General features: G+C 37.4%; 3 protein-coding genes and 1 long non-coding RNA gene across 4 annotated transcripts; 2 read left to right on the top strand and 2 right to left on the bottom strand.

Annotated features, from left to right (window-relative positions):
- The first annotated feature begins 365 nt into the window (after positions 1–365).
- On the top strand, positions 366–2,877 carry LOC135077128 (GTP-binding protein Rhes-like). The gene is made up of 2 exons (XM_063971690.1): positions 366–543; positions 2,190–2,877. Exons 1-2 carry the CDS (start codon positions 389–391, stop codon positions 2,638–2,640), a joined length of 606 nt encoding a protein of 201 aa, XP_063827760.1. The 5' UTR covers positions 366–388; the 3' UTR covers positions 2,641–2,877.
- Positions 2,878–12,123: 9,246 nt separating this feature from the next.
- LOC135077127 (uncharacterized) lies at positions 12,124–14,147 on the top strand. Its single transcript, XR_010258402.1, has 2 exons — positions 12,124–12,390; positions 12,717–14,147. It is a non-coding gene; the product is annotated as an uncharacterized LOC135077127 (long non-coding RNA).
- A 67,292-nt stretch (positions 14,148–81,439) lies between these two features.
- Positions 81,440–85,480, bottom strand: LOC135077426 (membrane protein BRI3-like). Its single transcript, XM_063971958.1, has 2 exons — positions 85,325–85,480; positions 81,440–83,936 (listed from the first exon to the last, which is right to left on the bottom strand). The coding sequence occupies exons 1-2, from the start codon at positions 85,380–85,382 to the stop codon at positions 83,620–83,622; spliced, it is 375 nt and encodes a 124-aa protein (XP_063828028.1). The 5' UTR covers positions 85,383–85,480; the 3' UTR covers positions 81,440–83,619.
- Positions 85,481–86,441: 961 nt separating this feature from the next.
- LOC135077456 (protein N-terminal asparagine amidohydrolase) lies at positions 86,442–129,532 on the bottom strand. Its single transcript, XM_063972005.1, has 9 exons — positions 129,360–129,532; positions 118,251–118,305; positions 104,176–104,226; positions 94,295–94,488; positions 92,460–92,525; positions 92,027–92,209; positions 89,888–90,105; positions 89,329–89,490; positions 86,442–88,158 (listed from the first exon to the last, which is right to left on the bottom strand). The coding sequence occupies exons 4-9, from the start codon at positions 94,479–94,481 to the stop codon at positions 88,033–88,035; spliced, it is 942 nt and encodes a 313-aa protein (XP_063828075.1). The 5' UTR covers positions 94,482–94,488; positions 104,176–104,226; positions 118,251–118,305; positions 129,360–129,532; the 3' UTR covers positions 86,442–88,032.
- Between the last annotated feature and the right edge of the window lie 14,647 nt (positions 129,533–144,179).

Here is a 144,179-nt window from a genome sequence, read left to right as displayed (position 1 = left end):
ACAATAAAACCTACTTATAAAATAATAACAGCTACTCTAACTAACACCAGTATTCACAAAAGCTGCAACGCTATGCGAAGTCGAACGCACAGCGTTGAATAGAGCTCTGTGATTGGTTCGTGTGTCACTCCGATACTCGAGTTTTGAAATGAATAGGTTTTTGAGACCCTACACTGTGAGATGCTACTACGCTGGATGCAGGCCGCTACCAATCGATCAACGTGGAAAGCATTAGGGGAGGCCTATGTTCAGCAGTGGACGTCCTATGGCTGAAATGATGATGATGACACTGTGAGACCTCATAGTAATGTTTGTGAATACGGGTGTAAGAGGTCTCAAACTCTCAAAATCCTTGTTCTCAGGTGACATCTTCGTGCTGGTCTTCGCCATGGACAGCCGGGAGTCCTTCGAGGAGGTGATCCGCCTCCGGGAGCAGATTCTGGAGACCAAGGCCAGTGCTACCAGTGGGGGCAGCCGGGGGAAGAGACAGGCGCCCAGGGTGCCCATGGCGATCGCTGGCAACAAGTGCGATCGGGAACTGAAGTGAGTTATGGTTTATTTCTATGCAGCATCATTTTAACATAGTGATATAGAAACATTTACAAGACATGTATCCTTACGCCCGTATTCACAAATGATACTTGCATAAGTGAAGCAGCAAATCGAACGCACAGCGTTGAATAGAGCTCTGTGATTGGTTCATGTTTTACCCTGTGCGTCCACGCGCACTGTGTGACCTCAAAGTAATGTTTGTGAATACGGGCGTTAATCTGTTGAGATTTAAACGATGGTTATCGTTTTTATACCTACTTAACAGTTACAGTTTAACAGTCCCACTATTGCTTCGGCGGTCGCCAAAGGACCTTACTATACAAATACCCTCATTTTGAGATTTTAAAATTTTAAATCTATTTATTATAATTTAATCATTATTACCTACTAAATTCAGTATTATTTTTAGTTTGCTCTCGGTTGAGTTTTCGTTTTATTTCGGGGTAAACTAATTACAAAATAACCATTGTATTAATAAAACGCAACTTAGTTAGGCACTGCCTAAGCGTTTTTGAGCTGGTGATATTATAATAATATTTTAGACATTTCTGATAAACGAAATATTATAAACTTCAAACAGTGATAAGAGCACTTTAGGATATCAAAGATTATCTGATTTTATCAACACATAATTGTAAAACCACAGACACCCTGATTCGAATCCGCAACGGTTTCCATTAGTGCCAGACAGAATCGATTTGCGCCAATGATATTATATAAAAACAAAAGCAGATATGTTATAAGCGCTTGCGCTGTGAATACTCAAATACGTCCCAATTGGGACGTCTTGTGTTTAGTCTTCGTGTGGCCTGCGTCGTGCGCAATCGCGTGCGTACCACACCGTAAGTTCCTGTTCTTACCAAAATAAATAAAAAATGCCATCGTGTGTGTTTCGAAAGTGTACCAATTATGACTCTAAAGTAAACAAAATACAAGGGATCTCTTACCACATGTGATTATGCAAAATTATTTAGTATTTATATTTTCAATTATTTATGCAAACAATCAAGACGCCATGCGCCATGTTCAAGTTAAGAAAGAGAAAGCGATCTTGTTTTGACGTTAGAGCGATAAGGATGCGTGCGCTGCGGACATAGATTAGTTAGTGCAGAATCGTTAAAACTATAGCTATCTCTTTCATTTGCGTGCTATTTCGTATCTTTTGTTTCACTTATCAGTTACATTTGTCAATGTGTGCAATTTGGAATAGCTCGGCACGGATTCAAATCGTAATTTCTATGAACGTAACATATCTATAGTTCTTTAATATCATTGATTTGCGCCCTATTGTGGCGGGCATCATCGCACTTCGCGACGTTTTCTTTGTGATAGTTTGCGTTGTAGGATAAACGTTATTTTAGTCAGCATTTTTCAAAGTGTTTGTTTTGCGCTCTAATATTTGTCATGTTTTAAACTTTTGCTTTAATTTTGACGCGGGTCTCTTACTTGCATTCAAACAATTCATATTGAATAATAAGAGCTGCTTTCACCAAGAACTAAATAGGATTACTCGTATTAAATAATCTATCATCAGACGAAGTTAGCTCGTGGTGCTCGTATGCGAATGCTTTTTAAAAATAAACCTGTCCCCTTGTTTTTACATGGGAGTGCTATATGATTCCATCTTTTGTTGCCAGAACTGTCCAACCCGAAGAAGCAGTCACTTACTGCACAACCCAGGATTCGGCTTGCGTCTTCGTCGAGACGTCGGCCAAGAAGAACTACCAGGTCGACGACCTTTTCTACGAGCTCTTCGTAGTCGCCAACTTACCCCTCGAAATGGCTCCCAACCACCACAAGCGGGTCAGTACAGCCTTTGGCAGTCCTTGCACGCTGCCGCCTACCAGTAGCCAAAGCAATAGAAGTAAGAAATGCACGCTGTCCATAAAGAGAAGATTGTCAGACGCCTGCGGCGTGGTCGCTCCCAATGTCAGGAGGCCCAGCATCAGGACAGACCTGATGATCATGAGAACAAAGACTTGTGCCAAAGGCGAGAGCGACAGTGCCAGCGGCAGTCCCAAGCTCACCCTCAATCGGTTGGTCAGGTCTAACCCCCAAACCGATAAGCGATCTTGTGTCATTCAGTGAAGTGTTAATATTGAACAATTTACAGAAATTCAAGGCTTTTACGCCTGAGGTATTTTTGAGACAGGTGCTATTCTAACCATCTGAGAGTGGAAATAAAGGCCCTTTGGAAAATCGGATAGGTACAACGGCGAAGTTGAATACCCCATTAGAGTTAAATTAAGATAACTTACTTTATGGAGTCAATCAAATAAATTGCTACAAATTACATAATTCCTCGAGTTTTCTCGGAACCGACAACAAAACTTCAATTCAAATTGAGATTCTATGTGAACTAAAGCAATACTAAGTACAGAGACAGCACATCAGCCTATACGATTTTTTTGAAACATAACACCTATTGCAATCACTTAAGATGATGCGACGTTAGATTGATGTGCCATCATTCGTACATTAACATACAAAGGTACCTATTGTTCTGCAGCTGAAGAGTGACGATTAATGAGAACCGGAATGTTTACCTTGTTGCTTAAAGGAATAGCGGTGTTATATACATATATAACGTATGTTGTCGAGCTTGGAATGTGCTATGTAAAGATATGTTTAATCTACTATATAATACGTTATGTACTCTGTTTCCGAATATTGGTTTGGCCTCCTTGAGCTGTTTCATATCATATTGCTACTGTTGATATCTAACGAAATTTTAAACTTATCATTGTTGAAATGGGACCAAAATATCAAAATTGTGCTCATTTCCTTACTGTTTGGAATAATACTCTTTATGTAAAATAAAATATATTCTGAACGAATGAAATTCATTTGGACTGTTACAAGATACATTTCAATTTTATCTGATGTTGTAAAATTGAATTATTTTCGTTATTGATCCTGAATGCCAATTTCCTACTTAAATCTTATTATTGTACTCGTCTATACTTACCTAACGGTACCTTTTGTATCTACCCTTTTATCTATATTTCATGTCTGTAAGTAATGCTAATAAATGATTGTTTTTATTATGTCTTATTTTTCCTTATTGATACCATGATTTCCTTACATCTCAATTTGTAACTTCGTAATATTTTCCTACGCTGTTCGCATCAAATGTGAGCACAGGTAGGTATTTGAGTGTAGGTACTGTTTGATACATAATAAGTAGGTTGTAGTATGGACCATCGCTTCTCATAGACATCTTTAGATTTAGATGGATGCAATTTTAGATTCAAGATGTTGGCGATATGGAAAATTACATAGGTACTACTTATTTATCGTAAATATTAAAAAGTTTAGGTATTTTTACTCCGTTCAGTAAGCCTTGTTACAATGTGGTTCATAAAAATAAAACATTATCCTGTTATTGAAGCCTTTGAAGCCTTTTGTTTATTTATTTATTTAAAGCCCTGAAGCCGCTTCCATAATATCACAGCCAAAATTCAACCTTCAGTAAATATGCAACCGAATACCTATCCGCTGTCTGCTCTTGACACAGTGGCGGCGTAAGGCGTAGGCGACGTGGGCCACCGCCTACGGCCTCGCGGAACAAGGGGCCTCGCGCATCAAAAATTTTGAAAAAATGTATACAAGGTGGAGATGACAATATCACAATACGACAATAAATGCAAACATTGACTATTAAATATAAATTCTTGATAGCTAAATAATGTAGTTAAAAAAATATATTTTTTTCCAAACAAATTCAGCCATAATCAGACACAAAATTAAGCAACAACACGGTTTTAAGTGACGAACATTATTCTTTGGCGCAATATTCCTTTAAAAATAATCACTGAATCAAGAAATCAGAAACTGTCAATGAATAGACCGTTGACCCGTTTTTTTTTTTTTTTTAAATAAAATCCGTCTTCAGGTCGCCACAGAACAAGGCCTCGCGAAATCTGTCTTGCCCACATCAAATTTAGGTCTTGCCCCGCCACTGTCTTGACAAATACTATCTACACATCTGAATAAGCCCGAAGTAGTTCAAGGTCAAAAGATCACGTGCAAGAATCCTTCAAGGGCTGAAGGTGTCACCATTTTGAACTGCGCAAAAAACTGCGATAATGTTCTTCCATCGAGTTGGATACCGTCGCAACAGCCAATAAATATCCAGGACAAAGCGGCATAACGTTTTTATTGTTTTCCCAACATTCCTCCCGGTGCTGGGACTAGACATTATTTGTACCCGTAAAGATATTTCTTCGTTTATATCGCTTTTTCTTATGATGCGCTAGAAATGGCTACCATTACGTAGGCGTAGATAGGTACTTTAGCCCGGTTTATTTGGTAAAAGGTAAGTATTTTATCTAAGCGATAGGCTTTGTAAGGATTTGAGGGAGGCGTCTTTTACATCAATATTATGTTGTTTCATAACCGCCCGTAAATTGAGGTTTTGTTCCGGCACAGTCAGCGTCAAATAGTTGGTGTTCTACCTTATTCCAATAATTGCAATAAAGACGTGTTGCGAACGTATTGGCTACTTTGTGTGTCACGAACAATTTGATGCTGACTTTAATGTGAGCAATAAATTAATACAGTTAAAATATGAAATACTCGTATGTCACCGAGAGGTACCAAATAGGTTGAAGATTATTTGAAGTTTAAAATTATTTTTACAGAAACAAATAACTACACGTTTACATGTTACTACGCAGCTAGTACGTAAGCAAACACAAAAGAAAATTGGCCCTTGCAAAAGAAAATATAGAAGTACTTATTATAACATGAAATTGGTTTTCTTTGTTTCACGCAACACGGCTTCACATTTTATAGTGTAAATTCAGTGTAAAATAAAATAATCCCGCTGGAATCTATATGGAAATGAGTTTTTTCAGAAGTGTGGGACCATAGTGAAATAAGAAACAGTAGGATTAGGCTACATGGACAACGTAAAAGGGAATGAGAAATTGTAGGAAAAGAGTGATTTTGATGCTTTTATTTCGCCTGGCCCGCAAAATTATGGGAACAAAGAATTAAGAATATCTAATCAAGGTATCTTATGAGTGGGGATAATTATGAATTTAGTCTGTTAAAGCACATCTTCATCGTTTACCACCGATACGAGTAAGTCCAAGGAGCGCTAAAAGTCTTTTCAAACTTTTTTCTTCTAGGCACTGTCAATTATCTTCTTGAGGTCATCAGTCCATCGACATAAGTTCGCTCTATACTATGTTAACCAAGACGTGGATCTTTCCTATTCAAGGATGCTACATTTCAGATTTAGGTCAGATGAATTTGGAAGACGTAGCGTGGGCAGGCCTCCTACTAGGTGGACCGACGATCTGATATGCGGGCAGCGCAGGACCGTTTATTGTGGAAAACCTTGGGGGAGGCCTTTTTCCAGCAGTGGTCGTCATATGGTTGAAACGAACGAACGAAGATGAATTTGTTTAATAGTACCTACCTACGCACTTTTGCAAATATTTCTTTCTACAGCGGTATGAGAGCTGGCATGAATATCCATTATTTAGAGGCGATGTGTTATTGTGACGTCACTTAAAGTTTTTTTGCTGTGGTAGCGGTGAAATCCCGGTGCACGCTACACCGTGGTTAATGGGAGGCAAAAAATAAATCCGCGTTTTGCATGCAAGAGCGGACGCCTGATTCAATGCGCGCGAATGTTGTAGCCACTTGCGCTAATTTAATGGACATTTTGTTCTGGTAAATTACTTTTAAAAATTAAATTACATACTACACAAAATGACAACAGTTCTTTTATTCGTTTCAGCTAAATGACGTCCACTGCTGAACAAAGGCCTCACCCAAAGATTTAGCAGGTCCTGCTCGGCCCGCATCCAGGTACTTCCGGAGAAGTTATTGTGCCTGTGAATATGCAATGAAATCAATACTAGATTTTCACAATGTAGGTATTAACATTATGATAATAATGTTCAAAACACAAGAGTTTAACAAACATTAATTTTAAAGTAACAAATAACAAACAACGCAAAACTTTAACATAATTACCTCAGATAAACGTCCTTTGCTTGCTGTATAACAATTAACCGTCCTGTATTCTGAAAATATCACACTACACAGGCAACAACTGGCAACAACATTGCAAGTTGGAAATAATTCATAATAGGTAGCACGCGTTCGCGTAATTTTAACATAAATTTTATTATTGGCTGGCTGAAAAGCTAACGCTTTATTATGTTTAAAAAAAAAACATTTTATCGTTTTTCTTTTGTTTTTGATGTTGATGCCAAACAAAGGACAAGCTAAAATAATTCTAGGAATTTGAGCTCTTGCTTTACACGTCGCGTAGTAGCGGCTATAAAAATGGTGTCAACTCTTTTGAGCCACGAATTATTATTGCGATGATAATCACAGTGTGCAAGTGTGTTTGTGTGTGAAAGTACTTAAGATAAGATATTATGTTCTTTATCTATTACGAGGATTCCCTGAGAAGCAGGTTATGCATCTTACCTGATGGAAAATGATGTAAATTCAGAGTAGCACATATTGTATTTCCCTATCTAATAATTAATTATATCTTGTACCTACTATACATGACATTATTATTATTCTACATGACAGGCTTAGCCTAGCGTAGAAATCTCAGTTACTTTATGAACTGAAGCGTATGTCGGTACAACCTTAGCATTAAACGGGTCTTTAAGGAAATGTATGTACAACAATGCAATGTAAGCAATGTAAAAAATGTTAAAGTTGTTAAATAAACTTTTATTATTATTATTATGTTTGTACGCTTTGGAGCTCACGGGTCAGAAGTGGCCCGGTCCTTTATAAGGCTTGCGTGGGGATACAGATCCAACACGTAGAGGCCGTTTTAAGCGCAAAATAATCGACAAAAGTGAAAGTGGTGCACATGCTGGATCTAGTCTCTGACTATATCATGGGATGTAGTCAGAGACCATCCCCAGCCTGTGCACAGGAGCTATTGCAGTTATTGGAGAATGGACTAGGGTTATGGATGAAGGATGGATGGACTGGTTACTGGGCTATGGATGGAGACTACGGGACACCTGCCTGGTTCATAGTCTCGGACTGAAAAAATGGCAGGCGGTGACTAGCCAGCGACTAAATGGGCCCCCCCTGGCGTCATGGGTCGTATAGACCGGACTGAGGGGCAACATTGGCGTCTGCCAGCTCAGGGGTGTAGAGAGGTGTGCTGCGCTTTCTCCGAAGTTACTCGCGGCGTTATGCCCTTTAACACTTCCACCCCTGGAGCATATAGCTCTAGCGACTCCACTCTGGCCGGCCGGTTAAGGCAAGCCAGAGGTGAAAGTCCTGCAGACCCTCTCGGTTTCCACTTCGGCAAGCCGAAGACGAGGGTCTTGACCGACTCTCGGGAGCACTCGGATTAACAACTGGCCCCGTAGTGTCGCTACTCACCAACAGCTCGCCACAATGATTATATCATAGATACTAGCCACTACTAGAGTGGTACTAGCTAGCTTATCCTGTGAATAACAATCGATTGTACGAACTAACTAGTATTATTTAGGACTCGGAGCTCGGAGGCGAATTTTAAGGAAAATAGATGCGATCACAATAGATCAGTAGGTACCGGTTGCAGTGATACTAGGACTTTATTGAACTAGAATATCCGCTCAACACAAATAAAAAAAAATATTCTGGCGTTGTACTAAAAATATAAAAAGTTTTAGTAGTAAATCTTCCAAATGGCATCAGATATTGGAAGCCACGCATCGTAAAGCAGCTGTTAAATAAATGGGGCAGCGGTGAGGAGCTGAATCTAGAACCACTTTAGGTGAGGGTATTTTAAAGGACCTAATGTATCTACGTGATCGAAAGTTGTAGGAAATGGAGCAATACAGCCTAAATGCCTGCGTTTTCGAAAATTTCCGAGCATATATCGCCCGTATACACAAAAAACTATGAGGTCTCACAGTGCGCGTGGACGCACAGGGCGACACACGAACCAATCACAAAGCTCTAATCAACGCTGTGCGTTCGTTTTATTTGCTTCACTTGAGCAAGCATCGTTTGTAAATACGGGCGTAGGTATGTGTCTACTTAGATAGGTGGATAATTTTACAAAAAAGTGTTATAAATTCACAAAAACATTAATTGTTAAATTACTACTTACTATAAGTACCTACCTACTACATGTTAGTTACGTATGTCTGTATTCGTTTTTAATGACAAAACAACCTATATTTTTACTATTTCTATAAAAGGGACAAATGGTTTTCATCATAAAAATGTTTTAATATTGTCATGTGACATGCAATCAAATAATTTTATTATTTTAATTGGAGGGTGAAATGTATCAATTGATTAGTACCTACCTATATAGTTTTTACGTAATTAATAGATATGTCATTCTAGCAAAAGCTTGCCAAAATTTTCCACAGATTAAGAAAAGCGCCAATAGACTTTCACACCAGGGTTTATTAATATTAATAATATTACTATTAATATTTATAGCCACCTACACTATTGCGATACCACTCAGGTAACTAAGTTTTTAAGGACATGTTTATGTAATTTACACTATTACAAATTGCATAGCTGGGCATTAACTCGTCTCTAATCCGTTAATCGTTAATTAACGAAGTTAACATTTCTATTAACGGATAACTTGCGTTAAATTATCCTAAGTCCGTTAATCGTTAATCCAGTACCTACTATTTACCAAAAACATACAGCAGACACGCTAAAAACGCGTTCTGATAAGTACGTTCGGGCTTCGAGAACTTCCAGAACCCAAAACAACAGTTTTTGTAACCAGTAGCCCTAAGATGCGTGCCGTGATAACTTTTATCGACGTCAAAATGTATGGAGAAAATCGATAAAATGACGTGATAACCGCTTATCGCGGCGCGCATCTTAGGCCTACTGATCACCAACGCAACAATGTAAAAAATGCATTTTTTTATTTATTTACAACTGAATTTAAGACCAGTTTTCCTCAACTGATTGAGCTGGGTATACTTATGTATGTATGTTGACAATGCAATGTTATAGTACCATTGAGCTGGTTTGATGATGGCGTCAAGAGGTGGCCATAGAAACTCCTAAATGAAACGGCGGAATTGCATCGAATTTGGGTTCGTTGGATTTGTCATTTTGAGCACTTTAGTACTAGATGATGTCCAGGGTCCTGATGATGGAGTCAAGAGGTGGCCATAGAAATTCCTAAACGAAACGGTGGAAACTTATCGAGTTTGGGTTTGTTGGATTTGTCTTTTTGAGCACTTTGGTGCTAAATTGTATTGTAATTTGTACCAAGGCTCTGAGATTGAGATACAACTAAAATGTATAATAAAAGCTTTTATTCTGAAATGCAGTTGAACTAAAACGAAAAAAATAATTGTACTTATGCAAGGTTCAAATAATTTCGAAAACTTGTAGCGCAAACATAAAAGAGGAATTAATTCCATGCGCGATACAAGCTTTCGAAATTATTTGAACCTTGCATGCAATATTTTTTTTCGTTATTATCACGTGTTAACGGATTAACGATTAACGTTAACTTGCGTTAAATCATCCGAAATGTAACGTATTAACGTTTAACGAAGTTAATTTTTTTAGTAACGATTTAACGATTAACGAAGTTAACTATTTGATTAACGGTGCCCAGCTATGACAAATTGTCACTTAGTATGTAATAAATAATTTTAATTTGAAAAAAAAAACAATCAAGACTTCTTCCTCTTACGCACGACACTTAGATTAATAAAACCTAGATGGATAGTCTTCATGTTATAGTCAAACCTCGAAGTTCCGGCACTCCTAGGTTTGACTAGTCAATCCTCAGGTCTGACTAGAAGTCTTAGTCAAAGCCCAAACATTTCGGCCTTTGACTAAAGAATGTTAGTCAAACCTAGGAGTAACTAATTTGGTCAGGCAAACGTCGAAACTCAATTTGATGAAATCGGGGTTTGACTAGTCAAACCTCAATTAAGACTTTAAAGTAAACTATACTTCATTCTGTTCTGATATCTAACTTATTACACGTTTACACGTTATTGTTTACACGCGCAGCTATCTCTTTAGGTGAAGGTACGAGTAACTAAACTTATTTACTGTTGTGTTTATCAGTGTTTCTAGACCGATCTTTAAATTACTAATTTTTAGGGTTCTGTACCTTAGAGGATAAAGAGTTAAAACGAGACCTTTTATTACTATGATTTCGCTGAATTTTGACTGTCACCAGGCTCGTACTTATCTCATGAATCATTCTCAAAATATTTAATTATTTATTCACTTTAAAAATAAATAATTCAATAATAAATTAAATGTTTCATGGGGGGCTTCTTTACAGCAAACGTGACTTTTTAAAGTTTTCTGCCCGATATTAAGACGTAAACAGGTGAACCCTTGAATATTCACATAATATTTAGTTGCATATTATCTACTTTAAAAATAAATCATAAAATTAAAATAAAATAAATATTTAAAGACTCCCATGCAACAATAAAAGAGTCGCACGGAACCCTTCGTGAGCGAATCCGACTCGCACTTGGCCGGTTTTCTATTAGCCGTCAACTTTTGACTGAGTCTGACAGTCGTTTCTAGGATTGACTAGGCAAAGCCCGATACAGGTTATTTAGGTTTCGACGTTTGACTGAACAGTTTAGGCACTTCTAGGTTTGACTTAGTCAAAGGCCGAAATAAGAATTCACTTCGGGGTTTGCCTGAAGGCCTTGGTCAAACCTAGGATAAACCAGTCATTCCGCGAAGAGACTGCATATCGTCCTTTGACTATGACATTCATACAAACGCTTCGTCAAGAGTGAGGCAAAAATCTTATGTCATTAGTGTCAATTTTGTTGGGGAGTGTAGACAGTGAAGGCGATTTTCCCGAAAGTAGGGAAATTTTTAATACGTTTTTAATTATTTTATAATTAACAAAAACAAAACGCATCATGTAATGTACTTACTTATTTATTGAATTCAAAGTACCTACATAATTACAATAAGATAAATCGACTTAAAAGTCTCGATTTCATAAAAAAGGAAGTGTATTTGTACGGCGAACAATTGGGAAATAAATTTTCTTGTTACTGGTATCATTCCCGTATTTAATTTTTGAAAGCCAAATTCAAGAAAAATACGCGTCGAATCGTAGTACTTACTTATGAAATGTAACACTGGTCACTTTCTTTCGTTTTTCTGATGTATTTAGACACCCTTTCACAGCACAAACCGTCTTAATTAATTAAAAGTCGTCGGACGTGTTTACCAATTTTTCACTTTGACAGTTCATGTGACGTTTACGAGTGAGCCATTCAGGCTCACTAAAATCTGCCTCACCTTTCGTGCACTGACTATCTATCTAGGTTTTATTAATCTAAGGCACGACATTAAAATCCCAACTTGAATGAGGATCAGTACTACCTAACGTTCTTATTTGTGAATGCAGATTTATAGGGATAAATAAAAATCTTTAATCTACAGTCCAAAAATTTTTGTGATACGACAAAAATTGACGGAGATAAGGCAAAATTTATATTGCTGGTATTACTAACGAAGTTCACTGACCCCCCGCGCGGGGCGCGGTAACGCTTACGTCACAAGGTCGGTCGATCGCGCCAGTTAGCCGTTGGCAGCGGTAAGGCGCGCAGTGTTTTGTTAGTAATTGTGACTTTGAAATAAATTAAGTCTCCGATTTGTGTTTAATTTTATAGTGTCGAAATGTATAAATATTGTATGGTGCCGAAATGTATAAGCACAACTATTAAAACGCCAGAAAAACTGTTTTTTTGCGTGCCTAAAGACCCAAAACTTCGCAAGAAATGGTATTCTCTCGCAAAAAGAGATGTTAGAATTCCACCCAATTCCCAGACTACAAGATATTGCTGTGAAGATCATTTCGATGTACGTATCTACATACCTATTATTTTGGCGCAAGTAAAACTATGCGGGAAATTGATCAAAAAGTATAGTAAAGCGAACTTCGGTTAGTATCGCCATGCGTCGTCCATACTTCGGTGAGTGGGCTCGCGCTTCGTTGCAGTCAATCTCCCCCCGACCCGCGCGTATTATGCGGGAGACAGGGACGTACTCGAGCTAAAAGTAAAGAGTGAATTATATTTTTTTGTCATTTACACACCTTACAGTGGAGCATTTATGTATCTGCCTCAGTTTAGTTGCCTTATTGTTAGAAGTAAATAAATTAATACTTAAACATTTTTATATTACAGTTGGAAGAAGATATGGAAAATTACGTAAAGTTTAAGTTGGTTGGAGGAAGGCTTAAACTGAAGAAGGGAGTTTTGCCTCATAAGTTTGAATGTCAGAAGCCTCAAAAAAAGAAAATTATAAGAACCGGTTTCAAAAAACGACAGGACATAGAATATTTGGAAAGACTTTTAAGTAGAGATATTGGACACGAAGACCTGTCATTACACCCCATTGAAGAAGTAAAGTGTGAACCAGACATAAATATAAATATCCAAAACAGTGATCCTCTTATCACACCTGAAGAAATAGAGGAATTATCGAAAAACAATGAAAGGGGTCAAAAATCACAAGCAGTGCAGGTGCATCCAAAAATGAAAAATAAATCTACTAATACGCCAATCAAATGGAAACAGCCAATAGAAAAAAAAAGTAATTCGTAAAAATCTTGATCTAAACGTTTCCTTTACGATCAGCAACTCAAACTCAAATTAATTATTAGTTCTTTTGGTGTTAATGTTGATATCGAGTCGACTGATTTAGAAATAATAAAAATAATTAACAATAACGTTTTCAATGAGCATATGCAAAAAGGCGCTCTAATGGCTATATCTCGAGATCCAAAATTACTGATAGGCCTTCCTGCTCATTCGTACATTTGTATTAAACATTTACAGAACTTTACGGTATTATCATCTATTGAAATCCTAGTGACTACGAAAAATCCGATGGCATGACCCAAACTTAATGCTTGCAATACATTTTGGCATCTCTGTTTTAATATTTTAATAAAATTCTCCCAAAAGTTGCACTATGCCTGAATTTTCTTATTATCTGGCCATCAGCAGATGATGTCAGGGAAAACTTGCCGATAGCTTTTAGGAAGCACTATTCTAAAGCGATTTTAATAATCGATTGTTTCGAAATTCAAATCTAGAAACCTAGCAACGCTTCGCACCAAGCGGCTACATGGTCTCAATATAAAAGTTGCAATACGATTAAGTACCTACTTGATTTCAATAACACCTGACAGTTTGATAAACTTTATCTCTGAGGGATATGAAGGGACGACCCCAGACTCAATAATATTTGAAGACAGCGGATTTCTTGACAAATTGCCACAAGGAAGCATTGTGTTAGCTGACAGGGGTTTCAAAAATATTTCCCATTGGAGCAACGTGGTTTGTACACTCCTGAGGCCGCCTAGTGTGAGTTCCAACTCAAAACCTGCAGCAGATGAAGTCTTGTAAACAAAGAGAATTGCTGTTATTAAGACTTCACGTTGAAAGAAGCGTAGGGAAGTTGAGAGACTTTAAAATGATCGGACCTCACGCATGTGTCGATATTTCATGCACACAGATTGGGATAATATTGTAACAATAGCCTGTGATTTAGATAATTTACAGAATCGTCTATTTAGTAATCAAGTTTAAGAATAAAAATGCTTTCTTTTATTTTATAGTTTTATTTAGACAACCTGAACTGAACCTCAAATCTGATTTTATAAATTTTATTTTGTATGAAAATTTAAAATATTTAAATGATGATATCAAATTTCTGACTTTACCATACCATTTTAATGTTATCATGAACTAGTGTCGGCTAATAAACCTATTTATTTACTTAACAACCTGTATAATAAACAATAACAACACAACAAAAATATGAATAAGCATAATGAATGAACAAAAACAACATTCTTTTTATTAAGATTCTATAAACACTTTATTCATTACTCATGAATACGTCCCTGTACTATAAGGCGCAGCTACACGTCACAATGGCCGCCAAGTATGGCCGCTGAGCGCCGGCTGCGCTCGGCTCCGATACAGTGACGTCACGCGACCTTCATTCATACATTGACTTTTAGCGGCAAGAACGGCCATGTTTATTACTTATCCAAATCGATTTGGATAATTCGAAAAGATATTTTAACATTCTTATGTCATAAATAATATAGAATAATAGAATATTGTATCATAGTTTTATTGAATCCTACTAATATTATAAATGCGAAAGATTGGATGTCTGGATGTTTGTTACTCTTTCACGCAAAAACTACTGAACGGATTTTGATGAAACTTTACAGTATTATTTTTTGTAACCCAGATTAGCATATGGGCTATAATTTATGCCGATCTGTGATACTAAATTGATGTGAACGCGGGTGAAGCAGTGGGCAAAAACTAGTGAAGTCATAAGATTCCTCTGTAGTTAAGGATTCCGGACAAAGCTCGCTTCCGCCTTCGGACTGATCAACACTTTCTATCAGATGAGTTGGCAAGCGCTTCACGTAAGTTAATAAAACAGGTTTTCCTTATTTCAGGCACAATATTTTAACGTTCATTAAGTTTGCACCTTTTATTATCATCAACTTTTCAGCCACAAGACGTCCACTGCTGAACATTTAATATTATGCCTCCCCCAATGATTTCTTTCTATACATACATTGACCGGTTGGTAGCGGCATAGTAAATACAAATGAGTAGGTCATCTTCATAGAAACGCACCGAGCGCGGTTTGTACAATATACGTATGCGGCGCGCACGCACACACTGACAAAATTAGGCACAACCACGACTGGCTCCCCGCTAATCCCCGCTAAATTTTGTCAGTGAGTGCGTGCGCGCCGCATACGTGTTGGCGCGCTCACATACAAACCGCGCCCGTGCGTTTCTATGAAGATGACCTACTCATTTGTATTTACTCAGGTAGCGGCCTGCATCCAGCGTCTTCCTGCTACCTTTATGAGCCTTGCTCCGTTTACCTAAACATAAAGTGCGTACGAGAACCATTTTCACGTCCTATTTCGAGGTCCGCTTAAGCTCCACCTGTGCGTACGCGCTTTACCCTACCTTCTGACATTTAAAATACCCACTCAGGGTTTATTTCCCGAGTGACTTAAAACTAGGCATAAAACTAGCCGTAAAACAAGAAACGAGTGTCCCTAAGTGTTGTTTTGCACCTGCCGCTAATTGAAGGGGTCCGAACCGAGTTTATGGACATCTCTGGTTGGTGGCTTAGAGTTCCGCAGGCAATTACCGAGTATATTGAGTTACTTCAGTCTTGTTTTTATAGCTTAGTTTTTAATTGTTGAAGTCTGTTGATTGTTGGTTCTTTGGCTGCTCCTTTACTCATAATGTGAAATTTGAAAAACTTGGAACTGAAATTCAAATTCTTTATTGCGCATTATGTAAATTGAGTTTTGGATCCTAATCTAAATAAGCCTAGACCATCGATTTTTCCATTTTTCGGGTTAGTCCCAACGGCCCCGGTGGATCTGCCCCGTCAACGGGGTGGATGGGAAAAAGTGTTTCAACGACCCCGGTAGTCATAGTCTTCGCGTTCAACGGGGTGGATGGAACACATCAAGTATCAACCACCCCGGTATATCGTTTAACGGGGCGGATGGATCAAATCAAGTTTCAACCACCCCGGTATTTCACTAAACGTGACGGATGACACAGATCTAAAAGGTTCCACCCCTCGGTATTGCATACCGAAAATAAAACCTGTTAATAAAATAAAAAATAATAATATGTAAATAATAATCAGTTTTATTTAACAGTCACTGTTTAAAAAATCTTCAGCATAATAGTAAGTTTAATTGTCACAAAATATTATGGTCATACACCTATAGATTACTTTTAGAATCACAGATGCGCAATTGCACTAATCAGTCAATATTAATAACACTCTAATAGTCTAATGTGATAAAAAGTAACTCTAAAACTCCTCACTAACAAATAATAACAAGGAAATCTAAATTTTTTACAAAATATAATTATTATTTAAGAATCACAGATACGTAGTTACATTAATCAGGTGTTGATTAACAATAGTACTTAAACTACTAATTAAATAAATCATTAATAACGAAAAAAAGTATTCTAAAATTGACATAAAACCCAAACCCAAATATTGGGTATCACGGTAACACATTATGATTATTAGTTTTAGAATCACAGATGCGCAATGGACAACACGCATAAGTTGTAATATTAAGTTAAATTATGACTTAATTTAAAGTTTAGATCACACACATTACACTAGTTTTTATTTCACCTCAATCCATCCAGTATTACCGAAGATAGAGCCTCGAGAAGTTTACGGACTTTTTAAAATTTTCAAAAATTTCGAATATTCGCGCGTGACGTCACAACATGATTTTGCAGCCCCCGCACGTTAACCCATATACCACTTTTTGTCTTTTTCCAACTAAAATAAAATTTTACCTAACTGACAACTGTTATTAGTTGTCATCGTTCAATCACATTTCAAACTAGGCGCTATAAAAGTAACCATTATTATGCCACCTATTGCCAATTTTGTGCACTATGAAGCCATTTTTACATTTATGCACTTAAATATAAATTTTCTGGAAAAATAACCAAGTTTGTGTCTCTGTGCTCAATAACGAGTAAATAGTCCAGTTGTTTGTTAATTTTACTTGGAAAGTTTTCCGGAATTTTTGAAAATTGGTGAATAAACAGATTTCGCTATGTTCTTTCCGAATTTTGTGACCTCGTTTATAGCGGCGCGCGCGCCCGCCTTATTGAAAAAAATCCGCCTTAAAAAAGGTTTTTGACAACTACTTTTTTCATTTTATAATTTTTAGGACATAGACAAGCTAAGAAGCTTTGATAAATGTGATAAATTTCATGTAATGTAAGTTAAATAGATTTAGAGTTGTGAAACAGTCAAATTAATGTACCTGCTAAATTGCGAGTTCTTTTTCTTTGATGATGGCAGGACACGCTGCCGGGTGTCCTAAATATGCTGAAGTATAAAAAAATTCGCGTTGCTGAAGTATACATTTTTTTTGGCTTGTTTGTTTCTACATTACATAATTGTATCCTGCTATTATTATAAATGCGAAAGTTTGGATGTCTGGAAGTTTAAAATAAAGTAAAGTAATGTTTATTTCTCACCAACATAACAGATAATATTATGATAACAAACAATCAGGAAAAACAAAAAGTAAGAATGTTGGTGGGTTGATACCTGAACTAGGAAGATTCCTGTGTCTCAGGTTTGTTACTCTTTCACGCAAAAAGTACTCAACAGATTTTGTTGAAACTGTACAGTATTATTGTTTGTAACCCAGATTAACATATAGGCTATAATTTATGCCGATCTGTGACACTAAATTTCACGCGGGTGAAGCCGCAGGCAAAAGCTAGTCGTGAAATAAATAGGAAAGTTTAAGGTTCTGAAACGTGGTCGCTTACTATGGGCCTCATAAGAAGGCTCAAGGTCACCCAAAGGGTAATGGAGCGGGCTATGCTCGGGGTTTCCCTGCGTGATCGAATCAGAAATGAGGAGATCCGCAGGAGAACCAAAGTGACCGACATAGCACGCAGAATTGCTAAAATCAAGTGGCAGTGGGCGGGACACATAGCTCGTAGAGACGATGGCCATTGGGGCAGAAAATTTCAGAGTGGCGACCACGGGCTGGAATACGTAGCGTGGGCAGGCCTCCTACTAGGTGGACCGACGATCTGGTAAAGGTCGCAGGAAGAACCTGAATGCGGGCAGCGCAGGACTGTTCATTATGAAAAACCTATGGAAAACCCAAAGGCCTCTCGCCTTTGTCCAGCAGTGAACGTCATTTGGAACGACGAAATAGGAAAGAATGTAACTATCAAAAATCTTCTCTAAGGCAGTATTTTTCCAATTTCGCAACGAGCGTGGCAATCACACTTAACTAACAGACTAACAGAGAGAGCATAGCGAAATCTATTTTAATCACCAATTTTCAAAACTCACGGAACACTTTCCAGGTAACCACGTTAATTTGTACCAAACGACTGGACTATAATTAAATTGATATAAAAATTTGGGTACATCTTCTCAAAAACAAAAGAACTGGTGCTAAAAGGGTTAAGTGACGTTTTGACATTTGTAGAGGGCCTTGTAGAAGGGGAGGCTATGGTGCTGAATGTGGATTAACTCGAGTGTCATAGTAACTTATCTAAGCTTGATGATAAAAAGAAAAATATTTTATTCAATGTACATAGTCTGGTCATAAGTTCTGTCATTATGATAACTTTTGAATTTTGAATGAAGGTTTCAAAAACATTTTTTACTGAATTAGAATTAAAAAGAAAAAATGTGCGATAGTTCGAATTTTATTTTATGTGTAGTGGACGCATAAAGAAGTCCGAGCTGTAGTTGTCACGTTGCATTGCTACGCGCCAAAGCAGATTTTCGTTGTGCTGAAAAAATTTAGTTTATCTTTTCATTAAATGATAGGTATAGGTGTACCAGAATCTCATGGCAAACAAAAATATTGGAAAAGTGTGTCTTTCATATGGCAAATGTCTATGGCTTTATTGTCACCTGTCAACGTAAATCTAGTGAACTGTCAGTCGCTGCAGAAATTTTGTAATCTCTTCATGCCTATTTGTTATTTTTTGTGAAAAAGTCGAAAAAGCTCAAGCAAGTCATATTGTTTTCAATGTGTATTGTAAAATAAGGCATAATTCAAAGTCAATCTTTGATTTTAAAGCGCGTCGTTGAGTTGACAGTAAGTTGGAGTGAAATTGGATACATTTAGTTTATTACCTAACTGCGTCAGAAGGAGGGTTTTTTTAGAATATTATTCTTATAATAGCTGCTTTATCGGGGGTTTCAGGTGTACCTCACAAATTGGTGCAGAGGAATGGTGAAAATGTTATGACCATGTAAATAAAATTGAAAAAGATTTCATCAAGTAAGATGTAAGATAGAATATTGTTGAAATGGTGGAAGAGCAATTTATAATTAATAACTCTTTATCTTGATCATCTATTGAAGAAAAGTGGAATCCTTGGAATCGTTTTCTAGTTCTGAATGAAGTGATTACACTGGTCAACACATGTTTTTTTTCCTTTAATTTTTTTTCTGTTATTGGGTATTTCTATTGCCCTGAATATGAAAAAAATACTGGGAGATCGCCAACAGCTTTACTTTTTAAAATATAGAGTTTTATTATTTTGACAAAAAATACGAAAAATTATACATTGTGCTAATAAAATTTCTATTGAACACTAGCAAATGATCTTTTATATGATTTCCTTGAATAGGCAAGTTTGAGTAGATATCGTTGCAAACTCCAGCAATGGTCTGCCATTCATATATGAGCACCACGCCCCTGATAACCTTCTTCCATTGTCAGAAAATTCCAATGAAAACTTTTATCCTGCTCCTCACTAAAATCACCCACATTTTGTGGAAATCGATGTTAATGCGAGTACATAAAGTGTATTTTTATGCCCATGTTGCACCCTAGCTCTTGCAAGTTGGATAGCATGCTCTCAACAATCTCTTTTTGCTTAGGAAATTACTTATAACAAAAAAAAAATCATTTTAAGCTTAGGACTGGACTTCACTCATTGATTTCTTAAAATAACGATTATTCACCAGTTGCCTAATGTGAGTCCCATCAAAAATTACCAGCTTTTAAGTTTTCTGTGCTTATTCCTGAAAAATTGCGTGAAAGAAAATTAAAACATTCGTCACTTTTGTCAAGCGCCTTCACAAACTGTTTCAAGATGCCGAGCTTAATATAAAGTGGTGGAAGTACGGTGATACGGTCTTGGCTAACTAAAGGCACGTTTATAAAATTGTTTGTATCAACTTTAGCTGAAAAGCTAAAAGTTGTGTGTGCGGGAAGCCGCACTGGTAAATTTTTTTGTAACCAATGCTATTGTTTGTTACGACTATTCCAGAGACACATGGAACGGGAATTTTGTGTAGCCCCCTTGTTGGCCTAAAAGATGGTACCTATTCTCAGAACACAAATGACCCATTTGTGGTCTTGATTACTTAATTTCAAATATTTATATTAAAGTATCGATGTTACGCAGTTTTCATCCAGTCCGATAGAGGTTTTCGATGTTTTTCAAATATTATATTTGCCAATGTCACGGTTAGAACTTTAGGAGCCAAGTGACATATTAGAATTTTAGATTTAGTTAGAGAAATAAAAGATAGATTTAAGTTAACAAGTTATTTATTACAATTTAGAGAAGTGAGAACTCTTAGGGAGTGGGTTGTCGAGCAAACTATCATATCGCACGAGATTCGTCACCGGTGGTAGTATATTCAAACCACTGTCCTCGCTAGCATTGATGGTGATGTGGGTTGGTTCTTCGCTGGTGGTAATCCCGCAGAGTCGCCGACGCGCCAGACGGTTAGGGCCGTACGCACTGTGGTGTAGGGCCACTTAGAGTGTGCGCACGGGCCGTCCGACACGGCAGACAGCTCTGCCGGGTTGAAGAGCCGCTGGCCATGCATGGTGTAGTAGGTAGGCGTAGAAGATGAAGGTGAAGCTGAACATAGCAGAAGCCATCTGGATTAAGCACACAATATCTTCATAACGAAGCAATATCGAAAACACCAACAAAATATATTTTTTTGTCCAATTAAATCAAAAATCTAAGTAAAAATATTAAATGAGGGTAGATAGCTATAACTTATAAACAAAAGCTGTTAGAGAAAAACTGTTGCCATATTTAAAAAATATGCGTCAATTAGAGATATAAACAGAAAAAAAATCACAGGAAACAAACAATTTTATTTTTTTTGTTGACCAGTGTTAGTTATAAGTATGATACATAATAAAATTAGTTACATAAAGTAATATACGATTTACTTATTTTTCAAGACATTTTCCTATTATATTACTGACGGGATTGCTACCATGTACCTTAGTTTTGAGTTTCCAATATTTCGGCACTGTTGCAAGCGCCATGGTCACGGAGTAACTGAAGAAATTAAAACCAGACATCGTTCAGATGTGCGTTCAAAAAACCTGAGATTTAAAAAAATCCCACGTTTTGTTTAAACAGTAAGCGAAAAAAAAGTGACTTGAAAATGGAATACAAAATGATAAGGTATGGTAAATGATAAGTCTTTATCAATGAAGAAGCAGAAGTTCAATTTCATGTGACCTCCATCTAGGCTAGTTCCCATCGTCACTCAAAGTTTGGCTGCGGTCTCAAATTTGGGCTTAATTGAGGTATTTTTTGGGTGAAAGGCATAAGAACTAATGCCGTTTTAAAAAATTCATACTTAGAGGTAATCAACCAGGTACAAAGTATTTCCTTGTATGTTAGTCTGCCACTCTTTAGCAAGTCCTGAAATCCCAGCTTCGGCTCCCCTACTAACCATTCTAACCATTGTACACAGATAATTATCTTACATGCAGCTTTTCATGTTACTACGTCACATTTTCTAAATCCGCGCGGAAAATCGCTCCTAGCGGAAGAGCGCACTTTGAGCTTGAATATTTCAGTCATTTTTAAAGATATCAAAAAAGTAAAAATACAGTATTCATTCTAATTTTTTGTACTTTTTTTTGGCATCTTCAACAAAAATTGTGCGCCATGTCCATTACATTAATCAGTCAATAAACACTTCAATGTTATTAAAAGTAACTCTTAAACTACTACTAACAAATAATGTAATAGTAGTAGTAATAAAATAACAACAAAAAAAAACTAAAATTATTACAGAATATAATAATTATTACTTTAGAATCACAGAGACGTAGTTACCTACATTAATCAGTTGTTGATTAACACTAGCGCTTAAACTATTATCTAATTAAATAAATCATTAACAATAAAAGAATAATTTGTAAAATTGACACAAAATAATAATTGTAAAAAAATATGATTATTATTTCAACATGGTGTTAGGTAAATGGGTATATGAGCCGACACTAGCCCATGTTAACATGGGCATATAAATGGTATGGTGAAATCAGAAAATTGATATCTTCATTTTAATTATTTTAATTTTCATACAAATCGCATTTTATAAAATTTATTTCGTATGAAAATTAACGTCTCTGTGATTTTATATTCTGTAAAATTTTAATTTTTTTTTGTTGTTATTATTTGTTAGTAGTAGTTTAAGAGTTCCTTTTAATAACATTAAAGTGTTTATTGACTGATTAATGTGATTGCGCATCTGTGATTCTAAAACTAATAATCATAATTTGTTACCGTGATATTTTATGTCAATTTTAGAATACTTTTTTTCGTTATTTAGGATTTATTTAATAATTAAATAAATCATTAATAACGAAAAAAAGTAAACTACTAATTAAATTTTAATTAGTAGTTTAAGTACTATTGTTAATCAACACCTGATTAATGTAACTACGTATCTGTGATTCTTAAATAATAATAATACAGTGTGAGTCACGTTAAAGTGTACATATGAAAATAGATGAAACTAGACCTATTTTTATCGACAAAAAAGAGGTCAAAATTTTTTTGAGATTTATTTTTAATTCATCTATTTTCATATGTACACTTTAACGTGACTCACATTGTATTTTGTAAAAAATTTAGATTTCCATGTTATTATTTGTTAGTGAGGAGTTTTAGAGTTACTTTTTATCACAACATTAGACTATTAGAGTGTTATTAATATTGACTGATTAATACAATTGCGCATCTGTGATTCTAAAAGTAATCTATAGGTTTATGACCATAATACGGCATCAAATAAATCGCACCTCCTGCAACAAGCAGTTCTCAAACGTATGCATCCCCACTTCCCACCAACATTGGTACCATTTGAAACTCTAGTTCTAAACTTCATTTCATTAAAGGAAAGGTTTTTACCCCAAAAATGTGTCTGTAGAAGAATCCAGAGTCACTTCTTCAAAAAATAGGTTATGGCTATAAAACTGTTAAATTGGGATTAATCGCTATCCATCTGTTAAAAAGGACACGTAATATCATTATTTGGTTTTATAACCACAAACATTGGTCTAATTGTTCCCAGAAGTGAGTCCCAAGTGAGGCCTTTTTTCAAGCAACATTTATGGTACCTGTTGTGTTTATAAAAAAAATGTATTTTTCTTTAAGTTTATTTATTGGGCTTTCAAATAACACCAATATTGTTGGGGTACCATGATTGTGTCAGAAGAAAATCTTTAAATTTCGCGTCGCGGAAGGTGCGGTTTATTTGATGTTGAGTATATTTTGTGACAATTAAACTTACCTTTATGCTGAAGATTTTTTAAACAGTGACTGTTAAATAAAACTGATTATTATTTACATATTATTATTTTTTTATTTTATTAACAGGTTTTATTTTCGGTGTGCAATACCGAGGTGGAACCTTTTACGAGATCTGTGTCATCCGTCACGTTTAGTGAAATACCGGGGTTGTTGAAACTTGATTTGATCCATCCGCCCCGTTAAACGATATACCGGGGTGGTTGACACTTGATGTGTTCCATCCACCCCGTTGAACGCTAAGACTATGACTACCGGGGTCGTTGAAACACTTTTTCCCATCCACCCCGTTGACGGGGCAGATCCACCGGGGCCGTTGGGACTAACCCGATTTTTCGTCGGCCGATAGTTTAGTCGAGCAGTTGATCAGTATGGGCAAAATGGGCATGTATGGAAGTGCGCACATTACACCGATTTGATTTGGCCGATTCTTCATACAATTTAAAATCAGGCACAACTATCGGCCAGCTAAAAATCGGTCTGCGCCTAGTCTAATGGTATGAACTTAAATGAGCCTTCTCAGAAGAAAACTTTAAGTGAAAGATGTTGATGCACTTTGCCACTAAATGGCTGAAACGATCTCCTGCCTGTATCTTACCTGATATAATGTGGTGCAGGGCCGCGCCGACCGCCGGCAGCGCCTGTGTGCGGAACCTATGAAGCGCCTCTTTTCTAATGAATCGTCATAAAAAAACGAATTTAAATTATTTTTAACGAATATTTTAATTGTTAATTTTGACTAAAATAAATGTTCTTCAGTTTTACAGTAGGTACTTAGATAATATTATCATAAGTGTATTAAAACTGAAAACCACTTAGGAATTAGGATACTAAATAGGTAAATCCCGTTCGTTCTGCTTGCCAATTACTACGAAAAAGAAAACTCGAACTAAATTTTTACATGCTTAATACAAAGAATTGTATATTTAAATATTAATAACAAAGAAGCTTACTTGTTTCTAATCATAATAATACTAATATGACTATTACGTACCTACCTATGCTATGTAAAAACAGCAAGAGTCTAACTTTTTTTTTATATTAGTGCTACTGAAATGCACTAAACTAAACTAAACTAAATTAAAACTCGGCCATCATGCTGAATCAAAGGTGCTCACGCGCGGCTGTCCCCAAGGATCGGTCCTAGGGCCCTACCTTTGGAATTTGGGTTTCGATGATTTTCTAGCATTACCATTACCCGAAGGCTGTTCGTTAACCGGGTACGCTGATGACGGTCTCCTTTTAATAGAGGCTAACACTAGATCAAAGCTTGAAAATCTAGCGGATACATGCTTGAATTTAATATCTCAATGGGGAAACAGGAATCGTTTGCAGTTTGCCCCTCACAAAACTTATCAGCTTCTATTAAAAGGTAATCTTAAGGTTTTGCCTCGCATTAAATTCAATGAAATAACTGTTAAAAAACGGGAATCTGTTTGCTATCTCGGACTAATTTTAGAGAAAAACTTTAGTTTTGTCGAGCACATTAAACAGATCGGTGAAAAAGCTAAAAAGAACTTTTATGCCTTAAGTCACATTTCAACCTCGACGTGGGGTCTAACGTTTAAAATCCTCCGAGTAATATATTCGGCCACTTATTTAAGCTCCATTTGCTATGGTGCACCAGTTTGGGCTGACAGAGCTACTATAGGAGCCGCTCGACGGAAACTACTCCAAAGTCAACGCCTTGCATTGATTTTTCTTTGCAAAGCTTACAGAACTGTGAGCACGGAGGCTCTGCCAGTCCTGGCTGGTGTACTGCCGGTCGACTTAGAGGTACAAAAGCGTGCGGCTATGTACTTCGCATCAAGGGAAAATATAACCTCCGATTTCTTAAATAGCCGCGATCGTTCTAAAATAAGTCGATTATTTGATTCCCGAGAAGTCGTTGAAGAAGATTTACTTAATGAATGGCAAAAAAGATGGGATACGTCAGTCAAAGGACGTCACTTATATAAATTCTTCCCGAATGTACGCGAACGTCTAACTAGGCGATGGTTAGAAATCGACCATTGCTCGTCGCAGTTCCTCACGGGACATGGCAACTTTAAACATAAACTTCACGAATTCAAACTAGTTCCGTCTCCTTTTTGCGAGTGTTCCACTGATGATGTCAGTCATGAGCAGTCTGCCCATCATATCTTGTGGGAGTGTGATCTTTGGAAACATGAACGTGATATAATGCTTAATTCAATACAACATACATCTGTTTCCGCAATTTATTACACCGATCTTGTCGCGACAAGGAAAAATTTCCGTGCTTTTAAGCGATTTTGTGAAAAATATTATTGGCAGGTAGTTGCTAATTGCTCATAAGATAGGCCCCCTTAATTTAATTTATTGTCCGTGGTGCATAATCTTTTCTTAAAGGTTTTAAACCTTTGTTTGTCACCTGTCATCCGCTTTGCAATGGAGGGAAGTCGAACCTTAATTTCGAACTCCTCCTATGTTCTTCTGATTAATTTCGTTGCGGGTCCAATGACAGTTTAACTTTCCCCCGGGACAAACTTGACCTTCATTGGTTGGGTTTTTGTGGCGGTCAAGCTGTAGATCCTGGCTACACAGGAGTTGCAGTGGTGGGAACGAGAGGTGGGAATAGTCCCGTACTGAAATGCACTTGCAACTGGTGCTAACAAGAATACTTTAATCATACTTAAATTATAATACAGGGTGTTTGGCGGAAGATTAGACATACTTCGTGGGTGTATAGGTAAGGTCATTTTAAGAATACAAGTTCGCCCATTTTACCCTAAGTGGGCTATTTTTTTAAATTTATATTTTTGTTTTAATTTAATTTTTTCCGAAATTTGACCTAAAAACTGCTTTTTTTTTTCTCGCGTGTTTTCAATCTCTTTTATTATTTCAAATTGATATCGAATATGTCTTAAGTCAAGTAAAATAAATTTCAGATCCAGATAATGATTGGATAGCTAGTTACGAGCCGCCAAAGTTTAACAAAAGTACGAACCATGATAAAAAAAACTACTTGGAATTCTATTAAAAAAAAAATTAAAGATGACAGTGAATTGCCAATGATCTTAAAAACATCTCTAGCTTCTCTTCTTTCCAATGATATTATGTCACATGTAGCCTAATTAGATGTTGAAATTCGTCAAAAATTCAAAGTTTAGGGAAGAAAATGGAACAGTAATACAAAAGTTATCCATGCAAAGTAAATTTAGAATTTTTTTACTGTTTTTTCTTCATAATGTGGTTATTATTTTTAAATTAATTTTGAAATAAAACACATAAAAAGTAATGAAAATGAGTATAGCAGAAAATATAACGATGCTGGAAGAAGCTTTGTATGGATAACTTTTGTATTATTGTTCCATAGTAACGGCAAGTTTATTTTTGTTTAAAATAAATTTGCCGTTCCAAAGTAAAGTTATGCAAATCGCTCTTTTTCGTTAATTTATTTTTGCGAACATAACTATTTACTTACTTCAGTAGTTACTTACTTACTTAGTAGCTCACTGGGTAAAATGGGCGAACTTGTATTCTTATAATGACCTTACCTATATACCCACGAAGTTTGTCTAACCTTCCGCCAAACATCCTGTATACTGTGGTTTTAGCTTGGCTATCTCGTTCGTTAAAATCCCCGTGGCGGGGAATCCCCGGGACCCCATCCCGTTTGTGTCGCAACTCGCACGCATCGCATCGGGTTGCGTTCATAAACTCACTCATAGTCATAAAAAAATTGTATTACAAACTCGGCGCCTCTACGGTTCAAAATATGTAACTAGTACTTTATGGTTCAAAAGAACTGCCGCCGTTTTAACGTTGAGCTCGTAAGTAATCTATACTTATAATAAATCTGTAGAGAGGTCAATTCTGTACATTAAATATATTTTCAAAATAACTACCAGGGGGTGATTAGTGATCGACACTGATGCCAAAAATGCAATCAGTAAAATTTTTGTCTGTCTGTCTGTATGTTCCTTATAGAAACAAAAACTACTCGACGGATTTTAACGAACTTTGGTACAATTATTCTTACTCCTGGGCAGGTTATAGTATACTTAGGAATTCCCACGGAAACGGGAATTAGCGGGAAAATCCTTTTGTATAAAAAATCAAAACCGCTTAACCGCTTTTTGCCAAGCAGGTACCTAAGTAAACTTAAAGCTTAGTTACAACAGGATATTGCAAAATTCCCACGGGAACGGGAGTTAGCGGGAAAAAACATATGTATGAAAAAATCTAAACCACGTAAGATAGATGAAGGGGGTAAAACGGGATCCACGCGTACGAAGTCGCGGGCGGCCGCTAGTGTAAACTAAACTAAAACCCTAAGCGTAAAATGAAACCATAAACGTGAATCATAATAAACATATAAATATTGAGAGACTTGTTTAATAAGCGTAATATTTGTTTTGTTGCGCTTGCGCATACTGTACCTACTTACTTATCGATATATACTCCATTTAAAAAAAAATAGGTGGCAGTAGCGGCGCGGCGCCCCTATTGTCTTGGCGCCTGTGTGCGCCGCACACATCGCACACAGGGGCGGCGCGGCCCTGAATGTGGTGATCAGGCTGAGTGTGGAAGCGAGTTTCACCTGCAATCCTCAACCATAGAGGAACTGGTTATCTTACCTCCAGCTTGACATCGATGACCACTCACTAAGAAATTGCCCCTACTAGACTTGTGCCAAGCGCCACATTTACAAGCTACGGAACCTTAATGTTAAGTAAACCGTGTGTGACCCCAACACTTGACTAGGTTTTATTGCCCACTACGTCTGGATGGATTTATGTCGTCTTCAGGGAAATTACTGATTTTCCAATTCGGAGTAAGTACGCGTAGTTTGGTACTTTTCAAGATCATGCAGTCAATTTATATGAAAACCGAGCAATACGCACTTCGCGGATTGTTTTTATATCCCAATTCAAGCTAAACTTTTTCTAATGGTGACAACGATTCCTGTGGTAGACTTTATAATACCATTAATATCAAAGTGCACAATAGGGGTCACTTAAAAATTAGGGATTGATGGTGAAAACGGACATACCACGAGTATAAGTAAGTAGTATCTTGTAGATTTTAGAAGTCTTATAGGTACAAAGATGTAAATATTGCTACCAGCTAATAAAAGTCTAAGGCTGAGTTGCACCACCTTATTTTAACCGTAACAACAACAATAACCGATGCTTTTTGTATGGAGTTTGACAGATTTTTGACGTTTGTCAAAGTTAAAGTAAGATGGTGCAACTCACCTTAAATGACATTACGTGTGTTTGACGACTCAACAAAAAATTACACTTCCACCAAAAATCTCTAGGGAGGTATTAACCTAACAAAGAATTTATGCATGCTCCCTGCGCGTGACAATGCGATGCGCACGCAATTTCAATGATAATGAATTTACGGACGAGAATATTATGAAATGTGTTAATAAACCGTTAATGAGGCTATTCGATGTCTTTATAGCCATTTTTAGGCATCCGTAAGAGCTAAGAGGAAAAACGAAAATTTAAGATTTCTCGCGTACTTTTACATTAGTAGGTAATGAAATCTTTTCTCATTAATTCTTGGCAGCCTCATTTGCTGCTGTAAGCAAATCAAGTGTAATATACACATTATGTATTTATTTTGCATTTTATAAAGACCATGGTCCAATATCTACGTTGTAGGTAATCCATTCCAGCGCCCAAAGCGCTGACAAACTTTCGATACGATCTTGAGTTATTAAAACCATCTCAAAATATCAAGTATAGGTGTTCACTCTACTCAATTTCTGCCTCATCAACCCGTAATATCGTTGCGAGACAGGTGAAATGAGTTTCTCACACATCGACAAGTTTGTTTTGAGCTTAATCGATATGTTCGAAGTCAATATTCGATGTAAGCGGAGCTTTGATACCAAAGATGTTGTTGGTTTAACCGTGCGGGTTGTGTGGTGGACGGCAGGTACGTTATTGCAATGGGGATGTTGCCTGGGTCAAAAAGCAAGAGTTTTAATTAGTCCGTCAGTTAACTTATCAAAAAATACTCTACACGTATTTTTCACTTTTTCAAACTAATGAAAATTTAAAGAGATAAAGCGCCCCAAAGTTCATAAGAAGAGGCCCGTGACGTCAACGCTTGCTTAAAAATGCCGCACGTTGTGACGTCGTGCGCAACTTCAACGCACCATAACTATGTAATTATTTGTTAGATTGACAAATAAAAATATATGTGTCCAATATTTTTTGATATTAAACATTACGGACTAAAAAAATTTTTTTAGGCAACTAGCCTATTGCTAAGGAGGCGCGGGTTCAGAATCGGATATGGACGGATACAGGATTTATCCGTATAAAACATTTTGCGATTCGAAAAGGGGTGATTCTGGTGTTCTTTACTTTCTGAATGGGGCCAACAGTACATTACTTGATTTTAATCGAGGTTTCATTAATGGAAAAATGCATTATTCAATAAACTACATATTACAAACTATTGTAGACTTGTTAATAAGTTCTGCTTCTTCCCATTCTTTCACTGGCCCCACTGGAGAGCGTTATGTTACTTAAGCAGTGATAAGATCATTAAAAGTAAGGTATGCTGGGACTAGTTAATTAAAAGAAAAATTAATGACTGAAGACTTTTTACAGCTTCGATATCCGAATATCCGAATGTTGTCAAACATGCCTATCCCATCCCTAGCTGTTATCTATGCATCAGTAAACGGTCGATTACGCGAGTCTAGCAAACTGAGGGTAATTGGACGACGGCGATGACAATTACAATCAATTATGAGTGCCTCGCGTGCAGTTAAGATACCTACCTACTCATTTATAGGAGGTAATAATGTATGAAAGGTTTTGTTTTGTTTGTCAATATTATAAGCGACGATAGCCGATCGGTAAAAGGGTCGGACTGGCCGACTCGTGATCTGAGGTACGCCCAGTTCGATCCTTTGTGGCGAACCCACTCGTAACACAACCATATTTAGCTTACCACGAGGGGTTAACGCGATTATTAGTAATTTGTATTTACAATAATATGCTAATATTCGACGCGATACACGTTGGAGAAGAAATAATAATAAGGGGTAGAATTAGATGATTCTACCCACCTTACGGATCGCGCACTTGACGCTATATTTTGTGGCGCTACAGTCAGCCTGTGACCACGGCCGGTGAAACCCGATCGAAACGTCAGGCATAGGGCATGGATACCGGTATACCGGTATACCGAAATACCGGTATACCGGTCAAAATTTTCGGTATTTTGATACCGGTATTTAAGGGGAAAATACCGGTATTTCGGTTTTTCGAAAAAAGTGAAATAATTTTGCAATATCGGCAGTTTTTTAACTAATGGAAAGTCATTGATAGGTTTTACACCATCTCTTTTTATTTTTATACTTATTTTTAATATTGATTCAGATGATAATGATTCGAATCATCATATCGATTCCAATAATCGATTGAGTCAAGTCAGTTTTTCTGATATCATTGAAGCGAGCACGAGCATCTTAATAAGCACGAAAATATACGTATTAATTAATGACCCTCTCTACGTCCAATGGCTCGTCACCACACGGCTCCCAAATCTTGAAAAGGGCCGTCTTAACCAGCATATCCCTGTCAAGCCACACGAGTTGGATTTGCCTATCCTTGTTCCCAGCCGATCCTTAACTACGGTTGCTGAAACTCTTCCTAGCACTCTCTTGAACGACTTTGTGTTATCTACTATGGCTGCTCCTCTTCCTTGCACCCTACTGCACGACTGCGTTGCCTAGCCGTATACCTGGTCCAAGGTTCGACGCCACGAAATCAACTTTGTACGCGTGAAAATAGTTTGAATACTATTTCCCGTGCTTGCAATATTTTTCTTTACTGCTTCGCCCCTATTAGACGTAGCGTGATCGTATAATATCCTATAGCCTTCCTCAATTTACGAGCTATCCCACACAAAAATAATTATTTAAATCAAACTAGTAGTTCCTGAGATTAGTGCATTCAAACAAACAAACTCTTCAGCGTTTTAATATGAAACTGTTGTTGTTGATTATTGGAGTCGAAGCTTGGACCAGGCATAAGAATAGGCAACGCAGTCGTACAGGAGGGTGCAAGGAAGAGGGGCAGCCACAGTAGATAACACGAAAGTCGTTCAAGAGAGAGCAAGGAAGAGGCGCAGCAACTGTAGTAAAGGAACGGCTGGGATGAATAAGGATAGGCGAATCCAACCCGCGAGGCTTGACAGGAATACGCTGGTTAAGGTGGCCCTTTTCAAGGCTTGGGAGCCAGCGGGTGACGAGCCATTGAACTTAGAGAGGGTCATTAATTATACGCATATTTTTTACTTTGTCGAAGATAAGCACGAAAACGGTTTGTCTAAAATATATGAATTTCGTCTTATTCAATGCAGGATTAAATGCCCTTCACCGGCCATGAAGATCAATTTTCTATACTGCAAGTCCTTTATTTATACGGTATAACCATTAAACCGGAAAAATGCCCCTTTCGGGGGGCCCCACCACACCTCCGTCGAAGTCGAAAATTTAGGATAGTCTTAATGAGCAACAAATGAAGCTATTAAAACAAAACCTTTAGGAATTATTTCCGATTTGATTAATTTTCACGTCTTATTCTACTGGCCTATTAATAACTTTTCGCAAACGAGACTTACTAATCGTTATTGGAAACATTTAAACAGTAAATAGCAGTATCTCAAGAAATACCGAAAAAATACCGAAATTTCGGTATACCGGTAATTGAAATTTCAATACCGGTATCAATACCGGTATAAAACTTATTCCGGTATTCCATGCCCTAGTCAGGCAAATACAGGTAATATAATTCAATATTCCCTATCCGCGTATCGCGCAAGGCGAAAGTTTAAAATTAATAAGTCCAAACAGAGCTTTTGTAAGTTATTATAGGCTTCTTACCTGACTTTGTGTCTGTTGTTTATAGGCTTAATTTTCTTCGATCGTTCGATCAGGCAAACGTGGACTTAAGAATTCAATTTAGGGGCTTTTAACACATAACGCAATTTGAGCACTTCGCGTAAACGTTGGGCTTACACAAACTTAGCGGCTTTTGTCGGAGTTTACTTAACTCAATTATGTAGACAGTGACAAACATTTAACACGTAGGCTGCCATGACAGTCACCGGTGACTGACAAACATGCAACCTATTCGGGCCATGTCAGTCACTGGAGCCTGACACTGAAGCATCTAAATCAAACGACCGCAGTAGGCCGCCTGGCACGTTTAATGCGTTACTTCCTATTTTAAATGACTGACGTGGCCCCCAACAAAGTATGTTCAGCATGGCCTGCAACTCTTGTACCTAAATAAAAATTAACACAGGTTTGGATGAAAATTTTAGTAAAAACACGACAAATATTTGAAATTCTTAATAAAATCACAAGTTTACGATATATTTCGGAATAAATTATTAACCATAATTATTAAAATTATTATTTGTGTAAAAAATTGAAACATTACAGACAAAAATTAGGCTGATTAGGGCTTTGAAGAGAATAAGTTATAACTTGCTGTCTTTCTCGACTTTACACGACCGAAATTTGACAGTTGACCGACAGCAACCGGACAGAGCAATAGTATTCACGAGGGCTAAAGCGAGGAAAGCGATGCGACACGGTAGTTCCCGCCAAAACGCAGAAACGTGATTTTGTTGTGCCTGACAAAATGCTTGACATGGCGCTGTGACTGAAATTTATACCATTCGGGCCGCGTCAGGCACGGGTGGCTGACAGTTTTTTTTATGGGTATAATATGTCAATATAAATAGTAAAAAAATATTTTTTAACAATAACTATTCATTTCAAGCCATTACACATCGATTAGCAAAAAATTCAATTTTGGCGAATTAGTAAATTTACTTTGGCAGTCAACGTGTTAAGAACAATTTTCAATTTAAAAGGAATACTCCAATGAATGCGATAACTTTCATGAACTCAATGTGCCGAAATGAAATAAGATGTTCTTAAAAAGATACAGATTTAAGTAAAAAATATTAAAAAGAAACTATTCCGAGCAAAAACTTTTATGTGCGGTCATAGTATATTTGTTCTGATATAAAAGCTGTTTCAATCTAGGTACATGATAGTAAAGGAAGACCAAAATTATCGTCTCATCATATTTTAGAACCTTGTCGTTTCAGATCATCATAACCTACAAAGTTCAAAATGGACATAGGCCGTCATAGAACGCCACTGCGTTTTCTGCTGCGTTTTCCAGCTCATGGTCTTTCTTCCAACCATGTCAACCGTGGTGACAGTCATCAAATTTGTACCATATTTCTGTTAATATAGGTACTAACTCTCCAATGTGTGAATCCAATTTAAGCCTAAATATCTGTTCCCATACAATTTGCGTTGATTGTTGTTTCTCGTTAATTAATACTCGCACAGTACACCGCGGCCATTGTCACGGGAAGCTTGGGTTACCTACGCCATATCGAATGACAAATGATCGAAAATCAAAATATCGAATACGTTTCATCGAACGATCAAAATATCGAACGATCAAAATATCGAATGCTCAAAATATCGAACGTTCAGAATATCGAACCATCAAAATATCGAACGATCAAAATATCGAACGATCAAAATATCGAAAGTCGATATAGATGTTTTTATTAAATTTCATCATGCATCATTTCTTCAAGTTTATAAATTTTGAGAATAATGTCCGTGGGGACCTATTATAAGCCTAGACTGTCCCAAAAAGGAAAGTTCAGAAATGATGCGTGATGAAATTTAATAAAAACGTCTATATCGACTTTCGATATTTTGATCGTTCGATATTTTGATCGTTCGATATTTTGATGGTTCGATATTCTGAACGTTCGATATTTTGAGCATTCGATATTTTGATCGTTCGATGAAACGTATTCGATATTTTGATTTTCGATCATTTGTCATTCGATATGGCGTAGGTAACCCGGGAAGCGGGAAGCTTACCTCTACATTCAATGGGTTTTGGATATATCCAATCGCTTTGTAGTTCCTGGCAACTATACCCTTTTCAATACATCACTTAATACACTATGGGAACATCATACTGAATCTCTATTGTGTGATGAATACGTATAAAATTTATGAATTCTATCCAACCTTGATGTTACATAAGTTTCAAGTCAAAATAGAAGTTGTAAATCCTTATTTTTTATAATTCAGGCTAGTTTTTGAAGAAAGAAAGAAATAGACTTTATTGAACACAGTAAGCACAAATTATAAACAACTAGCTTTTGCCCGCGGTTTCACCCGCGTGAAATTTAGTATGTCACAGATCGTCATAAATTATAGCCTATATGTTAATCTGGGTTATAAACAGTAATACTGTAAAGTTTCAACAAAATCCGTTCAGTAGTTTTTGCGTGAAAGAGTAACAAACATCCAGACATCCAGACATCCAAACATCCAGACATCATGACATCCAAACTTTCGCATTTATAATATTAGTAGGATATTAGTAGGAAGTAGGATAACAACACAAAACGAATATAGAAAATAGTGGGCCACTGTGTCAATAGGCTCAGCTCAGCATTTATCCTGACATGCTCGTAAGGGGATGTCAAGAAACTGGTCTTCCGCGAGAGCCCTTACACGACACTTACCAAATATCTATTTTTTGGTTATTAAACTGTAATGTAGCGTTTTACAAGTACATTAAACTCGACAACGCTTATTAGATGATAAAATTTGATAAAAGTAGGACACAAACATAAAACTGTCAAGAGATTAACCCTATCCTTTAATAAAGAATAATCCAAAATGTAACATCGATAGATCACAATCGCTAGTCACAAATACGCCTGTATTCACAAACGAAACGATGCTTGCTTAAGTGAAGCAGCAAATCGAACGCACAGCGTTGGATAGAGCTCTGTGATTGGTTCGTCTGTCGCCCTGTGCGTCCACGCGCAAGATCTCATAGTGATGCTTGTGAATACGGGCGTAAGCCTAATTACACTGTCCCATTTGATTTATTCTCAAACATTGCCTTGTCAAGTGTTTGATTCTCATTTATTCATGTGTGTTAACATTGTTTCTAGAAACTCCAGTAGCCCACAGGCCTATATCTATTCTGTGGTTTCACGTTAATTAATACGCGGATAGCATTGTCTGTCGTGACTATTGTTGTGGAATGAGAGATGAACGGTAGAGACGCTGGTTAGACTGAGAGCGCTCGAGCGGACATTACCAGAAGGTATGGGGCTGGACAATGTCTTTTTTGAGCCACTATTTTAGTTCAATATAGTGCCACTGCGACCGGTATCGATCTGTTGTGATCGCCACTATATTCCTTACAGTTCGCCTCCGAGTCCTGCATCTATTGGGTCATATAGTATCTTTTGGGGGGCGATATTTTTTACATCTTGTGGCCTTAGGATGTGTTTGCCCAGGTGTAACAAGATGGAAAATGTCACACATCAGCTAAAAATTAATAAATTCTACGAATTTGATAAAAAAGTTTCGATTTAAGGATAAATGTCAAATGTGGCATCGACAATCTCAATCTACCCTTAACACCTTTGCTGCGGCAGTAACTTTCTAATACTTTCCATTCCTTCGGTACAAGGTCAGTAAACCTGGTATTAAAACTTACATTGTGGCGGCACAAGGCTTAAAGACCTTGTAATATTTAAGATATAATAATTTTATTTTTGGCTTCATGTTAATAGATATTGTGTTTTTTTTTCTTTGAATATTAATACATAATAATGCATTTATTGACATACACCTGAAGGCGTTCGTGAATAACTTGTTTAGTATAAAAATTATAGCTATATTCAAAATACAAGGCTTATGCACCCTGTGCCGCACTGAAGTAGTGAAGTCTGGTGGGTATTCTAGGGATGTGAAATACAAATATCGATAGTTTAAATTAAGTTTTAATAAAAAATTAAAAAAGTAACAAACAAAGATGTTTTAATAATTTAGTCTAAATATTTTACAAATATGACATACGTGCATAAATACTTAAATAAGCTATATTTAAAGAAAACATATTATTTAATAACATTTAGTTACAACTTCAAATGTTTGTCACGAAAAACATTATTTAAATTAGCAATAAATCGTGTAGCAAATTAAATTATAATCAATTTGCAGTTTTGATTTTGTTTGTTTCTCTTGACGCCATGTCGACCTGTGCGTTTCTTACGAATGCGAGGCAACACTGGCTGCACGAAGCTAGCGTGGGGTGCGGTACCAGGTGCGCAGGGTACAAGGTGCTTCGACCTGGTTTCGCATTGTGAAGACATTTTATTACTTTCGTGCGGTACCAGGTCTAAAAACCTGGTATTAAGGTAGGTACATCATTGGATTCTATTTTAAGAATACATCATAGATATATATTCATCACTTTCCTACACCGGACCCAATTGAAGTTATGCCTTTCGCACGACAAGGAAGACTATAATTTTCTTAGCCGCACGGTAAGCGAGACGTACACAAGGTCTATAGACCTGGTTTCGCACTCAACGTGTTAAAGCCCCAGAAAGAGCGAGAGCGAGAGCGTTGCCAGCATCTACTACGAGTATAATGTACGTGACTATTTCTCATCGCCACGGTTCTCATCGTCACCTTCGTGGCGAATTTTATTTCTAACTTATTTCAACTTTTTGTAAACAAAAGTTGTAGCGCTTGATGTGAAGATTGTATTCTCAGTAAATCAGTCAAATAGTGAGTCTCGTTTGGAAGCTTTAACGTTTTGAATTTTTTGATGCCACGAAAGTGATTCTGTACTTCACAGCAATATTTTTTTCAAACTTTACTACTGTAAATGACTCTAAAGTGTTTATAAAACATATATTTTGTCTTATTTTCATAGATAAACAGCAATAACATAATATAAATAGGTACCTACTTAAATACAAGATAAAATTTTACCGATTACGTCACCTACTAAGTTACAAGATTCTACGCAATTGGTTTTAAGGGTGACACTGGTGGCATTCTGAATTGCTAAAGAAGCAAAAAAAAGGATTATCAGTACCTCAATAAAAAAGAACTCTAACTGATTATCAGTCCCTCAACGAAAATATATTTTTTATTAAGGCCAGAGGGCCTCGTATTTTTGTTGTACAACTTTTAACTCAAACTTCAGATTAAAGGAGAGTGTCAATCCATGTATGGAAGTTGGACCAAGTGCTGCCCAGAATGAAACCATAGTGCATTTTGTTCCTCAGGCCAATACTAATTCGTAAACCGAAGCGCACTGAAGTCTATACCTGGAGTTAAGAGAAAAAAAGACTTTTGTTTTGAATTATTTACATACAAAATATCATCGATGTTTACGTACTACGCATAAGATTTCGCGATTGTGGCATTAAATAACACTTGCTATGTTGAACTTAACCATACTGCATCGTACACCTTACTTTAGTACGACTTCGACATTCTTTATAAGCGATCAAGCGCTGTTGCAGTAGTTTGGTTACTTGACAGAAATTAGTTATTTCCAAAATGGAGCAAGAAGTTTTAGCTTACAATAACTTTAATAATCGATTATAATACACCAATAAATTGATTTTTTGCAAGGATAGAGAACTAAAACTTCTTGCTTCATTTTGGAAATAATGAATTTCTGTCAACTTACCAAAAAATTAAAACAGCGCTAGATCGTTTATAAAGAATGTCTAAATCGCACTAAAGTAACGTGTACGGATGCAGTATGGTTAAGTTCAACATAGCGAGTGTTACTTAATGCCATAATCGCGAAATCTTATGCGTAGTACGTATACATCGATGATATTTTGTATGTAAATAATTCAAAACAAAACTATTTTTTTCTCTTAACTCCAGGGATAGATTTCAGTGCGTTTACACATTAGTATAGGCCTGAGGAACAAAATGCACTATGGGTTGATTCTGGGCAACACTTGGTCCAGACCCTGGCACTATCCTTTATCTTACAAACAGATACACACACAGTCACATATAGAGACATACATACAGTCACACAGACAGACAGACAACAAAAATACGAGGCCCTTATTTATTTATTGATGTACTGATCTCTACTTACCACGTATAATTTATTAGTTATTAAAATATTGTAAAAACATAAACACCAGTCACTATATTTTAAAATAAACCAAAGCAAGAAATCACTTTCGTGGCCTAAAATCACCTTCGTGTATAAAACACCACGAAGGTGATGACACGAAGGTGACGAAAATTTTAGTTTTTTATGAATTATCCTTAAATTTGAATTTAACGGTTCAAGTTGAATACTACACAAATAAGTCTAACATGTTAAGTTTTCAATGGCAAAGTTTCAATTAAATTGTTTAAATTTTAGAGGTAGAAAATATTGTTCAAGCAAGCGACGGTATGTCTATGGATAATCACAAAAGTTACTTATTTTTTTCGCGGAGCGAAGATCGACCTATCTCACCTCCCCAATGGTCGAAGCGTGACTGACGTTAACCGAATAGAACGCTGTGATTGGTTGCTGGTGTTCGGTTTACCGGCAATCTTGTATTATTACTCAAAATTTTAGGTATCTAAAATCGTGTGACCAACGTATTTCGCTATCTCAATTCAAAATAATTATAAAAAGATTTTTTTTTTGCTATTGTGTGGAAAGTATATTTAATTACGATGATTTTAGTATATGCTACACACAAATTGAATGAAAATTGTGAATGCAGTAACCAAATGTTTCATTGCAACCGAAGGTGTGACACGATGAGAACGCGAAAAATGACCCCGTTTTTTATCGTTTCATGTGATTTTTTCGTATTAATTTTGCTTGTATTACGATAAAATTTATTTTGTATGTAGCTAAATAGATATTTTATCATCTGATTTCAAAGTTATTGTTCTAACTTATACCGTTTATGAAGTATTATTGTGTGACCATCAAATTTGAGTGTAAATGAGAAGTACCCACGTACAACCCGATCGAGCTAACTGCTCACCTCCCTGGAATGCGTCTCTCCCTCACCAGAGCGTCGATGTGACGTCACGACTGCCAGGTGCGCAGTTAACTCGATCGGGTTGTGGAGACTTGTTGACGACGCCGCGAAGTACTATCCAGATCAGAATCAAATCAAATCAAATCAAAATCATTTATTGCATAATGTAGGTACATATAGGTCACATAAAAATTTATATTGTTCATACATCATACCATATCGGCATGCAACAGAATCAATTTTTCGTGATTCAAGAAATTATACAAAAAAATTAAATTAAATGTCACAATAATAATTAACTAAGAAGAACTACTGGATCTAGCTGCTTTACGTATCTAACCGAGTCCATCGTTCAATGGGCTGGCTGTGTTCGGTGTGGCAAGCATTCATGGCATTGTCGCGATGTGGTAGCACCCTTCACATCATCTGTTACGATTTCAAGGAAACGTCTAGTGCATTGTAAAGGGATGCCAGATACTATCACTATCTGTAGGGAAATATAAATAACAGAATTAAAAGACTCATATTTGGGGGATAAATCTCAAACAAGAGTACTGGAATAGCAAAATTTATGGAATCGTGTAACATTTAGGCTCAGTTGCACCACCTAACTTTGACGGTATCTATGACGATAACCGATGCTTTTTGTATGGAGTTTGACAGATTTTTGACGTTTGTCAAAGTTAAAGTAAGATGGTGCAACCCAGCCTTAGTTTAATGATATTTGAACTTTGACGAAAAAGTAAATGAATAAGGTTTTAATGCCCCTTTTCACCGTCAATCCCTAATTTTTAAGTGACCCCTATGGTAACACATAACAGGAATTTTGTTTTGATAGGGGTCACGTAAAAATTAGGGATTGATGGTGAAAACGGGCATAAGACGCTTTTCGTAAGTATTAAGTTTATTTGCATTCAAAGGTTAAATTGTGATTATTTCAATACACTAATATCACAGTCTCGTATATTACCTACTCTTGCTGTAGAAATCTACTTGAGACTCATTTCATAAGCACAAAAGCCGTTTCAGGTCAAGGCTTAGATTAGCAAAAGGACTGACGACAAGCGTCTATTACATCGTATGTTCGACACAAGTCACGTGGGGCACTTAATCCCCTGTCGTTAGTTCTTTGTAGGCTCGGCTCAAATAGAAAAGTGTGAGGGCATGCCCATTGCCCGTGTCAGCCATTGGGTAAAGGAACGTGATCAAACGATAGGAATATTGGACCTGACTGTTGTAGCCTTTAGAGGCGATGCAAAATGTTTCAGCTACCGTAGTTTCGTAACTGTAGCTTTCAACTTTCAATGTTACGTAGGTACCTAAGGTAGAGAATACATGCTCATGCATGCAGCATGACTTGCATGCTTATTATTTATTATTAGCAATGTTTCAACACATAAATATGCTGCTAAGTACCAATTGCCCAGAAGTGGCTTGCTTTTGTGCTAGCACAGATAATACTTAATGCTAGTAAGGAGCATGTGTAACTGTACTACTTTTCTTACTTAAGTTTGATTTAGTTTTCAGAATGTTCAATGAACCTAAAACAGACAAAGATTAGGCACTAGATAGTTATTTATTTACTATGTTTATATTTATTTAACCAACATTCACTAGAACAATAAACTTCAAACGGAAAATTTTGTGGGAACGGATAATTCCAGATGACTGACATGTTACTGCTAAATAGTACAATCCTGTGATGCATGTAGTTATACCTACCTAAGTTTCCTTCGTCTGTATATTTGAACTTGATCGATGTTATTCGACATAGCTAACGCTGAACCTTTGAGTGTTCATCTGGGCAGGAAACATATAGGATATAGTTACTCTGCAATTCTACGAAATCTCCCTCTACAACTGTGCACACTGCACATACATAAATAACCTCAGGCTTTGCAATGTATATTCCCTTGATTGGAAAGGCTTAGAATTCCAAAATATGACTTTCACTAAAATACTGGACACGTTTGAATGAAAACCCTGACTCCCTCTACAACTGTGCACACTGCACATACATAAATAACCTCAGGCTTTGCAATGTATATTCCCTTGATTGGAAAGGCTTAGAATTCCAAAATATGACTTTCACTAAAATACTGGACACGTTTGAATGAAAACCCTGACTCCCTCTACAACTGTGCACACTGCACATACATAAATAACCTCAGGCTTTGCAATGTATATTCCCTTAATTGGAAAGGCTTAGAATTCCAAAATATGACTTTCACTGAAATACTGGACACGTTTGAATGAAAACCCTGATAGTATTCGTTTTACAGATGAAGATTTATTCGTGAAAAATATTCTGCTTGTAAACTAAACTTAATGTTATTTCTAAGAAACAGCAGCAGCAGGATCGGTCGTTCTGGAAAAGGGGAAGCTTAATTTTTAGATGATTTTTAGCTTAAACGGATTAGTTAATCATTTGTCTTACTACTGAACTGAAACATGTCCATTACTTTTTTTAATTGTCGTGTGCTAAGTTTCAAACAAACATTTCTTGCGCGATTATTTTACTTAACAAATGAAAGTCGCAAGTCGACAAGGCTTCCGTAGTTTTCAAACCCACTTCAATATTTTAATGCATTTTCTTCTGTTATCACTCTTCAGTAGTTTGTAGTAAGGGTCAATATTCCATAGCACTTGTACGCGGATCTATATTGCTTGCCAGTCTCATTTCGAGCAGTTTTAACGACCCGCCTTGAGACCTCGTAAAACAAGATTATGCAAAAAATCTGGAAACTTAATATTTTCTGCGTGGAATGTTAACCAGTGTGCTTCATTGTTTACAGTATGTCCCAGCTTTCATTAAGCTTCTTGTCTTTTAACTAGAAGAGACAGCTTTTCTGGAACGTTGTTGACAATGTTTAAATAAGTATGTACCTACCTAAAGGCTTTTATAATCTTGGAGTCAAGAAGCAAGTCTTATAGCAGAAAATATGAAGTTGAAAGCAGCCGACTGACTTCATGTTTTGACATTGAGCAGTACATGAATGGAGATTATTCAAAGAGATATTAAATAGATAAAATAAATAATGGTTTTTACCAATTTTGACTTTATTGTCGACGCAAATAAGACCTGAATCGTGTGTACATGTTTCAGAAAGTTCAATGTAGACACTATGTAACGTTGATCAATATGGATTACTGAAACAAGCTTCTAATTACCGTATCTAATCTCTCTGATCAGATAATCAGGATTACAAAGTCAAGTTCAATCGATTCGGATCAAGCTCAGCGTCTAATGTGAGTGCCTACTTAGTATATTATGTATTGTTTACGCGTGTAAGTGATTATTTACCTACCTAAGTAAATGCCGCCAAATATGCTAGTACCTGCCTGCGACTTCGTCTGAGAGAATTAAAGTATTTAGAGTTGTGAAGGTGGGAACCGAACTGACGCTTTTGTTTTTTCCATTAAATATAGAAAAAATCCACTCACAGACATTTAGTTTCATCCAATGATATTATATAAAAACAAAAGCAGATATGTTATAAGCGCTCGCGCTGTGAATACTCAAATACGTCCCAATTGGGACGTCTTGTGTTTAGTCTTCGTGTGGTTTGCGTCGTGCGCAATCGCGTGCGTACCACACCGTAAGTTCCTGTGTTCTTACCAAAATAAATAAAAAATGCCATCGTGTGTGTTTCGAAAGTGTACCAATTATGACTCTAAAGTAAACAAAATACAAGGGATCTCTTACCACGTGATTATGCAAAATTATTTAGTATTTATATTTTCAATTATTTATGCAAACAATCAAGACGCCATGCGCCATGTTCAAGTTAAGAAAGAGAAAGTGATCTTATTTTGACGTTAGAGCGATAAGGATGCGTGCGCTGCGGACATAGATTAGTTAGTGCAGAATCGTTAAAACTATAGCTATCTCTTTCATTTGCGTGCTATTTCGTATCTTTTGTTTCACTTATCATTCATTCATATTCATATCATTTGTCAATGTGTGCAATTTGGAATAGCTCGGCACGGATTAAAATCGTAATTTCTATGAACGTAACATATCTATAGTTCTATAATATCATTGGTTTCATCAAACTGTTTGCAACGAACGCAACTCATCAGAACCGTATATCTTCGTTTTCCCACATTTTTTGCACCGGTTTCCGAGGGTAGGCGCTGAAAAAATTAAGAGCGGGAAAGCTGACCGTGTGACGTCACCGTCGTGCCGTCAGTCGCAGACAGGCCTGGCGAAAAGAACTAATTGGCATCGTGCGAGTTGCGACCCGACTCATGTCGATACCATGTAGGGCGGCCTCGTTTGAAAAAGGATTAGGTAGTTAGCAAAAAATCGTCATTTTCTTTGCTACTAATTTCGATGATTGCTCTCTTTTTGAGGCTTGGAAGAAATGTGGTGCTTATAAGTCATGAAGATTGCCACTAGATATCTTGCACCAAACCACTGCTTTGGAAAAGCAGTTACTATCTTTTCCAAATACGCTCGCTACTGTTCGGTGGACTGACGAACTTAAAAGATAGCTGAAGCTGAAAGTGGCTTTAAAAAAATAGTTACAGCAAGTAGGTATTACAAGTAAGTTTTTTTTTGTTTTGTTAATCGAGATGTTAACGAGAAGTTTACGAGTATATTTGGTGGAACGAGCATGGATTATACAACGTTGTTTTCTGATTGCGCCTGTGGATTGCGCAATACTTTGTTAAATGTAGTTAGTTAGGGGAACTTAGCAAAATACAAATACGTTACTTATCAATTTTTACTACGAGCTTCGGTTCAAGAGAGCTTACGAAGCTTGCATATTCTTCGCGTCCCTAAGTAAAAAGTTAAACATCAATTTGCATGATCAATATTTAACTCGCTATTTGAGAAGAGACCCTAACGACTCCTTATTAACATACTTTGATCTATTTACCTGTCCTTTTGAATGTCAACAGATTTTTAAAAGGCGTAAGTCTGTTTATGAATTTTATATGATGAAAAATTGGAGGTGAACTCCGTGGAAGGATTATTCTGCTTTAGCCTTTTGACTAAATCTCTAGTTGTGTTAAGAAGAGGTCTTAATAACTAACGCTGGGTTGCACCATCTTACTTTAACTTTGACTAACGTCAGAAATCTGTCAAATTTCACACAAAAGACACCGGTTGTCGTTAAAGTTACGGTCAAAGTTAGGTGGTGCAACTCAGCCTAAGTTTCCTAGAGTCTGTTTTAATTACGAAAGAGGTTCGCAGTGTTCGCACATCCACACATTATTTCTTTACAGAGCTTATTCCCATTTTCTTCATTTACACCTACCAATTACCACAACGCAGTAAAGGACTCTCCGGTAGGCACTTATCGAATTAAATAATGTTTTCTTGAATAAAAAAATACCGTCAGCCCGGTAGGCTATTAAATTGCCTAATTTAAACGTAGGTAGGTACATCCCGCGCCTTTTACTCCATACTAAATTTTACCCCCGTATGTGGTGACTTGGAGCCTTCTTGAATGTGAAAATTTTTTCAGTTAGGAGCGAGCGGGGCCACTTTTTCGCTGAAGTGGATAAATTTACGCAAAACTATTGTAGGTGATTCTGCAGCAGGATCATGGGACTCTTTGACCAATGAGAACCAGACGCAATTTAAAATGAATATCCATTAAAAAAACCTCGATGTATTCCTTCAAGCTGCTAATGGAAATGGACAACTTAGAGTCGCTGTTCGCTGCACTCTGCCGAGGAAGCGAGCCTCCCAACTGAGTTTCTCTTACGTTAGTACAAAGTTAAACAAACGGATGGAAATCATTATTAAATTCCATTTCAATTTCAAGGGTCTTTGAGTTTACGATAGGCATTCGGTAAAGGGTAGAACCCAAAGTTAGTCCTTTGAACGAATGCCTATTATTTCAGGCAAGAAAATGTGAGATACTGACATAGTACGAATTCAAGCAAATAAGGTGGAATTCAAAGAAAACATTGTAACATTTACGGTCAAAATGGGCCAAAGTAAGCAACTTTTTTTTTAACATTTACTTCGTTTACGAATAGGGATATTACAAAGTTCAGGAAACAGCTCTTACTTCCTTTTACTACCAGCTTTTACTGCTCTTTGCCAATAATGTTAAATTACATAAAACCAAGTCAAATACCATTTGACGAAACTTGATGTCTCTTGTAATCACTAACAAAAGAGAAAAATCATGGTGAATAATAATATTGTCAAGAGAACCTGCCTGGTTTTTCATCAAATTTCATAGTGATATTTTTGTCAAATAAGGACATATTTATTTTCATGGTCAGCATGTATGATATGACCATAGTTGTGAGTGTGATATACATATAGCTGAAAATTATGGCTCTAGCATGCATCTATTCTTTCTCATATGGTAATTAATGACTGTGTTACATACATGGGTATTTCTCATCGCCACGGTTCTCATCGTCACCTTCGTGGCAAATTTTATTTATAACTTATTTCAACTTTTTGTAAACAAAAATTGTAGCGCTTGATGTGAAGAGTGTATTCTCAGTAAATCAATCAAATAATGAGTCTCGTTTGAAAGCTTTAACGTTTTGAATTTTTTGATGCCACGAAAGTGATTCTGTACTTCACAGCAATATTTTTTTCAAATTTTACTACTGTAAATGACTCTTAAGTGTTTATAAAACATATATTTTGTCTTATTTTCATAGATAACTAAATAGCAATAACACAATATAAATAGGTACCTACTTAAATACAAGATACAATTTTACCGATAACGTCACCTACTAAGTTACAAGATTCTACGCAATTGGTTTTAAGGGTGATACTGGTGGTATTCTGAAATGCTAAAGAAGCAAAAAAAAAGGATTATCAGTACCTCAATATAAAAGAACTCTAACTGATTATCACTCCCTCAACAATTTTTTTTTATTGAGGCCAGAGGGCCTCCTATTTTTGTTGTACAACTTTTAACTCAAACTTCAGATTAAAATCTTACAAAAAGATACACAGTCACATATACAGACATACATACAGTCATACAGACAGACAGACAACAAAAATACGAGGCCCTTATTTTTATTTGATATACTGAACTCTGCTAAACTCTACTTACCACGTATAATTTATTAGTTATTAAAATATTGTAAAAACATAAACACCAGTCACTATATTTTAAAATAAACCAAAGCAAGAAATCACTTTCGTGGCCTAAAATCACCTTCGTGTATAAAACACCACGAAGGTGATGCCACGAAGGTGACGAAAATTTTAGTTTTTTATGAATTATCCTTAAATTTGAATTTAACGGTTCAAGTCGAATACTACACAAATAAGTCTAACATGTTAAGTTTTCAATGGCCTAAGTTTCAATTAAATTGTTTAAATTTTAGAGGTACAAAATATTGTTCAAGCAAGCGACGGTATTTCTATGTATAATCACAAAAAGTTACGTATTTTTTTCGCGGAGCGACGATCGGCCTATCTCACCTCCCCAATGACCGGAGCGCGACTGACGTTAACCGAATAGAACGCTGTGATTGGTTGCTGGTGTTCGGTTTAACGGCAATCTTGTATTATTACTCAAAATTTTAGGTACCTAAAATCGTGTGACCAACGTATTTCGCTTTCTCAATTCGAAATAATTATAAGAAGATATTTTTTTGACTATTGTGTGGAAAGTATATTTCATTACGATGATTTTAGTATATGCTACACACAAATTGAATGAAAATTGTGAATGCAGTAACCAAATGTTTCATTGCAACCGAAGGTGTGACACGATGAGAACGCGAAAAATGACCCCGCTTTTTATCGTTTCATGTGATGTTTTCGTATTATTTTTGCTTCTATTACGATAAAATTTATTTTGTATGTAGCTAAATAGATATTTTATCAAAGTCAAAGTCAAAATTTCTTTATTTGTTTAGACTAATAAATAGTTCTTACAAATCGTCATTTTGCTCTTAAGGAGCCTCTACATGTCTCATAATCTTTTTACCCTACCAGCGCTTCGAGACCAACATTTGGCAAGTGCTGAGAAGAAGCGCCGCAACAAACTCAGTCACCACTGTCTGCCGGTTAATATAAATAAATAGAAATAGCAGTAGTAGGTACATTCGATTCAGGAGCAGTTCACTGAATTTACCATGCATTCTTGTATAGTGTATCTTATAAGAATGGGTATACAAAATTGCGTGGCATATTAAACAAGGTAGTGACGTGCTAATATCTAGACTTACAGATTACATACTCAAATACCAGTAGAAATGACTCGCATACATAAGTTGGAATAACTTGGATTGACCAGTCCCCGAAAGCAGCGCCTGTTCACAGACATGACGAGTGAACCAGCCATCGCTTCACTCGACCATATTAGAGGGAATGTAACGACCCGCCTCACTACGCCACCACCCCAGAGACATTTTAGTGAGAATGACAATACCAAGTTATCTCTTAGAGAAAAAAAAAACTAATAATAAAGCTAAGTAACAGTCCAGATTGAGAAGCATGACACTATAACATTTTAGAAAATTAGATTAGTTTATACATTACTTTTCATAGCACGATTTTAATTCTTTTTAGTGCGAGCATGAGAGGACCATAATCCTACTCCCAGGATGACTTATCATTAAGAAAATCTCGAGTTGTATAATAGGCTTTTTTAAGCATGTGATCTTTAACTATACCTTTAAATTTATTGTACGGTAGCTCTTTATATTTATCAGGGACTTTGTTATAAAAATGGATACCTTGTCCCATAAAGGTGGCAAACACTTTATTAAGTCTAAAAGCGGGTATAGCCAATTTATTTTTATTTCTAGTATTGATTTGGTGAATATCACTTTTCTTTTTGAATTCATTAATATTTTGTTGAATAAATAGAATACAGTTTAAGATGTATTGTGAAGCGGCCGTGAGAATGCCAATTTCTTTAAACAATTCTCTAAGGGACGCTCTTGATTTCATTTTATACAAGTATCTTATGGCACGTTTTTGCAGAATAAATATTGTTTCAAAATCTGCAGCTTTGCCCCATAGCATGATTCCATATGACATTAGGCTATGAAAGTAGCTAAAGTAGACTAAGCGAGCTGTTGAAACATCGGTTAATGACCGTATCCTTTTTATTGCAAAAGCCGCTGAGCTGAGCTTTCCCGCCAGAGTTTCTATATGGGAGCCCCACTGGAGTTTTGAATCCAGGGTAATTCCCAGAAATACAGTAGATTCTACCAGATCGATTGCATTATTATTAAGTTCTATTTGGGTACTAACTGTTTTTACGTTAGGCAAAGAGAATTTTATACATTTTGTTTTCTTTGCATTCAGTTGTAGATTATTTGTAGTGAACCAACTTAAAACTCTTGTTAGTGCATTATTTACATCGTCAAAGTTATTTTTACTTCTATCAATATTAAAAATCAAAGATGTGTCATCAGCAAATAACACGATTTCGCAAGAGTCTTTAACAAAATATGGTAGATCATCATATCATCTGGTATCATCTGATTTCAAAGTTATTGTTCTAACTTATACCGTTTATGAACTATTATTGTGTGACCATCAAATTTGAGTGTAAATGAGAAGTACCCACATACTCTCACACAGTTAAGTTTGTACAAACTAATTCTACCAAGACAACTTCAGAATTCATCAGAAGTGTGGCTTCTAACAATTACACAACAATTAGGAACCGGAATCAAAAGTTTGGGGTGAAACCTTAGAGTACCTTATTCAATTAAAATTAAATATCAGCCTCGAATTCAATCTGTTTAGAATACGGTGAATTTCTGTAAAGACACTCGGAACTTCAATGGGCCAGAGGAATAAATAAAAGGATTTTTGTTTGCGAGTCGTTAAAAATTTTTCTTTTCACGCGAACGCTGAACGCTTCGTCGATTTTTGTGGCAAGTTTAATTTATTTTATTACTAGCTTTCCGCCCGCGGCTTCGCCCGCGTGGAATTTTGTCTGTCACAGAAAAACTTTATCGCGCGCGTCCCTGTTTCAAAAACCGGGATAAAAACTATCCTATGTTCTTTCCCGGGACTCAAACTATCTCTATGCCAAATTTCATCAAAATCGGTTGCGAGGTTTAAACGGGAAAGCGTAACAGACAGACAGACAGACAGAGTTACTTTCGCATTTATAATATTAGTTGGGATTGGGATGGGATGTAGGTACCATTTGGAGTTTTTATCTACAGGAAGTCCACAAATATCGGGTGTTTGACACGTGGTAAACAAACGTGGGTATAAATATAGTATACTAGCTTTCCGCCCGCGGCTTCGCCCGCGTGGAATTTTGTCTGTCACAGAAAAACTTTATCGCGCGCGTCCCTGTTTCAAAAACCGGGATAAAAACTATCCTATGTTCTTTCCCGGGACTCAAACTATCTCTATGCCAAATTTCATCAAAATCGGTTGCGAGGTTTAAGCGGGAAAGCGTAACAGACAGACAGACAGACAGACAGACAGACAGACAGACAGACAGAGTTACTTTCGCATTTATAATATTAGTTTGGATTTGGATATTAGTTTGGATTTACAGGGTGTCCCGTAATGTAACGTCAAGCCGGAACTGGGTGTTGAGGCAAGTTGTGCTGGTTATCAGAAAAATATAAAAAAAATCAAAAAATTCTACTCCAGGTGACGGTCCTTTTGCTCGTGTTGCCACAAATCTTCACTTTTTCCAAATTTTTTTTTGTTATGTAACCCTGAATAATGCTTCTCTAAATTGTTATCAAAATTACAAAACCAGCTGCTCCAGCTTGGACGAAAAAAATACATTATTCCCAAAAAAAAATTCAAAATAAAAATTTTGCCTAGTTTAAACTGACTGTACTGAAAAAAAAATTGTACTACGCGAGTATGGCAAGTGACGTCATAATTTGGCGCATTTAGTAAGGATTCCAAAATGGTATAATACTTGGTAAATTCTTGCTGTAATTGTGTACAATTTTTGGTTTTTTGGAAATAATCCCATTTTTAACTTTATCTACCTTGGTTAAAAAATATTATTCTAATGAAACCAAAATTCAAGTTTCTGTGACTGACTACCGTACAATCAGTCACAGAAACTTTTGTCACCATGACAGTAATTAGTAGTTGACATACTGTGACAAAAGTCACCCGTGCGCGCGCGCCTTTACTACCTGCCCTGCCTGCACTTGTACTTGGTAACAGGGATAATAAGGATATGAAGTTTCGGTTATGGATACGGTTACGGATATTAGAATAATATTATACCGGTTTCGGTTATGGTCACGGATATGAAATCATTTCAGATTATCCGAAAGTCTCGGATAATTTCGGTTACGGAATTATTAGAATTTCAAAAATGTAGGTATAATACAAATAGCAAGATGTTGCGTGAGCGTGACCCACATAGCTACTTTATGTACCAACTAAGACGACACCTATGTATGATAAAGGTAAAACAGGCTGGCATATTAGATGGTGCCAGCGAATGCCAGACAAGTTGGTAACAAATATTAAGATTTAAGGTACAATTCCAAGACGGGCCGCAGACCGCAAACTGCAACCGCAAACTGCGGCATTGCAGCTGCGGCGTGTATACTGCAAATTTCATAGAGTTTTGCAGTTTGGCCTATATCCGAAACTATTCGTAACTTTTGAATCAGTTTCGGTTACGGTTATGGACATTTTTTTATTTCGGATATCCGATAGTTTCGGTTACGGTTACGGATATCCATAACATCCCTGCTTGGTAAGATGGCCCTCTCCGTCCCGCTCATACCTTTTAAAATGGCTTCTCCACCTCACTTAAGCCAGAAACTTAAATTTTGGGCACATTAGAATAATATTTTTAACCAAGGTAAATAAAGTTAAAAACGGGATTATTTCCAATAAACAAAAATTGTCGACAATTACAGCAAAATTTTACAAAGTGTTATACTATTTTGGAATCCTTACTAAATGCGCCAAATTATGACGTCACTTGCCACACTCGCGTAGTACAATTTTTTTTCAGTACAGTCAGTTTAAACTAGGCAATTTTTTTATTTTGAAATTGTTTTTGGGAATAATGTATTTTTTTCGTCCAAGCTGGAGCAGCTGGTTTTGTAATTTTGATAACAATTTAGAGAAGCATTATTCAGGGTTACATAACAAAAAAAAAATTTGGAAAAAGTGAAGATTTGTGGCAACACGAGCAAAAGGACCGTCACCTGGAGTAGAATTTTTTGATTTTTTTTAAATGCCTATTATTTTTAAAATATGCCACATATATTTTTTTTTATATTTTTCTGATAACCAGCACAACTTGCCTCAATACCCAGTTCCGGCTTGACGTTACATTACGGGACACCCTGTATAAAGCGTAATGTAAATGGTAACATTTCGTAATATCAGTAATATTTCAAAAGGTTGCTCGGGAATAAAAGGCAAGAAGGAAGCCATCTCTCTTTTATATTTTTTACAAAGCAAAACTAAACAAAATTACTATTAGAACTATAATTTGACATTGGCATAAACATAGTTTGTCTGCAATGTTAGTTGCGGTCACTTTGCCAATAAGCATTCAATTAAACAATATTTAATTATTACTTCTATCGAAAATTATTTGACCAGAGATCTAATTACTTTTATTAATAATATCAACAAGTAATAACATGAAAAGGTTTTTGCAGAAATTCTGTTTTACCCGCCCGAGCAAAGTCAATGTTCGTTAATTAATTAACTGTTGCCGACTGATATTCGTTAATTAAACAATGATATTATGGCTTCTTTGAGTAGTTATTTTCGTTTCCAAAGGTCGACTAAAAATTGTTATTTCAGCTAGAGTTGGTAAGGAGAGCTGACAATAATAATCACGGACCTGAAAGGAACCTTACAAAGGAATTGTGGTCGTGTTACATTATAACTGGGTTGGTAATAGTACATTTTGGGGTAAATAATCAATTTAGAAACACAACATTACCTAAAATAGTCATAGTCATAGTCATTTATTCCATAACAATAACATTATCGTATTGGAAATATTACAAAAAACACTATTGTAGATACCTAACTAAGGCCGCCGGCCGCTGTTGGCAGAAATTTTAAAAAATATGATTTCATTTCGCGACAAAGATTATTTAAATCGTCTGATTAAGTACAGCATTATAATTTTAAAGTTAACACACCAAAAATATTATACTTAGTCAGGAAAACAAAAACATTACCTTACTAAACTTATAAATAAAACACACTCCAAAATTCGAACGGGAAATCGATTTCAGCGCAAAATATACGGTCGTGTACCTTTACATGTCGTATTTGCCAAATGTTTGTTCAAATATTTTTCTTCCGTCAAAAATAGCATCTGTAAAAGTGGACGGCATCAAACAACACGAGCAAGCAAAACTCGCAGCTAATCCGAGTGCAACAGTTGCATGCTGCTGAGACAGGTACGGACTTCAGGGTCAAATGTTTTTAAAAACATAAGTCAGCATTTTTTTTCTGCAAGAAAATATTTTTCTTATTAACATTATTTGCAATATATCTACGTTCATAAATAATAATTAAACGAAACGGCTATAGATGTTCGTTCGTTCGTTTCAACCAAATGACGTCCACTGCTGGATAAAGGCCTCCCCCAAGGATTTCCTTAACTACCGGTCCTGCGCTGCCTGCATCCGAGTTCTTCCAGTAACCTTCACCAGATAGTCGATCCACCTAGTGAGTGACCTGCTCACACTATGTTTTCTAGCCCGGACTGTCGATGGCAGACCTACTTTCTAGTTGAATTGGCGTTGCTTTGTTATTATTTACCTTAAACATTGTGAATGAAATCTATTCCTAGAACTCTGTAATTGATATTAGAATCGGAAAGTAGTCTTCGAAGAACAGTTTTGAATGCTTTTCATTGAATCCACTTGAGATCTCATTAAAGATTTTCATGCAAAAAAATGGCGTAAATCCGCATCTGTCGCCGTTGGCGTGTCGCCAACGAAGCGGCTGATCCGCCGAATTTATTGCCAAAGTTGCCCAAAGCGCCCACCTACGCCGGATACCGCCGGTTTAACCAGTTCAAACTTTAACTTAGATTTATAGGCGGATTGCCATGCAAATTTGATCAGATTGACAGTTTTAAGATATGGATTTAGTTTGAAATGGTTTGCATAATGTGAAGTAGATACATTCTACTAAAAAAAGCTCAAAATGTTTTTTCAAGATTTTAGGTTCAGCTTTTCTTTGTATTGTTAAGGGCTGTGAAGAGAAAAAGGGCATAGGTACCTACTACGCATATTACTTCAAAACGAGTCTCCAAGGCATAGTAGTAATTTTAGTGATTTTATGGGAATCATCACTATGTTTTACACTTTGTCTTCATTTGACTCAATTAGATATGTGATGTGTTAACCTTTGGGGAGTATTGCAATATAAATCACCAGTTTTGAGAAATATTCTAGTCTTTTTCTTGAAGTAGGTAACTCTAAGTGATAGATTTGAGGTCACTTATTGAATGACATTAGTGATGATTTTTTCGTCATTCCCGCCCTTGTCTTCCTCATGTTCATATCTTTTTAAAGAGCTAACAAGCTATTAAGTAGACATTGTAGACGTCAGCTCAAATGCACGCGACTCGTAGATAAAAGGCCGTAATCAAAAGCGGCTGCGATGCCGAACGCGACTGAGGAGCATCTTACAATGTCGGGCCATAAAACAAGCGATGGGGGTCGTAATTTTATCAGTAATTAGTTAAAAAGGTAGTCATAAGTCTCTCGCCCTCCAAGATAAAAAAAACTAACAGGAACTATCCAAAGCGACGCGACGTTATCATAGTAGGTACTATAGAGAGGTAGTCGTCTGTAGTCACGTTGTTATAATTCACCAGGTTGCTGTGAGCAAGCAGAACATTTTGCATGACAGCTGCTCGCTATTTGCTGTCAAAACAGTTCCAAATAACCCGTTACAAGATATTTTCCTGTAAAATCCACATTTCACGTCGCTTCCTCCTAGCTAGCCGTTTCACCCGAAAAATAAAAGATAGACGCTTAGACTTAGCACCACTCGAGAATTTTTACACTGATTATCTGCTTTTTCTTTATCCTACGTCTGTTAGAAATGGCTGCTGGTGTGACGTTAGTTAATCCAAGAAGTCTAATCTAAATAGAAAGATTGGATCACACAAAAAATAACTCATCCATCATACAAATGCATGCTCAATAAACGCTGGTTCCCTGGCCCTCAGCCCTCATTCCGAGAACTCTTTTGATTGAGCTCGGCAAGTATGACGACTGTGTCAAAGTGCGACCCGGCATCTTTCGCAGACATATTGAATCTCGCACAAAAGTGAGCCAGCCTGCAGCGGGCCTACTTTTGTGGGTCTAACTAGGTAGGCAATGCAACTGATGTCTGGAATTCAAAGGCCTTTCAGGTGAAACTTTAAGAACTGACACCAAACGAGATGCTTGCCCTATTTTTGCTGAAGAGCTAAGTTTTAAATGATGAAGCGGTATTATTCATTAGGTACGTGATTGGCAAGTTTATGGCGACGATAGATCATCATCATCAGCTTATTGCTGGATGATGATCTCATTTCTCAACCGTCCTATTTTATGAATTTGGATTACTAATGGGATCCTTTACCTCTCTTCGAAAAAAATCATCTTACCTAAGAATGTTATTTGTCCATGAGAAACCAAGTATTGTAAAGAATCATAAACACCATTTGTGGTAGACTGAAAACGCAGGGGAAGTCAGGCAGAACTATTACCTATTGCATAAACATTCCATAATTTATTGAAAACATGTTTATACCGCTGCTTTACACTGGAACACGCTGGATAAGATCCTTTTCAAATGTCACAAGATGTTACTTTGAAAGCATTATTATAATGCCACATCGACTTTATATCCCCGCCTTCAAATGCGAAATGGGAGCGTCGTTGATCGCCGTGGCCGCGCCAGGAGTGGTGGAAATGTGGATCCTCAGCGGTCCGGCGAGTGCTATGAATAGGTGATGCGCGTCCGACCAAATACAGGGCTGTCTCTGTAGTCTGAAGTGGTTAGTAATGATATGACTGAAACTGTCGAGAAAAGATAATCATGCTATTCATGTCTACGAAGTCGTGCAACTACGAGTACAGATTGTGAAAATGTGGTAACCAACCATAACTACAGTCAGGTATTGTAAACTACCCTATGACAATAAACATTGTAAGATATAATCTATATCTATACTTATAATAAATCTGTAGAGAGGTCAATTCTGTACATGAAATATATTTTCAAAATAACTATCAGGGGGTGATTAGTGATCGATACTGATGCCAAAAATGCAATCAGTAAAATTTTTGTCTGTCTGTCTGTCTGTCTGTCTGTCTGTCTGTCTGTCTGTATGTTCCTTATAGAAACAAAAACTACTCGACGGATTTTAACGAAACTTGGTACAATTATTCTTCATACTCCTGGGCAGGTTATAGGATACTTAGGAATTCCCACGGGAACGGGAATTAGCGGGTAAATCCTTTTGTATGAAAAATCTAAACCGCTTGAGTTAGACGCTTGAAATTTGTCATGCAGGTACCTTAGTAAACATAAAGCTTAGTTACAACAGGATATTGCAAAATTCCCACGGGGACGGGAGTTAGCGGGAAAAAACATTTGTATGAAAAATCTAAACCGCTTAAGTTAGACGCTTGAAATTTGGCATGCAGGTATCTTAGTAAACTTAAAGCTTAGTTACAACAGGATATTGCAAAATTCCCGCGGGAACGGGAGTTAGCGGGAAAAAAATTTGTATGAAAAAATCTAAACCGCGTAAGATAGATGAAGGGGGTAAAACGGGATCCACGCGTACGAAGTCGCGGGCGGCCGCTAGTATATAAATAAATAAAAATGAATTGATGTTCGTTAGTCTGATTAAAACTCGAGAACGGCTGGGCCGATTGAGCTGATTTTGGTTTTAAAATGTTTGTCGTAGTCCAAGGTAGGTCTAAACGGTGAGCAAATACGCGCGCGATATTGTTTTTCTGTGACAGACAAAATTCCACGCGGGCGAAGCCGCGGGCGGAAAGCTAGTATGTGATACAAATTATAAGTGATCAACTTTGAACAGGTCTTCCAAAGCATTGAAATTCTAGCGATAAATGCGACTAATGTACGGAATGATTACATTAACCACTAGATGTATAACTTTAGCGCCACCAAAGTGCTTAGATTGAGCTGAAAGTCCTTTGGATATTACAGTCATATCCTCTAGCTAGAGATTATGACACACGATTTTAACACTAACATAATCAACACACAGTTTTAAATAGTGGTAGCCCTGGAAAAGCATACTTGAAGAACGCGGCACTAATGACTGGATTCATATTTTATGCGGCGAGCACGCATGCTTCAAATGCTTACATTCGCTTTACTTTGCTCTACTTTAAACTTCACAAAAGCTAGAGAATATTCAACAGCCGGGGATTCCCCTAAAAGCATTCGCGTTTTACTTTTCATTAACTCCTTCACTCAGCAAATTGATCTTGAAACAGGACTCAGGAGCGAATGAATGGAAAAATTTGAATTTATGGCTGGTGAAAGCGTTTTGTTTTTCGTTTCTCCAGTTTTCCACAAAATATACAGACAGCAGATGTTAGTAATCTTATAAATATAGATGAAAACTTCGAACTGTTTGTTGTTTATATGAAAACGTAAATAAGCTTACAAATCATTTTACAGTGGATTTACTTTTTTAGTAAACTTATTTACGTGTGTGTGACGTTGAAAGTTATATAATACACTGAATTTTAGTAGAAAACAAATAAAATTCCTAAACAATTGAATCGCTAAATTAAAAGTAATGGATCCAATTCACCCTAGACCTGGAGCAAGGAGCGACCCAAACGACGCAAAGGAGGTATAAATTACACAATGTTACGTTATTAGAATACCCTACACCAAGACAAAATAAAACAAGCATACTTTTTATTTGAAATAAAAACGGTAATCTGTCCCCTTCATTCTGAAAATTCTAAACCCCTCCAATCTCCATACTAATCCTCCAGAAGATACAAATATACTTTGCTTATAGCCACATACACCTAACTATGCAGTACATTGCAATTGAATTGTTACTGAAATTGAGTATCATTAAGTGTTTCGATGAATTGTAACATCAAATAAGTACTTAATTAAAGTTTCGTGGTAAAAAGGCACCGTTCAATGAAAAAACTATCAATTGTGTTCGTTGAAATGAAAATCGATTGAATTAATCCTTTCTTACTTGTCTTTATTTCGAACACTTCATCGTTCGTTTGTTCGTTCGTTTCAGCCGAAAGACGTCCACTGCTGGACAAAGACCTCCTCCAAGGATTTCCACAAAGACCGGTCCACCTAGTGGGAGGCCTGCGCACGCTACGTCTTCCGGCACATAACACTTCATAATTATAGGATAATATGACTAAAGTACAATGTAATTATGTTATCATAGTTCACAGATATGAGTGCCTGAGACAACAAAAACATAGTTATTTACCTAATCCTGAGGCCCTAATGTAATAAATATTAATTAAGTGTGCATACTAAACTCGCGAGTGTACAAGCGTTGGAAGAGAAGCATTACTAAACCAAGCAGATCCGTACAAATTTCCATAAACTAATGAAAACTAAACGAGCCACTCGCGAACCATCCAAACTTCATACGCCAAACTGCATGCCTCTCCCCACGCAACTACTAACTCTATTATCGGGGACTAAAGTCGATATCCGCTTGAGAACGGAACTCGCAAGTTAGTTCGGTAACCACCAGTTACACAAATAGGGTTGTCCCTGAAATAATTACACCTGGATGAGGCAATTTAGGTCAGCTTTTAGGCCGCTGGTAAACTATGCTTGTCTAGCTTACTTACCATACCATAGCATTTTATGACAGAGGTTTAAGCATAGAGTCATAGGGATAATGATAGAGTATTCAACAGGTAAGAAGGTTCTTGAACGAAGGTTATGTAGCTTTTTAGAAAACTCTTTATGTATAATCACAATTAAACCTAATGCACCAAATATATGAACCATACCAGACCATATTCAACAATAAATACCTAAACGTTCTCTCAGTCTTCGAAATCTACAAGCTCTATTTACTTACCTTTAATTGTCATAGGTAATTTAATTTAACGGGGAGATTGACACCAAGTTGTAGAATGTTTTCAATTGGGTTAAGTTGTGACCATTTGTAAAAAAAGCAATTTCTAGAACTCCAGGAAGAATCAAATAGGTGTCAACCCTGCACGTGTGTGTAAATACCGGCAGGTACAAGTAGCGGGACAAAAGGAACTGCAGCTGAAGTGTGCGGCGGAAGACGCGGCTGGAGGCATTCACACCGAAGTGAACAACACTAGTTGTTTTGTAACTGTTGTTCTTTATGTTGTGTGGGTGTGTTCTATGTAGGTATTAATAGGTATAATACTGTGTAGGTACTTTAATATGTTTGTAAATACAAAAAATGAGTTTTCAATATCCATTGACTTCGTAGTCGTACCCTCTGCACAAGCGTTGCATAGAAAAAGGTGACTTGATTTTCTTCAGCCACTTCTTCTCAGCACGACATAGTTACGCACCTTTTCAGGCGTGTATACCTGAAAAGGTGTATACCTACTTGACGAATTTGTATTGAATGTTTAAGAATAAATGTGTGCAGTGAAATATGTCTTATGTTATTTAATTTATATCAAAAATTGTATCATGTAGCACAGTCGTCCATATTTAGTCGTCCTCTTTTACAAATGAGTTAAGTACACGTTTATTTAATACACGTTTGTATCTTACTTTATTCGATGTTTTTGTTACACAGTGGTGTGAAATGGTCTCCCACCTCTGTCATTGGCAAACAAGCATGTGCCTTTTCATCTCTACTTCACTGACAAACTAAATTTTAAAGAACGGCGGTCAAATTCTTATGTTTGTTACGAACAATTAACTTATTATGCAAATCTTGTAACTTTTTCATTGTGCGTCTTCAAAACATAAGCGCTTTGAGTTTCTCTGTCCCAAAGTTTGATTTTAAGCTGAAGAGAACTTCGTGATTGCGACATTACAACTGTACTGGGAGAAAGCTGTTTCAGGCGTTGTAATTTATTGTTATGGTGCAGTATGAATTTGCCGGAGGGCTGCACGGTTTAATTCGGGCCCAGGACACACAGGCGAGAGAGAGCCTTCTTCGTGTTGAGGCTATAATGTGTTCACTCATATTCCGAATATTGTAATTATTATTGCTGGCTGAATGATCAATAGTTTTTATTTTTGTTGTGGCCGAAACTCCCTGAACGTGCTAATTACCTGGCCACTAAGATATTTTTTTTCACTCACCAATTTTTAGGGTTTTTTTATTTAGTTATGCTGCCAGTGACTACCTGACAAAAAACTGGACCGATATACGCGATGTTCTTTTGTTGAAAATCAATGACTTCACAGTAAATAAGTAGTAGGTACTAGCTTCTATAAAAATGATGAACCACATATTTTATTTTCCTGTCATGAAAAAATATCCCCGTAAAAATTCATACTCCAACCAAAATTAAAAGAACGTCCAGTTTTCCCCGAATGTGATGTTTCCGGGAAACTCTTCCAATTATAATTTTCCACGAAATTCGACAGATATTTGAAATGGATCCAATTGGTCAGCCTATGTTGTTAACAGCGTACAACTCGAGAGCGATAGATCGTTTATTATGTCGCTAAATAATGCTTCTACCACACCAACGCGTGCAGACCGCCATCGCCGGCGCAATCACGGCGCGATCATAGGGAAATGACATGTTAGTGCCTTTTACACACAGAAAAAGGCACTTCCACAGGAAAAAGGCACTTATTTGAAAATTATAAATAACTTGAAAAAATCGAACTGCCTAAGGCGGGAATTAAACCCACGACCTTCCGCTTGCCGGGCGACTGCTCTTCCAACTGAGTTACTTAGACACTGGATGATGGTCGTGGGTTCAATTCCTGCCTTAGGCAGTTCGATTTTTTCAAGTTATTCATAATTTTCAAATTAGTTTGAGATGCGATTCTTAACGCTAAAAATTTAATAACTATGTAAAAGGCACTTAATTTGACTGTGTGGTTTGGTACTCAGTGAGGTAGCAGCTGACTCTGATACGTCATGAATATACACGTATATCAAATAATTGCTGCCTGCCTGCCTTAATTGCTGATGCAGCAATAGCCTAAACTACAGCACATATCCTTGGGGATATGTCGTACTATCAAGACAGAGAGTACCCTCGTGGCTGAAAATTTGAATAATCGACTGAATTACCTTTGTGTTATACTGCTAACTTCATTTGGCATAAGGATACATTGTATGACTCTCGTAGATGAAATTAACATTACTATTTGGTAATGATAATATTATGTTTTGTTCTTAAAACTTGAAATAAAAAGACCAGTAAGTAGATCTTTGTAGATGGAGAAAACATGTTTCCATTCTACAGGATCCTTCGTATACATTAATCCTATATTCCGTAATAATGACAATAGTGACTGAGTTTCTTGCGCTGCGTCTTCTCAGCACTGGCACATTTATTGTCCCGAAGCAGTGGTAGGGTTAATACTGGGACGCGTAATAGTGCTTTTTAAAAGCCTATTTGCAAAAATTGTATTAGTTTTATGAGTTATGAGTTTTAATCTTATAAGAACAGAAATCGTTGTCATTTCATAAATGGACTAAGTTTATCTAATCTACCTCTGAACGATACTTTTAACATTTACTAGAACTTAATAGCAATGGAGACCACGGCAAAAGTTCCAAGTTGAAATGCTTTCAAACAGTTATAAAAGTCTAATAAAAGCATTCACGAAGCATCGAGAGCAATTTAAACTATTACGGCGGGACTAAGGTTGTGTTTAAGCCTGACTTTTCTTTGAAAAATCTATCCTTATTCGAGGAGTGTGTCTGGAATAAGTTAAATAAAGAAACCTTTTTCTTGGCAATGAATATAAAAAACTATAAATACCAAAATAGCATGCTAACTGAAAAACTCGCATTTCTTTACAGTTATGTGTTTCAAAATGTATTATTTCGACAGTACATTAAAATAACCATTGTGGTAAAATAGTATCTCCACCCCGAAGGGGGTAAAACGGGATCCACGCGTACGAAGTCGCGGGCGGCCGCTAGTTAGCTAATAAGATTTCAGTATTTAGCTGATGAACCTTCGTCCATACAATTTCATATAGCAAGCTAAAAGCTACACGAAAGCACACAGTCTTCCATGTCAATCAGTTGTCCCAAGGAACCCACGCTTTTCTTCCCTATTCAGGTACCTATCTAATAAGGAACGTATTCTCAAATTCTGCGAAATTATTGTACCAATTTCACAGTCACGTGATAGTGGACGCGTCGAGAGTAGGTAGACTAAAGGATGAAGCACACTTATCAACTTGTAACCTTATCAACTCGTTCATTCGTTTCAGCCGAAAGACGTCCACTGCTGGACAAATCCCCCAAGGATTTCCACAAAGACCGGTCCTGCGCCGCTCGCTTATCAACTCAAGGCGGTTAGTATTCTTTGTATGAAACTCCGTCTTGCAACGCACAATTTTAACGTAAACGCCTTGCCTCATTTGACAGCGTGGTTCCTTTTCGTGTTGACAGGACTATTCCCACCTCTCGTTCCCACCGCTTTAACTCCTGTGTAGCCAGGATCTACAGCTTGACCGCCATTAAAAATCCGTGTTGATTAGTGTGCTTCGTCCTTAATATAGTTTACGAGCGGCAAGTGTATTTTTAGCTTTACGACCATCCCTGGAACGTAGGGGTTAGCTTTATCGGGTGTAAAGTTTGACAGTGGACCATAGAGATAAGGTTATGTTTTCACACACGGCCAGATTTTTATAGTCACCATTTCCACTTCTGTAGAGCCAGGTACCTAAACTATTATCATGTGGACAGATGAAATAAGTCGGGTAAACGAATAAATCCAAAAACCGGAAAAAAACAAATCGAGAATCACCACGTAAATAATAAAACACTTTTACTAAAGCATAGAGTTTACTAAAGGGCCAAAAAAATATTCAAAATGTAGTGTGGTAAAAAAATTACATGGTATTTTTTTTCTATCCACAAATTATCTTTCAATGTTAAGGCTGAAACAACACGAAGAAACTGAGAATGGGAGAGAGTGCAACAAGACGAATGCGACTTATGCGACCATACCTACGAATTATCAGCTTGCAAATTGCAGAAAATGTTACTCCGTAGACGTTACGCCATCACCCCCATAAGCTGGTTATGTGTAAATGGTTTAAAAAAGTAAAATTCATTTCGATACCCTAGCTAGCGTAAGACAAAGAGACAATCGCCGAATCCAAGGCGATGAAGATTTATCTAAAGTTATCCTGCGAAAAACGGCAACCAGGCCGTATCTCAAGCTCATATTCGGCGTTAAAGTGAAATTACTGCGAGTGAGATCTGCCGCTCCCTAGGGGCTTGACGTCATGTGCCTTTTCGGATCTATTCTTGTAAACGATAACGTTTATGTATCGAAATATCACGTGACATTCGACTGCGGAAAGATTTTCTCGTGAGACGTCTATGCCTATGAAATAGTTTATTCAGTACACAGGCCCTTTCCAGGGCACTTATACAGATCCCAAATATAGCTTGCCCTACTTGCCACGTGTCGTCGTTCTTTGACATAAAATGCAAAACTTTGACATTTTTACCGACACGCTAACGAAAGTAGAAAGCACGTGTAGTAGAGCGGGGATCTCGTGCGGGCCATGCGTTTGGGACTTTATGGCTGGAGATTTACTCGATGCAGGAACTTATACTATCACACGTCTCCAAGGTGAAGCGAGAAGAAAAACTTCTTCAGAGCGCTAGGTTTAGTCAAGGACATTCAAAAGTCTAGGTTTTACTTTTTATATAGGTATATATAAGTTGAAGTTTTTTTTTCAAGTGTTTTAGGTACTTACTTACCTATTGACTGTTAATATGGCAAACACATCCTACTTTACGTTAAAAAATGGCACTCATGAAATATTGATACTTGCTTGCACCTGCACTTTTTACAGATTTCCACTTAGGTAAGTACTCCCTATTTGGTTTACTCGTCAAAGGTATACCTTCATCAGACTATATTTTATATTCCAAAATAGTTACAACTACTTAGGATGCCTCAATCTTTATTTCAATGTGTCGTCCGTACTTACAAGTTGGAGGCGGAAATCTTTCAATTGTCTCAAAATGGTCTTCATTTTGAACTTCTGAGTGCTATCAGCTTTACAATATTTTAATTCAAACATTTCTGAACACTTTGAGATAAATACTTACCTGTAGTAGGTAAGTCTGTTATGTTGTTCATCACAAAGAAAACAATTTAGATTGTCGAAGAAAAGTGAAAATGTATTATAGTGAAGAAAATCTCATTTGCAAATTCAAAGATTTTTTCCCATTGTTAAATCCTGGATTTAAAATATTACCGATTTTAAGTTAAGCCGCTTTGTAATAAACGGTAGGTACAAAGAATGGATACCTACAAATAAATCAAATCGACATGACGATAAAAGGACAAGATGTACACTCAAATATAATACCCCGGAGCACTCTCGTTTTAACCTCTAGAGTATTTTAATCTGAAACTTCATAAATCGCAAACATCTGTAAGCATTATTGTTACATGAAGAGATTATGTTAGTACAAGGAAAAGCTTTTAAAGCTGGATTACCATAACTACATAATTATGTGCGTTAATGCATAAAACATTGATGATGTTGTACATAACAAACATTTAGGGCATCCAGATTTGAGTAAAAATAAAGTAACTTGGCATATTAAAAGCTACTAGCGGCCGCTCGCGACTTCGTACGCGTGGATCCCGTGTTACCCCCTTAGGCGTTGAATTTTGCAAAAGCCCGTCTTAGTGAGCACATCTATGTTCTAAATCTAATGGAACCCCCATGCAGAATTTGAGACTCCTACCAGTTAGCACTTGTAGCTTCTGAGATTTCGTGATGAGTGAGTCAGTCAATTCACTTCATCATCAATGACCTTTCGCTTTTATAAATATAGATTTTATTTTATAGCCTCATTCATTGTATTATGTGTATTATGAAAGTTAACCTCCAATTTCCTGAAAACAGGCTTTTGTCAAGACTTGTAGACAGATTATACCTAGGAAATGAAGTGATCAAGAAAAGAAATCGTCATAATATAAAACAGTGATTAATTCATGACGTTTCGTGTATGTAACATAAGTATGTAAATATTTTTACTGCTTTATTAATTCACGTTTAATTACTTTTGTACTCGAAGTTCATTTTCATAAAGGTACTACATCCTTTTACAAAGTTACATGGACTGAATGTTTCATTACAATACTAAGCACGAAACTCTTTGGATTTTAAATTCTTACTAATCGTACCTCAAAGATACAACAGTCTCTGTGATTTCTAAAATACAGCTGCACTTTGTTCTCCGTATTATCAGTAAGTAGGTAAGAGATCTTTTGTCTCAAATAAATGGTCGTAGCTAAAGCTTGCAGCTTCACCGTGAATGGCGGCGCTTGAAGAGCGATTCCAGCCACAGATATCAAGTCTCGGCGAAACAACACAGCTATAAGATGTGCTAGAAACAGAAAGGATAAATCAAGCTGGCTTAGAGCTAAGAATTAAGGAAGTTACTGTAATAAGGATACCTGTAGCATTTAATTGTTACTTAACGTTTTCTGAAAAATTCAGTCTTCAGATTTTTAAACTTTCGTGTTGCATTACATTACAAATGGGTCTCATCAAACTGTCAAACCAATCAAACCACTGCTGTAACAATAAAACCGAAATGATGCTGTAAAACCACTCAAGTAGTTCATAAATGAGTTCACATTTGAAAGTTTCAAACCCGTTACTCAGTGTCATAGGTCAGACTTAATTTAGGCGGCCATGGATGTCAGACATCAATCTGATCAAGCCCTATCTTAGGCACAATATTATGAAAGAGAAAAATATGTTTTTGGATAGTCCGAAATACCACTCACTGATTAAATCATGAAATCTCAGAAACTTTAACATCTACAAACTTGAAATTTGGTAGTTTCCTATAAGGTGTAGACATCCGCTAAAAACATATTTTACGAAACTCCACCCCTAGGGGGGTAAAACGGGGTCCACGCGTACGAAGTCGCGGGCTCTCGCTGGTATATTATGTATGTTACAGTTAATTAGGATATTATCGAATAACAAACACGTATCACGTTGTACGCTATTGTCAGATAAGAATAGAGCCCGGGTCTTTTGTCTTGCCCTTTCTTTCGTACTTTAATAAAATAACACCTACTTATCTTCCGTTCAGGGACCGTAGGCTGTTTGGGATTTGCCTAAAAATAGGAATTAGAACATGAAAATAACATAAGCGCGTATAAAATGAATAATATCATCGAAACTACGAGTAAGCATCGAAATAAATCAATTTTATGAGGGTTGAGAACGAAATAGCTTTCGTTTGTTAAAAGTTTTCAAGTAAAATATAAAATAGGAAAATACAGAAGAGCATAAAACATCAAATAACAGAATAAAAACTTGTAGCCATCGAATTTTCTAGTAGCATCATATAAATAGCAAATAACATTATTTTTAATTAAGATGTGTAGTTTTTTCATCGTATATTGTAGCATTAAACATCACACATTAAGGACTTTTCTCGAGGCTAATTTTTATTTCACAGTAATTAGTTTTTCATCATCAGTCGCCTTGTTTAAACATTCAGGAAATGCAATAAACACATTTTGACTTTGAATTTTGAAATTATTTGAAATACGTCTTTAATAAGGCTATAATTCAACACCAGCAGTCTTCTGCCTCCCATCAGAGTCCATCCGCCATTTGTGCACAAATCCCATTTAGTGCTCGCTGTGTTTCGCGAGCCACATTTCATTAGAGCAAACAGATGTGTCCAAAATTTCTGCGTTCATATTCATGAGGCGAGCTAGTGTGGGCGCGGTCTCGTCAGAGAACTTAATTATTTTGCGGTTCTGCGAATAATAAAGCCAGATTCATTATACAAATGCATGAAATGTGACAAGCCATGAAACGACAAGAGGAAACTATGTTTTTAGAAGCAACGCAACGAGATTTTGTGAAGTGGTATGTTGTGACGATGAAAATAATAGCTTATACTCTTACTTATTTATTAAATACCTATTAATGGACTTAAATATGAATGAGTATGAATGATCGAAAATATACATATTTGATTGTATCTATCTATATCGAACATAAAACATAGGCTTGTATTATGAAAAAAAGCTCAAAACTCGATTCAAATTCTTTGATATTGAATGGCAGTTCAAAGGCCCCGAATCTCGCTTTTTACAGCCACTGTCAGCTGTCTTATCAGCTCATCGAGTAATGAGGCGTCCTTCACTACAAAGATTAATGACTCATCTGTAATTCAGCTGTTACAGAAAGCTTCTAGTTTTCAGGAGTCCTAAAACACCCTTACCTCCCTAGCCAACGCAATTTTGCCGACGTGCTTCGTTAATCCCTCTCAAATAGAAGTTAATGGGCCATCGCGAGTAACCACGCCATACATTATGTATGGGATTGCGTCACGGCTTGTATGACACAATTTGTGGGCTACATGGAAAATGTAACGTGCAATTAGACTGGAATGACTGGAATAACTTTTATAATGCGCAATTTTACTTATAAAACTAACAATGCATTCCTAAGTATAAATGATTTTACACAAATTAGGTATGTGTACCGCGTACCGGAAAACGCAGCGTAGGACGTCCTCCTACAAGGTGGACCGACGACATCATAAAGGTAGCAGGAAAGCGCTGAACGCAGGCCGCTACAAACCGGGCAACATGGAAAGCATTGGGGGAGGCCTATGTTCAGCAGTAGACGTCCTAGAATGGCTGAGATGATGATGATGATGTGTAACCATGTGGGTGTTATGTATAGGTACCTAGATTTTACTACGAACGTTATGAAAAAATATGTAATTTGAATTAATACATAATGTCAATTCAATACAGTGATTTGTTACATTTCTTATTTAAAAACAAACATCCTCAACTTTATTTTCTAAACAAGAGTCCTCGTAAATACGAGACAGAGAGAGAGAGAGATCTATCTCTCTTACTTTACTCTAGTAAAGTAAAGTACCGAACACAAGTTTTTTCACTTAAAATACTTGTCACAGTCTGCACCTAAATTGTTGATAACCTTGGAACTCAGCGACACTGCTGTCAAGTCCCGTGAGGTTATGTAGATGATATCAAGCAATTCCCTTGTATCACATCCGAAGTGATATACGAGTAGGTACGTGACACGTCCCGTTGGAAACAGAATTAAATAAACTAATTGAGAAAATGTAGATTTACTTTCAGTTTTTATTTTAACGTTTGAAGTGCCTCCCGTATTACATAAGTTGTTACTTGTTCATAAATAGGTACCACTTTTAAAATTATTCTGTACCCTGTATCAGTTTGATATTTTAAGCAAAGACTGCCATCTTTAAACCAAAAGTAGATTCAATTATAAGTCCAATTATGTGAATTCTACAAGCCTTATCTAATTTCTGTTTGGCCCAAATGTTTGAGAAAGCCACGAATTAAGTTAGCCTTTTGTACCTTAAATATTGTACAATAAAGTTTTAAATAGGATTACTTAAGTTTTAGTTCGACTTATTCTTCACAGTACGAGAAGGTACGAGTTCCCGCGTACCATCTCACAGTCATTTGTTTTATTTTATTCACGGAGTGACAAAATCTCTTCTCACTCAACACAAGTTTCCACACTTGTGTTGTACACAAAATGTTAGCTACCACTTTATATTCTAGTTTAATGTTCTGAAATGTTTTGTAGTTATCTCGCAACCGAAGAATGTTAGTACGTGTAGAGACTGGACCACTGGACCGCATATCTAGGTAAATCCTGTAGCATTCATAAGTGGAAAATGTACACTATTAAGTAAGTTTATTAGTTACTTATCTATGGACACGGGAATAACTAAAAGTTTACTGTAAAATGTTCAGTAAAGTTTTCCACGCGTACCTACCTACCTATATAAAATTAGTAACTTTAAATTGTCGTTTTAAACATTGTAAAATATTTCCGTACAGTTAGATAGGTTCCTCTTGAGGAAAAAGGTTGAATAGGCTCTGAAATAGGTCAGCAACCTGTTGAAAGATCTAAGTTTTCAGCCTGAAGTGCTCAGAAGCGCATCTAAGATGTAGAGCTACGTTTGAATGAAACCATTCATAATTGTTGACCGTCTTAGGTAAAAATAAAGGTCATTATTTATTTCGAATAACGACGAACAATTAATTTAGAACCTGAAATGTGCCTGAAGAAGTTTCAGATTAGCAATCTCAAAAATGCTGGTGACTTTCTTTTTTTTTAATTTATTTATGTGGGTAAAAAAACAGTATTGAAGTACAGTAGCAAATAAATAGTAATAATATACCAATATTATCTCAACACCAGCATCATTTGTCTTATGATCAACAGCATTAGTTACGCAGACGACATGGTGTTGCTGTGCCCAACGGCAAATGGTCTGTGCAAATTACTGTCGGTGTGTGAAGAATATGCTTCTAAGCATGGACTTCTTTATAATGTCAAAAAAAGTCAATTCATGGTTTTTCGATCAGGTAATAAGAAATCAATTCCAATACCTCCAGTGAAACTTCTCAATGTAGAACTGGAGAGAGTAACTCAATTCAAATACCTTGGACACATTGTCACTGAAAACCTATCGGATGACTGTGACATTGAACGAGAGAGGAGAGCGTTGGCGGTCCGATGCAACATGCTCGCCCGCAGGTTTGCCAGGTGCACAAGAGATGTCAAAATTACCCTCTTTAAGGCATTCTGTCAAACATTTTACACCTGCAGTCTGTGGTGTGACTTCACGCAAAAGACCTATAACGCTCTCAGGGTTCAGTACAACAATGCCTTCAGGATGCTGATGGGGCTACCAAGGTTCTGCAGTGCTTCGACTATGTTCGCGGAAGCGCGTGTGGATGACTTCTACGCTATCATCCGTAAACGAACAGCGTCGATGCTTGCGAGGATACGGGAAAGCGCCAACAGCATCCTGTCGGTTATCAAAGATAGGCCATCGTGTCCCATCTTTAAGCACTGGATTAATATTCACTTGCATGGATCCAGAAACCGGTTTTTTGACTGATTTATGTTACTACTAACCTAGTTTTTAAGTATAAGATTGTTACTAACACAATGTATGGATCATAATGGTCTGATAATAAACGTATTATTATTATTATTATTTATTTTTCGCATCTTTCCTCCACCTTTTTAAGATGGGTTATTACATCTGTTATGCGGGCCTCAGCCAAGCATAACAGCGTTAAATGACGATATGTCCGAGGATAAAAACTTACGGGTGAGACGGCAAGTGTTTAAAATTACGGCCTTTTGTAGTAGGTGTGTTATTTGGTCATTAATGTCTAGTAATTTGAGGCTTTTTGCCAATGATTTCGGTATTATTATTATTATTATTTACCACAGTTAGATAAAACAGTTAATTAAACTTGTGTTTAATTCTATCTAACTATCTAACTGTGTGTTGAGAGTGGTCGTAGTAAACACTTATTACGTAGGTACAGGCGGTAGCACATCGAAGGAGACACTGTGACATCTTCTGCGGCTGTCTAAATGCCATTTTGTAGCAAAAATCGCATGTAGACAACCACATCCATCATACCAACAAATATTTAAATATTTACATTACCCATATATCTCTATCCAAAACCAGGTACCTAAATTTGACTTCATATTACATTACCCATATATCTCTATCCAAAACCAGGTACCTAAATTTGACTTCATATTACATTACCCATATATCTCTATCCAAAACCAGGTACCTAAATTTGGTTTCAGCATTAATGGTATCTTTCACAAACTTTAGTGTGAAAGTTAGCCCTACGTATTTTATACGTAAACTTTGGGAACTACATTTTGGTAGAATAAGTAGCAAATGCCACTGTGTTCATTTTGATATGACGTCACCTGTAGGTTCTGTTACAGTTAGTATTGATTATTAAAACTCTACACGAACTCTCTACAATTCATTGAAAATACTCAAGAATGCTCAATTAATGTCCCAGGAATTAAAGTTTTGTTCTATCGCAGTGTGTAATAATGACGGGCGAGTGGTCTCTGTCGACCTACTTTACAAGGACCCTGCTAAACATCCAGACAACTCACCACTTACATTCTTTGTTTATGAAATACGGGAAAATATTTTTATAGTTTTAATGTGCCTACTGCGCTAGATAGGCTGTGCTGAAGTGAAATACTAAGTTGTTAAGTATCAAAAAGTCATAAATTGATCAATAAATAAGTAGTAGGTATCAGTTTAACGTCCTTATTTGGATTAGGTGATTTGAAGCATTATAGGCTCGTTCCTGAAAGAATGAATTGTAGGTACTCATCTAGGAATACTTAGGAGCTCATCTAGCAATACCTAACACTCGTTTAAAAGTTTGACTACCATTGACTACTACTTATTTTTAAACTTTGGTAGGTACTACCTAAGTAGTAGATACCATTCAAATATCAAAGTTACAATCATTTCTACGGCTCCCATATTTTAAAGGAAAAACTACGAATAATAGGATCACTCTCCATACTGTTATATAGCCATCTTTCAAGACTGTTTTGGTCAAGAAGATGTGAATGTGAAGGATAAAAATTTAATTAATGTAAGTCAATTCCTTAATGTCAATTAGAAAATCAGTTCTGCAATCCATTAGTAGCTGTGAAAAATACAGCCGTCTAAATTGACGTAATCAAATAAAATTTTTATCGCAATAAACAGACTTTGTAACCAGCTGGGTTCCGTTTAAGTATCCGTTACTTTAACATCCAGCTTATAGCCCTCGATAATGCACTTTAAGTATGCTTTAAAAAACTTCTAAAGCCATTGAAGTAGATTACCTGGGGGATAACGAGCCGGAATTACTTAAATACATTTTGAGGCTTTCAGAAGTATTAGAGGCTATACAACGAGCATTTGCTTTTAATGGACGCGGGTAAAATAATTTTTTTTTCTTTTTTTTTGTACGTGTCAATTTTTTTCAGTCGTCAGCTCATCGGACTGTAAATTTTTGTCGCAAAATGTCCTGTATTATATTACTTTAATTTTATTGAACTGAACATAATTGATAAAAAAAATCCTTACAAGTCATGCTTAGATTGAAAAAACATTTGTAATCACTCTCTTCCTTCTCTGCCCATAATAATATAATGATGTACTACTTAGTTAATAGGAGTAGGTACAGTGTACAATGCATAATGCATACCTATAATGAAATACCGAAATTCCTTTGGCCACTAGCAAATTCTACATTTCAAGACTCATATTCGGTGCAGCATATTTTCTCCATCAATAATATGAGCTAATAAACCTCTTTTCATAATATGACAATATCAGAGTCAATAAATCAGTTCGCGCAGCCGGTGCCGATATATTATTCCCAAGAATAAGAATATTTGCAGGAAACTACGTCACAGAACAGGATATTAACTCTAGGGAAAACGATTGTGAGCCACTTAGTGAGTGCTGCTACTATTGTAGTTTTTAGATGGTATATTTCTATAGGCAAACTTATTTGCTCACTGAATATAAGTTTGCTGGAAAATGGCTTGGTTTTCTCCAATTTAAAAACTGATAATTTTCCTTTAAGTAAGTGAGATGCTGGTCAAAAGCTTCCCACTGGTTTAAAAAACCTTTATGGTGCACGAGGTCACAGAAGTGTGAAAAGGATTATTATACATGCTTAGAGCTATATATTGACAGCATTGGACTTTAAATGTTAGCGCCAGACATTCGTGGAATGGATCATTGACGAATGTAAGTATGGCTGGTATGGCGCTGAAATTCAGTGTAAAATGCTTCCCTTCCACAACAAGTCGTTCAACATTATGTGTCATCTCTACGTGTGATATGGCCAAAGAAAGCTAAAAATATACAACTTTGAACGATGGAAGAAAGACGTTGTTTGATACTTGAAAGATTGAGATGTTGGTTCACACACACACACACACACACACACACACACACACACACACACACACACACACACACACACACAAAAACACACACACACACACAAACATACACACACACACACACACACACACACACACACACACACACGCACACACACACACACACACACACACACACACAAACATATACACACACACACACACACACACACACACACACACACACGCACACACACACACAATAAAACAACGTTGAAAAGGCTAAAGGTTAAGTTAGAAATCCTATTTCGTTCTCTAATCGAAAACAAGAAGAGCGCATTCATAGATATCTCTGGAGGATAATAATGCTACTGCAAGTCTGCAACGTATCGGGCATGTACCAACGGTAATTAACAACATTCGCAATTAAGTTTTAGAATAGTGGATAAACTCCATTTAACTGCGCTAAGATAATTATATTGTATGTACACACGACAGCACATCAGATTACCCATTTTTGTTGCAAACTCGCCCCTACAACAACTGCACAAGAACCCACAGTGGTTACGTTGACGTGCCGTCGTTTGTACCTACTACTTTAATTGCAATAATTAGGTAATTTTAGGTAATTAGCTTATTTCTTTAGGTTACGTTCCAATGTGATTGTTTTATTGCATTTTGATGTGTATGGTTTTAAACGCAACCTTATCACTTGATTGCAATGTAGCTTTCTGCCTGTTTCAGTCAGGATAAAAAAAATATATTTAAACACAGTTTTGACAAAAAAAAAATTCAAATTTTACTTCCCTTTTGAAGATATAAGTATACTCTTAAAAGGGAAGCAGAATATAAGCACGGGTAATAAACCAACAAAGGCCGTAATTGTGCCCATTTCCGCCGCTACAACAAAGAAGTAATCAGAGTGGTTAAATGTCGTGTATCACATCAAAAGGGTTAAATACCACATTTCCAAGTTTTTGTATCTTTTTCACTGCATGCAGATCCTGGGAGCCCTTTGATGAGCAGTGGACGTCATTTGGCTGAAACGACCGAACATGCTGAAACCCTTTCTGAAACCGAGTAATGGTAAATTAGCACTGAAAAAGTCAATTAAGTAAATGCCTCCTAATATAGAAATAGAAATAGTCGTAATAATACGGTATTTTCTGTAGTAATCGCCACTTATATCTAACTCTATTGACTACGTTAGATAGGAAGGTTAGTATTGAATTCCACAATCAAAATTTATTTAATTTAAAAGAAGCGATAATAGCTCAATTGTGTTGACTATGTATTTAAAGGCTGTAAACCCTTGAAAGGGAGGCCGACAATAGTGACTGAGTTTCTTGCGCTGCTTCTTCTCAGCACTGGCAAATTTATTGTCCTGAAACAGGTAAAAGTGCTTTATAAAAGCCTATTTGCAAAAATAAATGAGTTTTATGAGTTTTTTATGCCAAAGAACTACGCTCTATCTTGACTGCCAATATTCACCAGCACCAGAACTCATACACGTACTTACATATTACCATTTTATCTCGCAAAAGTCATTGGTTCGGCAAGCACTCGTCGCCTCTCATATTGATTGACACATATTGCCGGGAGCAGACTCCAGACCCTCGTCTCCAGTCGGACAGACTGCGGCACATCAAAGTAACACCGTGGTACCTTATCTGGATGCAATAGGTACTATTTTGCCACAAAAATGTATTGTCTGATGTACGTTAAGTCAAGACGTTAGGTAGCTTGTTGGCACACAACTTGAGAACGGAAGGTTCTCATATTTGGATTAGGTAGTCAAATATGTTTGCAAACATCGTTGATGAACAAAATTAATGCTTTGATAACTTTAAGTTTAAGCCGATGTAAAGATGCGGGAATGAGATTCAAGTTCAACTGAAAGTAAAGTAAAGCTCCAGTCGAGGTAATATTTACTTACCGTGTTATGTTTTTCTTATGTTAATGTATGTATGACTTATGATGTATGACAATAAAAGTTTCCATTCATTCATTTCTATCCAGCATTCGTTATCCAATTTGGGACTTCATTCATAAAGTCCCAAATACAGTACCTACCTATACGTTTAATTACTATTTATTCAACATAGTTCAAGCTCTACTTTAGGCTTAGCTTTGTAATAGAAAAAAAAATCTACTATAATACCCATAGCTGGGCATTAAGTCGTTAATCCGTTAATCGTTAATTAACGAAGTTAACATTTCTATTAACGGATTAACTTTTAAGTTAACTTTAAAAATTGTTAACGGACTCGTTAACTTCCGTTAAATTATCCTAAGTCCGTTAATCGTTAATCCAGTACTACTATTTACCAAAAAGATACAGCAGGCACGATGAAAAACTCTAGAAAAACGCGTTCTGACAAGTACGTTCGGGCTTCCAGAACTTCCAGAACCCAAAACAACAGTTTTTGTAACCAGATCACTATTAACGACACTTTAGTAGGTATGTGTGGGACAACTCTTGCAACTGAATTTAAGACCAGTTTTCCTCAACCGATTGATCTGAAAGGACAATGACTAAAAGTGGTCCAAATGTCCACCACTAATTACCTATATTGGCTTATAGTCCATTAAATAGAGATTAACTTTCAGTACGGGACGAAAAAAAATAAGCTGTCAGTAAAAAGTTATGACCGTATGAAAAATTGTAGTAGTTTAAGCGCTAATCTCAGGAACTACTGGTCCGATTTGAAAAAATATTTTTGTTATGGATAGCCCATTTATCAAGGATGGTTTTAGGTTATATTTCATCACCCTACAACCAATAGGGGCGGAGCAGCGACCACCCTACCATAATTCCAATATTGTTGTCTTTCTTCTGAGCTTATTTTTTTTTCTTTTAGCGAGAATCTAACACGGCACACTAAGCGACATAACATAACATCGCACGATGGATAGAATGATATCAAGAACATTTTTCAGATGAAAAGGTAAAAAACATGACTTTTCATTCAGTCATAACTTTCTACCGACAGCATATTTTTGATTGCGGTTTGCTTATAATGAATCAGTATTTAGTAGACTATTTTACTACATAGGTCTTGTTAGTGGTGGACATTTGGACCACACTCCATACATTTTTGGTCATTGTCCTTTGGTATACTTATGTAAGTACGATGACAATGCAATGTTATGGTACAATTGAGCTGGTCTGATGATGGAGTCATGAGGTGGCCATAGGAACTCCTAAATGAAACGGCGGCATCGCATCGAATTTGGGTTCGTTAGATTTGTCTTTTCGAGCACTTTAGTACTAGATGATGTCCAGGGTCCTGATGATGGAGTCTGGAGGTGGCCATAGGAATTCCAAAACGAAACGGTGGAAACTTATCGAGTTTGGGTTCGTTGGATTTGTCTTTTCAAGCACTTTGGTGCTAAATTGTATTGTAATTAATAATACTACTAAAAAGTGTAAAATAAAATAATAATTAAAAAACTTTTTTAAAAACAAGCTTTTATTCTGAAATGCAGTTGTACTAAAACGAAAAAAATAATTCTACTTATGCAAGGTTCAAATAATTTCGAAAGCTTGTAGCGCAAACATAAATAAAAGAGGAATAAATTCCATGCGCGATACAAGCTGTCGAAATTATTTGAACCTTGCATACAATTATTTTTTTTCCTTTTATAATCATGTGTTAACGGATTAACGATTAACGTTAACTTGCGTTAAATCTTGCGAAATGTAACGTTTTAACGTTTAACGAAGTTAATTTTTTTATTAACGGTTTAACGATTAACGAAGTTAACTATTTGATTAACGGTGCCCAGCTATGATAATACCTACCTTACTACCCATATACCTACACTATCTAGGTATATAACATTCAACCGAGTGATAAATGATCGACTGTCCCACTGCCCTGTTACCGCTGCAGACAAATTGACTCTCCAATAGCAAAATGGTATTTAAAATTCGAGCGATTTTTTATTCATCAGCACTTACGTACTTTGGGAGGTTAGCGCTTTTAAATTTTCGTGGATTCATTTCAGCTAGCCAGAGTTTTGATTCTGCGAAAAAAAATTGATTTGGTCGACTCTAGACACCCTTTCACTCCCTTTAGTGCAAGTGAAAGAAACGCTTAGTTTCAATATTGTTTTTAAAACGAGTAGGTGGAAAATCTCCGACTATTCTTTAATAGGCTATCTCAAAAATTAATATAATTAAAAAATTTAAAACAAAACATTTCCTTTAGCGAGTTAATAACTATAAAGATAGATTATACTTTTTATAAGTAAGATAGCATTTGCCCGCAGCTTCGCCCTTGTGAATTTCGGTCAGTCATAAAAACTGTTGCTTGACAAGGACTTTCTATGGTATTTAGGTCTTTAAATTCCACGAATCTTTTCACATTTCATAAACTAAGTCTTCCTTCCGTGAATATCCAGTAATTTGGCTAGTAAAAACTGAAAATAAGACACGCGGCAGTTCTGTGGTTTTATTCATCGGCACTCAGCCTGAGAGGCAGAGGTTTCCAATTGGGGCGAATTTGCAGTATTTCGGTGCACCGGAGCACCCTTGACCCCTCCTCTGGGATTTGAAACTCTCGCTAATTATGCGACGTCAGCAACTATTTGAATCTCGTTTGATTTTGAATTCAAAGCGAATGGCAGCAAGGACCTTTGTAGTGAAAACTGCAGAGGGCAATAAGAAGTAGTTACATACGAGTATGTACTGTAACCTAATTTGAATTGCCACTGTCCTGAAAAAGCATTCCAGTTCAATAAAAAGTTAAAAGTGTCTTAATAGATTAAAAGCGATGGAATGTACGTTAAACGATATTAAGAACACAAGTTCAATAAAAGATTATTGTCATTATTGAATAAACTAATAAAAATAGGTATCTTCTAGTATATTTCATCATCATCATCATGTCAGCCATAGGACGTCCACTGCTGAACATAGGCCTCCTCTAATGCTGTCCACGTTGATCGATTGGTAGCAGCCTGCGTCCAGCGCTTCTCTGCTACCTTTACGATGTCGTCGGTCCACCTTGTAGGTGGACGTCCCACGCTGCGCCTTCCGGTACGCGGCCTCCATTCCAGAACCTTGCTGCCCCATCGGCCGTCAGTTCTGCGCACTATGTGCCCTGCCCATTGCCACTTCAGCTTGCTAATCCGTCGGAAAACTACGTAACATCTTTTCGTCCAAAATACCCCAATGCCTGAAGACGAAAGTCTACAATCAATGTGTGTTACCAGTGATAACTTATGGCTCGGAAACGTGGCCTCTCACTATAGGCCTTATACAGAAGCTCAAAGTTGCACAGCGTGCTATGGAGAGGGCTATGCTTGGTGTTTCTTTGCGAGATCGAATCAGAAATGAGGAAATCCGTAAACGAACTAAAGTCGCTGACATAGCCCGACGGAGTATAAAATTTACTTAAACCAAAATATAAGTACTCAAGTAAGTCTTCACTCAAAGCTCTATCAATTGATAAGAAAGTATAAAGTTTTCCTATTCCCGCAATACGGCCTTTTTTGAGACAAACTATCCACTTACTCGTACATCTGCGTAGTGGACCCAAAAATGTTTATCCAACAAACAGAATATAGTTTGTGACAGACAGACACATGAATGATCTTTTAGGAGCAAGGATTTCATTTTTTAAAACTTACTACGAAACTTTTTATGTCGTAAATATTGCCGTAAAGTTGTAGGTAAATGTAGACCTAAAAACCTAGACAAGAACGGTCTCTATTATTTATATTGACTGTTCAGTACTTACATTAGATAAAAATACTTCTCGTCGTAGCTAAGTAAAGATACGCAGAAATTGATGTAGAGATCGAATTACTTACCTCGGTAAGTAGGTATTACTTTGTGCGCTAGCTTTCCGATATTGTTAGTAAAACATTTTATCTGTCTGTATTATTTTATAGGTACTATCGTATTTATAGAGTTCAGTAGGACCTAAGAAAAACTTTAGCAGTTCTACTTAATTAGGTACCGTAGCTCAAGTCAGAGAATCGAGCCACAATAGGAATCCATTCTTACCCCGGTCTCGTGCGACCACTTGGGTTCCACGAGACACTTATCACCGTCTACCTACACAAACGATTGCTTAAGTGAAGCAGCTGTCGACGCACAGCGTTGAATAGGGCTCTGTGATTGGTTCGTATGTCACCATGTGCGTTCACGCGCACTGTGAGACCTCATCGTAGGTACCTACCTAATGTTTGTGAATATACGAGCGTTAGCGTTATACGAAAGACATAGGTACACTAATTAAATCTTTGCACTAAACAAAACTAAACAGCACCTTCCCTAATATAAGCAAGCACGAAGTGACAAATTGGGTCGTAAAGAAATTTTAATAAAGCAAGTGATAGCGAGGCCGCCATTTTCCAAGATAGGTACTGGCACCCCGGGCGGGTCGTTAGGAAGACTAGTTTAGTTTAGTCTAGCTCCCTCATAACACTTTGATACATATTTAGCCAGCGCTTTAACCGTCTCAAAGGAGGTTTAAGTACATAAGGCAGTGATTCTCAAAGTGCACTTGAAAGATGCGATGCCTTCTTCGGGGATGGAAAAGCATTTTCAATATTTGAGCTTGCGCTTATTCGTAGGTGTATGTTTAGCCAAAGTGGAAGAGTTAATCTTTGATGACCCTATAGGTATCGTTAAGAGGAGTAGGTCTCATACGTGCACTTGTCAATGTCATTACTCATACAGTTGTTCCTATTGTAATGAATAAGTGTAGGTAAACAAATGGCAAAAAACTTGACACGAAATAAATGACAAAAAATTATTTAAGTATTCGGTTTGTAACATCATAGAAGCGTATTTCTCTTATATCTACTCGTATAGACATAATCAAATTCAAAATCTATGAAACAAAACTTTGAAAATTTTGAGAGTCACCGACTAAAGTCGGTTAAACCTTAAAAGGTATACTTTGTTGTACTCTAATTTTTACATCACAGTGGGCCATTATCATCACGGTACTAAAATAAATTAATTTATTACGAGCTTAGCTAAGAAGCTGTTGCCAAACATTAGCTCTGTAATGGAGGCTGAAACGCCTTTGCGTTACTACTTTCCTTAATTAAGCTAATAATCATTACGAATTTCTTTTTCTTTTATACACTGGAGTAGGTTTAGGTAACACTTATTCGTATTTAGCTGATTCACTGATGGTAATTAAGTACCTACGTACCTACATGTAAACAGGAAACATTATTTAAAAGTGATAGTTACGTTATTATCTGTAATGAATTTAGGAAAAATGCGTTTTCCGGTTTTGTTTGGGATGGTTACTAAACCTCCATTTTGTACTCAAAAGATAAATAAATCCTACATAGTCTGAAGTAGAGCCAGAGCAGAGGCTTGTGTTTCTTAGCTAGTCATACTGCGAATAAAAAGCGATTTGCTTCTAATAATGAAAAGAGGATTGTATTCCTGCAGTAGGTACCTACTTTAGGGACTAAAATTGACCTAATGATAATGTTGATAAACCAACGTCTCCTTTCGATTAAACGAAGTTCTAAACTGCTACATTAATTAGCAATGAATGCGTGCCTTTGTAAAAAATATACCCCAGAATATGTGATGAGGCCCAGTTCCGATTCCCAAGTTTTTGCCCCGGGGAAATATTAAAGAGTCGACTCATTATTAATGGTTAAACCAGGTAAGTGCCGCCGCCATAAATTCAGAAAATGCCAAAAAATACAGTAAAAAGACGAATCGCTTATTAATTAATATCTTTTAACACTCGTGAACATAACTTCCTGACATTAGAAGGAACTATGTTCATTTCTTCCACTCGATCAAGGAAATGAGGCGTTTAAAAGTTATTATTGTGTTATCACTACTGATCTTAAAGTGTCTAACAGTCTAACCGCCTCTGTGGCTTCAGACGCATAGGTCCCGGGTTCGATACCCAGTGGGGGAAGATTTTTCTGTTCGGTTTGGTTGGTGGTAGGGCTTGTTCTAAGTCCGCCTGGCTAGCCACCACCATCTTACCTAAGTCTGTCGCCATATGTTCCGGCAGTTAGAGGTAAGATAGCCAGTTCCTCCGTGGTTGAGGATTCCGGGTGAAGCTCGCTTCCACCTTCGGCCTGATCATCACTTACCATCAAATGAGATACAGGCCAAGAGCTTCCTCGTTGGGGATAAAAAAAAAGTGTAAGTATTCATTCATTATGATGGGCTATCTTACTTTTATCACCTCAACTGTGATTCTTATGACACCACAATTTTCACCATCATCAGTTCGATAAATTGCTTAATATTCGCTAGATTGCCTTCAAATATTGCTGCTATTTCATGAGCGATACACGAGCTGCCCTATCGATAAATAAAATTATTTTTATTTTAACTTTCTATCCGCCGATGCCCGATGGGGCTGCAAGGTTCTGGAGTGGAGGCCGCGTACCGGAAAACGCAGCGTAGGACGTCCACCCACAAGGTGGACCGACGACATCATAAAGGTAGCAGGAAGGCGCTGGACGCAGGCCGCTACCAACCGGGCAGCATGGAAAGCATTGGGAGAGGCCTATGTTCAGCAGTGGACAATCCTATGGCTGAGATGTTGATGGATGATTCAATCATAATACATAGGATATCCCATTACTTACCTAGTTTCTTTACGGTCTTCGGTTGAATGCGCTTTATCAAAACTGAACATTAGGCAATGGAAGATTTGCATAATTATCTAAAAGCGCTAAAATATTTACCCATAATTATGGGACATGACATAGCGTAGGTAAGAAATACCTATATTTACTTACTACATACAAGATAATCTGTGACATTAATTATGTTATAATTGAACATCATGTATATTGGCAGTGCAGGTCGTAACAAAATATTAGACCTTGTGTTAATTAATTAAATATTGAAATGTAAACCGTTTCTTTCTAAATAAATATGAAATTAATCCTAATATACTTAAATTGCACGGCAAATAAAAAAGTAAAAGCGATTTAATCCCAAGTTTATTTTTAAAAATATAAACAAATTACATACTTAGTTGCACTTATAATATAACATATACTTACCGCTAATTTTTAACCATAATATGTGTAACGTCTAGTGAAAGGCATTTTTGGCTGTAATGTATAATTTATATTTCAGTCTAACCTACCTAACTAATCTTTATAAAAAACAATAAACACGTTAAATTATTTGTGTCCTAAATGCCAACAAAGAGGCACTAAATTGTAATTCTCTTATGTCTTTTTCATAAAATTCTTCTTCTAAATGCATGTCTTTGCCTGGTTAGGTTTGGCCATAACACACCATAGTTAACCGCCCATAACTTTCGTTTCTATGTGACGCAACCATGGCGGAGGCAATTTTATGTTCGATACTAATATCAGTACTTCTATCACGAAAAACTCGTCTTCGAATCGTTTACGAATTCGACAAAATTCGATCCTCAGCCGTCAAATTCAACGATAACGTGACGATGTAGATTGTCAAAATAAGTTTCGTGCTACCATTTCTAATACTAAGTTCACTTTACATCACGTTCACAGGGGCACTGTTTTCATACTGAACTTTTTGATGGCAATTCGAATACGCAAACGATTCGAAGTCGAAAGTTTTTCGTGCTAGAGCTACAGAAGTCTACAAAGACAGAATGTATAGTTAAACAAAACAATTAACTTATACCTGTGTGTGAATAAGTAGGTACTATAGATAAAAATAAAATTCTAAGTAGAACTAAAGTATTTAAGAATTACGTGTGCAAAAATTTTAAGATAACCTACATTAATGGCCACAGAAAGAGTCGCTTAGTCAGCGCTGAGAGTGCCGCGTAGTGTAATTAATTAATTTCGAGGTTTGCGATTATTTGTGTGGCCATTAAAGCAAATTAAATTTTAGGTAAGTTAAGGACTGAATAGTGAAACCAAAATTTTAGTTAAAACTCTACGAAAAGAGAAATCTCGATTAATCTGGACCAGCCATTATGCCCAAAACAAGATCAATATAAAATGTAGTAAATATGTCTGGATAACATAGTTCCAAATAAATATTGCTCAACAAATAATACATATACAGGGTGTTAGGTAAATGGGTATATGAGCCGACACTAACCCATGTTAACATGGTCATATAAATGGTATGGTGAACTCAGAAAATTGATATCTTCATTTTAATTATTTTAATTTTCATACAAATCGGAACTTATAATTTTTTTTTGTATGAAAATTTAAAAAAATTAAATGATTAAATCAAATTTCTGACTTCACCATACCATTTATATGACCATGTTAACATGGGCTAGTGTCAGCTCATATACCCATTTACCTAACACCCTGTATAAATAACATTATGGCCAAAATATGGCATACTTGTCAACATAATTTGGTAAAATTGACAGTAATAATAACTACGCATATAAGACAATGGCAATAAAGGTAAGTAGTATAAAATAACTAGTTTCTAATATGGACAGACTAATAAATTGAAGTATGTAGTTCCATCATTTATCTTAAAATAACAAATATGTATCACTTATGCTAATATCAAACATATGTAATATAGATAGGTATTATAACATATCATTTACTAATGAATAATAATTATAAAATCATTTTATTTTAAATTCTGTCACTCAACTACATTAAAACTAAGATGGAATATTCACGTTTAAGCCAGATTAATGGTAAATTAACTCAATCAAAAACCCTGATGATTAAATGTTTAATAGACCACAATGTTAAAAATTTTAGGACAGACCAAAAAGAAGTCAATATAAGCAATTTCTTACAATCATCAAATATTTCCCAATCAAATAGGAATATAAGTGAGAAGATAATTTATAAAGCAACTATAGCAGATAATTGGCTCCAGTTGCTTGAATATTCAATTCCGAATACCAATTTTGATCACAGTAAATATCATTACGTTTCACAAGTCTTCAAATCAGATTTCAATGCTTTTTATGTTTTGGATTATATTCTTAGTTTAAGCCTTGGCGCAGACCACCGATTTTTAGTCGTGATAGTTGGGCCCGATTGTAATTTCTATGAAGATTCAATCGGTGCGTGCGCACTTCCATACATGCCCATACTGATTAACTGCCTAAACTATCCGCCGATAAAAAATCGGTAGTCTGCGCCAAGGCTAATAAGTAATAATCATCAGATGAATTAACCAAACATAGCACCGCAATTCGAGCATCTCCTATTCTTGAGGGCGAGACAGCAAAGAATGCCTAGCGGGAAGAACAGAATCGCGCAGAGTATACCTAGACACGTGAAGTCGTCTTCTAGGATTCCGACGCGGCAGGCAGGGCAGGCGCCGACGGCGATGATGGGCGGTTGAATGATGATGGTGCTGGTTGCTCCGTAGTTGGGCACAAACGCTGGGCCCGGGGGTGGCGGTGGCGCGGTCCCGTATGGGGTGTAGCCGGGGGGAGGGGGAGGATATGGACCTCCGGGAGGCACGCCAGGCTGTGGTGAGGGACCTGGAATGTTATGAGATAACAATCACTACATAGTATAAAACAAAGTCGCTTCGCTGTGTATGTATGCTTAAATCTTTAAAACTACGCAACGGATTTTGATGCGTTTTTTTTAATAGATAGCGTGATTCAAGAAGGGAGGTTTATAAGTATAATAGGTAGGTACATCAAAATTGTACCTGTGCGAAGCAGGGGCGGGTCGCTATCGTTAGATAATAAAAATAATGCTAATTGAAAATATAACATTTGAAACTTTTCCGTTCCATTTCCATTCTAATTGGAAATTTTTAAATTGGCTATTGAAGTGACAAATTATTTAAGTTGTTAATGTGTTGCTGATATAGTGCAATAATTTAGCTGTTATTGCAATAAGGTAGCAATTTATTATAATAACAATGTCTTGTGCTGCAAGAAGAATGTTTGGATAAATATTTTATTTTAATTGTTAACCCAAACTCACGAATTGGAATACTCATTCATCTCAACCCTATCCATAGTATTCTTTTTTAGAATGTTTGCATTTATCTTCATTTATTACTAAACATGTGGTGTATGTTAATTTATTTTGGATCTCTGTTTAGTTATTTAATATTGTTTTAATTTTATGACAGTGATCTGTTTGTGTACCTATTTTAAATAAATAAATAAAAACTGGGAAAAAACCATGGGTCTATACAACTTCGAAAGTCCAAATTCAAACAACACAATAATAATGTAAAGCTTATAACTACAACACTAATAATACTTTACTTTTAAATGTTACATACACATTTTAAATATGCAAGTAACAGCCATTATGTACTTTATCTCCACTACGAATAAACTGATAATTGCCAATTAAATTCACGATGATTTTATAATGAATGTGTGTAATGTAAAAGCAAATTAGTAATATTCTTTACACTTCACAATGTTAGAATAGTGTTAAAATATATGTTTATTATTAAATCACAAATTACAAGAAATTTGAAAGCTAGTATCAAATAGAAGGCAATGACCTGCACTAACATTGAAGAACATGAGAACAACTCATGATAACAATTTTGTGAAGCAAGCTAATAATAGCAAAATTTTGATTTGTGTATGTTTGGTCAACTTATAAACCAATAGTTGTAGACTTACGATAGCCTAATTAGTTTATTTAATTAGTAGTTTGGACCCTTCTGTTCATAGAGTACATTTTTGACCGCAAGTTTCTTTTCGTGACTTTATCTAAAAACTCGTCTCGGTGGCCTAATAATTAGGTGATATTTTATCATCTACAGTACGTATAGAACGAGAAAAATATGAAAGCGTTATAGCAGCACCCATGATTGCTTATCGACATGATTCATTTTGAAGCCTCAGTAGGTATCGTATCGAGTATCGCCTATGTCGCAACATATTTTTACCTGGTGGAACGGTCGCTGAATAAGGTGGAGGCTGCTCAGTCACAGATGGTTTTTCCATTTTATCGTAATTGCGTAGTTTGTAGTCAATGCCCACAAATTGATTACAAAGAAAACAGCAAATTCTTCAACCAACAAACAAAAAAATGCATTTGTATCAGCAGCTGCACAGCCCCCCTAGACAAAACGCACTTTTTGATCGAATCGAAAATCGAATCCGTCAAATTCCATACAAAAAAGGGGCTTTTCGACCACTTTTCGACTGGTTTGCGATTATAATTGCACTTTGTCTAGACCCACAGATTTAGTGATCAGCTGTCAACTGTCACCGACCGACAGCTGTCAGATCAACTATTTTTTTACATAAGTCTTTGGCTCTGGGTTCTTGAAATCAAGAAATGTGTAATCTAAAATGAAAAAAAAAAGTATCGCACACTTATAAAAATTAGAAAGGAAGCAAAAGAACCGAATCACTTGTTCCTATGAAACTTCGCATCATATTGCTTGGTATTCGTGATCGTCAAAATGGAGGGACCAAGTCTTAATTTATAGTATGATGGATATGAAATAATCATGCCACTTTCACAACAAAGACAAACATGTTTTTTTTTAGATGCAATTTATCGTTACTTCCAGTTGGTTCATCCAGTTGATCCAGTACATAGCCCATTAGGTAACGACAATAGCCGGTGACGGTGTTAAATAGTGTCGGACTGTTTTGAGGGTCGAGTTCCCCATAGAGCAAAGTAATACATAGGGAGTTCCCCGTGGCGTCCTAAGCCCCGTCGTCCACAGATGATGATGATGATTCATTCGACTGATTTCGGCCATGGCCATGGCGAATACTTCAACTCCTATCTTGGCACTGGACTATTGTGGTGTCCTATTACAAGCTTCAATCTGTAAGGCCCAGAACAGACGGTGAAACGCAACTGCAACGAATCTGCAACTGCTAGTTACTTTTGAGTTTCATCTAAGTTTCTGCCATAGCGTCCGTTGAGAGACCACACATGACGCGACCAGTTTGAAAGTTTCAGTTGCGTTTCACCGGGCCTTAGAAACCTTGAAGTGAAGGAAAACGGGGTAAAGAGCACAAACTATTAATTAAATAACACAAACACAACTTTTGAACTTCGATATATTCATTGTATTTCACAAAACAATAATAACTATTAACGTCAGTAACTCTAAACTACTTGAACGCTATGATATTTACAACTTCATTTGTTCATGTATTGTGCTTATTACATTACGTCATTTCAGTTTATGTGTTATCATAATTTTCCACTAAGTATTTATTGGAAATTGTGTAAAAAAAATATAAAGTCAAAATATACAACTTTTATTTTAACTTAACAAAAAAACTAACTAACTCAATTCATATTTACACACAAAAGTAAAGAGTCCATTTCACTAAATATAACTCAAAAAAATAATTAATTAATAAAGGTAATCATCAACTCTTTCCATCTTTAATAATGATACCTACACGATTTCATTATAAAGTTAAATTGAGTTCTATTCTCACTTTTGTTTATAAATAGAAACAATTTAATCATTATCACAATAGAGTGCTACATTTTATTACGCAATTGTGAAGCAATATAACAAATTATGGAGACGTATTTAAAAAAACTATATCAATTCTCAATTATTATGTTTTAAAAAAATCATAATTGATAAAATATTTTTTTTGTTTTTTAGAATTTTTAGATCTGCATTGGAAATGGGCTTTCACGTAATCAAGCCTCGTAAGTTTTTTTATACTGCAAAATTCCAATGCGGATCCAGGTCATTCAAGAAAACAGCTTGTTTCAAACATTCATCATCAAAATCAGAAATATGTCATTTCAATTTGCTATTAGTATAAATAATGGCCATCTGTACTAATCATTACTACCTTCGAAATCAATACAAAATATTTATATTGCAATTTAAGTAGTGCATTTGATTTCTATTTTGTTCGCAACATTACCAGAATACTGCATAACATTTTATACCAATTGTGTTAAACATAATCACGCCTTGCGCTATTGCGCTTCATAATAAACAAATGTTTTACATAATAAGTCAATTTTAGCTATAACAAAACGGAAAAGTTTAGTCAAACTGTAAGAATAGGCGCAGACCACCGATTTTTATTTGGCCGATAGTTGGGTCGGGCTGTTCATCAGTATGGAGATGTATGAAAGTGCGCACATTACACCGATTTGGTATTGGCCGATTCTCCATACAAATTAGAATCGGGCCCAACAATCGGCCAACTAAAAGTCGGTGGTTTGGGCGTAGGCTAAACAATAAAAACCTTTATACCTTGCGATTTAGTTACGACATTTATGTGTTTATTGATTTACTGTATTTTCGAATCTATCCTTCACTAGAACTGTCTCGGAATGTGTATGAAATGGATAGGAACGATTACAGAAATCATTTTATGCAGTAGCCTCGCGTAGACAATCGTATGACATTGAATTATAATTCAACAGTACACTCAGCGTCAAACACTTCGTGACCCAAAGTAGCCACAAACTTCGCAACACGTCTTTGTTACAATTGGAATAAGGTTGTGTTGTCAACTTTTTGGTCACTTTGGGTGTCACGAATTATTTGACGCTGACTGTACGATAGTTTAGATACATTGAATGTGCGCTGTATAGACGTTTTCGTATAAATATCCGGGTGTAACCGCGACGTAGCCGGTCAGAAACCGGTTAGAACCGGATAGGCACCCAGCAGCCGGTTTGCTCGTCGCGACGATAATAATGTGGCCGGTTGTCCGGGAACACTGTCACCGCCGGGAATGGATGCTGCTGGATAAACTTCAACGTTACGCGGATCTGTAAAACAAAGAAAAGATATTGATCAGGATGTGATTAACAATTGATATGACAAATTAATATCCTCACAATCTTTCACGTTTTTCATATTAGTATAAAGGACAAGGTGGACCGACGACCTGATAAAGGTAGCTGGATGCAAGTCGCTACCAACCTTGCGATGTGGAAGTCATTGGGGAGACCTATATCCAGCAGTGAACGTCCTGTGGCTGAAATGATGATGACGATGAAAAAAGGATAGGGATGGTCAACTTTCAAAGCTCAATGTCACCCAAACGGCGATGGAACGTGCTACGCTATGCTTTTCCTACGTGATCGATTCAGAAATAAGGTGAACCATAGGAGAACCAAAGTAACCGTCATAGCACGTAAAATTGCCTGAGCGGGGCACATAGCTCGTTCTTCATTAGGACAAAAAGTTCTCGAGTTTTGGTGACGACGGATAGAAAAACATAGTGTACCGACCATCTGGTGAATCCTGTGATAACAGTGTAAGACCAGTCATTGTGGAAATTCTAGGAGAATTTTGAAGGTTGAAAGTTGAAACGAAGGGATATTTGAACGGCCCAAGCATACTCCCGGCAGGCCATTGTCGCCTCTATATGTACGTACATTGTGCACAAAGTGCGGCGGCTCCACGTTCCTTTGCGAAACACACCCCCGCCAGGCTATTGTAGTCTCTATGGCTACGTACATTGAGCACAAAGTGCGGCGGCTCCACGACCCAATGAACACCTCACCCCTGCCAAACTATTGTCGCCTCTGCGGCTACGAACGGTGTGCGGCGGCTCCACGATCTTTTACGCAGCATACCCCGCCAGTAGCCTTACGCCCGTATTCACAAACATTACTATGAGGTCTCACAGTGCGCGTGGACGCACAGGGTGACTCACGAACCAATCACAGAGCTCTATTCAACGCTGTGCGTTCGATTTGCTGCTTCACTTAAGCAAGCATCGTTTGTGAATACGGGCATTATTCACGTAACAAAACTTCAACGACAACAAAACACTTGCGATCCTATCGAGTAATCGTTCTATAAAAATGACCCTTGTGAATACGGAATTAGAACTGTTTTTCAATGAGACGACTTCTGAACGTCAGTGAGAGCTTGACTGTCAAAATACGTGAATTAGACCACAGGCCATTGTCACCTCTATGTCTACGTACATTGTGCACAAAGTGCGGCGGCTCCACGGCGGGCGTGGTGCTGAGGCTCTGCAGGATGAAGTCGTCGGACTGCTCCAGCCACAGGTCCACGCCGCGTAGTGGGTCGTAGTTGAACGGACCGATGCGAAGCATTCCCACGCCGTTGTCGTATATGTCCAGGACCTGATGAGCAATTTTAGGTTAAGGCTCTACTCTGGTAAATTGATTTCAGACCTTAATACAAGGCATTAAGATTTGATATTATGAGTAGGTGTGGTAGGAATTGTAATGGGGGTATCATGACTAATATGACTATTTACTATAACCATTTGGCATTGGGGGACCGCCTAGGCCCGTGTTTAGCTCAGCAGCAAGTCATCGTGAGGACTACTTCGACTACTACTAGCCGGTGGAATGATACTGACTAAACTAAAACCGCCTTAACATTAGGGCGTGAGAAGTGCGACAGCAGCGCGGCAGCGGCGTTTTTATAATGTGAAGGCAGGCATCCGCTGTCGTATAGTATGAAATTATCTGCAGCGCTACAGTCGCCTAAATGTGAAAGCGCTCTAATTATTACCTGTGTGGTATGCGGCCCCCCAGTGATCATCCTGGCCCCCCTCAGTGGCATTTCAGGCCCCTTATCCGGGAATGTGGCGGGGAACAGGTCTCCAGCCCTTATGTCCACGCCGACCCCCGTCACTAAAGGCGTTGGGGGCCCGCCGCCTAGACCCGTGTTCAGCTCACAGCAACAGGCCATCGTGAGGTCCACTTCTACTGTTAGCCGGTGGAATGATACTGGAATGATTGAGAAAAACAGTTTTATTAACGATGTGAATAGGATGATAACGACACGTATTGCAACTTTAACAAGTGATTTTAAGAGATTTACAAACATTTAATTATATCGTCAATAAAAAGCAGATTTTTAAGATTTTTACTTCATGTTTATAATCCTGGGGTTATCCCGGGATCCCTGGATTGCTTGCCTCTAAACAATCCCTTAATCCGGGATGAGAAAAAAGTCCGGGATCGAATTTTCTAGTTGCCACATAAGTATAACGAATCTTTTTTTAATAATCGATTGACTTGGCTTTCAGCAATGGAAACGATTTGTAGGCATATCCAGTTGTAGTACTTATACGAGTAATGTTTATCAATCTATTTAACTCTGTTGGAATATCTCATAACTAAGTACTAAACTCCTAGTATGTAGGTAATTTACACCATTCCAATAGATTCCCACCGGCCCACGCGCCGCTAACACTCTGGCAGCGAGACAAGTGTTTATTGCCGACCTCTGCGTCATTCAAATTATTTATTTCCGAGTTCACGCGGCGGCGTTTTGGGCAATCACGGCTAGATTTATTAAATTGACTTTGGTTTATTGTAAGGTATTGCAAGCATTGAAGTCAAAAAGTGTGTGTACCTAATTACTTTAGACCTGCTGATAATGAACACTTACACTAGTCTGAATAGTGAACGGTCAGTGAACCTGCTTCCCCTTTCCATACTATCCTCATTCGCTATCGCACTGACTGAATGAGGATTTGTGGAAGAGAAGTTCCTTCTCACGAGGACGGACGGGACAAGTCAATGTGGAAAAGTTGAACAACCAAGCTTTTGAAACCGAGCCATCATTGCCGTCATCGCTTTTAACCATCCAGACCCGTCTAGGTGGACTAACACTATTGCTCCTGTCGAATCTTCTGGTAAGACACTTACACATGACCTAGTGTCATCCGAGTAGCACCGAGCTCGATCCTGTCTTCAGGGTAGCTAACAGCTAACTGTTGAACCCACGCCATCATGGCCGCCGCCATCTCCTCAAACTAGAGCTATTACTCCTGGATGTATTCAGATCCGCAGCTAATGGACCCGTCAGTGGTCAGTGAACCCGCCGACGAGCTGTAGCTCGATTCTGCCTTCAGGGTAGCCGACAGCTAACTGCTGCACCCGGGCTACCATGGCCATCTTCTCAAAGCTATTGCTCCTGGATGTATTCAGACCTGCTGAGAACACCTGCACCTGCAGGCTACCAACCGTGCGATGTGGAAGTCATTGGGGGAGGCCTTTGTTCAGCAGTGGACTCCTGTGGCTGAAATGATGATGATGATGAGAACACTTACACATGATACTGGCGAACAGCTCATCTGAGTAGCGGCGAGGGTCAGTGAACCCGCCGACGAGCTGCAGCTCGATCCTGCCTTCAGGGTAGCCGACAGCTAACTGCTGCACTCGCGCTACCATGGCCACCACCGCCTCCTCAAACCAGAGCTATTGCTCCTGGATGTATTCAGATCCGCAGCTAATGGACACTTACACATGATACTAGCGAACAGCTCATCCGAGTAACGGCGCGGATCAGTGAACCTGCCGACGAGCTGCAGCTCGGTCCGACCCTCAGAGCAGCCCACAGCTAGCTTAAACCCTTGCCACCAATTCCGCCGCCGTCTCCTCAAACCAGAGCCATTGCTTCTGATCCTGGGTCTATTCCGATCCGCTGCTAATGAACACTTACACATGATACTGGCGAACAGCTCATCTGAGTAGCGGCGAGGATCAGTGAACCTACCGACGAGCTGCAGCTCGGTCCGACCCTCAGGGTAGCCCACAGCTAGCTTAAACCCTTGCCACCAATTCCGCCGCCGTCTCCTCAAACCAGAGCTATTGCTTCTGATCCTGGATATATTCCGATCCGCTGCTAATGAACACTTACACATGATACTGGCGAACAGCTCATCCGAGTAGCGGCGAGGGTCAGTGAACCCGCCGACGAGCTGCAGCTCGATCCGACCCTCAGGGTAGCCGACAGCTAACTGCTGCACTCGCGCTACCATGGCCGCTGCAGCCTCCTCTGTACCAGATCCGTCTAGGTGGGCCAGCGCTATCGCTCCTGATCCTGAAATTAACAGGAAAACCCTTTATTTACATATTTTTTTAAAGGCCGTTACCAATCGATCAACACATGGAAATCATTGGGGGAGGCCTATGTTCAGCAGTCCTGGCTGAAATGATGATGATGATTTGTTTTAAACCAACTAAAGTTTCACATTACCAAGACACATTTTTTTTTCTTAAATCTAAGGGTAATCAGACAAAGAATATCAACGGTACAGGTTAGATTGTAAAAAGATTAGTAACATTTTTACCTGAATGTCTGACGACGACTATAATACATGATGTGGCGTCATCTGAACCAATGATGTTGACGTTTTCTGGAATGACAAAAAACTATCGTTAGTTACAGCAATTTTATTTTATTTATAACGATTTGTAGAAATGTCATACATAATTATACCATTTCTGCAAAAATACCTATAGACACAGCTGGCCAGGATCTACATCAGCTTGATGAACCATAAGCCCAACCTGTGAAGGCTAAACTTGTCAACGGGGAAAGTTAAAAGTCTCATTGAACTCGCAATGGTTGCTACGACATGGGAATGACCGCTGGAAATACCTTCTCCCCATGCCTAAGAAGCTGTGTACGCCCATGAGCTAAGCTGATTTTTTCTATTTCGTCCTGTAGCAGTCAACCAGCATGACAGTGACAGTGAGTAGTGTGTCGGCGCGCCCATAATATGACACACTATTACACACTATCGTGCGGCACCACCGCTGCCAGGTCTCGCTGGCCAACGTATAGCAGACCAGGAGGCGGCACCACTCGCGCGACGGACGCCAGTAGTTGGGCCGCCGCGTCCCTGTAGCTGGATGCTGGAGTGGCGCGCCCGTACGTCACACTACTCACTGTCATACGGCACCACAGCCGCTAGCTCTCGCTGTCCTACGTATAGCAGGCCAGAAGTTGGCACCACTCGCGCGACGGCCGCCAGCCAGGGCCGGACCGTGAGTTTAGGGGGCCCTGGGCTAATACCACTTAGAGGCACACCTATTATACTCTTTCGCATTATCGTCTATTTTTGACTTTGACTTGATTTAGCTGTGGGCCCCCTTGATTCTACGGGGCCCTGGGCTGAAGCCCAAAAATACCATATGGTAAATCCGGCCCTGCCGCCAGCAGCTGGGCCGCCGCGTCCCTGTAGCCGAGGTGGCTGGCGAGGAGTGCTTTTATCCAAACTACTCACTGTCATGCGGCACCACCGCCGCTAGCTCTCGCTGCCCGACGTACAGCAGGCCTGGAGGCGGCACCACTCGTGCAACCGCCGCTAGCAGTTGCGCCGCCGCGTCCTGTAGCCAGATGCTAGAGTGACACGTCCGTGTCACACTACTCACTGTCGTGCGGCACCACCGCCGCTAGCTCTCGCTGGCCGACGTACAGCAGGCCTGGAGGCGGCACCACTCGCGCAACCGCCGCCAGTAGCTGGGCCGCCGCGTCCTGTAGCCAGGTGCTAGAGCGGCAAGCCTTCACATCTACTACTCACTGTCGTGCGGCACGACGGCCGCTAGCTCTCGCTGGCCGACGTACAGCAGGCCTGGAGGCGGCACCACTCGTGCAACCGCCGCCAGTAGCTGAGCCGCCGCGTCCTGTAGCCAGGTGCTAGAGCGGCAAGCCTTCACATCTACTACTCACTGTCGTGCGGCACGACGGCCGCTAGCTCTCGCTGGCCGACGTACAGCAGGCCTGGAGGCGGCACCACTCGCGCAACCGCCGCCAGTAGCTGGGCCGCCGCGTCCCTGTAGCCGGGTGCTAGAGCGGCAAGCCCTCACATCTACTACTCACTGTCGTGCGGCACGACGGCCGCTAGCTCTCGCTGCCCGACGTAGAGCAGGCCTGGAGGCGGCACCACTCGCGCGACGGCCGCTAACAGCTGCGCCGCCGCGTCCCTGTAGCCGGGTACTAGAGTGACGCGTCCGTGTCACACTACTCACTGTCATGCGGCACGACGGCCGCTAGCTCTCGCTGGCCGACGTACAGCAGGCCTGGAGGCGGCACCACTCGCGCGACGGCCGTTAGCAGCTGCGCCGCCGCGTCCCTGTAGCTGGATGCTGGAGCGGCGCGCCCTCACGTCAAACTACTCACTGTCATGCGGCACGACGGCCGCTAGCTCTCGCTGGCCGACGTACAGCAGGCCTGGAGGCGGCACCACTCGTGCAACCGCCGCCAGTAGCTGGGCCGCCGCGTCCCTGTAGCCGGGGTGGCTGGCGAGGAGCGCGCGCACCGACGTCGGGCATTCGTCGGCCAGCACGCCGTTCAGCACCACCACCATGTTGACTCTGTGGAATAAACAAACACTATGTTAAAGGATTAGTAGTAGAATCGCAACCACACATTGGTTTACTTCTTAGCACGCTATTCCCTCTGGATGCAGGCCGCTACCAACCGTGCGATGTGGAAGTCATTGGGGGAGGCCTATGTTCAGCAGTGGACGTCCTGTGGCTGAAATGATGATGATGATGATGACGCTATTCCCTCTAAGTTATGGAAAAGAAAATAGACCGTGCACTGATACTCTAAATTCTAAATTTACGTGTAAACCCAACAATAAGTAAAAACCATACGTAACGACAGAAATAACACATCAAGGTCCAATATAAAGCAGAATAACTGAAACGAACACCCAGTTCGATTTTTTCAAGTATGTAGGTACAAACAAAAAAGACGTGAAGGAAAATAAAAGAGTTCGCTGAGTGACGCTCCTGCTCAATTGTACAGCGTGGTAATGTATAGGTATAATGTATTTAACATGAGTATACCTAACGACAGAAATAACAAATCAAGGTCCAATATAAAGCAGAATAACTAAAACGAACACCCAGTTCGATTTTTTCAAGTAGGTACAAACAAAAAAACGTGAAAATAAATGAGTTCGCTGAGTGACGCTCCTGCTCAATTGTACGGCGGTAAGTATAATGTATTCACGAGTCGCGGGGTCGCGAGCTGACACGGCGCCCATTTACACGGGTCCCGCGCTTACAATGCGCCCGCGCGTGGAAAATATTCAATAAGTACGCTACCGACTCGCCACGCCACGCCAACGAAATTGGAAGGATGATACATCAAAACAAGAAAACTTAAAAACACCGGATGCACTGAATAAACAGTTGTTACTTACATACAGAAAATGTACATTAAAGTTTTGACAGTAAATAAGCTAACACAAAGTACTGAGAGAAGAGTAAGAGCTATTTAACAAGTCAGTTTACAAGCTTATTATCAACAAAAACTATTAATTAATAGGTAGGTACAATGATTAAAAACTTACGGCGATATTTGAATTGAAGAAAACAAATAAAAATAAAGACAGAAAAATCTCAGATAGGTTACTTCCATTTTAGAACAATATATTTCTTAGCTACGCTACTACGTTACTACTAGAGTACAAACACAATTTTACTAAAAATGAAACGTAACTAGATTATTTATAGCAAAGGTAACCAACGGAATTGATAGGAAATCAATCTTGTCATCGACATTGACGACTACATAATTCCAATAACTCTACATATAGCATATTAGAATTGGATGATTCAAACACTCGTACGACAAGTATGATGACAAATGATAACTATAAAACATAGTGTAGCCATAAAATCAAACAGGAAAGTATTGTCTTTTATAAGATTTACTTGAAGGTAGGTATCTGAGATCTTTTACGACTTGAGAAGAGCAAAAATCTCAAATATATTACCTACTGTAACAACTATAAGTAAGAAATTAAAAGAAAAACAAAATGTAATAAGTATACCTACAACTCTCTCTCTACTCGTGTCACAGTGTTTGTAACAAAACTCCTCCAAAAAGGCTTGATCGATTCATAAGTATTATATATTCAGTAGATCTAAGAATAGGACAAACTATTTTTCATCTAGATGATAAGGGGTTTCCTTACACGCGTACGTATAGTCGTATAAACAACACGACATTAACAAGTCTGATTTTCATATATTATTATCACGCCCTTGATAATATATTACTGATCGCCTCTGACAGAATCGTTAAATCACAAATAATGACTCTTTATTGGAAATTTTAATTGGTCTCCATTGCAGAACTTGTTTACCACCACTGTGTAAAGTGTGACATCTTACTAACTACATAACACCTATGTTGATAACTTTAAAGTGGAAAATACTCTACATTTATTGACACTTCTTAACAAATGGAACAACATAGCTAATAACTTCGTAAAACCTATTATAGAAATTAAATATTCATAGTTCTCAGTGATCCATAACCAGCCTTAGATAACACGAATTAATTAAATGGGGACTTAAACCTTTATTGATAATAAAGATTCAAGTATTTGGGTAAATACGGGAGAGTGTTTATTGGTTCATTCGTCAACAAATCAGACTATATTTTTACATACTTAAGACACAGTGTTTAACTTATTGAAAACAATACTCGAATCACATAAGAGAGGATTGTTAAGTGAACCACAAATGATAAAGATTTAAAAAAAATCCATTGCAGAATATAATCACAAAGATTGCATGAGCACAATCCCAGTGGTTTTAAATGTCAAAACTTCTATCTGAAATTGGCTAAAGATAATTTCCAAGCCCAGAGAGATGTGATGCAACCCACTGGTGTGGCTGCCGTGGTTTGTAAGTCAAAACAAAAAGAGGACAAAAGAATTTTACAAAAGTGAACACCAGACGCGACCTTGTACAAACGAGACATGATTAATGATGGTGTAAGGGTACCTGCTAAGAAATTGAGACGCGAGCGCAACCGGCCACCAGTATTGGACAAAAGACTGAGATATAGTTAAAGGAGAACTCGGAATTGGTAAACCATTTACCTAAAAATGGCATTGCAGAATTTTACAAAAAAAAAACAATAATTTTGAAGATAACCATTTATTTTGAACAGAGTAAGAACGTAATGATGACCGGATTGGACATTGTTGGTTCAATAACGTGTTGCGAACTTTTTGGATACTTTGGCTCTCACGAACACTATTTGACGCTGACGTACTATGTAACTTTTTTTTCAGAGCACTTTTTAACATTTTGGCGGGATGTATCAAATGGTATTTAGGCTGAAGACCATGACTGAAATAACCACGACTCATTCAACCAAAAGCATTGATCTACACAACTTTACTGTAATTTGACTTGGTAAATCCGCCATTGTAGAGTCGCGGGCAACAATGGCGTAATTACATACCACGGGAATAAATTACTAATAACACTATCAATCACTAATAAGAATACGCATCTATCGATACTCGAGCAGAGGTGTTTGAACTTACTATTGATATTACAAATCGAGTCAAAACTCTAACTTGTAAGGCGAGCGAAAGGTTATATTCTGATAAACTTTTCGTTAGTTTGGTCATTGGCCGAAATTAACCGCCAGATTTACGACTTTGGAACTGAACTCAAAAATATTCTCACTGCGTTATTTATTAGAATGTTTTTAATATTTTCATAGGGTGTTTTTTTAATAATGGCTAACCGTTACTTGACAGAAAACTTAGGCGGAGTTGCACCACCTAACTTTGACCGTAACTATAACGATAACCGGTGTTTTTTGTATGGAATTTGACAGATTTTGACGTTTATCGAAGTTAAAGTAAGATGGTGCAGCCTTAGGGTTGATTAATAAATAGCACTGTTTTAAATTAAGAATACGAATTAACGTACCAATCAGGCTTCATATTTGCTGAAAAAACTAAGGAACAGGAAAAATATATGCAATTTCAGCAAGCACCAACGCACTAGATTGGTAGGTACTTGAACGATAAATGCATGACCTAATTAGAAGTAATAATACAAAAAATTACATAGGTATGTAATTAATAAGTAAAAAGTTATTTCAAGCGGTAAATAATATTGTAACAAGTAAAAATAAACAGTTGTAGAGACGGGAAAGACAAGAAGGTAGTAATTCCGTTAAAAATACGAGACGAAACTTTTTTAAATAAAAAATAATCATAAACCAAGTAATTAAAGTAGGTATTTTAAATCAACAAACATTTTACCTTATTTATATGCAAATCCTTGAACACATAAGCCGCAAACCTCAACAATCACTGCACTTGAATCTATCGTCAAAAAATCACACGTGATGCCACTCTATAACATCGGTATCCCTCCGTATTTTTAACTGTTGAAGGAAAAAAAAACCCGTGTGCTGTAGGTATCGCTCACAAAATTCAACTGAGAACGCTGGGTTATCGCAGCCGTCATGAGCACCTCGAGTGTCGAGTTAGCTGCTTGTTATTGTTATGATAATGCTTATTATGTTGGAAATAGTGGCCCGATAGTGGCCGTATCGTGCAGTGAGCAATTAAGAAATATAAGATCGTATATTAAGTTTACAGTTGAAAACAAATAAGCGGAGACGGCGAATGTTGCTGTGCAAACGGGTGCTAGGGGAATTCAAACTCAATCGCTAGAATAAATGAGTTAAATTACAGACTTTGCACCTGAAACTGTAAATTCATGAAATTCGATTCAGTGCTTAAAAGCTTGATGACGTACAAATAAGACAGTGCCACTTTCACGTTAATAAAACTACTAAGGAAGCATTAAAGCACGGAAGATATTAGCTTCTTCTGGTACCATGAAAAGCAAGTATAAAATTCGTTCAACAGAGCGTGAAAGTCAAAGCCGATACTTGATAATAAAATGTCGACTACCTAAGCCACGCGGACTTAAGACAATTGTTTACTTGCAAGATATGGATAGTTTAGATAATGTTAATGCGTTCTTAGTAATGTTTTACAAGTTTATTAACGCGCTAATTTACAAACAATACGATTAAAATATATTTTCCAAGTAAATACAATTATTTTCTTGGAACCTCTTTATTTATCTTTACTGCAAAAACATAATATACTATGCAAAATCTGTTGCTTGATAGGAAGGTCCTACAACTAGTAACTGAACTAGGCTAAGTTAAAGAAATAAACGAATTTGAATTCGATATAAATCTGTAGTACATGTTATACAGATTCTGTGCGGAACGTTAGATCTACAGCAGTCCCCTAGGTCGGATCCTAATCAGATGGACTATGAGTATGATCTAATTAATCGTTTAATTAAAAAGATATCGATAGAATCGGTCTAGTTCATATGTCAGCTGTACCGCTTCAAAGCGCCGACATCGGTCGTTCTAATTGAGCCTAATTGACGACTCGTGCGCAGCCCTTCAACGGCTAAATGGATTTACAGCTGTCCGGAATTGAGGCAGCGATTTAGCAATTGCAGGCGATAAAAGGAATCCGTGGCGGTGTAGTGTTCTGCGTGCGTTGTCACTTGTCACTGATGACAATGATAGTGGATACTATCTTAGAACTTTCGGAATATTTGGACTAGACTATTGGTGAACTTTGGGGAAATCCTTTATCCAGCAGTAGACGCCATTCGGCTGAAACGAACGAACGAACTATTGGTGAACAGTCTATTAATTTACCTTTCGAATCCAGTAGGACTGACTAAGTACTCATCAGATATAAAGATCTTACTTGAGTTTCTAAGTTGGCTTTAGTAAAAAATTGACAATAAAAAGCTTCTAATGTCGAACATGAAACTAGCACATAATGTAGATTGCAATCCAGATAAACCCCAGACGGCTATCAAATCTAAAGCCAGGGATGTGTCACTTCGATTAGACACACACTATTTTAAAATCAGACAAACGGAAACTGTTGTTAGAAACAATTGTCAAGACTATCAATAACGTTTAATTTTAAAAGCTCACAATTTTTACACCCGCTGAACATCGATAAGACATCTAAACGGCTAACTGCCAAGTATAATTGAAACGGCGATTTATCAATTGCAACGCTCAGTGACAAAACGAATTCGTGTCAGAGGATTTAATCTAGATCTAGGCAATTTAAGAGTCCATTACATCTAACGATTTAGTCTATTACACAGTGTAAAGCTGTAAATTGTAATAGCTTAATGATTTTGGTGTTAGCAGTTTTAGTAACTGATAGTGTTCTCCACCATTAAAAAGGCATTTACAAGGAAGATATCAGAGCAATCTTAAGTCTGACACTTGCGGGGCTTGATACCTCTCGAGCAAAACGAGATGCGATAGTGACAGTAAGACCCGAAACATTTAGAAGAAATAAATTCAAATTCTTTATAGCGAAATAGACAAACAAGTGACGATAACGATACAGGTAAATATGAAAGTACTTATATCATGCATGCATATTATTGGAATACGAACTATGACTATTCAACGGTTAACTGCCAAACGGAATAGATGCAATGATCCATGACGGTTGACATATTGCCAGATGATGACGTACGAGACAATGATCCTGAATGAGATATCAATCATATTGGAGCATCATTATGTGAAGGGAGGAACCCAGTGTGATGTGACAATGAAATAACTTGTAATCAATCGATAGAGATTAATCAACGAGCGATAGACAAAGCTAGTCATCATCTAATTAGAGAGAGACGTGCTAATGCAGTAAATGATCTGAAGATGATGATGAATCAACACATATCTAAGTATAAGTTGCTCAGCCGTTAGCGTTCATTCATATTATCTTAAGACCAGGCAATTTAAAAACAATAAAGGTTCTAAAATCCCACAGAAAGTTTGAAAATTTCTAATCTTAATTGCACCATAATCCTCTATTAAACCGAAAACCATACAAGAGTGAGCTGAATATTAACAATCGGGCATTGTCTGGGCTAACTAACGATATCAGGGCGTAACTTCCTAAGGCACTTAGCACAAAGTAAAAAGACGAACAGTAGGCTCGCTCTTATTCTTATTTCCAGTAGGAACGTCACAAAATCAGGCGACAGTGTTGACAATTCTAAGTTACATTGCGTCTGCGACACTGGTACAGTTGGTATGGCACATTGATGCAGCAGTTTGTTGAATTGAACTGTCAATATACACCATATTGTATGACATTTTAGCTAATTCACAGTGTAACGTTGGTATGATAGACAGCATAAATATTAATTTACTACGATAGATGATTATAATTCTGAAGCGACAATAGCCGAACGGTGAAGTTCAGGACAACGAACGCTGTTCGAACCCCGCGCACTAGACTACTGTGGTGAACCCACTAATAAGTAACACAAGCGTAATATTTTGCTTAGCACGAGGGGCTTCTAGGTTCGAGGTTCTTTAAAACCTTAAATAGCTTTAATTCTTTAAGGTCATCAAAATATCCTACCGTTCCTTCCTACATTATGGACTGGGGGTACAAATTCGTGACACGAGGAACTTGGCCGGGCCAGCTCTGCCCATTATGGAGGCCAATAGAACTGTCCGGGCACTTATTAACGGCGGCCGGACAATGATGCTAATGCCATTAAGTGGCCCGTTCACAATCAGAAGCGCTGCGTTTGAATGCGTCTTGCGCTTTATTGCCAGTGCATACGAGTACGTTTGCTCGGCTATTATGAGCAATCGTTTAAAATTACTGCACGGAACATTTTCAGAAAGAGAAAAAGGGAAATGTATAAAATGGCTTCACGAAGCATTATTCCACTTTGTCAACTCAGGTGAACAAAGTGGAACAATCCTTCACTAATACATAATGTAAGCTCTTTTAAAAGCTCTAATATGTCAAAACAAAGGACGGAATTAAGGTGCAAAATGTACGGAGCACATTTTGGTTTACTTACTTTTACTGGATTATCTTAAAAACATCTTATTCCATTAGTTAGTTTTTCGAGTTAGTACAATGCTTTAAAGTCTGAATTTACAATAACCACTAAGATGACGCAGTGTTTAGATTAATGTGCCGTCATCCGTACCTAAGTTGAATTAATTAAAATTATTTTGTAAACATTCAGAGCACTACATTAACAACTTAGATAAGACTGTGTCGAATGCGCGTCAATGATGAATTTTGTAACTGTTAGATAAGGAACGTTTCTTGGTTAATTTATCTGTAACATTTCATTCATAATGACCTCAATAACGATTAATTATATGTAGAGTCTAATTGGTAAGAGAAATAGAACAAGATATCGATTCATGATGGTTAGCCGGAAGAAGAAAGTATAAACAGACTTAAAACTTTTTTTTTCCAAAACAATATTTATGTATTTTTACAGGAATCTGAAATTTATACCAATGTAGTCAAAAACCATTTTCCCTTGCGACTTTCTTATAGTAGTTCCGGTTCCCACGAATTATTAATGACTTGGCAAAACTTAGCGGAGGCTCGTTCCTTTTATGAGAGGGCACCCATTATACGGTTCATTTGCGGCAAAAGACGAACGGCTGATCAGAGACAAGGCAAGGAATGAAAACAGCCAGGTCATTAGAGAATGGCATTGTTTTTACTTTTTTGTTTGGTTCAGAAGAATTGTTTTTGTCGAGATGTTGTTCAAAACTTTGGAAAACGCGAAAGTAGCTTGTAACTGAACTGAACATATTCATTTTGGTCAGACGTATGTAGATTGTCTTTGGAGATTTTGTCGCAAATAAAGTGTTTGAAAAAATAAGTGAATATTTTTTATGGTAAAACCATCTAGTTTTAAGTTTGAGACAAAATATGAATATTTATGCTTTTGATAATAACGATATGTTTTAGAATATTTTAGATTTTACGACTTTGTGTTTTCCGTTTGTGACCGCGAGACGCAATAAAAACTTTTTGTCATAAACTAAATCCACGCGAACAGAAGCAGACATAAAAGAACATTTGCTTTAATTATAGTATCATATCATTTAGCATAGTAAAACCTACTTTATTTATTCCCATCAAACACTGATGATGGAAACTGAGCGCCACTTGCCTTCTGAACTCATAGAGTTTGCAAAGCAACTGCATTTAGCATAGTAAAACCTAGTTTATTTATTGCCATCAAACACATAATGGAAACTGAGCACCACTTGCCTTCTAAGCTCATAGAGTTTGCAAAGCAACTGGCTGATCTCCACCCACTCCATCGGAGGAGAGCAGCAAATTTCGCCGATATAATCACCCGGTAAGACAATGGTTATCTCCGGCGCGATACCCGCTCCGATAGCGGGCAGGGCTGATGGATGCGGCACGCCCGGCAGATACCATCTTCATCGTGACGGTACCACTCGTGTGCACCAATTATTATTCAATATGGCACTGCAGTTCGCTGGCTTGGTATTGGGATCGAGCGTTTGATATGTGTCAGTTTAAGGTTAGATAGTAGTGGATCAGTATGTTGACAGCGGTAACGATTTTTAAGGAAGTTTGGAGGACGACTCGAATTAAAAAGAGAGAATAAGCTTCGTTTACCTACAGATGATATAATTTACTTACTCAAGTATTTCGTTTACAGGACGTCGACCAGCATAAAATTTTAATATGAAGCTAGGCTACCCCAGCGGTGAATAATATACCCAGGGGGTGTATTGAGACATACAGGATATCTCCTCGACTGAATGACCAATTGCAAGCGGCACTGAATTCATTCTAAAGACTAAGAAAGAAGAGCCTAAGTGTCTTTCTCCAAACTGACAATTTAAAAGGCCTACCTTACCGTTAACTGAAAAAAGCTACAATCACAAAACTTCAAGTGGATTCTGCAAAACTAACTGCACTACTCAGAATTCCCATCCAGACCGTGACAATAGATCTCCCTACCGTTATTGGGGTCAACATCGCTTTGATTCGAGTCGTCTGGTCAAGTGACATCGGTCGGGCGCGAGGTAGCCGTAATTGAATAATGGAACACCGATAATAGACTCATCGATGGATATGACATTGAATCAATCATTCGATTGACATCCGACAAATATCTCTATCGATCGAATTTCGAGAGCTTCATCAATATCAATAAAAAACCAGATAACGCTATCAAAACAATTGCATAAAGCTTTATAGATGTTAATTTCAATAAATAACTTTGAACTGTGGAAATTACGCTTTATAAAGAACTCGATAACCCCACTCGAGGAAGTAAACAATGTGTCGGTTATAAACAATGGAATATTTCTTGTAAAAGTCTGTTATTATGTAGCCAACTTACATTTAATAGGTGGAGCTGTCGATGTCAAGACCATTCAGGTCGCTGAGCCACCTGTAACAAAAACAAGGACATTATTGATGAGATTTTAATGAATGCAAAGTCTCGTAATTTGTCGATTCGAAGGCACGTGAACAAAGCAGTGTATTTGGTTAAATTCGAAGAGCTATGTTATTAACTAACCTCTTTTGAGCCCAGACAAAGTACATAGCCAAAATGTCTAATGAATAATTGCAGTATACTAAAAGACAGACACATATCTCATTGTAAGTGACACTTAACCCTTGGCATGCCTGGTAGGGTCTGTCAGACCCATACCAACGCGCGAACCGTTGTAGTTCGTTTAAATTTGAATTTTGCGCCTCACCGTTTTTAGTAGCTGGCCGTTACTAACCGCGGAATGCAGTCCGCCCGCTTCCCCAGTCCGCGGCGAGCTACGAGCGTAAAAGGAAGTGCATAAAGTGCGCGCGGGTCCCGCAGACCCCACCAGGCATACGGCGTGACTTTATTTTGTAAGTATTTATTTTTCTTTCTTCTTATGAATATTGGCATTTATCCGTTAAATAATATTAGTTTGTACATAACATTATCATATTTAATTTTTTTCAGTTTAATCATGAATAAACAACTAACAGACGAGGATATAACTAGTTTATTATTCCAAGAGTTGAATAAGGAAGACTTAGTTGCATTTGATTCAAGTGGAGAAGAGTTTGACGTTGCTCTAGAGCTGTGTTTCCCAAAGTGGGCGATAACGCCTCCTTGTGGGCGCTGCAGGGTTAAAGGGGGGCGGTAAGAGACCCAGAAAAAAAAATCGGGACGTTGTGTAGAGGCTTGGGAGGCGTCATCTACTAGGAGGACTCTTAGACACCGACTGAGCTCAACTCTTGACTACAAAAATGGAGGGCGCTAAAAAATAATTTATTCTCAAAGTGGGCAGTAGACCAAATAAGTTTGGGAACCGCTGCTCTAGAGGATGAAGAAGCTGTTTCTGAGGAGGAAGAAAATGATGCAGGCTCCACCTCTTCGGATTCTGAAATGGATGTGCCTCTGTCCATCCTTGCGACTACACACCACATTTGCAATCAAGAAAATCGAGTATTCGCCTTTCCACTGATCTTTGTAAAAGAATACCGTTAAAAAAATCAACTCCTGGAATAAAGCGCAGATGCCACGTCTGTCCCGCGAAAAAAGATCGGAAAACCCAGTACATTTGTGAGACATGTAGTAGTCACATTTGTCTTGACCACTCGATTTTTCAATGCGCAAAGTGTTGCCAAACCAAAGCCTTACAAAGTGATGAAGACTAATTATTTTGTTATTTAGATTAAGTATATAATAGAGCCTTACACTGGATTAAAGTCTGATTAAGATCTTATTACTTTTGATACTAATTATATGTTAACAAAGTTATAGTCTCGAAATGTTGCTTAAAAATGTGAGTTAAAGTTTAATTTCAAATATTTAAATAAAGTTGATTAATTTCTAAAGTGATTTTTTTTACTATCTCTTTTTTGCCCTTTAAGCATGCGTCTTGAATCATTAAATCACCTTACATAATAAAATTTATAGAAAAAAAAGCTATTTTGAAATCGGGGTCTGACAGACCCACCAGGCATAGCGTGTAACTTATGCCCACCAGGCATGCCAAGGGTTAAAACTGTATTCGATTTCACCTAACATATGGCACATGTCGGGTGACTTGTGAAACGAAATAACTTGCAAATATATTCGCTTAAGAATAGTCTACGAAAACAGAACCTAGGGTATGCCATGACATTCTGAAGATGCCAAGAAATGCTTTGCAAACTAAGATAAGGCATTTCATAGATGCCATGGGAGGCTTCATAGTGTAGATAAGATTTAGAAGTCCAGGAGTTTAAATAAAGATAGGAGGTAATTAAAGTAAATGCATTAAAAGGAATTCAACTAAAAGCTTCGGCATCGCTAATGATTTTATCATGAAATGTTGATGACTAAATCTCTATCTGTCTTATTCCTGCGATCATGTCAGCGAGAAAGTGGACTTGCCAACTCATTCTCTGGCTTGCCAGTGATAGTATGATTCACTCACGCCTACTTCGTGAAATTTAATCTAGAAGCTATAACATACGAGTAGATTTTAGATACGTATTAAGATTAAAGAAGACTGTCCATTTTCTTAGATTCCCTATTTTGAGACAGCATAAACTGGAAACTCCTCGGTCAAGTGTCAAGCATGAGGACGAAAAATAAATAAAAACGTCAAGTACGGATTCGCTATGCGACTGAGATGTGAAGATTATGCATCTAATACTATCGCGAGGCGCGATCTCGCACGATCGAAGCGACACGCCGCGGCTGTCGCGCGGTGGACGCACGACGAAAATTAAAATAATGCAGCTCTGAATTATGAGGCATGCCTCGCCCGGACAACAATATCGGGAACAGCGGTAATGCTAATTCAATAGCGTAATATCTCCGTATCTCGGCGCAGTCCCCCGCGGTCGATCCGCCCGAGATAGTCTACGATTGCGCCGATATGGTTTTGTTCGTGATTTATTTTGGTCGCTCCCATATAAGTACTGTATACGGCAACAATGGGCCGCGAGTTGGATTTACGACAGTCGATTTGGTAGCGATAAAAGATTTAACTGCGTTCAGGAAAGGGTTGTAGAGGCAGCCTATGCATTAGCACTAGAAGAGTACAAGGGTCCAGATCTGGTAACATTGGAATAAATGAATTGGGAAATAATGGCTCCCATATACGGCGTGGGATGGCGCCAACGAGTCCAGGTGAAGCCGTTGCAGTTGAATACAACGGCATAACGATAATTCAATTCACCGCTAAAGAGCATTTTAGTTTGTTTTCCGCTATCCTTATAAGCCGTAAGCACCAATAAAATACATTTGATCTCACAAACGATTTTACTGGTAGGTAAAGTGAAATGTAATAAGATTATAGGTAACTAGGTTATGTAGAAACCTGGGACAAATAATTATGTTCAAGCTACTTTTGGTGATGCGAGCAAATGAGATCATTTTGCATCATCGCAGGCTATTTACAATGTTTATCCGAGAGTCCAATAACTTATCGTTTGGCGAACATATTTAAATGGCTCAATTTATTTGATGTCATATTGCCGTTTGATATTTCGCGCATAAACATCGTAGCCTGGTCCAGTTAGATCGCACTACATACTAACGAGTGGCGCGATAAGTGGCGTAATGTACTCATATAAACTTTAATTAGATACAACGTGTATAGTGTATACGTTCATTGGGCCAATCATCTATCTCGGGATGTCTTAGGTGATCTAATGCGTAATAGCGCTACGCAAAAAGTCTGAAGAGCGCTATATTTGCAGTGCAGTGCAGTATGTGTGCCTGTGAATGACATATTTTTATACAGATAAATGCGAATACAAATACGTAGATAAAACATATAAGTGGGACAGACAGTGGCACATTAGGGTCAACAGCCTGGCATTTTATAGTTGCTGCAACAGGTGCATCTTTGCAAAATAAGAATTTTCTATCCTTCTCTCTCAACCAAAGTAGAGATACTGCATCCATTGTTATAACTAGAAATATTTTGCTACGAAGCTACATAAGGATGTATGAGAATCCCGCTATACAAAATTAGTAGTTAACTCGACACAAGACTCTTGACCTTTCAAACAAAAACTGCTGCTGCCGACACGTTGCAATTAGCCACTAGAAATACGTCGGATTTATTTCTGGCTGGCAATAAATCAAACACTATTTTTGGTCTGGTTATGCTTTGGGTCAAATTGGAGTATTAATAAAAAGTTCGTAACATTTTTACCTTTCCGTTTGAGCTCTTATATCAATGAAATGGTACGGGATTATTCCCGCTGCTGCAACTCCTGTGTAGCCAGAATCTACAGCTTGACCGCCAATAAAAACCCAACCAGTGAAGGTCAAATTTGTCCCGGAGGAAAGTTTAAGGTCTGTCATTGAACCAGCAACGAAATTACAGTGTGAAAATTAAACAAAAATAAATTGAGCTAGATCACCGATTTGACTCATTGTCATCGATTAAATTTGACCATAGATCACATCTTTATAATGTTTGATCATTACTTTCCCGGACACATTGTATAATGTAATGGTAATTACCATTTAAATAAATAAAAAGCTGTGAAAACCCTTATTCAGCAGTGAAAGTTGTTTCTCACATCATTTGAGCTAAACAGTCCATCAAATGAAGCGATTGAATCTGCGCACAAGTTTATCTGATGTCGCGCGCAATTTACGCTAATTGTGGAAACCGTAGGAAAGCTTACCTTAGTTGGTGTATTAATAGAAATGCTGTTTAGTTAGGTGACATCTTAAACTGTTGTAGCAGTTAATGCTACCTTAACTTTACTTTGTACGGGTAGTTACTTTGATTTAACGGGACTATTCCACCTTTCGTTCCCACCGCTGCAACTCCTGTGTAGCCAGGATCTACAGCTTGACTTTGTATAGATGCATTGGATGATTTTGATTTTAAGATCTAAGTCGTTTACTTTGTGCTCGACCAGCATTAGAAAGAAATACTAAATATGTGAAAACGAAAAGCTACGGTGAAAGGATATTTGTGAATCTGGATTCAAAACCATCTGTTTGCCCATCTCCTGCAATATGCGCCAACTGCTTCGAAGTCTACCTAAAATTGATGGTATTGACAAGATTTACCATATCTCTACAATTCAAAACAGCATCACTATTACGACCACTATCGGAAAAATCTAGCTTTACATCCGCGTTAATATCATCAACTCACAAATCAATCGGACACGCGAGATTCGCATGATAGTGGCCACTGACTCGCTATCGGAGGAAGCGAACTATCACGGCTATCACTATCGTTGACACTGCGACAATACACGCGATCATGAGAGAACACATCGAAATTAATTACCCGACATCACACGCTTAATTCAAAGCAATAAAGGTCAGAATCGGAGTAAAGCTTTCGCCCACCGAACACGGCTGTGTGAGATACTTGCGTTGATAGCGTAAAATCTTCAGGAAGGCACACTCTCATCTTGATACATATTTCTCTGATTCGCGTATTGTTTAGCTTGGGATAAACAAACTGTGCGTGTTATTTATCAATCGTTAGACGTGGACAATCTTTAGCACTAAGTCATGATGACATTCACATTAGCGTGATAGATGAATTGTCGGTTCCTCATCGTTGAAAATAACTATAATAACAAGCTTCCAACTGCGACTACCACCCACAAGATGGACCGAAGACCTCATAATGGTAGCGGGAAGGCACTGGATGCAGGCCGACACCAACCGGCCATTGTGGAAATCATTGGGGGAGGCCTATGTTCAGCAGTGGAAGTCCTGTGGCTTAAATGATGATGATGATGATGAACTGCGACTTCGTCCGCGCAGTTTTCTAGAAGTACTTTTACCTAGCCCACTAACTAAAGCTTTTGTGGTATTCTGATAGTGAAACTATAGCTATGTTTATAAGATCAAAGTAAAGTACTAGCAAATAATATTATAATCTAAGATGCAGTCCAGTCCGGATCGTAGACCAAGTCCCACGGTGTAGGAAGGATTGAACGCTTGTCCTCAACCTCGGAGTAAGTTACAGACCGGTCGATAGATGCTAATTAGATAAGAGCAACTGCAGTAAATAAACATTTCGCCAACAAATTGTACGACGCTACCGCACATGTGGATGCTGTTACATCACTGAGCGTTTATGTAATCGCTATCGGCGGTGAATATCTCAAGTAATTAGCGTAAATATATTGCAATGTTGATTTAATTTCATTTTAATTCTAAACATTGAAGGAAGTAATTACAAACAAGTGTTGAGCTCTACAAAAGTACCAGATAATAGGTACTTATTTTTGGCCCTGTGACAATTATGGGGCGCCTGTAAATTTCATTTTTGTTTGGGTGCTTTCTTGGCACCTTTCACATACCGAAAGCATACCTCAAATTATTGATACAATTTAGTATCGCTCACTTTTCAGGGCTTAAGACGGATTACGGTCAACCATAACTCTTTACTCTACAATCTGATAATTTTGTAAATAAATATACAAGTAAAAAGAGAGTTTACTCACCTGCCCTGATTTCAGCACGAAGATAATTCTGAATTTAATTATCGACGGGTTTGAGAATACGCGCCGTGCGCCGGCGCCGGCCGCCAACTATGCGCGCGGCGTGTGCCAAAAACACTAGTATTTGTGTTAAGTGCACTATTGCTCGTCATTACAGTATAGATTTTATCATTCTAGCCCGACCGGATAAAAATGTTAGCTCAATTACACATTTTTCTGTTTTATTTTTAGTGATAAATCTTTAACAACGATCCTATTATTGTTATAGTCTGCTGTCTACATTTGTTAAGGTATGTTATAATAATGTTTAATGGTTTGATAAATATGACGCGTGGCAGGTCACCAATGCGCTGGACTGACCAAGTGAAAGCAGCAGTAGGAGACGGCTTATGTGACTGCACCAGAAAGTCTGCCAATAGAGAGAGATGGAGGGAGATCGTGCGGAGAGTTGTATCCGCCTCTACAACCGATGTAAACAACGCCTCAACGTGACCACGACCGCTCTGCCAAGAGCGTAACGACTAAGAAGAAGAAATATGATTGTGCTATTCTGCTTTTACTTATTTTGCTTTTGGTAAATTAAAAAGGGTCGTTCCACTCAGTGGCGACTAAATGATGATGACAAAATATTATTTAAAAAATCACTCACACACGTTTAACTCATCTTGAAGTGTTAAACCTCAAGCTAGATTTTGAAAGTAAATATTTTTATTTATGGTTTCGCATAAAACAAATATCGGCCTCCATAATAATTTTATCATCATTTGCATTATGCCGCTATCTTATCAGTTTCGTGAAAGCAAACTGCATCAGATTTCCCCAAATAAAAATTTCAGGTGGATAAGATAAGCTGTTAATTCTAGGAACAATCAATATGTGACCTTTATTAACGTTGCATGTTATCATCGTATTTCAATAATATGGTTATTTATAATGCCGCTCCCAAAATACAAATTCATCGAAAAACTAATCTGTTGTCAAGATTACGTACGTCAAAATTAGTGTTTATAAATGAATGGATAAATAATTTACATAAATTCTCTCACGCCAGCGCCGGCGCAGAGAAGAAAAAAGTCATTGAGATTTGTGTCGGCTTCCGAATTCCACCGATCGACGGCGATTCGATACAAATACCTAATCGAGAAATCCGTTAATCGTTTTTTATGGTTCTCAACTTAAATAAACATTGAGTTTTAGGAATTTGACGTCAGTGCCACTGGATTAAGATGTCTTGAGAACTTTGTTTGTTAGTTTAAACGTGCCAAGCAAATGGAGGGCATTACTTAAAGAATGCAATTCAGTTCATAGAAAGTCTAGCTATAAAACGTTTCAGATGCAAACAGCCCGAGGTGCTCTACAAAAGTCATATTTATTACCTTACGTCATCGACTCACGAAAAAATAGAACATTTGCAGCATATCCAAGTGCTGTAAAGACCACACACGTTGCATTATTATACCTACAAAACTACGTCTTTTTCTAAGCGCAATCAATTCTTTTTACACTACTTTAAGTTTACAATGTAACTCGATGGCATCAAGCAACCTTTGTTCACGTTTTGATTTTCTTCAGTTTACCATAAATTCAAAACACGAATACCTATGTTTTGCATAAAGATTAATATCCATTCGCGTGGTGATGCGGTAACGGGCAGGCGACATATCGCGTCATGCGCGCGAGTTGAACCGTTCGTGTTCTCGGGTCGTAAGGGGTTGAATTGTTGGTGTTAGAGCAAGTGCACACTGCAAACGTCATAAAAGGGAATAGATCCAAAAATGTGGGACTGTTTCTTTTACATGGGGATTAGGTTTTTGTATAATTTTGGCGTCAGCATCCCATGACACACACTTAAAGATGCCGCGACAAGTGATAGCAGTCTAGCAATCAGTGTTTTTTGGTATGTTTACTCTTGCCTTCAGAAGCTCAGCTTATTGTGACATCGGCAAACACCTACTTCTAGTTGAGGCGGTTAGCTGTTCGTAACGGAAAAAATAATCGAAAAGCTTTTGTGCGAACTATGCAATGTCGAAACTTAGAGATGGCTCGGCTTCTACCATAGATTCAAGAAGATGTAATAGTTACAAGAAAAGTATGCGGTCATAAAAAAGACGTCACAGAAAAAGAAAATAGGTTCAACCAAAAGATTTCATAGAGACCATTTATAGCATATGAAACTCTGTTTCTCGTCTCCAATCGCAGATCATGATTGATCATGTACCGTAAACTTTATGTCTAGCTCCAATAACACAGACCGTGATGGAGCGAGAATAAGACAAAAATAACACGGAGAGAAAACAAAAAATAGAAACGGACATAATAACAAAAACTTTACAACAAGTTAAAATTCAATTCGCCAGTGAAGACGGAACTTGTTGGGACCGGTGAAAGCTAATGTGATTCGCATAAATAGAATTTCATATTGGACGTGTGCTGTGTCTAGACGGTAAACTCGAACTATTTATGCATATTCGAAAATGTATGTCTGGCTGTCACATCTAGAAACGTAATATGAGCATTTTATGAGACCAAGGAATTTCTGTCAAAATGTAATTCTTTGTAGGAAGATTACTTTGAGACGTACAGATTTTTGCTTCTTTTTCCGGATTGGATTTTGGCGCGGACACACGAAACATATTTTCATTAATTTATTGGCAAGTTAAATACCTACTTATCGTCGCCGACGAAATCACAATAGAATGTCAGACACACTTTATAATAATACTAGCTTTCCGCCCGCGGCTTCGCCCGCGTGGAATTTTGTCTGTCACAGAAAAACTTTATCGCGCGCGTCCCTGTTTCAAAAACCGGGATAAAAACTATCCTATGTTCTTTCCCGGGACTCAAACTATCTCTATGCCAAATTTCATCAAAATCGGTTGCGAGGTTTAAGCGGGAAAGCGTAACAGACAGACAGACAGACAGAGTTACTTTCGCATTTATAATATTATATAGTTGGGATGTTTACTTGATTTTTCCGAAAATTAGATAGGTCCTTACAGAATATGTTTACTTGATGTTTCAGAAAATTAGATAGGTCTTTACACAAACATTAAAATAACAACTTAATAATGCATTTGCAACAAAAAAAGTATTATGTTAAGAAATGATCTCACCACTAGCGTACTCTACGACAATGAAGAAACAAAAATAAGCCAAGAACAAAAAGAAAAAGTTATTGACTCTAAATATCATTAACTAATATTTTCAATGTATCGTTGTTGGTTTCTATAAATAAGAACTCAGCAATGTAAACAACCAGTCGTTCCGTGCATACTTGACGATGCCTCTTACATTTCGGTAGCCGGTAGCCAACAAACGTTGTAAAGGCAGGACTACACCGGAGGATTGCATGTGGCGCGCGTGGGAACACACGTTAGCCCAGGGTTGATCCTTTACCACCTAAAATAAAAAAGGTTGATCCATCCAGTATCCTAGCTAAGGATACTTTTACGAAATATTTTGAAAGCTACCGTTCACGATTGAAGAACTTTTTTACACCAATATTAACGTAGATCTGAACATGTAAAGTTATAATATGGCGATTTGATATACCAATACATAACCTAAACATCGATGACCAAGGTTCGTAAATTACGCTAATTTGAACCAACAACTTCAGGATTTATAGCTCAAAATAGACAGAAGGTAAACAAAACTTAAGTTACGCGAGATAAAATATCAACTTTTTCAAATGGTTCAACGATCAAAGTGAATGAATAAGGATGATCTAGATATTTTATAGAATTATAATTAAAAAAAAAAGAATTGCATCATTTAAGTAATAGACTTATGACATAATTTCTAATGGCTCTGCCAAGTGCCAACCCTACGTAATAGATAAGCCGCCACGATTGCCCGCGCAGACGATGCACGAAAGAAGTTTTGCATGAAACTGCGTCGGCAATATCAGATTGATGCTTGGGAAAACTAAGAGTCAGCAGAAAACATTCGAAAGATACATTCTGCTGGACATCGAATTGTGGACACAGAAGTTTCACGTTAAAGGATCCAAGTATTTGTATGTTACAGATTCATAACAGACTGGAACAATATTCTAAAAGGCAGAATGAATCAAATAGCCTGTTATCGCAATCTAACAAAATCTAGAGGAGCCCACAGAAATCAACACTAAAATAAATCGCAAACAAGATGTAGTTCAGATTTTTTTGTTTCTATAGACAGGATTATAATCCACACTGATTTCACATCACCATAATAAGCCAAATAATAGAACTAAAATCTCGATAAAAGCCTCTTTACAGCTCTTACTGGTGTAGCTGTAAAGCACAGAAATAACTTAACTGTATACATGAAAAACTTGACTACCTCAAACGAATCTACAATTTAGCTGAACGCGTAATTATCTTTATCCACGATATGGTTCGCGAGGACCAAAAAAACAATCTAGCACAAGTCGTAAGATGCGAGCACGCCTTGTCCGCGCCTCTGATGCGTCGAAACGCGTAGATAATTGCGCACACGTCGCATCTTGAGATGCCGCGAGATTCTAGGGCTGCGCTATCTAAGACTAAACACTTATGAATGTCAAAATCATCATCATCATCATTTCAGCCATAGGAGTACTATGATAGGACGATCGCTGCTGAATATGCCTCCCCCAATGATTTCCACAAAGGACGAATGGCAGCGGCTTGTAATCAGCGCCTCGTCGCTTAAAAATTATTAAAAAGGGTAACCCTTAGGGGCTCTTTACATGTCTCCTTATCTATTGGGCCAAATCATAGCTTTGAGATAAACATGACAAGTGCTGAGAAGAAATTCCAGAACAAACTCAGTCACCAGTTTTTGTTTAGAGCTAAATCCAAGTAAGCACATCAATATTTGCAGGCTGAACTGACCTTGCATTCTTGTCATTAATGTAAGTAGGTAATCTTGAACCCTTACCCTTTTAGACTAATATTGGTAACGTCAGCATTAGGATTTTTTATTCCGCTTAAGAGAAAGGACATCATCCACGTTTCATATATTTTTGGTCCAAAATCAAAAGTGCCGGCCAACAAAAAAAAGTGCTGTATTCTGACAGAATACGTCTGCCTTAGCATTTGTTACTATGGCACCAAAGCCGTAGCTCCACTGTGCGTCGAGTATTTGAGATCTAAAAGTCATCGACTATTCATACATTTTTTGTTCAAAATCAAAAGTGTCGGCCAATTAAAAAAAAAGTGCTGTATTCTGACAGAATACGTCCGCCTTAGCATTTGTTACTATGGCACCAAAGCTGTAGCACCACTATGCGTCGAGTATTTGAGATCTAAAATTCATCGATGATTCATACATTTTTTGTTCAAAATCAAAAGTGTCGGCCAATAAAAAAAAGTGCTGTCTTCTGACAGAATACGTCCGCCTTAGCATTTGTTACTATGGCACCAAAGCTGTAGCACCACTGTGCGTCGAGTATTTGAGATCTAAAATTCATCGACGATTCATACATTTTTTGTTCAAAATCAAAAATGTCAGCCAATTAAAAAAAACGTGCTGTATTCTGACAGAATACGTCCGCCTTAGAATTTGTTACTATGACACCAAAGCTGTAGCACCACTGTGCGTCGTAGTATTTGAGATCAAAGTCAGTCGTTTCATATATTTTTAGAACTCAAATACTACGATGCACAGTGGTGCTACAGCTTTGGTGCCATAGTAGTAAATGCTAAGGCGGACATATTCTATCCGAATACAGCACTTTTATTTTTTGGCCGGCACTTTTGATTTTGGACCAAAATGGATGATGTCCTTTATCAGAATTTACATCTGAAAAGTCCTCTGCGATATTCGTACTTGAAAGAGTGCCAAAACACATGGGAGTGGTATCCGGATACAGCGAAATTAGAAAATTTGAAACTGCAATTGCCTGTAAGAGCTAGGTTAGAAAAACTTTCGAACTCTTCAAACATTCAAAGCTAAAATTCAAAGCTGTGAAAAAAAAACTACCGATAGTTTTGAGAACTCAGAACACGTCTGAACTCTTTCTATTTGGTTTAAACAAAGGGATCTATGTTATATGACAATCGGCCAACATGAAGGCGCATGTACCATCGTACACCCCTATCCCGCTAGATCCCGCAAGGCGTGCCTCGCGAGGCGTAGAGAATCGCCTCTAAAACAGAACAGAGATGCTAATGATAAACCCTGGATGCTAAAGAGAAAGGCTGCACCCATCGATGTGCAGATACACAAAGCGTGTCAAAACAGCTAAAGGTTATAAACGTAGTTACGACACACACAATAATTAAAGCATGTGGTTAATCCGTTCTCAGATTGAATCTCTTGTACCGGTTATATCCTGCATTTTGTTCCTAAATGTTTTGTAGGATATTATTGATTTTATCTGTCTCATATTCATCAATATGGAAGTCGGTTAAAAAAAAGAAGATTTGAGAGATGCACATCACATCATTAAAAATCCGCTAATTACCAAAAATCACCAATTTTCACATTATTTTGTTTGTCTCTAATCTGAAAGAGAAAAGAGGTCTGTAAAATGACGAAAAAATATGCGGTACTTAATAAATAAACATTAGAAATAGGTATTATAATAACATCTGATGTTGATGGACTTACCTACTTCCTTCAGTGTGGTAACGTACAAAGTACAGAATAATAACGTCGTATGCGTTACATACGACGAAAGATATTTCATAAATAGAAATTCATTTCGTAACAAACGATATGGAAGTAATAACTTTACATTATCTGCATCATAAAATTGTGGATGTTAATGTGAAACACAAGTAAATAGATCGTAATGTTAACTAGCTGATGGACTTACGCAACCGGAACGGTCGTCTTGTTAAATATTGTAATATTTCACTTCATATCATGAATCAAATGTACCATTTTTGTTATCAAATGGGCCTACTCCAGTTTTGACTCATAAATTATAAAACGTCAAGAAATATGTACCGAAGTTGGAAGTCCATGGAGTTTAATTATCTCTAAGTTAATAGTCACAGTTACATACGATAGGCTTCAGCAAAAATTGAGATCAACTTGTGGTCATTTATAAACTTAATGGTAACACATTTATCAAAACTCATTAGATCCTTGCAAATTGCCCTTCCACGAAACCTCTCATTACAAAACAAACCAGGAAAACATCTATCCTTATCTAACATAGGCAAAAAGGTATACACGGGAACGTGACAGAGCGATCTAGATAAAATGCCGTATCAGATGAGATCGAGATCAGAATGCGGTTAAGATATTAGTATTAACAAACGTCTCATTATTTATTGCATTGCTCTTCGCTATAAATACAGCCAGGATCGAACATTCTGTTGTTATTTAGACCTTCCTGCATTGACATAAAGATGCACTTTATTGTATCTGACTTTACAACGGTGTTTATTAGTTTTATAATAAGCCTGAGTTATGTAATGTTCGTTACGATCAGCTTTTGGGTCATCGGGCTGCAATTGCAACAATGTGGCGCATGCGCACAACATTTCCTACACAAAAATAAAGAGTTTATTAGTCTGGCTGACAAGGCAAATATAAACAGTAAGACGATTGCTCTTAAGCCGATTCAATAAGTATGAAAATTAATTGAATTTAAATAGATAACACAGACTCAAAATTTATCCCAGAGATAAATAAAGTTGATGGGACGTAGACGATAAAGTAAAATGAAAATATGTTATTAAATGAGAAAATTTCGTTTAATTTTCTATGCAAATTCACATATATCTAAATCGAAACTTAATGGATATGATAAATTTCATTTATAGCACTTAAAACGAGTATTGATATTTACAACCAATAAACAGCGTAGTTATGAAAACTACTTCATGAATCATTCGAGATTACATCTTACGACATCGATACAAAATGTTTCAGATATCGAGCCATCGTAAAATCTGTGCATTAAGAAGCACAAACATCGATTCGGGTCATCATTTGAATCGTAATAGTAAAATATAAGTTGGCATCTTGCTGTAGCAGTACTTATATGATTGCGAATATTATAATTAACACACTTACATTTATATCACGTTGGTTTACTCGTACTTGTCTATGACCGTACAGGATCCGTTTTCTGAAAAGAACAAAGAATACGTTTACATAAATGCAGAAAAAGTAGAGAATTGATGAGTTCAGTAAAAGGACTAGTGACAATAAATACCAAGCATCTTCTTTGACGTTACTCAACTGCAGCCATAGAAAGGACAGTCAGGTACCCTGAACCTTGATTTTGTAGAGCAAATATCATAGTTGTATGGTCAGCGAAAAACACTGTATTAGATGAGGGGAGGGGACTGTTCTCTACCTCTCGTTCTTATCTCTATCCTATCTAAATCTCCTGAATAATTACATTATAATACTTGATTGTCAATAAAAACCTAACCAATGACGGCTAACTTAGCCTCAGGGAACCTCCAGAGTCAGGTTCAGTCATGGTTACCTTCTCTACTTATAAAACTGAAGTAATAAAGTTTGCGCAACAATACTGCTTTGGTAGAGTCGAGAGCACATCAGACCATACAGTTTTATGGCAGAATAGAACTTATTACAACTCCATAAGATGCTACAGAGTTTAGTTTGATGTGCTGTCATCTCGAGGGCTATTCGGTATAAACGCCAAGATCAAGAATCGCTTAAATAGTGTATCGCGCTGATAAAAAGTGATTACGCTCGATTATTTATGCACGTCCACTCGGACTTCTCGGCTCGAAGTCGTAGCGGTGAACGGCCTATCTATGCCTTGGATTATAATCAGGGCTGTCACTTTAGTGATGACCAATTTGGCTACAGCAAATTAAGGGACAGACTTTAAAACGGCTCTATCATTGAGAAATAAAAAAATGCCATGTTGGATAAAAAAACCAAGAACTTACAATAATAGGTATAGTTACAAAAGATGAACTTCCAAGTTTCATAACATGCCTAGTATGACTTCCGTCAAAATAAACAATAGTTTTGAATTTATTATTTCTTTGACACAAACAGTGGATAGGTAATGTTTGGATACTTTTAAATTTTTGAATATTATACTTAGTACCTATAATTTTTCAAACAAAATATTGAAGAATCGGAGAATGCTATCTACAATCTAAAAATTACACACCGATTCCACTTGAATACAATTGTAAACCTAACTGTATATCTTCGAGAAAGCCCGAGCTAGCAGGTAGCAGCCCTGATTATAGGATGCGCGTGCGACGCGTCATGGAAACGTAACTGGGCCGTAAAAATATAATTTATGATCGGCCACTTTTTACCGGCCCAGCGGTCGGCTCACAGTATATCGCTGGCTCAGAGGCAAAATTTACACAACATTACAACTCCCATTTCTAAATTATTCAAATATTTTATGTATTCACATGATTCAAAAGATTTATCAGCTCCATTCACAGCCATACGCTATTTGGATAATAACTTAACGGCCTATGATGATTCAACAGAGTGTTAAGTAACATCCAAATGAAATGGCTCGTAGTAAAACACAATTTTTATGGTTTTCAGCAGGAACTTATTGCAAATCGCATTATCGATTGACATTTCCGATGTTATAATAACATGTTGAAACAATTACTCTGTCCTCAAAGACAAAGTAAGGTGCGAACTTGGCATCCTCTCAAAATGCCAACTCCATAATAAATCATGAACAACCGCGATGATTTTTCAAAGTACTCAACCAGATCTTAATGAACTTCCTGCGGCTAGCGGATCTCCATTCACATAAATCCCTGGCAATAAGTCATGCCCGCTCCAACTGTTTCCATATTTCATTATTGCAATAAAGAAGATGGGGCGATATCTTCATTACTGAGCACAAAATCGATGCTACGATAATTACAGACCTCTCGCCAGGCCCGCAACCACCGGTCGATGAAATTAATTCCTGATGGAGGTTAGAGAAATAGTGCATCCTTTATGTGGAGTACGTTATTGATGATGCTAATGGCGCTCGCCGCAGACGGCGGGTTACTGCAACTAACGAACGATAACGAACCACGAGAACCGACAAAAAAGACCCTTATCGCTGAAACCGATAAATTCAAGACAGTAAAAGCTGTCTTGAGTCACTAAAACATAATTTCGCTTATCGGCTGCAATGCGGTGACAAATTCGTCAATAAATCCAGAATTTTGAGAGGGTGAGATTATACAACTCCGTCACCAACCGGAGTTCCAAACTCGTTATCTCGATTGCGGGAACTACACAAAAACAACTGACGAAAAGACCGTAACGAACCGATCGTTTTTTCACAATAGAACTTATTGGTGTCTAGGCAATCGTAATTTTGCATATGAGAAACTTTACTTTCGTTAACGGTATGGTTCAATTTGGATTGGGCTTTAATTTATCGTTTTTGAGTGTGTTTATAGTTGTCATTTTTAAATGTTGTCAAAAACTTAAGATGTTTGCCTTGTTTCGCTCGGTTTTGTGTGTCGCCTTCTAAGAAATGATGATTGGAATAATAAATCACTCGCTTTTATCTATTTACGCTTGTTGAAATAACATTTTTGCAATTGTAATCATAAAGATGGAGAGAAAGTTGTTATTTACACTAAAGCTCTAACTTGAATATAGGAACACTATTTTGCGGTCCGTAGACAAGTGTAATCACGAGCGATCGCATAATATCGACGGCCCAGAAAGTTCAGAAACAAATCACAGCAATTTCGTGGAACGTTATTATAGTGATATTTTTGTAAAATTACACGTTGCTTACGCTACGTAGCGTGTGTTTATGTAAAATATGAGGTCGATTTAGAACGTAGTGAATTTGATAATATTTCGTTGTGAATTATGGCACGAACTGTGAGAACATGAGAGCGTAATTAGTGATTAACGTATGTTAATTAAACGGTGAAGTTAAATTAGAAAGTAGAGTTGCGTAAGGTGTAAAGAGTGTCTGAGATATCGATACCGTACGGTTGGATGGTCAATAGATCATTAGCAATAAATGAGACAATATTGTGGAGCCGTCTGTCGGCGTGGTTGTCGAGCTATCAGTCATTTATCAGCCGGTGTAAGACACAGGCTGTACAGCACCGGCTACGTTACATCACACTCGAAACGCCCGTCAAATTCATTATGTTTTTTGATCATTTACATCCGTGACTTATCGAGAATCTTTCCAATAATGGTATGACTAAACTTATCTCAGGAACATTACAGTCTTCATTAAACGGCTGCGACTAGGGTTTCATAAATGTCGTATTCAGTATTTACTCTGCCTCTAGTTTATGAAACTGACACAGAGATTTATATTTATTGACTAGATTACCCTTTAAGTATTGAAATTATCGCGAATAAATGTCAGCCATATTTTCAGTCGGCTTTCTCTAGCTGAACATCGGGGTAATGAATACTCATCATTCAAAAATTTATAGGTATTTACAGACACATAATTAACGTTTATTTCGTTAGAACTGCCTTTTCTTATTTAAATAGACACAGAGAGCTATATGAGTTCTAAATAATGTAGAGTTACTAATATTTTTACAGCAAAAGCGGGTCATGGAACAGTGAACAATGGTTTCCAAAAACAGAATAGAGAAGTTTCATGCAATGCAAATGAAAAATAACGCAACGACACGGCGACACTTTCTCGGGACATAGACAACGAAGACTCATATCACCGGCGATTTGAACACCCATCACACACGCATTACAATGATCAACTAAAATGGGAAACAACGGACAAAAGCCCACTTTCATATCTCACCACGTGATGGAGATAGGGTTGTCACTCTAATTTGTTTAATAGACGTTACGAACATGGAACTGCTGATGAGTGAATAGGGTTGACGTGATTATCAAATATTTTTGAAGTGCATACATTTCTTATGACAGTCACGATAATTGTTTGAGTTCTTTCAAGTTCTTTTATGGAAAACGATAATACGATATCAATTAGTTTATCAGACATCAGATTATAGTGACTAACTTATTTTTAAACCGCATTTCCGCAGAATCGATAAAGAACGAAACTTCATAAAAATAGCAATGACCAATGTTTGAAGTGTTTTGAACTTGGCAGCCCTAATACCTCTTTAAAGGCATTCCGCCGCCAAGGGACGTAGCGCTTCAAGATAAAAAATATTAACGAACTCATTGAATCGGGAAATCATGCCGGGCACTTATGATGTCATTTACTTCGTAATTCGATAGAGTTGATATCTCGAAGACAAGTAACGACGCACAAGAATACTTGTCCGATACCTCCAGTCACAATACTATGTATCAACGGTACAAATTGTGCGACTCGCTAGCACATTAAGAATGCATTGTAATTTTTTTTAACTCAAAATATCGATAAAGCATTTAACTTTACAGGTGTCACTTTTTGCTGTGCAGTAAAAAATGTAAGGACGAGGAAAGTCGTACGTTTAAAAGGTAGAGTTTATGCAAAAACACAACGTCACGTCACTCGAAAATTATAAATTTTAAGGCACACTTTCGTGTGACCTCCACTTGCGATTCGGAGTTAAGAATAGTCTGCCACATTCTGCGAAAACGTATATTCTATTAGTGACAATAAAAAACCCAACAGGAAACTGCACGCGATAACTTACTTATCGTGTCTGTAAATAGCGACCGAGACTGTGAAGTGTGAATTATGGTCTTAATTTTATTTAAAAAACTCATTGATCCCGGTATTTGAACGGTATGGGTGAACGTCCACAGCTGAACATAATATGACCTGCCGTTAGGCATTGGCAGTTTCTATCATTTCTCTTAGATCATCTCATTTCTTATTTGATAATATTAAAACCCAGGCATAACTTAAGCTCTGTTGGTCTCATGGTCTCGTTTCATAGGCTGATAAGTAAATAGTTTTCTAGCTGGATTCCTTGATAACCATCTTGCTTGGAAATCATGGGATACGAATTTAATTAATGCCAATTTCATTCGACATTTACGTTCAAATAATTGACCGATAACACGTACCCGGCTGTCAAATCTTCCGATCCCTACTGATTGGGCGATGCGTCGCTGGATCAGCCCGATTGATCCACGTTGTATTGAAACGTCGCGCGATAGGATCTGATCGTTAGGGCTCGGCCATTACCGACGTCAGTCTACGTGCGCCCGCGCCGCATTACTTATTCAATTATGCAAACTCCCAATTTGATGGCGAGCTTTCAAGGAATCCTTTAGAAACGTTAAGACGACAATGCCTAACATCACACAATGATATTTCAATATGAATACTTTACCTGACGGATGGGCTGCGGTGATAATATGACAAACACTTCAAGTTAACTATTCAGAAGACAACCATGAAATGCCAGGAGAGATGAAGTCTTCTGATGTAATATTGATACGGTAAAATGTTCATGATCAATCAGTAAAAAACTAAGGCATGCCACAGACGTGGCAGGTGGGATAGTGTAAAAACAGTCGCGATAGTCGTATCTCACGTCGAATGAGCCTCGTTACGCTTGCGCCTATGAATGATCGATGGCCGTGGCAGATCAGACTGCACGCGCGCACTTTCTTAACCGAGTTACAGTTGCACCCCTGTTACAATGGAACAAGATCTAAATTTGAACGCTCCAGTTTGTTAGTGGGTAATTCTGACGTCTGAAATATCCATAGTGTGATTGACAAGTCCGTTCCGATGGTATCGGTCTTCATAAATAATGCCGCCACTGCTAGTTAGTACATATTCATTGCTCTATCGTGCTTGAGTTGTGATATGAAGTTAGCCGGTTTTTATCTTCGTAAACAAGATTAGCAAAAATAAAGGTGATAGTTAACGCATGTGCAGAAGTACACTTGCAGAACCACACCCATGTGAAAAACATCTACAGTATTTATCCATCTCTTAAATCAGCGATGCAAATATGCGTTTGTATACGTAAAGAAATGTGATGCTCGTTAGATTCAACGCGAGTAATTTCACTGCATTTCCCAGAACCTACTTAACCCTTGTAGGATACCTATAAAGTTACAATCAACAGCAAAATAAATCTATCAGCAACACAAGGAAACACTGACGTTGGCAAGCTACAAGCGTGCAGCAAAATAAATTCAATTACGACATAGCTGTGCAGCTTGCAGTCCCATATATTTGGGCGATAACTTATGACGTTTAAGAAAGTCAACAGGTTTACGCGGATGGCATTTCCCTGGTTCATATATTATGTGGGCACGGCGGACGACTGAAGGGTCGGCGTGGAGCGACCGTTACTTCGTGTCCAATAAATTCAAGAACAAACGACAGCAATAAGGAACAGCTCGCCTCCAGACATCCATCTCCTGTCAGGGCAAGAGCTGACTTATAAAGAGCCGCGGTCGTACCTCATACTAAACACCCGGCTATAAATCAAATTCGGCTCTAACTGTTCCGATAGATTTGACGAATAAAATTAAAATGACCATCCAGTAAATACCATTTACATAATTCAAAGCGATCTCGAGATAGATGGTCGAGTAAAAGAGACGGATGAATAGAAGCTATTGATATAAATCTTATTGAAGACTTCGATTTGAAATCAATGTGCGAGCATTTATGAGGGATCGGAAAGCGCAATGTCTTTCATTCGACTGGTCTAACGAATACGAATTCCTGTATTCAGAAGACAGAGAGAGATTTCTCCGAAGACGCAAAGATAAGCGGAACATTGAAATAATTAAAGATGACATCAACAAGGCGATAAGTTGTGAAGGAGATGCAGGCAGATGTATCCCTGGCCGGATGTTACTCACGCATAGGCATATACACGAGATATATTCGAGTGGAATGAATAAGGTACGTACAATAAATGTAATTGAAGACTTCCCGTCGCTCGGCCGACACCGAACTTAAATCGATTAAATCAAGAAAACTATTGTTTGTATAACGCGAGAATTACATTTGGCCGAGCAATAACCGCCGGGTTCAACGGTCTTGATTTATTTCAGGTCACATTTTTTGTAAGAGAAGCATCGTTTTGAGTGCAAGCCAATGTAATTTGTACAGTAAATAATACGGAAGAATAGTTTGCTTTAATCTGACTTATTTATGATTCTGTCTGTTTAGTTATTTTTAAGACTGTCTCAAATATAATTTACGATGGGAATACGAGTTTGTTATTAGAAAACAAAATTAGTAGCAGAATATTTTATAGTAAAGTTGACCGTTGTTTGGTCCTGATTGTTCGCGTATTCTAGAGGTCTTAGGTAATCTGTTCATTCGTATAAATATAAAATATGCGTCTGCATTATGTCAGGGTCTATATTAAATGATGTATATTATGTTTACTAAAATAATTTACGTAGGTATACCTATTTAATATATTTATTGTCTGACAGACGACCATTATACAAGCTGTGGTTAGTTTTGAGAATAGTTAGCGCTGTGTAAAACATCCAAAATATTTTCTAAAAGTATAAATGTTACTATTGAAATGAACGAAACAAAAAATAAAAAACAAACGCTTGCCAGACATATAAAACATGATAGACAATGAAATATCGAGGCGCGCTACATGATTTACATAGTGCACACACATCAATCTTGATCTCAATTTGAGAACATACGGTGCAACGACTCTATTGGCATTAAGGCGAGCCCGGGGCAATGGTGGAGCGAAGGTGGTAATGCACTTGGGAGCAAACGCTTGGCCTCAATTCATATGTAGGTGTCATTAGTGGAGCATGTGTATAATAATGAACTTGTGAATTGAGTTGTAATTGTAGAGCTAGTTTAACAACCAAAATACAACTTGTTTTAGCTATTGTAAAAAGGTAAATTTTCAGCGACTCACACCTATGACTATAGGAATAGAATTCCGAAGAAATTGGCATATTTGGACCCAAACTGTAGTATAAAAAACGAAGCTGCTTAGATAGAGCTTTTGATTACTTAATTTTTCAATATTGCATTGCTTACGGATCTAATGCCCGGTTTAAGCATTTAGATTTTTATGAATATCATATGAAAAGTTCATAATTAAGCAGAAAATGAGCACGCTCAAGGTAAAAATCTCAATTCATAAACTGGGCATATGATTCCAAATATTTTAGATAATTTATTGTTTACCAGAAGCTTATTCAAGTAAACCGATATGTCATGCGTGGGCGACAGGAACGTTCTCGGCGCGTGCGTTTATGAGTTTTATGGTCGTTAATGGTCAATAATGTACACGTGGTGGCACGAACGCGGGGGGCTAATCTGTAGGTGTACGCTGACCACCAGCAGGGCTACCAGTAGTTTCAGGTTCATCTGTTACTGTCGCTCATGCTGGCATCTCGCTTAGGGTGAGAGGGATGAAAAATGTTGGACTTCGAATTACGTTTTTGGGAGTAGCCCCGCAGCTGCTGTGCGCTCCTGGATGTATGTAGATATTTTTGTTGCTGACGTATTCATGGAACAACTGTGGTCATTTATGGCCATCGTAACCAACGGATATTGGCCATATTATGCTCGTAGGTAACCTCATAGTTTATCATTAGCAGTTTCAGTTTTAATTAACTTGTTTTGGTGATTCATATTATTTCCAATTAAGATACTTATTAAGGTATACTCGTATTTGATACTAAAAGTTCTAAAAGTAAAAACACAAACAACTTTATGGATTTCGATTAAAATGTATATCTAATACTTAAGCTGTTTATTGTTATAATTGCAAATATTATGCTAAACCAACATAGTAAATTTATATAGCACCAAAATCTGAGACTAATAAACGTATAATCTCAGAGTCAGAACGGTTTCTGATCGTGACTATTCTTGTCGCAATTAATTAACAATTGCACTTGTTTCCGTTATTCGCTTGTATCTGCAGTATCTTAATCAAGTACTTGCGTGTCTCCCTGTCTTTACCCTCGACTAATAGCGAAGACTTAATATCACCAAAATCTGTGAATAAACGTTAATAAGCTCAGTCAGAACGGTTTCTGATCGTGACTATTCCAGTCTAAATTAATTAACAATTGCACTCATTTCCGTTATTCGCTTGTATCAACTGGGATATCTTAATCAAGCACTCGCGTGTCTCCCTGTCTTTACCCTCGACTAATAGCGAAGACTTAATATCCCCAAATTCTGAGACTAATAAACATCAATAAGCTCAGAGTCAGAACGGTTTCTGATCGTGACTATTCTAGTCTCAATTAATTAACGATTGTACTCATTTCCGTTATTCGCTTGTATCAACTGGGATATCTTAATCAAGCACTCGCGTGTCTCCCTGTCTTTACCCTCGACTAATAGCGAAGACTTAATATCCCCAAATTCTGAGACTAATAAACATCAATAAGCTCAGAGTCAGAACGGTTTCTGATCGTGACTATTCTAGTCTCAATTAATTAACGATTGTACTCATTTCCGTTATTCGCTTGTATCAACTGGGATATCTTAATCAAGCACTCGCGTGTCTCCCTGTCTTTACCCTCGACTAATAGCAGAGACGTGACTAATACGTCCGTATCGACCACTCATCTAGATCCTGATGTATAATGTGGACCCGTTCATTCTTTACACTTGGGAACTGTAGTCTGTACCGGTCATTTGAATTCAAAAAGTTTGATGATAAAATTAAAACAGAACACATGGGTTCGATTAAGGCCCGACTCGACCAAACTTTTATCCAAGTATAACTCCCGGTGTAACAGGCACATTGACAGTTTCAGTATGGGAAATATAATATCAAAATGACAAGTTAATTCTGAGATTAATATTTATTCTTGTTTGGTCGAAACCAACCTAAGAAGTTTGGTGTTAAAAAGCTAAATTGCCAGTTAACCAACGAGTATTAAACGGAAAAGTTAAGTAGTATTTCTGTTTATTATAATAATAATTAAGTATTCGATAACTTTAGAAGTGAATAGCATCCCTAAATGATGCTTTACTCACTATTTGTTAAGACTATCTGTCCACTGCTGATCTCTTAAAATACAAAATAATGATTGTAGAGTCAAACTTTGACCTTAGGTCGCCTGTCCAACGAGCAAAGAAGCGAAAAACTTCAGGTGCATGCTTATCTGCCGAAAAAAGAAGTCAAATTCAACCCAGTAGTTCAGAACTTTTGATAAGCTGCAATACAGTCATAAACATACATCACCATAGCTCTGTAAGTACTCGTTACGCGCACCTACGAGTTTCCTGATACGTGCCACTAGGTGTACATTATTGGCTATTATCAGTCATAAAACTAGCTCATAAAAGAACAAGGTCTTGGTAGACCACCACTACAATATGTCTGATCAATTCAAAATGTTTTTGCAGAAATATTGTAGCTTAAATTTACAGCCTACAGTCATTTAAAAATGGTTGTCTACGCAAATTATCTGCTTAACGGTAAAAGATAGAATGACGCACCTCTACTGAATAGAATTTAAAAGTCACAAATTCATGGACGAAAGCGCATTTTATTTTTCGTTGTTGCAATTAACAACCATGCACTAGCCCATTTATTGTCCTGAAGCAGTGGTAGGGTTAATACTGGGACGTGTAAAAGTACTTTTTAAAGCCTATTTGCAGAAATAAATAAGCTTTATGTGATTTCATGTCATTGACTGTAAAAAGTGTGTTTTCCATCATCTACTTATCTTAACAAATTTTCCTTTTCCTTTCTTTAGCAATGCAAGATTGCTTATTTCAAGTTAATACCGGACATCTAAATAGACCATAAGTGGTGTTGTAATCACAAGAACGTTTCCCAACTTAACCATTACTTATAATAAACAATGTGGTATTCTGATGTCGTATTCTATTGTCACATTTTCCATGAAACGTATCTTTTGAGACATCATACGTAGAGAAGGTACGTAACTTGGTACTTTAGCAAATCTGTATTCAAGCGGAATATTCCTAAATTCTTTTTACGAATGCGGATGTGGTGGTATACTTTCGTTTGTAAACGGAAAAAGGCGTCACATCGTTTCGCGCGTGCGTAATAATAACATTTTCAAACTACAAACTCCGCCCACACTGAAGCAACAAGTATTTGACGACATTTCTTTAAACATTAGTTTCTATGGCAACCGAATACATAATAAATATTCTTATCAAGTCATCAAAATCGTTTTAATTTCATATTGGGGAACGGAGATTTATTTATACCCTTATCAGGCACCGCCGGAGTTATCTCAAACATAAACAGTTCTGATACTTGAAAAATTAAGTAAAAAACATTATTCATCACTTACATGCAATAGTTCAAGGTCTTCAACGACAATGACGGGAACAGAACAGTCAATTCAACACCAAAAGTTAGTTCACACTGCACACGATTGAAAAACACGATCCGCAAGATACAGGCATGCGACAATGAAGACAGCCCCCGCCGGCGACTGAACGTGGAATGGTATCTTGATGATGGCGAAGCGAAAGACAAGGGTGGGGCAGGGGTGCGCGGAGCGAGGCGCGGTGGGCGTGGCCTCGCAGGTGTATCAGCCGAACGGTGATATATGCGCATGTTATCACTTAAACACGAACACGCCTCACTGTCACGTAGACGAACGCCGATGCCGAAATAACGCAATGTTAATTGTTTATTCGACGGCGAAAGTCCATTAGATATACGCGGAGGTTCATTAATAATAATCGGCATCGAGACGGTTTGTTTTCCTTTTTTTGCCGCGAGTCTCAGCCGGTTGATGGGCCGAGAGATAAAGTTTTTGTAAAGGATGGCGGTAAAGTGACAGACTAATTACGTACCAGTTAACTTGACGGTTATCTCATACTTATCTCCGAGTGATACGAATGTGAATGTTGAATAAAGAATAGAAAGTAATGACACACGCGCTGTTGAACTGTTAAAAGACTTAAAACGTTTGGTTAATTACGCTGAATGTAATTTTAAACCGTGTAGAGATCGTTTGGATAATAGTCATCAATCAGTTAGATGATGATGATGTTAATCGGTTGATAATATCGAATCTTGTTAGGGGAAGATGAAAACAAGACATTGATTCTTTGCAACTAAATGATTCACAATAAATAGAGTTATCAAGTTCTGAGAAACATTGTCAAGTATGTGACTCTACAAAGAAAATTGCGGTAATTGAGTGCACTTAGAAAGCCAAGCTGTCTCCAACTCTATACAGGGTGGATTTTTAAGATCGCAAGTCTAACTCAATCGTTTAGATGCGCATAAATTCTTAGGATTCTTTCTTTATATTTCAGAGTAAGCTACGCTATAAGTTATGATAAGAATTACTTTTGCTGTCCAGTCCATAGGTAAGATCTGATAATTTATAGTCCAAGCAGTATGTATTTTTCTTAGATCTTGGCGTTACTTTACATGCAAATGTTTTTAGTGGGATAGCCTTTCTTTCAATGAAATATATGTCTTCAAACTTACAAAAACCTCGTAAGTTTCCACTAACAGGAAGACACCAGAATCACCCTGTATTTCTAGATTACTTTCACAGATACAACTGCGACTGATCCAGCCACTTTGATGGGAACCCAACTCTAAAAAAATGTTGAAGATGTCAAAGAAATTATGCGAAGTCTTAATTGAAACAGCTGAATAAAACTAAGTATTTGTCAAATATCCTAAATCCTGTTAACTTTCTTTTTTCGATTAACAACTATAATATGTAATTTTATTATTTACAATGGAACAAACTCTAACAGTAATCTATACTTATAATAAATCTGTAGAGAGGTCAATTCTGTACATGAAATATGTTTTCAAAATAACTATCAGGCAAAATTCCCACGGGAACGGGAGTTAGCGGGAAAAAACATTTGTATGAAAAAATCTAAACCGCGTAAGATAGATGAAGGGGGTAAAACGGGATCCACGCGTACGAAGTCGCGGGCGGCCGCTAGTAAATATTAAATCTGCTTAACTGTGACAAAATAAATATCATTTGTGCTTTATGTACAAGCTCTACTCCTTGCCGAATCGAGCACGCGACCGTTATCTTCATAACTCGAACGCAAACCATCAGACCTTTCAGAATATCCCTGGTAACAAGCCAAACTTTAACTTTCAGCGAATGTATGACGCAAAAGTTATTATTATAACCGTACTCACAACTAACTCTGTCATATTAATATTTACAGCTATTGCCGCATTAATAACGTTTAAAACCATAGAGTTATTATCATCTGTTGTAATTGCTATACGATAATTTCAGTTGAGGTCTTAATACCAAGGATTGTACACGGATTTATTGTTATTCTGTTGTATACTGGTTACTATTTAAAACAAGATTATTTATAGTAATGACTGCATTGCTGCCTTTGACTGTATCTATTAAAATGTGAAAAACATTTGTAAGAAGTCTATTAACTATAAATTCTGAATTATGAAAAACTTTCTCCACACTTTTCCTATGCAATAGAAAATATTCATGTTATTTTATACTTTTCCTATTTACATAATATGGCCGTCTTTAGATCACCAAGTTATATTACCCATTCAGAGAAGGGCATATCGAGAAAAGGTCAGGTTGCAGCCCAAAAGCTACAAACGACCTACAATTAGTACATTACTAATATTTGAAATCGAAAATAAATCAATACACTGAAAGTTTAATTTGAAATACATTCACAGACCCTATTCAAGTACACGACTTAATTAACCCATAAGTCAGACTCGAAGACCCATACCAAGACAATCGCCTACGGATACGAAAAACAATATACATATTGTGCAACTCATCGTTGTCACACACACAATGGTAATAAGCAACGCGCGAACACTCTTCGTGTTCGAACTCATGAATATTTTTCCTTTCCGATTTGTCATGGAGTATGTTTTGACCGACTCTACTCGTACGTCGTTATTATTCTCCAAGTTGCCCAATACCCTAGAAAAAACACGAATTAGCATACATTCATCACATCATTACCATCTCATTCTTAGAAAAATTCAAACCCAGAGACATTTTCATCGGAAATCAACGTAATTCGATGAAGCACTTGACACACTCAAGCCTATTAAACCCAATTGAAACCCAAAACGCTATCGACATATCATGGAAACCATTTATTCACCATACAAATGACTATTTACATTCTCGATACTCGGTTTACATTATGTTGGTAAGACATCGTGAAAGGTTGAACACTCGTAATCAGCTGATCGGATGATTTAAATACCAAACAATGGCACTAGCATTAAATCTATTTAGTTTTGCAACGACAATAGACAGGCCTAGCATTACAACGTAGACAATGTAAACTAAATTGACATTTACGTTCGAACAAAATTTATAGGGAATGAACGTCGCATAAAGTAGATACTTTTACGTCGGCTGGATTTATGTTTAGTGCTGGAATAGATCAGAATTAAACATTTTAAGCCACCTGTAAAACATTCTTACGCGACTTCTATGAAATAATCACTTCTGCGCCATAAATTGCGATTACATACAACCTTTGAATACAACAATTATTACATGAGTTAACCAAAGTAAAACATACCTACATAATATACTAAATTACCTTTTGAGAAAATTTTCTGGTCGATTACTGAAATTCATAATAACCGTTTTACAGCCATTCTTGTTGATAATTATTTATACTAGCGTCGCACGCGCATATAGGAATGTTAATAAGCCGATGCTTCGGGCACACGGGTTACCAATTGGAACTTTACCCCTGAATTTCAGGTAAGTGTATCAAATACGAGAAGGGTGGATGATTTTCCAAGGGGTGTGACGATAGTTTGTCAAGTGCACAAAACAAACTACCTTGACCAAGAATTAGTTCCACTGCAATATCGGTCCTAAATCCTAATATAGTAAAAGTTTGTCATGTTGATGATGATGTCTAGAGAGTGAGAGGCATATTGATCTCAAAATACTTTTTAAGTCAAAATAACTTGATCACTTCTCCTGAAATCGGGTAATCGGGGTTTCGCGGCATCTTCATCTCTAAATACTTTTTAGTCAAAATTACTTGATCACTTCTCCCGTAATCGGGTTTTCCACCCTGGCAACACTACCGGCGCAGGCGCAGCTTTGCAGGTGCAAAACAATATTATTGTAGAGACGGGGCGTAGCGTGTGCGATGTGCAACGTTAGACGCGGTTATTATAACCTTGGCAACATCGTAAATATGAAACATGCCTGTCACTTTGATACACCTGCCTTGTAAACAGCGACTTTAAGTTCAATCTCTGTGTTGGTTTAATGTCGACCACATAAAATTTAATGATTGTTTACCTTATAATCACTATTCCACAATTTTGATCAAAGTTCACTTGATTCTATGTACCATGAGCATTAAATTGTTTACACCTACATGAGAAAGGAGGACGATACTAAAGAGCATCTGAAACATTAAGAAAATCTACAAACATGCGGCACAAGCGTCAAGTTAAATTGCTCTATCCTTGATAATTTAAATGCCATTGCGAATGCCAGCATCTTTACAAGGTACGACAACGACGTTATTATCACTAAACTGCCAAATAGACACTAAACACAGATGGACTCTATTACACACAGACTCAACAATATTCAGTACTCACATAATTAATAATTCACGAATGGCAATTATTTATTTACAGCCAGCGAAATCTACAAACGAATATTAAACAAGCAAGAGCATCATTTTTCTAACATCCTATTAAAAGTACTAATTAGTCGCCGTTGCTAGCACAAGTGAAACCAATTAAGCGAAAGACGAGTGAAAATAACATAATAATTATGCCAGAAGAGCTCTCCACTCGGGATTGCCCAATAAGGCTCACGCGCGTGCTACCTGCGGAGATGAAAGCGTGCGCGCACGCTCGTATGCGCTCGGATGTCGAAGGTTATTTATTTTGCTAATGGACATTTCGGCTGCTAAATCACTGTATTAAGGCTCACTATTAATATTTTTGAAGCCGTGTGGTGACGGCAGAGTAGAATACATTTGTCACCAACCCCTACTCTTCCCGCGGGTGTCGTAAGAGGCGACTTAGGGACTACACATCAAACAGAGAATGGGCAGCAGCGCTCTCTGAAAAACATCAATCTTTTAAACTGCGATCTCCAACCCGCCTGCCAAGCGTGGAGATTATGGCAAAACCCTCCACTATAGTGGAGGAGGCTCATAGTCCAGCAGTGGACTGTAAAGGGCTGTTGATGATGATGATGATGATTAATATTTTTAAAATTTTAATTGCCAAATTTAACTACATTGAATAGCAATTTCTATAGCAAACGTCTACTCTCTCATTAGGTACCTACTTGCCGTACGGAGCTTCCAATCACTGAGCTACCGTGACATTGTTTACCCAGTTGAGTTGATAGCAAGCGGAAAGTCGTGGGTTCGTGTCCCATCCGAGGCAGTTTTTTCTAACGAAACCAGAAAAATGGCTCGGAATAATTTGAAATTTCCTCAATAACTTTTATTTATACTCCACCCGATACACGAGTAGGTAGTTTTAAGGAATTAAACCTGCTCAAATTGACTAGCAGACTAATTTATAGAAGAAACACGCCCAGCACTAAAGCTGGGTTGCACCATCTTACTTTAACTTTGACAAACGTCAAAAATCTGTCAAACTCCATACAAAAAACACCGGTTATCGTTATAGTTACACTTAAAGTTAGGTGGTGCAACTCAGCCTTATGTCTTTAAAACAACCAATGATTTTGATGGTTAATACCAGCTATAAAATAAAAACTCGATGGACATTCATTAGCGTCGTTAAATGCATGTAAAATTGCCTATCGGAATTCATCCCGGCAAGATGCCCATCATTATGTTATAATTTTAACTAAACACGTCTTATCGCTTTCACTGATATTCACTGATATCATGGCGGCTGAGTTTATTAAAATATTATGAACCTAATTTCGACACAACTATAATTTCTAATGGGTTAAATTACGTAATCTGTAACATTAGTGAGGCATTTTTTCGTAGAGTTCTTTTACGTAGAGTTGTGTATAAGGAATTTTCAGTCTTATAAAGTGTCTTTCCTTCCAAATGACTGACTTTAATACCACTTTTACGAATTTCAATAAATAATCCTTAGAAGATACACCGTTTAAAAACTTTGTAGTTTACGCTGTGCTGTAGTAAATCAATCAGGACAAACGATGTTATCATTCAAGAGATGCACCAACCTTCGCCTGCCGGTGTCAAAATGATATCTAGCTATTATTAGACTACAGAAGGTCAAATGAAACTAACATTAACTAAATAACCATCACCAATATTAGACTAACGTTGGATCCAATCAAAACAAATACAAAAACGCCAACGAATTCACCACTTCACAATGCTGATATGATGAACGCTAGGAATAATAAATAGATATCGCGCACCAGACCCAACCACTCATATGTAGACAAAAACAAACACGAGAGCGATTCAACCCTAGTCCATACCCAGAAGTGATATCACGCAATGCCGTTTATAATTCAACAACAATAAACAGATAGTTAATTGCGATGCTGTCACGGGCGCAGTATATGGTAATGAGGCGTAGGGATCGCGGCCGCATGGACAATATCTCTCGACGGTGAAAGGTAAGATGGTGGTGGTCCAAGTTGTGAGGGGGAGCGGGTGAAGCTCTAGGGTAGTGGGAAAGTTCAAATCAGACCTTTGACTGTTCAGAAGTCAGACTGAGGCCTGTGAAAAGAAACCTAAGTATGAATCAAAAACAGATGCAAGCTCAACATTCAAAATCAAAATCAAAAATATTTATTCAGTTTAGACCACAAGTGGCACTTATGAACGTCAAAATTTAAATATAAAAAAGGAAAAGGTAGCCCTTATGGGGCACTTTACATGTCGCCTTATCATTGATCCTTGATTGATAGTTAAATTTAATAAAATACGATGGTAGTTTCAGAACACAGGTCAAATATTTTGTAACCTTTTAACTGAGAGTATTTAACATGAAAACAGAGTTTTAAGATTGTAATTTAGGGTAAATAAAGTTTTTATGTTAAATCATCAGCAGAGTCGACAGCTGTTTTCTACCGGAAGATTTTCTAAGAGAATTTTTAAAAATTAAAAAAGAAAATTCTTTATTTCTTTATAAAGGCTTACTTAAATACTAATAGACGAAGCCTCCTTTTAGGCGTATGATTGCCTGTGCCAGGAGACAACGCTCTGCATAACTATAGGTGTTTTGTGTAAATTCTACTCAAAATCAATAATAAAGAAATATTCTATTATTCTACAATTATTATATTGTTATAAATATAATGATGTGAATATTATGTGTACTTACTGTAAGACGTGCTATGTGTGATATATTAGGAGTGTGCATTGTGTGTGTGTTATGTTAGTTTATAGTTTTGTATGTATGTTGCTTTTGTAAATTATGCCTCAAATGTTTTTCTATCCTCGAGTGTTCTCTAATCGAACATTTGTATGTTTAAATAACCTATCCTAACTCGATCTCCCCGCTCTTCTCTGGTGCCTTAGGGCCTGCTATCTGTGTTTGTTTAGCCCGTGGCCCGTGTCGGCGCGATAGGTGCAGTACATGCGCTTTCAGGTACGCCCAGCACAATCTGAGAGTCTGACACCAATAGGTTTTTATCAGAGCCAATCTCGCTTATGAGAAAGTTAACAGCGCCCGGATTTATCGGGGACGAAGATGCTCCTTCCAATTTATAGCGGAGGAATTATTATAACCACCAACCGCTGTGTGATTGTATTTGCGGAGAAAGTGCTTTTGTACCGGTGGCAAAGATTTAATATGGTACTGATAAATCATGAAGGATAACCAAAGATACACAGAGGTTTACTACATACTTGCTTCACACATCACGATTCGTTGCAGATAATAAAATTTACGATTTACCAGTAAGCTGATAATAAAATATAAACAGCTATAATTTCTTCTTCATTTTAGAATGTGCAACGTTAGCATCAGACTATTATACTATTGCAAATTCATGCAAAACAGCACCTATTAAAATGACAAGATGCCACAGTGTTAGTTTGATATGCCGCCATACACATGTCATTCAAAATAATAGAGGCATATTTTTAATCCACCCATATTTTGGGTTACAATGAATGCAAAAAAGTTATCCATCAGAAACTTTCGCTTGCAAAAACAAATTAACTCTTCGCTTTAACAAAACTTGTGGTTTAGTCACGTATTGATTCTTAACTTTTACAAGCAAAATCACATCGTTTTCTAGGCGATAACTGGTGCTCTTCAGAAGGTCAATTATATCAGCAGACAGACCTTGAGTTAAACCGATGTTGGTACCAAATGGAGTTTATGTAACATAATATACATTATCACGCTCGTTATCCAGCATAATTGTAATTATATCGTTGTGTTTATTATTTATAACTATTATTATGTAACGAAATTGATTATTTACAAACATCTAATGGACGTGTATTTCTGTGAATAAATGAATTTGAATTTGAATTTGAATTTAATGCTGTTTTAGTACTGATATTATCACTTGACGAATTAAACATGTCATCTTTACTAAGAACTTGTTTCATATCTTGTTCAGATTTGTCTAAAGCGCCCGTATAGTTAGTTAAGCTATCGGATTTGTTAGTAGTGTTATTGTTATTTAAAACAAATATCCTTATGAACATGTTATATTAGTTTTCCTCTTTCCTATTGCAAATTAGATAACATTTTCTGCAATCATCAATGGCCTCATTAATAGGAGTCGCTACATTGTGGTTAGCGTGTGAGTGAACGACTTAATTAACTCAATTTCATTATAAATAATATTATTAATCATAAATGTTGCAATTTACTCAATTTGTAATAATACCTATTCAAATAGGCAAGCAATTTAAATTACCAAAAGGCATTCTTAACCTCCAAATGATTGTTTTACAATTCACTCAATGTACAGGATATGTTTGGATTATCAAAGTACACATTCATATTACGAGTACAATGAATCATGAGTTACGAGTAAGTATAATACAGTAGTTAATAGAATTTTCCATACAAAAGTTTCAAGAAGCTTCTGAGAAAATTTTCTGCGACACAAAAACTGACAGACACGTGACTATATGAGTCAACTTATGAGAGTTTTGTTATTTTGAAACATACTTTCATTAAGCACGTACGTAATGGAAAACGGATTATAGAACTTACCAATAATATGGAAATTGTGACCAATAAAGCATCATCATTAAATCAACAAAATTAAGGACCTGTTAAATTCTACGAGCTGTGCCAAATCGGTTTCCGAGCAAATGGATTTTAACAATAGCACAAATGAAGTGACTCACGATACAATGCCGGGTTACAACTTTGCATACCGTCGACAAAATATGCACAGAATTTGGCAATAACATCCGCTCGTAGGGGTGACAATGGAAGAATACTACGAACGAGGGAATATTACAGTAACAATTTTAAAACTTGTGTACTGTTCACAATATTCAATTTCATCATCATCAACATTTCAGCCACAGGACGTCCACTGCTGAACATAGCCAGCGCCTTCCTGCTACTTATACATGATTTCGAAAAGTTTTCAAACTTTTTGCAGGCATCGTCGAATTCCTGTACATTCTATGATGATCAGATATTATTTGCAAATCGGCGCGATTAAAAACTAACATTTGAATATTGCAAATAAATTATTAAATTTATTTATTTCGTTTGGAATAGTACCTCTAATTTTCATCTCAGAGCTAACCTCCTCACCAGACAAAGAAAATACTTACTTTTGACAAGAAAAATGGTCCAGTTCGAGCATCATTAAAATTTGGTCTCCATTACACGAGGACGACTCTCGAATATAGGTACCAGAGGCAAAAGGGAGAATTTGGTCTACGTTGTCTACTTGACAGTTCAGTAGTCTAGTTTGTATGAGGCTAAATAACATAAATTTCCTAACTACCACCCCTATTACCCGGTAATGAGTACTATTTCAGAGTTACGATCTAATTACAGAGAGACGGTAGAGCTTGTGTTGTAAATGTCATTTCACACTTGGAATTATCGGTTCTCACGGTTCAGTAGACGCTTTTGCCATTCAGTTAGTACGTTTTCCATAATTCTGTGAATTAAAGATTATGACTCTTTACGTCACATTATAGTAGTATCCCTGCCACGAGAAATCTTTTATCGAATCATGGTTTATTACACCACAACGGAACAAAAAATAGATGGAGTATTTTTATTGGAATTAAAAAATACACATGTCACCGTAAAATTGTGAATTCCGTCAGATTATAATCTGAAAAAGTTAAATTACAATCTAACCTAACCTAACCCACTGTTAGTTTACAATCTAATGCGTTATATTATAAACTGACAAAGTTCACAATTTCACGTTGACACATATATCACAAAAAGAGAGAGCGGATTTGTTTTTAGGAAGGGTGAATCCGCAACCACTGCACTTTATTGGAAAATCTCATTTACTATTTCAAAGGAGCGTTATTCCAGATGTAAATAGGCTCTACATTATGTAAATACAGGCTAAGCCACTGGCAGAAGCTAGTCTGTATATTTTAAGCAGCTTTAGGTTCTCACGTTTGCCTCCACGATTTAATGTTTGCGACCTGAGGGTAGTCAGATAAGAGAATGTCGTGCTGATTTATAATTATGAGTGTGAAAGTGGTCCTTGCTAACAAGGTAATTGAATCGATTAGTATTAAATGTTAGCCAATGTCTCTTACTAGCTCATTTAGTACGTCTCTTACTCATGATGTCACTGGACTTTTTTTCAATGTTTCTACGCTATTTGAATTAGTTTCATCAAGCATTTTCATATCTGTTTCAGATAAATGAGAAGCTTTATGCCTAATACTAATAAGAACCACTCTTAAGATAGGTACCAGTAATTTCAAATTCTGCAGGTTTATTGTTCACCTCAAGTCCTCAACCAATAAACTTTTAAAAAAGACAGCATTTTTTAAAACGTGGCAACCCTAAATAAGAATAGAATAGTTTTTATTTGAAAGAAAGTTATACAAGCAGGCAAGTAATAGGTAAATAATGAAAGAGATACACAAATGGACAGATAGTTGCTTGTGCCCCTCTAAATAGTATATTAAGGACAATATTGTACTAATTTAAGAGTTCACCTCTTGCTTGCCCTAATGAGGGATAGCCCTGATTCAAAGCGCTATCGCGGTACAGTTACTCCGATTGAGATCTCTTTAATTAAAGATTATAGGAAATAGAACGCAATACCATTTGTTCCTGGGTCAATTATATTACTATTAATAACTGTTACCTTTTAAGTAGAACCACAGAATAATAATAAGTACTACGTACAGAAGTTTTACTTCGCGAAGGTATTTAAACAAATGTATGCTCAATGTCATTAACAATATGGTGTAATTTAGCATGTCTCAAGAGTCAAGCACCATTTTGTTGACAAACGTCAGTGATCGGCACTGAAGCCGAAGCTATAGGGCTGACTTCGGTAAAATGATGTGACGTGAGGTGCCAAACTGCGGAAAATGGCGGAGGAAATACATGATTTAGCATGAATTATCATGAATAATATTAACTACTTATTTACCTCTCAGTGTCTTGAGGCAACTTAAAAAAGTACATTCTGTGTTTTTATTATTATTTAGGCAGTTAAATACTGCACAGTATTTAGTACACCATTTTATTTATTTTCTTCCATCATACACAAGAATACGCGTGCGTCAGTCAATGCTCGCTCGTATGTGAGGCCTTGTCGAATAGTGTCCTGTAGGTGGGCCATCGTGCGTGTTTTGTTTTCAATGTAAACCCGCGGAGATGAACAGGCCTGGTAGAACTAGATCCTGGGTGCGATAAACGTCTATTATCTCTTAACAATAGTTTAAAAGTATTTATTACAATAATTGCATAGCCACCTGTTATCAAATTCATCAAGATACACTTTAGACAATAACAAGCAATTTGTACACGAGCAGTTACGGAAAATATACTCTGATTGAAAATAGATAAAATTTTAATTAATTATTGTGAGCACTATTATTTAAGGCACTATTAAAACCGCAATGAACAACCTACTAACATCAAGCTTTAAGCGTATCTTCTGCGTATATTGATACAGTCAAAAGACAAATGCGAGAGTATTAAATCAACAACTCTACTTTTCTAGTTTTCCCCTGCTGGCTTTGAATCCCATATTTCAATTGAGAAATTGATTTGATTCTCTTTGGTTGGTACGAGTCTTATAAAATGTAATGCCATTGCATCCTTATTATAGGAGCGGAAATGACCAGGCCGGTAAATATAGAGACACATTTATTTACTTTGCAAGGATCTAGGCCCTTAAAACTTTACATTGGATCAGTGATGATTTGTAAAGTAAGTTTTATGGTCATTCGAATAATATTAGCTGTAGTTACTCACTAAAGAATGATATTTACACGTTTTAGATACCAATAATTCTAAGACTAAGTATTTCTCTAAAAGCCCTTCGTTTTAGTCCTGATAACACAATTGCTTTTCATTGAACTTCAGAAGTTTAGCGAGATTCCCAAGAATACCGACAGTTCCTAAAAGTAGGTCTTATGAGTGATATCTTTGCTTAATCATAAAGTCACCAGATTTGTCTATAATCCTGTGTGTAGCAATAACCATTATGTATTCAATCTAATCTTCAAAACCCTTTACATTCTACAGGGAAGTGTTTATTTGTTTACACTTACGAGTACGGGCGCACATCACAGCGTCATCTCACTCACCCCATACAGGCCACAGACTTATGACCGAGTTACAGGGAGCCGTGTAAGGCCGACGCATACACGACTGCCGTGTGTAAAATAATTCGTATTGAAAATCGCTGCGCGCGCGCAACGCATTCAACAACGGTACACCGAACTGTGATAAGTAAAAGATTTATGTTACAGCCGTGTCGGCCGTGTTAGTTTATCAATAACATAAACAGCGTAAACTGAGAATGGTAAAGGAATCGCATAAGCATTGTATTAGTGCAATATGGATGGACAAGTTGGAACGGTTATGGTACAGCTAGGCCCGTGGATATGGTTTATTGTTATGTAATAGAAACAAGACCTAATAAAACCACAACAAACTGCTCCCTTAGAGACTTAAAAAACATAATTCTGAAAAACCAGACAGTACCTATATTGAAGTAAGAAAGAAAATATATCTACCTAAATGCAGTAGGTACATATCTCCCCAAAGAAAAAAATTGGTCGTATATAAACAAGCCAAAACCTTTCTTATAGTTTTTCCAATATCAGTTTAGTTAGAGCAGTTGCAAGAACTTGCAATCCAACAAGCAAACCCAGTGCTCCAATGTAAAAACCCTGTCCTCTTTAATTATAACCAAAATAGTACTTACCCCGACTTGGCCGCAAAAATATATGGGCAGTACCTAACGAGTACCATTTACAACAAACGGAGAGCTTCGACTATGACAATAAATCCAGAAGCACATTTCGCACCAAGTCCTAACCATAATGTTAACGGCAAGTTCAAGAGTACTCATGCCCTTAAAGGTTTTGTTAGGTTTATTAATATGGACATAGACACGGACGATTTAGTGATCGAATTCTGTACCTCAGAACTGTATATGGAAATTGATACAAAACGCCATTTCAAGGCTTTCGAGCTTATCAATAAGTTATCAAACCGAAATGATAATAAAACATTTTTATTCATATCGCGTAGAGGTGCAAGTTGTGGTAGAGAAACAGATAAGGATAAAAGCAAAATGTCATTATGAAACCAAATAGACTCTTTCACCATTTTATTGCTTTGATATCCAGAAATGACTATTGGTACGAACCTTGCTGCGATAATAACCGTAGCTCAAATCAGATTGGTTATTATGCACTAAACATTTCAATGCGAATTATCATAGAACGAACAAAGAGCACTCTACAACCAATTTCACGGGCACTAAATAAAATTAACATCAACATGACAGAGTAACAAAGCGGTCTCAATAACTCGGCCCGAACGAGCCGCCAACGAACGACGCACCCCACAAATCACACACGATACTACGCGAAATAATAATTTTAATAATAACATAAATTGCGAACGTACCGAGAACACAATTCAGTTAATATGCTATAATTGCTGCGAGAATCAAGCGGTGCCTATTAGGCATAAGCACACCAGTATTCGTCGACGCAACGTGCAATCAAGAAAGAATGGGCCGTTTAGCATTTCTCTTAGAGCGCAATTACAATTCAATTTTCTGTGAAGCACTAAACGTGTGTAATAAGAAGGGGCTATCATTGTTGTTAAGAACGTTCGGTGGGGCGTGCGATTAGCCGGAGATTTGTTGCTAGTCGTCCAGCCGTCAGCCAGACGTCGAGACGCGAGGTGCCGGTGCTCACCGAAACACATTAAGATGCGGGTCGTAGACCTTTGCGAGATCAAGTGTTTTATTCAAGCAAAATAAACAAGGCTCAAATTGTAGGACCGTAACGGTACGGCCGGAGCATCGGAGTTGTTGCGATAAAATTTGCGGAGTCGGACTCGCGCCTATTGCGGTCGTTACGAGACGCTGGCGCGAGATGATCGATAATAATGGTAATTTCGCTGGAACACGTGTAGCATCGCTCGTTCGTCGGCGCGATCGCCATCGCCGCATACCTGCCCTATTAGGACGTGCAAAAGGCAGCATGGATGACAGAATTGGCCTGCACACTCAGAGGAGTGCTGATAGAGATCGACCATGGGAAATTTCAGCCTTTTGTTTATACATAAACAGATGCTGCTCATATTTTTGAACATCAAGCATTTTCTTACTCATAAATACTCGTATCAATTACATAAAGTTATTTTGAATTACAATTACCAATCATTAAAACAATAGGCGACTTGCCACAAAACAAGGCACATGAATTGTGTCCATTTCGCTCTCGCGCCTCGCATTGATTACATGGTAAAAATTGTATACCCGATGTTGTATCGCCTTGTGATGGACAATACTTCTCCTAAACTTTGTTTAGAACTATTCATGCTTGGAAAAGGACATATTATTACAAAAATAACGAATTTTGATTGAATAAATATGAGGAAAATTTTAGGTTCAAAAAAACATCTAGGTAATGTAAACTAGCATCTGCAAAATGTACCACACTGATCTGGTTAGCAAATTATCTATGCAAAATATTCAAAATAG

Source organism: Ostrinia nubilalis, chromosome 13, assembly GCF_963855985.1.
Source record: "Ostrinia nubilalis chromosome 13, ilOstNubi1.1, whole genome shotgun sequence".
NCBI classification, from domain to species: Eukaryota; Metazoa; Arthropoda; class Insecta; order Lepidoptera; family Crambidae; genus Ostrinia; species Ostrinia nubilalis.
Note: the sequence above shows the minus strand (reverse complement) of the source record. Positions and strands in the feature narration are given on the sequence as shown.

Coding starts and splice junctions, on each gene's coding strand:
- LOC135077128 (XM_063971690.1), top strand. CDS start 389: ATGGACAGCCGGGAGTCCTTCGAGGAGGTGATCCGCCTCCGGGAGCAG. Junction 544..2,189: donor AAGTGCGATCGGGAACTGAA/GTGAGTTATGGT, acceptor TTTTGTTGCCAG/AACTGTCCAACCCGAAGAAG.
- LOC135077426 (XM_063971958.1), bottom strand. CDS start 85,382: ATGGAAAAACCATCTGTGACTGAGCAGCCTCCACCTTATTCAGCGACC. Junction 83,937..85,324: donor TTCAGCGACCGTTCCACCAG/GTAAAAATATGT, acceptor ATAACATTCCAG/GTCCCTCACCACAGCCTGGC.
- LOC135077456 (XM_063972005.1), bottom strand. CDS start 94,481: ATGGTGGTGGTGCTGAACGGCGTGCTGGCCGACGAATGCCCGACGTCG. Junction 92,210..92,459: donor AGTCGTCGTCAGACATTCAG/GTAAAAATGTTA, acceptor TGTTAATTTCAG/GATCAGGAGCGATAGCGCTG. Junction 88,159..89,328: donor CGCCGCACTTTGTGCACAAT/GTACGTAGACAT, acceptor TTTGTTTTACAG/ATCCGCGTAACGTTGAAGTT.